This window comes from Rattus rattus, chromosome 3 (assembly GCF_011064425.1).
Source record: "Rattus rattus isolate New Zealand chromosome 3, Rrattus_CSIRO_v1, whole genome shotgun sequence".
Taxonomy (NCBI): domain Eukaryota; kingdom Metazoa; phylum Chordata; class Mammalia; order Rodentia; family Muridae; genus Rattus; species Rattus rattus.
This window is the reverse complement of record NC_046156.1, coordinates 2,095,723-2,239,901: the sequence shown is the minus strand read 5'-3', so window position 1 is coordinate 2,239,901 and position 144,179 is coordinate 2,095,723. Positions and strand designations below refer to the sequence as shown.

At 38.6% G+C, this 144,179-nt stretch overlaps 1 protein-coding gene and 1 pseudogene across 1 annotated transcript; both read right to left on the bottom strand.

The window, feature by feature from the left end:
• Nucleotides 1–164, bottom strand: part of LOC116895275 — a 680-nt pseudogene extending 516 nt beyond the window's left edge.
• A 43,340-nt stretch (nucleotides 165–43,504) lies between these two features.
• Nucleotides 43,505–104,877, bottom strand: Rpe65 (retinoid isomerohydrolase RPE65). Its single transcript, XM_032897084.1, has 15 exons — nucleotides 104,746–104,877; nucleotides 103,615–103,697; nucleotides 99,740–99,890; nucleotides 97,000–97,107; nucleotides 96,767–96,908; nucleotides 93,333–93,480; nucleotides 91,720–91,801; nucleotides 91,382–91,514; nucleotides 91,147–91,286; nucleotides 90,322–90,451; nucleotides 84,228–84,342; nucleotides 84,046–84,140; nucleotides 83,831–83,942; nucleotides 82,317–82,479; nucleotides 43,505–44,052 (listed from the first exon to the last, which is right to left on the bottom strand). Exons 1-14 carry the CDS (start codon nucleotides 104,754–104,756, stop codon nucleotides 82,328–82,330), a joined length of 1,602 nt encoding a protein of 533 aa, XP_032752975.1. The 5' UTR covers nucleotides 104,757–104,877; the 3' UTR covers nucleotides 43,505–44,052; nucleotides 82,317–82,327.
• Between the last annotated feature and the right edge of the window lie 39,302 nt (nucleotides 104,878–144,179).

The window sequence follows — 144,179 nt, the reverse complement described above, 5'->3', positions numbered from 1 at the left end:
ATCAGGCCGGGTGGGGCGGGAGCCCTGTGTAGCAGAGAGCTGGCGGTACTGCCAGCAGCAGACCCTTAGAAGGAAGCGCATCACATCGGACTGCTTCTTCCTCCACAGCTCCTGGATGTATTTGTATGCACCCATCTTGGCTCACCTGATGGCTGCCACTAGAGGAAAGGAAGAAGCCTTTTTCGTAGTCGGTGCTCTTAACCACTGAGCCATCTCTCCAGCCCTTTCAAACTCTTTTGATATGAGAAATGCAAACCAGATAGTGTGGCAGCTCTTTGTGGATTTGAGTTCTAGGATAGCCAGGGCTACACAGAATGACCCTGTCTCAAAAAACCTCTTTCAAAATGGATTTCTATTTAAATTTAGCACACATATATGTGCACATGCCTGAACACAACAGGAAGAAGTTTTATGAAATAATACTTATTCTTACTATATATAGTACTCTTTGATATTTCTTTTTCTGTGTTCTACTTTATTTTAAGTTAATCCTTACTCAGTATATAAGTTGGTTTCATAATCTAGTAAATGGTTAGGTTTGGAAAACTCTGTCCTAGGTCATGACAAAGGAATTTGAATTTCATCCTTGATATAATTGGCAATCTTCAGAAAGTTATGAGTGGAGGAGTGTTGGGATCTGATACCTGGAGAGAATACTATACATGAAGAAGCAATTGGGCATCAGCAAAGTCACCAGCTCAGAACTTGCCTTATTTCACATGGAAATATGGTGATGTTTTTGAATAGAGTAGTAGCTGAACAAAGCCTGAAAAGTAGATGGGTGATAAAGTTTTTGAAGTAAAGCCATACTGGGTAAATGGTTATGGCAGAGACAAAACAAGAGGTTTTTGTTGATCTTAGTAATGTGTGATATAATCCTTAGCTTAGATGCAAAATCGAAAATAATCATGTTTGGAAAAAGGGAACATTGTTTTGGATATTTAAAATTTGGAACACTTGAGCCTACTAGACAAGTAGATAGACATAAGGACATACCAACAAAGGGATGTTGAAAAACGTTCAGGGTTGTCAAGGGAGTTATGAAAGGCAGAGTAGTGGGCTTAGGACCACTTTTTGGACCATACTAACACTGATGGGTCTAGCAGAGGAAGAGTACTTCCATTCTGAAATGATCATTTCTATAAGACGGACATAAAATCATTAGATATAATCATGGTCTCAGGTACTTTAGACTTAATGTCAATACATCAGTGTTGTTACAGAAAAACTGAAATTTAAATGCATAAGTAAAGGAAAATGAGATGGTTCAACAGGTAAAGGTGTTTGCTGCCAAAGCTGATGATAGGACCCACTTAGTGAGAGTTGAGAACTGGCTACCTCAGGCTATTTTGATTTCTATATACACAGTAGCTATAACATGTGCACTCACTCATATGTGCACACACATGTATGCACACACACGCACATACACTAATAATAATATTTTTATTTTATGTTAACTTATTTTATTATTTTATGAGTGTATTGCTTGTATGTATGTATGTATGTATGTATGTATGTATGTATGTATGTGTACCATGTTTGTGCCTGGTACCTGTAGAGGTCAGAGGAAGGCATTAGACCCCCTGATAATCAGAGTTATCCTGGAGATACAAATGGTTGTGAGCCATCATATAGGTGCTGGGAACAGAAGCTGGGTCTTTTGCAAGACAAAGTGTTCTTAACCACTGAACCATACCTCTAGTTCCCTAAAATATTTTTAAAAATTTAAAACATAAAGTATTATGTAGATTGTTCTTCCCCCAGTCCCAGAAATATGACTTAATTCAAAATATATTTACAAATACCTTGGATAAATATCCAGGTTCTTCTCTGACTAGATCTAACTTAAAATAACCCATTTATTCTAATCTACATTCTGCTACTTGGCTGGTTACCTGTGCTCAGGTACCGTGCATCTGTCTCATCACATCTTCCCTGGCAAATCTCCTTCACCTGGCACTGCCCCAGAATCTTTTCTGCCTCCCAAATCTTCCACTTCATATTTCTTACCTAAGCTGTGGGCCAAAGATTTACTATTGACAGGTGCCACATTCATACAGATACAAGATGTTTTCTTTACAACATTATACACACACACACACACACACACACACACACACACACGTATGTGTGTTTATGCCTAGTGTTCAAGGAGGGCATCAGATCCTCTAGCTAGAAATATAGAGGATTGTGAACTGCCATATAGGTTCTAAGATTTCAACCTGCATCCTCTAGAAGAGTGGCCACTTGTCTTAACTACCAAGATATCTCTCTAACTTCCTAAACTTTTTGAAAATTAAGTAAAAATATTGGTGATAAATCACTCTAAAATATGTTTAAAATTTTTAGTTTTTAGCTTATTTTAACTTTTTGGAGCACTAACACAATGTGTGTGTGTGTGTGTAAACTCTTGTTGACCTTTAATCAACATTTAATCAACATTAGTGCCTTTCTGTTTTTAATGGCCTGAGGATAAAACCTAGGGTCTTGAACTTGCTAGGCAAATGCTCTACTACTGGATTATAGTCACATTACTAAAAAACGTTTTCAAATGTGGAAAGGTATCTGTTTAATAATTTATTTATACTTAAAGCATTTTTCCCTAGATTTATTGCTTTTATTTTGTGTTTTGTCTGCATGTATGTATGCACATCACATGTGTGTCAGGTGTCTGCAGAGGTCGGGAGAGGGCATCAGATCCCTGCATCTAGAACTAGGGGTGATTGTACGCCACCATGTAGATGCTGGGAACTGAACCCAAATTCCCTTCAAGAGCAACAAAAACTATACTTAATAGCTGAGTAGTCTTTCTAGCTCCTAAAACAATGTTCTTATTCTCTCATACCTATACCATTCTTCTCGGTGCTGGATCTACAATCTCATTCAGTCCAGGAGTTCTTCCTACAGCTCGGATATATTTCTATAATTCCCTTTCTTTGGCAAAGGGCTTCCGTTACTTTTCTCCTAGTTAAGTAGAATGTTAGGATTCATACTTATATAAACCATCTTAAAAAACAAAAAACATTTCACTTTGTCCCTCTCTCATTTTGTAGTTAGAAGTTTAACCTCAGCTTTTTCACTTACTGTATGTTGGCCTTGCCTAAGAGTGATTAACATAATTTCCCTAAACCTTAGATTATTCATCTATAGCTGGGCTAAATTCTTTCATTTAAGTTTGTTGTGAATATTATGTGATTATAACTTGCAGAATACAGGGTGTCTTAAAATGTTTATCATACAGTGTAGTGAGCCATATTGGATTTGGGCCTGGCCGTTTTGTGACTGCTTAGCTCAAGGTGGCTACATGACTCTGGGCTGCATGGCCACAGAGGTTCAACCTTGAAATGACTGCCATACAGACATGAGATTGTTGAACTAAGAGCCTCTCCCAGGAAGACCCTGGGATCAATGACAGGATGTTTCAGCCTGAGCAAAACACCGGATGTCCCTGAGCAGATTCCTGAGAAGGGTTCGACCTTTTCAAAGAACATGTCCCCGGAAGACTGTTGCCTCTTTGTTATAGGAGGATATCTTGCAGTGTAGTGATTCACCTTATATCCTTGGGCACTTCCCAAACTCCCCCACCCTAAGCTTCAGTTCCCGCTTCTATTCCTGCCTCAGAGCTTTAAATGCTGTACATTTCTCTCAATAAATGAGACCTTGACAACAGAACTTTTGCTTGGTCTCCTTCTTCTTTCGCCCCCCATTTAGGACCAAGGGTAGCGCCCCTTCGGGACCCTGAATAACTGAATAATAACGGGGACAAGTGGCGCCAGAACTGGGACCCCGAAGTATGGCCAACTACCGGACGACGGAGACAGGAGATCTGCCGAGAGATTGAGGACTCTTCAGGCTGCATCGCTCGTGCATCGCTGGAGAGGGAGGTAAGACCGGTCCAATAAGTGTCGTCCCATCGCCATGGGGAAGGTATTGTCTAAGGAGGCTTGATTCATAGGAGAGATCAAGCGCTCACTCAGGGAGAGAGGAAAGAGTTAAGAAAAAGGATTTAATCAATTTTTTTTTGTTTTGTTGATGAAAAGTGTCCTTGGCTAGTTTTAAGCGGCCCCGCTATACACCCCCTTACTTGGAATAAGGTGGGTCAAGACATTAATAAATTCTTGAAAGCCGATGACCCAGTGTCCGCGGCATTTTTCAGTTATTGGGGTAAGATGGGCTAGAAAAGGCCTTGATGATTTGGGCTAGCGTAAGTAAAACTTGTAATAAAAAAGGGACAAGGTTGAACCTCTGTGGCCATGCAGCCCAGAGTCACGTAACCACCTTGAGCTACGCAGTCACAAAACGGCCAGGCCCAAATCCAATATGGCTCACTACAATACAGTAGGAATACAACATGAGGCAACTAATTACTAGTACTACACATTTATCTATTCTTGATGACAAAGATGAGGCTTGGATCACTGATGGCTTCTAGACCTGAAAACTGCTGATGAGAATTATGGCTTATACTGAAATGGAGCATGATAAATGTCAAAATCCTTAGTAGACTGAAGGTGGAGGCAGTGGTACAGCCTGAGATAGCATCTATAAAAATAGACTGTGGCATAGAACAGAGAGGATGAGAGACTGAGCATTTACTTTAAAGGAAGAGCCAATACAACTTGCTAACAAACTATGAGGACTCAGAGAGAAAATTTTGATTTTGGTCTTGGAAACTGAATTTATGATACCATTTTCAAACAAAGAAGAGACCACAGTATAATCTATGAAAAGTGTGATACTGGATAATCATATGTTTTACTTTCAAATGTTTAAGTTGGAGATGTCCCTAAAATATAGCATATAGGATAAGCAGACAGATGGATTGAAAGGTAGAAGTTTTAAGGTTGCCTCCCTAGACAAAAGTTTAGAGCAGAAGAATTACACCAGCTAGTTCAGCAACTTTCTCCCAGGAACTAGCTGACCATAAAGTTAGATTAAAATCTCAAAGAACAATCTTGAGGAACAGGAAGCTTCTCCCAGGAACTGGCAGACCATAAAGTTAAACAATCTTGAGAAACAGGGAGTTTCTCCTTGTGATTTTTCACTGGTATTCTCGACATTTTACAATGGTGCCATCCCTGCCCCCTTGGGTTGTGGCTTCTTCCTTTAAATACTCCTTCTCTCAGCTACTCGTGGTTGAACTCCTCTGCCCCTGTGTGGGATATGAGTGTCGAGACCCCAGTGCACTGGTTCCTTTCAATAAACCTCGTGTTTTTACAGCAAGGATGGTCTCTCGAGAGTTCTTGGGTGGTTGTGTCATCCCGAGACTTGAGTGAGGGTCTTCCTGCTCCAGGGCTCTTTCAGGATAAAGAGGAAAATTTAGAACTCAGTGAGGGCTAAGTCAGTGATAGAAATTTAAGTGTTCAGAAAGTAGATTGTGTTTTTGTTATCCACATAACTATAGAAAAATAATCGTATAAGTCATATGAAAACAGAATAAACCACAGATAACCAAAGTAATCCTAAATGAAAAGAATGCTGCTGGAGGTATCAAAACTCAAACTTTACTAAAGAGCCATCATGACACAATGTCATGGCACTGGCTCAGAATAAAAATGGAGATCATTGGACCAAAACACAGAACCCAGAAATAAGCCCACACCATTGTTATCATCTAATGTTTGACAAATGTGTCATGGTATTTGGTTATATCTATCAATCTAGAATCACTCAGAAAGAGAGTCAAGAGGATGAGTTGTCTACATTAGGTTAGTCTGCAGTTATGTTTGTAGAGTATTATCTTGGTTCTTTAATGGAAGTAGGAAGACCTGCCCATGGTGGGTGGCACTATTTCCAAGGAAGGGAATTTCTGGACTGTGTAAGAGTAGTTAACAATGAGGACTTTGCTGATCTCAACTATGGACGCAATGCAGTCAGTTCTTTCAAGCTCCTGCCACTGTGAGTTCTTACGATAATGAACCTGGGATTGTGAATCAAATAAGCCCTTTCTCTCCTAAAATGGGTTTTGCCAGGGTATTTTACTGAAGCAACTGAAAATGAAATTAAGACAGGTGTCAAAAAAATTCCTGACTAAAAAACATCCAAGTCAACAACTGTTGGTGGTAAAACTGAATATCTATGTGCAAGAAGAATAAAATTAGTTCCATATTCTCACTCTGCTCAAAAATCAGTTCAAAATGGATCAATAGCTTTAATTTAAATCCGAAATGCTGAAACTGCTAGGGGAAAATACTTTAAGTATATGTAAACACTTTCTGTAATCAAACATTCTACCAGTAGGACTTTAATAGTATAGTAAATTGCTCTTCCTACCAACCCAGCAATTGGGATTATGTGAATTTAAGGATCAATATAAGCAAAAGAAGCTATCAGCAGAGAAAATAGACATCCTACACAATGTAAAAAACATGTTTGCCAACTATAATTCAGACACAGTAGTTTGAATATGAATGGCTCTGATAGATTGATATGTTTAAATACTTTGGTGGAACTATTTGCGAAGGGAAGGTGTGACCTTGTTGAAAGAGATGTGTCACTGAAGGCAGGCTTTGAGGTTTAAAAAGACTCAGCATTTCCAGTGACTTCTGCTTGTGGACCAAGATGTGAATGCTCAGCTGCTGCTCTAGTCACCTTTTGCCATGCCCTTACTCTACCATTATAGATTCTAATCCTGTGCAACCATAAGCACAATTAAATGATTTCTGTTTTAAGTGGTCTTAGTCATGGCGTCTTATCACAACAATAGAAAGAAAACAAATATAGGTGGTTTAATAGCTAGAATATATTATAAAAACATTCTATTAATAAACAAGCTAATGAACTGAATAGTTGACAGTTAAAAGAAGAAAAATAATACCCAAAACAATGTTCAACTGTGGTAGGGCATTTTCCCTTTCTGCCACCAGCCTGGGAAAAGGCAGGACAGAGTTTGGAATGGAGAGTCCACAGCCCGTGTTTCCTTTTAGGGCATCAGATGTTGCTGTCCACTACCAGACCATAAGGGGAAAGTGGAGACTGGGATGATGTGGTTCCCTGTCTCCTCTCTGAGTACCCTGGCCTGCATGTACTTCCTGGAGAGGAAGCCAGGAATGAGTCTGAGGTCCACATTTCCCCTCAGGGCATCTGAATGCCAGGCAGGTAGAGGAAAGCCAAGTCCAAGACAAACATGATCCAGCCTAATTGGGAGTAAATGCTCAGTACTGGAGGGGTGGGAGAAGAGAAAAGCCTTGCTTGGGAATCTAAGGCAAAGCTCTTTTAGGCAAAGACCTTTCCTGTGGTGATCTTTAATGAAGCAGCTCTCTGAGACTATACTTGCTTGTTCGTATTGCTTTATTGGGGGTAGATGTGGGTACATACACTTTATTGGGGGTGAACTGGGGATTATATACCTCTTGGGGGAAGGACATGTGAATATCTAGGAAGGGAAGGTCACTGGCTGAAGGCTAATGCTATCTAGATACTTCGTTAGCATGTAGAAGAACTCCGGGTGCTATGCTATGTGACTGAATGCTCATAGTCCTCTCTGTTGGTTATTGTGTTCCAGATGTGTTCTGGTTATGTTCCAGAACAGATACAGAGTCAGGTGAGCTCACTCAATTTTACCAGTTCTTTTGCCTGTCTTGTAGCATAGCCTACTTGCCCTGCATTCAACATCTTTAGCCAGCAGAGAAATGCAAATTAAGGTTATTGTAGATTCCTTAAAGATGAAGTTATTGTTACTGGGCTACAAGATGGTGTAGTCATAGAAATTAGTAAAGACATTTTTCATGGGGAGGGGAACAACCTTATAAACCTTTGACATGAAGATTTCTTCATCCAGCAAAGGCCAACAGAATAGTATGCTCTGTGGCAGGAGGGAAGAAAGAGGGAAAGGCTGGCGAGCATCTCACTTCTGCTGTTTTCTCAAGTGTCTAATATCACATTTGAGGATAGCATATCTTGAATTTCATAATCGAAATTTGATAAAAAGAACATATTTGAAGCAGGTTTTAGTGGGTGGAACCCATTTTTTTTCTAGCTGCAGTTAAATCTTGCAAGGGGACCCATATCTAGTTCTTCTGGGAGAAAAGCAGCCAACCTTTAAGGTGAGCAGTAGCAGCCTTGGCTTGTCTAGGACCCATAACTTTTCTCAGATTATTTTAGAATTCAGTGTCTGCTTTCAAAACCCTTCAACAGATGTGGTCCTTCCATTTGCTGCTTTACAGGTTATCCCTGTGGCAAAACGGGGAGAGGCATCAAGTGCCAGAAAAATCCTGGCTTTCTACTTCAGAGCCTTCTCCAATCCTTTCTAGTACATGCTGTGATGGTCATGGAGGCTCAGGGAATTTCATTTTTAGGTTTGCTCTGTCCCAAATAGATTCTCTGTAGTGATTCTTCCTTCCCTTCCAGGTTTCTAGGACAGTTGAACCTAGATTATTGAAGGAATGATGCTGGTTCTAATAGCCTAAGTAACGTGGATCTTCATCTGCTAGTTTTACTTTAATTTTTTTTGCTTTCCTGGTAAGAAAAGTGCTGTTTTAATTTCATCAGTCCCTAAACAAGAAGGGGTTTCCATTTGCTTCTCACCTTAGGCTAAAGGACAAGACTGTCAAGAAATTTGTTTTATTAGACCAACAAGGCTTCTATTTCTTAACGCTCATGGTATTTTTAGTGCTGTAATTTGATAGGATATAGCTGTCTCTGATTAGTTTGAAATATGTAGATAATGCTCTTTGTTTTCAAGTTTTTCTGTGTCTCCTTGGTTGCTCAGCAACACGTTTTGCTTTTTGGTACTTAGTTGTAGGAAAGACTGCAAACAATGTTCTCAAGTTTTCCAGTTAGCCACCTGCTCATTTGTGATGCAGCCCTTTCCCATTCTTGGAGGGTTTACTCTGCCCTGCAGAAGAATCCTGTGATCACACAGACACTGAAACTTTCTCAAGCATCAAATAGGGATCTTATTCCAGAGCAGTGGTGCATAGACTACACCACTGATATATCAGATGATGAACTGGTGGACAGGGTTGCTGAGAGACACATAAAGAAGGAAACTAATGCAAATCGTGTGAGATCTCACAGTGAAAGTAATTGTAACTGACCTCTTACTGAACAGGCTACCTTAAGGGATGGCGCTATACTGATGACTCAAAATCAGCTTTTTCATATGAGAAAATAGTCTCTCATAGAAGTTCATGTCTTGATGAGAGGAAGCCTGCATTGCTCAGTCATTCAGCATCTTTATTCCTGATAATTCATTCATGACTATTGTATTACTGAATTAGTTTATTTGTCATGGATAAGAAAAGAAACAACTGAAATCTACAGTCATTACATCCTCTTAATTATTCAGTACTGTTTCTGCAAGGTATGCTCCAGTGAGAATAAAACAGAGACACAAAAATCTTCTCACTTTGCACCCAATCCTGCATAGAATAATTTACATTACCTCTGCAAAACAATTCTTGTCCTTGAGTTTCTAGTGGTGTTGCTTCCAGGATCCCAAGCTCTCAGCAAATCACTCTCTAACTTACATGAGTCAGTAGAGATTTGTATCTCAAGCCACAACTTATTTTACTCAAATTGAATGACTGATTGTACTGTTAGCAGTCTTTCCATTGGCAGAATTTCTCATTATCACTGTCCTTTAGACATACCCTTAAGTGAGCTTTTAATGATAATTATCCATGCATTTTTTTTCAGCCTGTCCCAGCATACTTTTGGAAATGCTGAAGCAACTTCAACTTCTTTCTTTTTCTTATAGCTGATTATCAGAAATTCCCCTATAAACTTAAGCTTGAGGTTGACATTTGGCGTTAGCATAATTAGTGTGATGTGACTGGTAACTTTGGAATCTGAGCTGTTTGAGGATTTTTTTTCCAGTGCTGAACATTGAATATAAGGCCTCATGCATGCCTGGACAATTCTCTATCACTGGACATTTTGATAAGCCTCAAATTTGCGATCCTACTGTCTTAGTCCCTAAGTGCTAAGACTATAAGCATGTTCTACCATATCCAGTTTTAGACTTTTTCCTACTTCTACAGATTATAGAAAAATTAGGTTTAAGCAGATGAATTCTTGCTGTTGTGTTCAAGGGCAACACACAGTTTTTATTCATAATTTCTAATTATGATTTGGTTTATTCAGGATAACAACAATTCTCTTTGCATTTTAACTAGTAAAACTAGGAGTTACAATAACTCTCCATACTGACTTCTCTTTTAGTTTCAGTGGATTAAGAAAGCACACTTAATTAGTGTGATGGTTTGTATATGCTCGGCGCATGGAGTGACACTATTAGAAGGTATGGCCTTGTTAGAGTAGGTGTGTTACTGTGGGTATGGGATTTAAGACCCTTATCCTAGTTGCCTGGAAGGCAATTCTGCTAGCAGCCTTCAGATGAAGATGTAGAACTCTCAGCTCCTCCTGCACCATGCCTGTCTGGGTGCTGCCATGCTCCCTCGATGATAATGGACTGAGCCTCAGAACCTGTAAGCCAGCCCCAATTAAATGTTGTCCTTATAAGAGTTGCCTTGGTCACGGTGTCTGTTCATGGTCCATCCTAACTGTCCTTTCTTCCTTTCTTTCTTCTTTCCTTCCTTCCTTCCTTCCTTCCTTCCTTCCTTCCTTCCTTCCTTCCTTCCTTCCTTCCTTCCTTCTTCTCTCTCTCTCTCTTGTCTGTCCTCTCCTCTCCTCCTCCTCCCTCTTCTCCTTCCCTCCCTCCCCTCTCCTCCTTCCCTCCCCCTCCCTTCCCTCCCTCCCTCCCTCCCTCCCTCTCCTCTTTTCTTCATTTTTTGTTTCAGGCTGACTTCAAAGTCTCTGTGTAGCCATGAATGGCTTTGAGCTTCTTTTTGTTTATTTATTTGTTTGGGGAGCAAAGTCTCTTAAAGCTTAGTCTGACCTTGAACTTCTGATCTTCTTTTCCCGAGTGCTGGGATTATAGGCCTGTAACACCATGCTTGGCTCATTAGGTGTTGGGACTCAAACTCAAGGCTTCTTGCATGCTAGACCATTTAGCCACATATAGAGTCCTCATTTTCTTTTAAAAGAATTGTTTAATGGTGCTCAGAAACATGACATATATCCAGAGAAAGAATGCTGACTTGAGTTTTGTGGCAATAGCAGAATGTCTCTGAATATAGCATCTTATTATGCAAGAGTCAAGGACCTTTGTACGAACAGAATTCAGCTAATAGCTGAAACATGAATGGACAGGAAAACACTCTTGTCCTTGATAATACTACTAGCAGAGGCAAGGTTTTCTGCCTGTGGGAATGAGATGCTCTTATGATAAGAGTGATTATTATATATTAATAAGCATTTACTTATGTAGCTAATGTTATATAGCTGCTGTTTTAAAAGGGGCATTTTCAATGAAAAATTTCCAAGATAAAGGCAAATTAAATCTGATAGATACCCAGCCTTGCATGGAAGTGTGTCAGTTGCTTTTCCTTTGTGAAACAGCAAGTGATTGGTTTGATCCATTCTGACTAGAAAGAATGGAAGGAGGCCCTAGTGTGTCTGATGTTCCAGACAAGATAACAGATGCTTTAAAAGAAAGAGAAATCTTTGAAGTAGGAATTTCATTGTTCCTACTCAGTCTACTGAAGAACTTTTGCTAAACTGAGACATGTGTACCCTAGTACTTCTTTTGTGACTCCTCCCAGTCACTGCAGGTTATTTACTTCCTTTTCACTCAAAAAAGAAAAAAAAAAAAAAGAACAGGAGGTTAGAAACACACACACACACGCGCACACACACACACACACCACCACCACCACCACCACCACCACCACCACCACCACCACCACCACCACATCCAGGCTTGTTTCTTTTAAACTTATTTGCTTCAGAATTGCTGTATTGAAGGACAATTTTTAAAAGTGCCAGAGGTGCAGTGAAGTCCCTATCTAAACTTTTATTGATTTTTATCCTTTCTGTCAGTCTGATTGTTTGCAATATCTCTTCATTCTTCTCACCAAATACTTGAATGAGTAGGCCAGATTTTCTGAGACTGACCTCATTTCATGTATTGCAACTATTGCCAGTTTAGATAAATGATTACATATGAATTTAATGCATTTTGATCTTCTTATCCTGTGATACTTATTATGTAAATAAATTCACAAACCACAGAAAAATTATGCTATGCATCCAATCTTACCTTCAAGAAATATGAAGCTCTCACTCAAATCTTTACTCTTTCATTTATTTCAAGTGATTTTGTTGGCAAGACAATCTAACACTAATTATTTAAACCACCCAAGACTCTGGGATGTTTTACTTAGAAGAAAATAATGAAAACCATTTTGTGGGATTCCAATGAGAATCAAATGTGACGCTGTATAAAAGCACTTAGAGCTTTGAGCTCATAATGGTATAATAAGAGCCAGATTTACTATAATATCTGAAAAACAAGCAACTGGCCAAATGAAGTAAGTATTTTAAGACACTAGGCAACAGGTAGGAAATGACAGTAATTACTCATAGTTTTTCTTTCTTATTTTCATTTTTTTCTTTTTTGAGGCAAGATATTGTCTGGTAGCACAGGGCAGCATCAAAATAAAGTTCTTGGTGTTGAAGAGGTGGCTCAGAAATTAAGAGCACCTGCTTCTCTTGTAGAGGACCCAGGCTCAGCTCCCAGAATCTGTATAGTGGCTCACAGATATCTATAACTCCATATCTAAGGGGTCCAATGCCCTCTTCTGAACTCCGTGGGCAACCGACATGTACATGATACACCTACATTCATGTAGGCAAAAGACTCATAAACGTAATAAATACATTAAAAATATATTAAATTCCTCTTGCTTTCATCTCCTAAGTACTAGGATTACAGATCTACAGTACATACCTTCACTGAAACATGGGAAACAAGTCAGGTAAGCCTTGCAGTTACTTCTACTTATTGTCCTTAGGAGCTCTAAGAAATGCCAAAATACAGTAGTAAGGAGAACCCAGGAAAAGTTAACTTCAGAGCAGGGAACTACCAGAAATAGTGAATGCCACATCATAAAAGGATTATTCTTTCAAGTAACATAAAAATGTCAAACACATATGTACCTGTAACTGCAGGCTTTCCCACCCTGCAAAGGTTCCCTGAAATAATGACTCTGAGGCTTCTTATATGTTAATAAATGCCTAGGCCAATAACTTTGACTCTTTTTACACTAGCTCATAACTCAGTTATCCCATTTAAAGTAGTTTAAATCATGCCATGTGACTGATTACCTAGTTCTCAGTTTTATGTGACTGTCTCCTCTGTGTCCAGGTGAATCTCTCCACCTGACTCAATCCCAGAATTCCCCTCTCTCTCTCCCAGATGTCTCACCTTCTAAACTTGCATCAGCTCATTGGCCAATTTTTTTATTGATAGGTGTATGCTTTTACACAATGCACAAGAGATTATCTCTACGTGGACCTAATAACAGAGCTCAAAAATTAATGAAGAAAAGACTGAACTGCAGTACAGATAGCTTCACAAACGTGTTTCTCGTGCATCTAATAGGGTTTTTGTTTGTTTTTCATTTTTGAAACAGGATCTCCCTATGTAGTCCTGGCTGCCCTAGAACTTCCTATGTAGAACAGAGTCGACTCCAACTCATAGAGATTCACTTGCCTCTGCTTCCGGAGTGCTGGAGTCAAAGGACTATATCACCATGCCTGGCTTCATTTATAAGTTTTAACTGAATGAGAGATTAGTCAAGAATGTGAAAGATTTGAAAACTCAAGATTTTGAAGTTATGCTATAAATGATAACAAACAAACAAAGAAACAAACAAACAGAATGGCAAAGTCATAAGCTATTTGCTAAATAGGAGATTTGAGGATGGAAATATGGCTCAGCAGTTCTCTTATCTGCCAGAAGACTTGAGCTTGGTTCCCAGCATCCATATCTAGGACCTCACAACTGCCTGTCCTTCAGTTCTAGAGGATCCAATGACTTCTGACTGTCACACAAATATAAATAATTAGAATTAAGTTAAAGGAAAAAAACAAGAAAGAGAAGATTTGAATAATGAAGCTATTATGGAAATTATGAAGGACCTGGATAGTTGAGTAAAAAGCTAAGTGCTATAGAGAAGTCAGCTAATGCGCTGGGAAAACTAGGGTAACCTGTTTGTGATTAGAGAAAATAGAGTACTGAGGATGAACCTTGTAGAAGCATTCTTGCTCACTATGCCAAACCCTGAGTTTGATTTTTAGCAATGAAGAAGAAACTTAAGGATTCTTTGTAAACTTGGTTGGATAGTGTTTTGCTGGGGCAAAAATGTGAAGGAAAGTTTCATTACAGTGGACAGAGGTGTGAAAGGCTAAAGCCAATTTGTGAAGAAATGTTTCACTGAAGCAGACACAGGAGGGAGGATGGTCTACTAAAGCAAGCATTTGAAAGGTCACTTGATGAAGGATTCTTTGCTAATGACATGCATGTATTGGTCTGCCTTACATTGCATTTGTCCGACTCCTTGGACTTGGGCTAATTGGATGCACATGCTGAGGCAAGGCAAGTGAAGGACATGTGATGATTGGAGGTCATAAATAGGACTCAGTGAGTGACAGGGACAGAGCTTGGGTTGCTGGTACAGCTAGCTGTGCAATGCTTGTGGGTCTCCTGTCTTTGCTGATTTTCGCTTCCCTGAGAGAGATCGCTGAGCTCTCCTGATGTTCCTCCTGGTCCCTCCTGCTGACTCGAGCCTAGGCTGAGGCTTGGCTGTCTCTGCTAGTTCCTGTTACTGCTCTTGTTAACCTGACTCTACTGAACTGAACTGCTGGTGTGTCTGGGAAGTGTTGATGATTTGTTTGATGATTGAGCTGCCATGGCCTACTAACTTGTAAACTGAACTGCTGATTTCCAGACAACACAGAGGAGAGTTGTTCCAAAGAACCTTTCTAAATAGGTCTACTTTCCCTGTATCCTTTCTTTTTCACTAACTGTGGTGGGTGCTGAGCTATAAGGAAAGTTAAAGAATTTAAGAACCATCATTAAAAGTAAGGTTTGAAAAATTAGAGGTGTGTGTGTGATGATGATGATACTGTAAGCTTGTAATCCTAGCACTTGGATTACAAGTGGATGGAGAAGAATCAGTTTAGGATTGTCTTGGATACATGGTGACAAGCAAGTTTGAGATACACAGAACTATATCTTAAAAAAGAAAAGGAGAAATATTTTATTAGACACTGGTATCACATTATGTATAAGGTGAGAATTGTAAGTGCCCACCACAAGTACTTTCTTTGTTATAAGCACTTCTGAGAAATTTTGTGATATTGTCTTTCTTCAAGATTGAATCAGGTGCTCAGAACAAACCAGTTTTACCTGAATAAAAATCTAAAAGATCAGGATAAGTTGCTGCTTCATGTTCTGTCCTTCAACATGGAATAGGAAAGAAAATCCAAAAATGCATTAAAGAAGTTCTTAACATTTCGATCCTGGATGTGGTAAATGCCATGTAGGCTCATATTTCATTTGCTGAAATCCATACACATGATTTCAATTAATTGCAGGATGTGGTCTAGCCATGGTTAGAAGAAAATCAGAAAACTGGTATTTCGTAAACACCGGCAAGCTCTACAAAAGATGTCCTCCGCTTGACCATTTATTGAAGCTTTGGAAACTGCATTTTTTTGTTAAACACTAAATCTAATCTATATTTTATAAATGAATGAGATAGTTTTTATTATAGTAAATGCTATTGGACAAAATTTGAACTATAATGAAACGTTAAGGTTGTTCCATAATGTCATTGAATGGAAAGAAAGCATTGCCTGGAGATACAAAAAGGTAATCCAGACCTGAGATTTGGCTCAGTGGTAGACTGTGCACTTAGCATGTGTGGAGACCTGCGTCTAATCTGAGCATTAAAAGGAAAAATAAAAGAATTGATGCAATCGCAAATTGGAGAAAATTAGAGAAGAGCAAAGGAACCCTTAAATATTTTGCAATTAATTAAACTGAGACCAAGAGAAACCAATGTTTCCAAGTCTGTGTAAATGTAAATAATTAGTTGAAAATTTGTGACCTCATGCTTTAAATTCCAACAGAAATTTAACCCATCAATAAAATTGTTCTACACTCTGCTTTCAAAAGGTATGAATAATGAAACAGTTTACAAATTTTGTAAGATTATATAGTCATAGAAAAAGATTATTTTTTAATTTTAAAAAATTAACAATTTTGTGTGTGTGTGTGTGTGTGTGTGTGTGTGTGTGTGTGTGTGTGTATTTATGTGCTTGTGTACCACAGTGTGCATATGGAGGTTAGAAGACAACTTGTAAAGATTCGTTCTCTCCCTCCTTCATGCTATGTCGATCCCAGAATCAAATTCTGAGGTATGTGACTACCTGCTGAGCCATTTCACTGGGTTATTTTTAATTATAATAGACTTTAGTTGAGGAGATGGTAGCAAGAACTTTTCAGGGTTCTAGTGCCCATAGGCTAATAAATTGAACTGTTGCAGTGGTAGTGGGGTGTCTTTTCGGAAATGGCTGGTTGATTTTTTTTATACTTTTCTAACAACAAACATCAAGTTAGAAATGACTCTCTCTCTCTCTCTCTCTCTCCATAGTGTTTGGGATGGGAACTTTTTTCAATGGTGTTTTGCAGTAAATACTCTTTTAATGTCATCGTTTCCCTTCTGTCATTTTCATGAGCTGCATTCAATGTATCATTTACCTGGAATTGACACTGAGCATGAGGGAATTTTATAAAAATAAAAATTATCATTATTTTTAAAAAATATTGAGAAGAACATTTTACTAGACTGCATTTATTTAAAAGCTTAGAAACTATTGATATGTAAACCCACAGATAAATGTACCTCCAACCTCAGCAAGGAAGCTTCTCTTTGCAACACATGGAGACCATTACACAAAACCAAAACTGGTCAAATTGCAGAGAACAACTAATTATGAGGTGCCTGGCCACAATGTATACATCTACCATACAATTCCTGCCAGAGAACCAGGAAATCTGCAGTGAAATTATGACTTCTAGAAATAATAGGGAAGCTTCATCCATTTTACCTCTAGAATACAGCTAAACAAGACCTAAACAAGTCCAACACCAACAGACATGCTGATGTGGAAGAGGACAGTCTCATGGGGATTCCCCCCTTAGACAAAAGCTAAAGGCAATTAAGGGGAGCTGGGAGCAAAAGTCTCCCAGGTAAGAGGAGCCCCCTAGTCATCCAATACCAAGTGGTAAGTCCTGAAATCTTGTAATTTTGAGTAACACTGAATGAATTCAGCAGTGCGTGTGCGTGTGTGTGTGTGTGTGTGTGTGTGTGTGTGTGTGTGTGTGTACCCCAGATCATTCACCTGGTATGAGGAAGGAGGGAAATGATGTAATTATATTTTAATTAGAATGTATGATGTGTATATATTCAAGTACCTCTCTTTCAAAAAATTAACAACTATAAGTCATCGCAGTTGACACTTTTTAAAAAGAGGTTGGTATCTTCCCTTTTATGTAGAGCTGAAAAATTGAGAGCAGAGATTTGTAGTCAAGCTGCTGAGGTTTATTATATCTTGGCTATGCCTTACCAGCTGTATGATCTGACACACATAAATTCTTCATGTCTCAGTTTCCTCGTTTGTAGAGTAAGAACAATATTAGAGTTGACCTAAAATAGTTGTGAGGGAAGACACTAAAAAATGTTTTTTTGTGTGTGTTAATCACTAAGTATAAATTAGTGCAAAGATTTATACTTTACACTGTGAATTGGGGGTGCATATATTAATTAGTGAAATATATGAGCATATTTATCAACAAGTAATGTGGGAGAAAGAAAGTACCAAGTGCTATTAGAGTATTAATAGGGTATCAAATTTAGCCTGGCATTATGTTACAGAATTCTTTACATTTTAGCTTCTCCTACTGATGTGTGAATTTTCTGAAAGCAAGAATGGTGTCTTAATCTTCCTATCTAACTGTCAGTAAGCACAGTATCTGGTGCATAGCAGGGGCTCCAGACTGCTTTGGAGAGAAAGATTAAAGGAAAGAAAGAAAAAATTCTACAGGTATCACCATGAGAGTATAAAGATGTTGGAGGCAAGTGCTCTGCAGGGGGCGGAGAATTATGATACCTCATCCTGGCCGCCTGCAGAGGCACTGTACCTCTAGCTTAGGAGTCAGCCTCCCAGTGACCTGCATCTGCAGCTTAATGAGGATATATCTATTAATTCACTGAAGTTCCTTCAATCTGTTCAAAGCCAACCCTCAGGTCTTCCTGGAGGACTGGTTGCTTATTTTATACTTTTTTTTTTTTTTAAAGAATACCGCTGACACATTTGATAATCAAACAGTCTGGTGAAGGGGGCTGCTTATCTCAGAGAAAGGCAGAGAGAAAGGAACATCTGAAGGCTGGTTTTTCTCCTCTACTGAGAGCTGAGCTGCTGAAAAGAGGCTGCTTTAGGCCTTGTCTAGAATCCAGGTTGAAGGAGAGATGTGGATTCAGTATTGAAAGTGTACTGATTTTTTTTTTCTTGGAGCAGGATGAATTGATTGCCCATGTATTCTGGGATGAGCTTTCCACTGTAGGCAGAAGAGCAGATGGCAAGTGCCTCAGGTTGCTGTGTAGCAGGGCTTAAAGATGTCAGGGATTTATGTTTCTAGTTTGCCACCAAACATCATGATGTGGATTGAGAGAGTAGTAATGAAGCGTTTAAATGTTTGAATAATATAAGAAAGAAAAGGATGGTGCTAAATTGTTTAAACTTATATTTTAAATTATTTTAAACTACATTAATGGATATTAAAATAAAATCAATACATTTAATCAATAAGCCATGTGTGATGGTACACAGTTTTACATATTGTTAGAGAAGCTGAGTCATTCAGAGCACAAATTCAAGGCAAGCCTTGGCTATGTCATAAGCTATAGGCCAGCCTAAAGTAGATAGTAAGACTCTGTCTCAAAAACTATATATAAATATGATTATAATGATAATAAAAATATCAGAAAACACATATAATTGTCATTTTTTATTTTCTAGATAATATTCTAATAATTCAGTATATATAGATTGAGTAACTTTTGTAGAAATTCTATGGTCTAGGTCCTATTTTATACTTGAGGAAACTGAGACAAGAGAGCTTAAGCAACTTGCTTAAGGTCATACAATTAAAAGATCAATGAACTACAACAAGGAAAACAGGATAACATCTTTACATTGCAGTTGTAAAATTTGAGTAGAAGTACAGGACTTTGAGTGGCAGTCTGTCATGTAACACTAATTCCACCAAACCTTGTCTTACGTGAAAATATAAATGTAATTATTTTCTGCATTTTGGCACTAGTATAAGAGATACAAATAGGTTAGAACTTGTAGAGTACTTATAACATCTGGCTCAAAATAAGTCCTTATAAACATGGGTCTTATTTTTATGGTAATGTTTTTATTTCTGTGGATTTTGTTTTGGTGACATTAATGATGGCCCAGAGATTAGATCTATGAATTTTTGATTAAAGGTCATGTTAACGCTTTGATGACTTTACACTTACTGGTATTTGATTAATAGCCTACATAGATATGGAGCCCTCTTTCTAAACATGCATAGTTAGAGAAGATAAGGACACAGCCTTGGCCCCAAATACTGACTGATATTTTTTCCCCTAAGACTTCAGAACTCTGACCTGAAAGAGGAAAGTGATCTTCACATACTTCAGAATTTTTCTGTTTTTCTCTCCTGGAATAATGTGACATTAACAGACAGACCTCTGGAGAATAGGAAATGGCTGTCCCTCTTCTCTGTGAGCCAGGAATACATCATCAGAGAAAGAGAAACACAGAAAGAGCCCTGAAGGACTTTTCTTATTCCCAGACCTTCTGTTGTCACAAAAGCAGTATCCTTGGCATCAAGACTTCTTACTGCAGATCCATTAGTGTGAGAAGAAATGAGAGTGTGGTTTCTCTTACCTCCTGCCTGTAAACCACAACAATACCTCTCTCCTGGCCTTTTCCTCCAGTTGACATTGTTTAACACACCCAAGGACACAAGTGTGGTTCTTTCCTTCATAGAAAAGAAAATATAGTGTTAACGCAAAGTCATATTTTGTAAAGTAATACTTTGCAACCTGGGCATTTGATAATTTTTGGGCATTTGATAGAATAAAAGGGCCTATGGAACCCCTTGATTCTCTTGTGCTCCTCCATAACTCAAACTGGTTGACCATTCACTTCCTTTCCTTGGGGGTAGCATTAGAACTCTAAGCCACGAAAAGGAGCAGAAAGAAAAAAGGAGGTCATACTACAGCACTTTCTATCACTGCAACAAAATATATGAGGTTATTTAAGAAAGGAAAGATGCGTTCAGTTCACAGTGTCAGAGATTTTAGAGTCCACTGTCTTAGGCTTATGGCAAAGCAAACATTATGCCTAGTAACACATGAAGTAAAGCTGCCTTCTTCATGATGGCCAGGAAACAATAAGAGAGGAGGAATGAAGGACCCAATTCAAGGGAACATCCTTACTGACCTCATTGTTTTGGCCTAGGTCCCACTTCCTAATCTTTCAACAACTATGTGCTGAGTTTATCTACTGTATTTGGTTTCCTCTGTTTCTCTCCTTTCCTCCTATATTTGTTCTCATTTCTTTATCCATTATTTATGCAACGAAGAGTCCCCCCTGTCTGGGAGAACAGTTCTTTCTCTTTTTGACTAAAACTTAAATCTCTTCCACAAAGTCAGAACACCCTCATTCTTAGAACAACAGTAACAATGAGTACTTGGAGCTTGGGGGTGTTTTACAACCTACCTTCTGCCCAACACACTGTTTCCACCTGTTTTTTATGTTGAAATAATGAGAGGCCACAACACTATAGTAACCAAGTTGGTTTACTTCAGGATACAGTCTATGTTATATAGGACTAGAGAGAAGCAGATATACAGAGAAAGTGCTAATAGGATTGTCTGCTATTCAGAGGGCTCTCAGATTCTGATGGCTTCTGGTACAATGTAATTCTAAAAATTCAATCTGTTAGCCCTTAAAGTAATTCATCTAAAAAGGAAACAAAAATAAAATCCTGATTCATCTCTCTCCATTATTTCTTGAACAATCTGTTGAAGCTTAAAGACTTTTAAAAAGATATTCCACAGCTGTTAAATCATGGAGCTAAAACTGGAAACTGTTTTCTTATAGAATATGCCCAGAAGCTGAGCTCCAGGATGCTATCACTATGGCTGGAGATCTTTGGGATGTTAAGCATAGCAAGTGACACAGAATTTTTGAATTTTTTTTCTATTTGGAACTTCATTGTTAAATTAATTTGTTTTTATATCCTGACCAAGGTTTCCCTGCCCTCCTCTCCTCCTAGTCCTTTCTCCCAATTTCCCTTTTAAAAACCTTCAATTTAATCGATCTTTAAGCAAACCTATAAGTAGATACATAGAGGTGTCTTTCTTTCTTTCTTCCTTTATGCCTTTCTTCCTTCCTTTCTTCCCTCCTTTCTTTTTCTGTGTTCTGAACTGAGTGTAGGGCATAATGCACAGTAGGCAAGCACTCTAAGTCTTATTTCTAGTTTTAAATGTAGAAAATGAGTTTTAGAGGGCTGATTGGCTTGACTAAGGTCACAGAATCAGGGTTGCTTGGTGGTGATTAGATTGTGTCTTTTAAAATAGCCAATGAGTAGAACATCTTTGATTATCAGTAAATATTTTTTCAAAGGAAGAAAAAAAAAGAAGAAATACAACATGAAAGGGATGAAGGAAGAGAAAGGAAGAGGATATGTTTCTTTTTATGACTCAAGCCATAGTTAACTCTCAATGAGTAATGGTTAAGGGCTGGTCACATTCTTGTCTCTTGGTCTCCACTGTCTATGCTCAGCAGTTCTCTAGCTATTTTCTTAGAAGTTTCATGTTGAGAATACCTCAGGCCTCCATAACCCTTGCATTCATGAGTCATCCTCTACATCATCTGTTTATATAATAAGTCTAACCACAACTATCATTGTGATTACATGCTGAAATGACCTAATGGTGTGTTATTTAATGAACTCCAATCATTTCCATCTGGTCTGTGGGTGGGATGTACAGTCATTATTCATCAATAGAATCTTGCAAACAAAAACACATATGTATATATATTAAAACCTCAATAATTTGCACTAATTGAAGAGAAGCCCTTTCTGAATTAACAAAATATTTATTTTATTACTTTCAAGTCCATGATGTAATCAACCACCTAATGATCATGTTGTCAGCTAAAAAGGGCACTGGACTGAGAGTCTTGTTAGCTAGATTTTGTTTCAAAGAAAGAAACAATGAACAGAGGGAACTTTGCAAATTGGTTTCATAAGATGCAACCTCAAAGGATGGTGGGCACATATAGGGTTCTCCTTTCCAAAGACTATAACTCTGAACATATGACATTATTGGCATTGCTGGGATGATACATTATGGTAGGTTAAGAAATATTTATGTGGTCTGCTTTCCTGGAGGCCATGTTAGCTCCAGATAAGAACCTGCTCTATGCTTTATGCCAATCAACTCCCTGTAAAGCACATCCATCAGCCATAAACTTCACCTTATCTCCTGTGCTCCATTTTCCAGCCCACAACTGTGTTTGCTTTCCTGGAGGCTACACTGGCACTGGGCTTGCTAGGTAAGATGCTGTCCTATGTCCTATGTCTGCAACTCCCCTAAAAGCACACTCACACAAACTTCACCCAATCCCCTGAGCTCATATTCTGGCCCATAACTTTGGTAGAAGGTTTCTAATTCCCTGGAGGCCATGCAGGTTTTAGGTTCTCCAGAGGCAATGTTGGTGCCTAAAACCCTGGAGGTTACACAGACCACAGAAACCCTGGTGGACCTGAAGACTTGCTGGTCACCAGAACCTGAGGCTGCTCAGTCCAGGAAAGCAGAGAGAAAAGAGAAATCAAGGGAAAAAAATCTAAAAACCAAACCAAACCAAAACAACAACAAAAAAAACCCCAACACCCATCTAACAAAAATATACTCAGATATCAGCACCTAAACCTATAATAACCTCCAAATCTAGATGGCTAGAGGCCAGCATAAGAGCACAATTAACAATAGTCAAGGTTAGTGTTAGGACTATCCTACTACAGTAAGCCCTGGTTATTCCAACACAGCTGAAGTACAAGAAAATGACCTTAAATCTAATCTTATGAAGATGATAGAGGCTATTAAAGAGGAAGTGAATGTATCCCTTAAAAAATACAGGAAAGTATAATCAATCAGGTGAAGGAAATGAACAAAAATGTTCAAGACCTTAAAATAGAAATAGAAGCAATAAAAAACACACAAACTGAGAAAGTCCTGGAGATGAAAAACCTATTTGGGCAAGCAGATCCTACAAATGCAAGCATCACCAACAGGGTATAAGAGATATAAGAGAGAATCTCAGGTGTAGAAGATACAATAGAAGAAATTGATATATTAGTCAAAGAAAATGTTAAATCTAAAAAGTTCCTGACACAAAACACCCAGAAAATTTAGAACACAATGAGAAGACCTACCTCAAAGACTCATAAAAATTTTCACCAAAATGATAGAAGAAAATTGCCTTAACTTAAACAAAGAGATGCCTATAAACCTGCAAGAAGCTTACAGAACACCAAATTTATTGGACTGGGGAAAAAATCCCCCTTCCATATACTAATCAATAAGTTAAATGTATAGAACAACAACAATAAAAATATTAAAAGCTGCAAGAGAAAAAGGTCAAGTGACATATAAAGGCAGACCTTTTAGAATTACCCCAACTTCTCAACAGAGACTAAAAAAGTCAGAAGGGCCTGGGCAGAAGATATCTTGAAGACATAAGAGATCACAAATGTCAGCCCAGACTACTATACTTACCCAAACTTTCAATCAGTATAGATGGGGAAAACAAGATATTCCATGATAAAACTAAAATTAACCAATATCTAACCATAAATCCAGCCCTGCAGAAGATACTAGAAGGAAAACTCTAACCGAAGGATATAACTATAACCAAGAAAACAGAAAATAAATAATTTCATACCAGCAAAACCAAAAGAAGAAAACATACACACAGACAGACAGACACACACACTCAAAGTATCACCACTAACATAAAAATAACAAGAATTAACAATCATTGGTCATTAATATTTCTCAACATTAGTGGACTTAATTCCCCAATAAAAAGGCACAGACTAATAGAATGTATGTGAAAATAAACTCATCATTCTGGTCCATACAAGAAACACATCTCAACATCAAAAATGAACCCTCAGAGTAAGGGTTGAAAAAAGATTTTTCCAAGCAAATGGACCCAAAAAGCAAGCTGTTATGGCCATTCTAATATATAACAAAATAGACTTCTAACCAAAATTAATCAACAGGGATAGGGAAGGATACTTCATACTCATCGAAAGAAAAGACCATCAAGATGGCATCTCAATTCTGAATATCAATGCCTCAAATGCAAGGGTAGCCACATTTATAAAAGGAACATTACGAAAGCTTAAATCGCACATCGATCCCCAAACATTGATACTGGGAGACTCCAGTACTCTACGTTCATCAATGGTCAGGTCATCCAGACAAAAGCTAAATGGGGAAATATGGAACTAACAGATGTTATAATTCAGATAAACTGAACAGTTATCTATAGAACATCACATACACAAAAACACACACACACACACAAATCTTTATATATATATATATGTATATATATATATATATTTTTTTATTAACTTGGGTATTTTTATTTACATTTTAATGTTATTCCCTTTCCTGCGTTTCCGGGCCAACATCCCCCTAACCCCCCCCCACCCCTTCTATATGGCTGTTCCTCCCCATCCTCCCCCATTACCACCTCCCCAACAATCATGTTCACTGGGGGTTCAGTCTTAGCAGGACCAAGGGCTTCCCCTTCCACTGGTGCTCTTACTAGGCTATTCATTGCTACCTATAAGGTTAGAGTCCAGGGTCAGTCCATGTATAGTCTTTGGGTAGTGGCTTAGTCCCTGGAAGCTCTGGTTGGTTGGCATTGTTGTTCATATGGGGTCTCGAGCCCCTTCAAGCTCTTCCAGTCCTTTCTCTGATTCCTTCAACAGGGGTCCCGTTCTCAGTTCAGCGGTTTGCTGCTGGCATTTGCCTATGTATTTGCTGTATTCTGGCTGTGTCTCTCAGGAGAGATCTATATCCCGTTCCTGTCGGCCTGCACTTCTTTGCTTCATCCATCTTGTCTAATTGGGTGGCTGTATATGTATGGGCTCTGAATGAGTGTTCCTTCTGCCTCTGTTTTAATCTTTGCCTCCCTATTCCCTGCCAAGGGTATTCTTGTTCCCCTTTTAAAGGAGGAGTGAAGCATTCGCATTTTGATCATCCGTCTTTAGTTTCATGTGTTCTGTGCATCTAGGGTAATTCAAGCATTTGGGCTAATAGCCACTTATCAATGAGTGCATACCACGTGTGTTTTTCTGTGATTGGGTCACAACTAACCAATTAAACAACCAAACCAAAACACAGCAACAACAAAAACTTCAGTGCCAGATGGCTTTAGTTCATAATTTTATCCGACTTTCAAAGAAGAGCTAATACTAATATTCCTTAAGTCATTTCACAAAACAGAAACAGAAGGAGAACTGCCAAATTCATTTTGAGGCCATAGGGACCCTGATACTCAAACCACTCAAAGACTCAGCAAAGAAAAAGAATTTCAGACCAATTTTGCTCATAAACATTGATGCAAAAATACTCAAGAAGGAGATTGGAGAGATGGCTCAGTAGTTAAGAGAAGTGGCTACTCTTCCAAAGGTCCTGAGTTCAATTCCTAGCAACTACATGGTGGCTTATAACCATCTGTAATGGGATCTGATGTGCTCTTCTGCTATGTCTGAAGACAGCTATTGTACTCATAAACATAAAATAAAGAAATACATCTTTTAAAAAACATTGAAGAAAATATTTGCAGACTGAATCCAAGAGCACACCAAAAAGGTCATCTATTAACCCAGCTATAGCATTCCTGGGCATATACCCAAATGATGCTCCAACATATAATAAGGACACATGTTCTACTATGTTCACATAGCCTTATTTATAATAGCCAGAAACTAGAAAGAATTAAGATGTTGTACATCTACACAATGGAGTACTACTCACCTATTAAAAACAATGACTTCATGAAATTCATAGGCAAATGGATGGAACTTGAAAATATCATCCTGAATGAGGTAACCCAATCCTCCCCCCCTTAAAAAGCAAAAGACAACCCACACATGGTATGCATTCACTGATAAATGGATATTAGCCTGAAAGCTTGCATTACCCAAGATAAAATCCACAGACCACATGAAGCTCAAGAAGAAGGACAACTAAAGTGCGGATGCTTCAGTCCTTCTTAGAAGAGGGAACGAAAATATTCATAGGAGGAAATATGGAGACAAAGTTTGGAGCAGAGACTGAAGGAATGGCTATTCAGAGCCTGCCCCACCTCCAGATCCAGTCCATATACATACAGCCACCAAACCCAGAAAATATTGCTGATGCCAAGAAGTACATGCTGACAGGAGCCTGATATAGCTGTCTCCTGAAAGGCTCTGCCAGAGCATGACAAATACCGAGGCGAAAGATCACAGCCAGCCATTGTACTAAGAACAGGGTCCCATTTGAAGGAGTAAGAGAAAGGATTGAAGGAGCTGAAGGGATTTGCAACCCCATAAGAACAACAATACCAACCAATCAGAGTTTCCAGGAACTAAACCACCATCCAAAGAGTACACATGGACATACCCATGGCTCCAGCTGTATATGTAGCAGACGATGAACTTGTTTGACACCAATGGGAGGAGAAGCCCTTTGTCTTGCCATGGTTGGACCCCCCCCCCCAATGCAGGGGAAGGTCAGGCGGGGAGGCAGGAAGGAGTGGGTGGTTGGGAGGGGGAGAACCCTCATAGAAGAAGGGAGAGGAGGAATGGAATAAGGGGTTTTTGGATGGGAAACCAGGAAAGGTGATAACATTTGAAATGTAAATAAAAAATTATCCAACTAAAAAAAAGGTCATCTATCATGTTCAAGTAGGCTTCATCCCTAAGATGTTGGGATGGTTCAACGTACAAAAATTTATCAGTGTAATCCACTGTATAAACAAACTGAAAGAAAAAAGTCACTTCATTAGATGTTGAAAAAGTCTTTGACAAAAGCCAACACCCCTTCATGATAAAAAGTCTTGGAGAGATCAGTGATACAAGGCACATGCCTAAACACAATAAAGGTAATATACAGCAAGTTTATAGCCAACATCAAATTAAATGAAGAGAAACAAAGCAATTCTAGTAAAATCAGAAATAGGGCAAGGCTGTCCACTCTTTAACTGTTCAATATAGTAGTTGAAGTTTTAGTTAGAGCAATAAAACAACTGAAGGAGACCAAGAGGATAAAAACCAGGAAGGGAGAAGTCAAGGTGTAATTGTAGGTACTATGCATTCTACATAAGTGGCCCCAAAATTTTTACTAGAGAACTCCTATGTGGCAGAACCTTTCCCTAATGAATAGACTTCAGGGGACCAATCACTGGGCGAGGAGTAGGAGGGACTTCTGAGTTTGAGAGAGGAAGAGGGGAGGTGTTGAGGTAAATATTAAAAATAGGTAACCTTTTATCCTCGTGCAAGTGCCGGCATCCGTAGGGCCACATGGCACTGCAGGGTATCTTTATCTCAGAGGCTCCATGCTGCCCTCAAGTACTCTCAGACACAGGCAGTCTGTGCAGCATTACAGTGTGGCACCTGGTTCCTAGAATTAGTTCTAGCACTAACGAATTTATCTCTGGTTAGTATCTCCTCTGGCAGCTCTACTAGCCGTGAACTCTCTGGTTCCAGCTACGTGGTAAAATCAGGGCTCTAGAAGTTCGAGAAGGGCTGGCCTATGTCGGCTTCCTGTCACGGACCCTGCCCATACTCCCCACAACCACCCCCTAGTAGTTAAGGTGTAAACTCCCAACTACCTGGTGAAAGCATGACTCAATAAGTTGAAATTTATTAATCAGATTTATATGTTAAATTCTCAATCCACAATACATCCACACAATAAACTCACAACCAATTGATAAGGATATAAACTTCCCACCTAGATAAGCTAAATTTACCTATAGAAATCCATTCCTTAAGAAATACACATAACTACTTAGGGACATTCAAGACTACCTGGATCTGGGTCATCCTTCTCCATCTCCATCTTGATTCTCCTCCTTTCCCCTTCTCTCCCTTCTTACAAAAACTTGTCCCTGTGTTACTTTTTACTATCTAATCATGGGCCTTGACCTAACTTGTGCCAACCCTCATCTGCATATAGACATCAACCTACACTGAGGCAAGAGAAAAATATTTCCTTTTGGATGGGAGAGTTGATGGAGGACACAACGTAGGTAGAGAGCGCCCGGGTTTAGTTGGTGGATCTGCCAGGTTCCACTACCGGAGGATTGATAATTTAGAAGAGCTTACAAATTAGGACGCTAGTTGCTGCACCCAGTGATTGTGCTACCTGTCGAGTCTAAACTAAGTTTGTGTGGTGTTTTCCTTTGCATGGTGACTCAACTGGGTTCCAGAGAGAAAGGTATGGTGGCAAAGTGTGGGTTTGCAAGAAGTGCACCCCTACTAGTAGTGGGAATTTGGAATCATTGGGCTAGCGTGGCAGGGACCCGCCATGGGAATTTAGCAAGCCAGGTGGAGAGATTTCAGAGCTCCTGGTCAGAGAGTCTGCCAAGATGAGAACAGGTCAGCCTGTCTGCTGGACTGAGAACAGACTTGTCAGTATGCTGGTACCCTGCTGGTGGTAGCATAGGATTCATATTTAATACTTCCTGCTACACTCCCACAGCTGATAAACACCTTCGACAAGTGTCAGGATATAAAGTTAACTCAAAAATTAAAAATCAGCCCTTCTATATATAAACAATAATGAGGCTGAGAAAAAAATGTAGGGAAACAACACCATTCGCAATAGCCACAAATAATATAATATAAAATATCTTGGTATAACTCTGACTAAGCAAGTGAAAGATCTGTATGAAAAGAACATCAAGTCTTTGAAGAAAAAACTAAAGAAGATATCTGAGGGTGGGAAGGTAAGATTAACATAGTAAAAATGGCCATCTTACAAAAAGTAACTTACAGGTTCAATGCAATTCCCATCAAAATTCCTACACAATATTTTACAGATCTTGAAAGAACAATACTCAAATTTGTAAGGGAAAACAAAAAAACCCCAAACAACAACAACAACAACAACAACAAAAAACCCAAGAAACAAAAACCCAGGATAGCTAAAATAATCCTGTACAATGAAAGAACTTCTGAAGGTATCACCAACTCTGACTTCAAGCTGCATTACAGAGCAATAGTAATAAAAAACAGCATAGCATTGGCATTAAAACAAACAGGTTGGGTTGGGGATTTAGCTCAGTGGTAGAGCGCTTGCCTAGCAAGAGCAAGGCCCTAGCAAGGCCCTGGGTTCGGTCCCCAGCTCCGAAAAAAAAACAACAACAACAACAACAAAAAAACAAAAAACAAAAAAAGAAACAGGTTGATCAATGGCATCAAACTAAAGACCAGGAAGTAAATACAAACACCAATGAATACAAAGAAGCCAAAATTAGACAAAAAGAAAGTATCTTCAACAAATGATGCTAGTCTAACTGGATGTTTGCATGTACAAGAGTGTAAATAGGTCCATATCTAACACCATGTACAAAACTGTAGTCCAAATAGATCAAAGACCTCAACATAAAGCCAGATACACTAAACTTGATAGATGAGAAAGTAGTGAATAGCCTTGGACACGTCGACACAGGAGACAATCTCCTGGACAGAACAGAATAATCACACAGGCACTAAGACCAACAGTTAATAAATGGGACCTGATGAAACTGAATGGCTTCTGTAAGGCAAAGGAAACCATCAAAAGAACAAAATGGCAGTCTACAGAATGGAAAAAGATCTTCACTAACCCCACATATGAAAGAGGGTTCATCAAACCCTCTTTATATATCAAAAATATATAAAGAACCCAAGAAACTAGACATCAACAAACCAAATAACCCTACTAAAATCTGGGAACAGATTTAAACAGAGAATTCACAACAAGCCCTTTGCAAATATGTAACAGGTATGAAGCTTGGTCTTTATGTTGGACCCCTAGTAACAGGAGTAGGGGCTATCCCTGACTCTGTTGCTTGCCTTTGGGATGCTTTCCTCCTACTTGTCTGCTTTGTCTGGCCTCAATAGGAGAAGATACACTTAGTACTACTGCACAAGTTCAATGCAAGTCTGTGCTACATAGTGAGTTATAGGCCAACCTGGGATACAGAATGAACTCCTGTTTAAGAAACAATAAACAAAACAAATAAGAAGATGTTCTTCCACTCACCAGATATATGGCTTTATAGTAGGGGTGAAAAAACTCTTCAGGGTCATGAATCTATTTTTCAGGTTGGGGAATCTATAGCAAAAGGCATGTGAATAAGACAAAAATATTCTAATTTATTTTATGTAATTTGTATGACCCGGGGGCCTTCTTAGATGAAGACTCATGTAATAGGGAAGCTATTAAGTATTCATGCTACTTAGTAGAGAAGAAAAAAATTATCAGGGACAGATTAGAGGAACTTGATGACACTTGTTTGTTCAGGTTGTGTCCATGTTTTTTGAGTATCCTCTGGTTGTACGTAGAAAGGCATTTCTGGAGGCCTTTCTGATCTGCTTCAGAGGAAAAGGGTTAAGAGAAAAGGAGAGATCTTCTTGCTTCTGACATCTTTTCAAAATCCAAGGTGCAATATCAGTGGGCATTTTGTCTTGAATCCAACTGATATCAAAGAAATAGGCAATCCTGTATGTTCATAAAGCCTCCCTCTGCCTCCCCACCTCCCAATTCTGTATTATTGCATTAGGAGGTTGACTAAAGAGTTTAGGGACTTAGTTTGTACTCATTTTACAGGACAGAAAATCAAAGATTAGAGATAAAGTGATTTGTCTATGTATTTAAGCCCCAATTCTAAATTTTCACAAATGTCTTAGGAAGCCTGTTTCTCAGAAGGACACACCAGCTATACCCCAGGGTACCGTGGTGCCCAGGTGTTCTGGTAACCTAGAACATTTTACTGAAACATGTGATAGGAATTGTCTCCTGGAAATCCAGACTATCTTCTGGGCTTGAGAGAAAGCAGTGCACTTCCTTTAAACAGAAAGTAGTTACTTTGTTTGCTTTAGTCCAAGGTAGCTCCTAGAACTGACTAGAAGATGGGAATAGCCAGCACACCATGTAGTAATCCTGCCAGCTAGTGGCCAAAAGAGGTATGGACCTAACCTACCCAAGGCAGGCTTCTGTTCTACTTCATTTTAAGAAGTTGGCTGGGTTGGAGAAAAGGTTCAGTGGTGGAAAAACAAGTCAATAAAGGCATTCTTTTTCCCCCATCTTTATTAAATTAGGTATTTCTTATTTACATTTCAAATGTTATTCCCCTTCCCGGTTTCCAGGCCAACATTCCCCTAACCCCTCCACCTCCCCTTCTATATGGTTGTTCCCCTCCCCATCCCCCCCCCATTACCGCCCACTCCTCAACAATCATGTTCACTGGGGGTTCAGTCTTGGCAGGACCAACGGCTTCCCTTCCACTGGTGCTCTTACTAGGCTATTCATTGCTACCTATGAGGTTGGAGCCCAGGGTCAGTCCATGTATAGTCTTTGGGCAGTGGCTTAGTCCCTGGAAGCTCTGGTTGGTTGGCATTGTTGTTCATATGGGGTCTCGAGCCCTTCAGCTCTTTTCAGTCCTTTCTCTGATTCCTTCATTGGGGTCCTGTTCTCAGTTCAGCGGTTTGCTGCTGGCATTTGCCTATGTATTTGCTGCATTCTGGCTGTGTCTCTCAGGAGAGATCTACATCCGGCTCCTGTCAGCCTGCTCTTCTTTGCTTCATCCATTTTATTTAATTTGGTGGCTGTATATGTATGGGCCACATTTGGGAAGGCTCTGAATGGGGTGTTCTATCAGCCTCTGTACTAAAGTTTGCCTCGCTATCCCCTCCAAAGGGTGTTCTTGTTCCCCTTTTAAAGAAGGAGTGAAGCATTCGCATTTTGGTCATCCTTCTTGAGTTTCATGTGTTCTGTGCATCTAGGGTAATTCGAGCATTTGGGCTAATAGCCACTTATCAATGAGTGCATACCATGTGTGTTTTTCTGTGATTGGATTACCTCACTCAGGATGATATTTTCTAGTTCCATCAATTTGCTCATGAATTTCAAAAAGTCATTGTTTTTCATAGCTGAGTAATATTCCATTGTGTAGATGTACCACATTTTCTGTATCCATTCCTCTGTTGAAGGGCATCTGGGTCCTTTCCAGCTTCTGGCTATTGTAAATAAGGCTGCTATGAATATAGTGGAGCATGTGTCTTTGTAATATGTTGGAGCATCTTATGGATATATGCCCAAGAGAGATATAGCTGGGTTCTCAGGTAGTTCAATGTCCAATTTTCTGAGGAACCTCCAGACTGATTTCCAGAATGGTTGTACCAGTCTGCAATCCCACCAACAATGGAGGAGTGTTCCTATTTCTCCACATCCTTGCCAGCATCACCTGTAAACTGAGTTTTTGATATTAGCCATTCTCACTGGTGTGAGGTGGAATCTCAGGGTTGTTTTGATTTGCATTTCTCTTATGACTAAAGATGTTGAACATTTTTTTTTTATTAACTTGAGTATTTTTATATACATTTTGAGTGTTATTCCCTTTCCGGTTTCCGGCAAACATCCCCCCCCCTCCTTCCCTTATGGGTGTTCCTCCACCCCTCCCCATTGCCGCCCTCCCCCAACAATCTAGTTCACTGGGGGTTCAGTCTTAGCAGGACCCAGGGCTTCCCTTCCACTGGTGCTCTTACTAGGATATTCATTGCTACCTATGAGATCAGAGTCCAGGGTCAGTCCATGTATAGTCTTTAGGTAGTGGCTTAGTCCCTGGAAGCTCTGGTTGCTTGGCATTGTTGTACATATGGGGTCTCTGAAAGGCCTTCAAGCTCTTCCAGTTCTTTCTCTGATTCCTTCAACAGGGTCCTATTCTCAGTTCAGTGGTCTGCTGCTGTCATTCGCCTCTGTATTTGCTGGATTCTGGCTGTGTCTCTCAGGAGAGATCTACATCCGGCTCCTGTCGGTCTGCACTTCTTTGCATCATCCATCTTGTCTAATTGGGTGGCTGTATATGTATGGATGTTGAACATTTCTTTAGGTGTTTCTCAGCCATTCGACATTCCTCAGCTGTGAATTCTTTGTTTAGCTCTGAACCCCATTTTAAAATAGGGTTATTTGTCTCCCTGCAGTCTAATTTCATGAGTTCTTTGTATATTTTGGATATAAGCCCTCTATCTGTTGTAGGATTGGTAAAGATCTTTTCCCAATCTGTTGGTTGCCGTTTTGTCCTAACAACAGTGTCCTTTGCCTTACAGAAGCTTTGCAGTTTTATGAGGTCCTATTTGTTGATTCTTGATCTTAGAGCATGAGCCATTGGTGTTTTGTTTAGGAAATTTTCTCCAATGCCCATGTGTTCGAGATTCTTCCCCACTTTTTCTTCTATTAGTTTGAGTGTATCTGGTTTTATGTGGAGGTCCTTGTTCCACTTGGACTTAAGCTTTGTACCGAACAATAAGAATGGATTGATTTGCATTCTTCTACATGCTGACCTCCAGTTGAACAAGCACCACTTGTTGAAAATGTTGTCTTTTTTTCATTGGATGGTTTTAGTTCCTTTGTTGAAGATCAAGCGACCATAGGTGTGTGGGTTCATTCCTGAGTCTTCTATTCCACTGATCTATCTGCCTGTCTCTGTACCAATACCATACAGTTTTTATCACTATTGCTCTGTAATACTGCTTGAGGTCATGGATGGTGGTTCCTCCAGAAGTTCTTTTATTATTGAGTATAGTTTTCACTATCCTGGGTTTTTTGTTATTCCAAATGAATTTGCAGATTGCTTTTTCTAACTCTATGAAGAATTGAGTTGGAATTTTGTTGGGAATTGCATTGAATCTGTAGATTGCTTTTGGCAAAATGACTATTTTTCCTATATTAATCCTGCCAATCCATGAGCATGGGAGATCTTTCCATCTTTTGAGGTCTTCTTCAATTTCTTTCTCAGAGACTTGAAGTTCTTGTTATACAGATCTTTCATTTGCTTGGTTAGAGTCACGCTGAGGTATTTTATATGGGTTGGGACTATTGTGAAGGGTATCAGTATAAAATTACAATTCTGTGATTATGTTCTAGTTTTCTTCTAGTGAATGACTATCAAGAAAAATGGTATGTTCTCCAATTCCTTTATAACAAATAATACTATGTTGTACAACCTGTGTATGTTTATAACTAAACAACTTGATATAGATTAACAAAGTGTAAGCAATCACGGTAGTTTTCTCTGCCATTTTCTCTTTCTGAGGCAGCAATTTGCAGTTGCAAAGAAAGGATTAATTATTTTATTATTTATCCTTGAAATCTTAAAAAAATCTTAAAAGAATTATAAAACTAAACTTTTATTTAAAAATCAGTCTTATCTGTTTTAAAATCCTCAGAATGCATATCTACTCATTAGAAATTCTTATTAAATCATATCTGGAAGCTGAGAGCAAAATGGGAGTAAGAAATCAATCATCACCAGTAAAGCTTTAGTGAGAATCATACTGCCATTGTTCTTGTTCCCTGACCATAAAGGGTCCCTAGCTTAACTAATAACCGTGTGCCTTTCTGAACTTCAAATTATTCTCTGATGTTCTACATCAGAGCCAGTAGGAAAAACATCTTAACCTAGCTTCATTAATAATTTTATTTTTCTGAATGTTTTCTAAGGGTGGTGGTCATTGCTGACAATCCGCATCTCTTAAGTTCTTTCCTAGAGTGGTGATTGAATAATTAATCTGCTTTAGCAGCAATGCTTGAAAGAGACCAACACCATTGTGAGTGCCAGAGATACTACTCAAAGTGAGGCTGGAAGCCCATTAGAGTTTCCCCTCAATTCTTAGAATAAGAGGGGTGTGAAGGCAACAAGCAGAGCAGAACTCAATGACAGCATGAAGTACTCATGATATGTAGTCCTCAGGGCCATGCCTCAACAGAGATACACCCATAATGGCTGTGCTAATTGATGAGCTGCACTTCATGAGTTCTAAAGCTGTTTGTCATTATTCCTGCATGGCCCTTAGTGCTCCTGGGCTACTTAAGAATTTGTCTTAAGGTTTTGTGGGTGTGTTGGTGTCCCTATTCCTCCATTGGAAGTCTTGCATGATTACAAGAGGGGGTCATTTCAGGTTCATATCCTCTATTGCTAGGAATCTTAGGTAAGGTCACCATCATATGTTCCTGGGTGCTTCTCTTGCCCTAGGTTTCTGGTTCCCTCTCCTCCCTACCCATCCCAATTATCTCTCTGTCCATCCTTCCCACACTTGGTCCTTTCTGTTCTCCTCCCTAATCCCTCTCCCAGTTCCTTCCTACCATCCACCCTAGTCTCTATTTTATTTCTCTTTCTCAGTGAGATTCAAGCATCCTCCCTTAGGTCCTCCTTGTTACTTAGCTACTTAAGATCTGAGAATTGTTGCATGCTTTTCCTGTACTTTATAGCTGACATCCATTTTTAAATGAGTGCATACTATTTCTGGGTCTGTGTTACCTCACTCAGGATAGAATTTTCTAGTTCTACCCATTTGTCTGAAAATTTCACGATATCCTTGTTTTCAATAACCACATAATACTCCATTGTGTAAATGTACTACATTTTTGTTATGCATTCTTAAGTTGAGGGACATCTGGGTTGTTTCCAGTTACTGGCTATTATGAATAAAGCTGCTATGAACATAGTTGAGCAAGTGTCCTTGTGGTATGGTGGAGCATCTTTTGGGTATATGCCCAGGAGTGGTATAACTGGGTCTTGAGATAGAACTATTCTCAATTTCCCACAATTTGTCCTGCCTACAATATGTGCAAAGTTAAAGATGGAGCAGAAATTGAGGGAATGGCCAACCCATGACTGGTCCAACTTGAGACCCATGGCCTGAGACAGAGCCCACCCTGGACACTATTAATAATATTCTCCTATACTTGCAGACAGAAACCTAGAATAACTGTTCTCTGAGAGACTTCACCTAGCATCTGATGAAAACAGATGCAGAGACCAACAGCCAAATATTAGGCAGAGCTTTGGCAATCTTATGGAAGAGTGAGGAAGAATGATTGGAGAAGCCAGAGGGATCAAGGAAACCACAAGAAAAACTACAGAATCAACTAGCCTGGGTCCATAGAGGCTGACAGAGACTGAACTATCAACCATGCATCTTCTGGACCTAGGTTCCTATGTATATGTAACACATGTCAAGCTTGTTCTTTATAAGGGACTAGTAACAACTGGAGCAGGGACTGTCTCTGACTCTGTTGCTTGCGTTTGGATCCTTTCCCCCTAACTGGGCTGCCTTGTCTAAGCTCAACAGAAGAGTATGCACCTAATCCTACTGTAACTTGATATGCCAAGGTGGGTTGATATCCTTGGAAGGCCTCCCTTTTCTCAGGAGAAAGGGAGAGGGTGATAAGGGGAGGTGAGGTGACAAGGAGGGACTGAAAGGAGAGAACAAAGGGGAAGCTGCCATTGGAATGTAAAGTAAGTAAGTAAATAAATAAGAAAAAAGAAGTTATCTCAAGCAACAGAATAGGTGAGGGGATTACAAGAGAAAATGTTTGTTTTTAGTTGTCACTAGTTTAGGCCTAGGCAAATAAAAGGTGTATACTTGTGTTTGTATTTTCTTTTGTGGGACTTGGTGCCCCCAGTGGAGCCTCACATTTAGTCATATTGATGATGTCCTCATTTTTGGTTTGTTTTGTTCTTACTATTTTTCTTTTATTGAAATAGATTTTTCCCATATAATATAATCTGATTATGGATTCCCTTCTAACTCTTCCAAAATCCTTCCCATCTACTCTCCCATCTAAATCACCTAATTTTCTTTCTCTCCTTAGCAAACAAACAGGCATCTAAATAATAAAATCAAATAAAACAATAACAAACTGGAATAGGACAAAACAAACAGAAAAAAAGAGGCAAAGAAAAAAACAAGAAACACATGCAGATGCATAGACACACACATATACCAGGGTTTTATGTGTTCCATAATGATTTTTCAAGAACAGAAGTTCTGGATGATAGGCATATTTTTTGTTATGTTTCCCCATAGTGTGATCAAAATACCAGACAGAAACAACTTAACAGAAAGTTTTGACACTACCATTCCACCATGGCAAAGAAAACAGAGTAGTTTACATTGTGGATGCAAGAGAACAGACAAGACAGAGCCCAAGAACATTTGCCCAGTAAGCTAATTTCTCTAACTTGGCCCCACTTTCTACTTTTCACCATCTTTTCAACTTGCCATTATCATATTATGAATTCATCAAGGCATTAATTTGTCGACCAAGTCACAGCCTTTAGAAGCCAAGCTTCCCATAGGCCCAATAGCTAATAATCAAAAGCTCACGTTGTGTGTGTGTGTGTGTTGTGTGTGTGTGTGTGTGTGTGTGTGTGTGTGTGTGTGTGTGTGTGTGTGTGTGTGTGTGTGTGTATGTATGTAAATGTGTGTGTGTATTTTCAAAGGGCACACTTTAAAACACAAGTCACAAAAAAGGAAATAACAAGTGACTTTTTTTCTTGAAACAAAACTGATTATGAGATAGTTCTTTTTTCTAAATTGTGTGTATAATCACTTCATTTGATTTACCACCACAATATAGAACTTTGTAAGGTGGTTTCAAGAAACCCAGAGGAATACCATATTCCATTCAAAAAGGGCACTAATTTGAGATTAATTCAACCCATGGCATGAAATGTAGACCAAAGACAAAAATCATTGACTGGATGAACTCTGTATCAAACATTAATTAAACCCAAAGTATATCTTTATTATAGACTTTCTAGATAATTTCTGGGAAGTACCAAAAAATCTAAACAAAACTGATTATGTACATGCTCTCTTGCTCTTGCTTCTTTTGTCTCTCCATTCCCCTAAACTCTCTCTTACATGTGTGTATAATCACTCTCATTTGATTACCCCCATGCCCCTGAATATAGAACTTTGTCAGGTTGTGGCCTTAGCAAAGGTGGCATATTCCTTTTCTCTTTATTTTTTCCAACATAGATGAAGTAAAACCTATCTCACAACACAAGAACATTGCAGTAATGTACTTTTTTGTTTTCAGTTAAATTGAGGGAAAAACAAACACACACACACACACACACACACACACACACACTTAACACACACAACAAGACCTTTTCAAGTTCAAACTAGACAAAATCTCAGTACTGAGAAGGGAAAGTAGACACAAAGTCTCACCCTAAACCAAGAAGCTATTTGCAATTGATATCTGCTGGCAAAGAGAATATCAGTTTTCTCCAGGGCAATGTCACTGAACATTTTTTTTAGTTCAAAAAAACCTTCCAATAGTCAGAACTACTGTAAAGAACAACAACAACAACAACAACAACAACTGTAAAGAGAATAAAATGGGATGCTTGACAGCCTCAGTTTAGGGAAACTGCTTGTTGCCCATGGTAACTGACCTAATAAAACTTGTTTTTCTAGCTAGCAATTGCAGCACACTCTCTCTCTTCTCACACACACACACACACACACACACACACCTCCCTTCAAGTTTCCTTCTAGACACTCTTCTGCTGGCAAAGAGAATATCAGTTTTCTCAGGGCAATGTTTCTTCCTGTCTACTCTGAATAATTGACAGCCATGTGACCATCCCCATCCTTCTCCTCCCTTCTTCCCTCTTTTCTCTCCTTTCCTCTCTTTTGTCCTCTCCCTCTGTTCCTCCAGCCTTTTCTTTCTCATTCTGTCCTTCTCTGCCTCCACCCCCGACTTCTCTGCCTCAGACCCCTTTTTCAGGTCTCTGATCCATTCCCCTAAAATAAATTTTCTTTTTTTTTTTTATATTGAGTATCTTATTTATTTACATTTCAAATGTTATCCCCTTTCCTGGTTTCCCCTCTGGAAAACCCTATCCCATCTGTCTTTCCCCTGCTTTTATGAGGTGCTCCCCCACCCACTCATTCCTACCTCACCCCTTGGTGTCCCCTTGCACTGGGGAAAAGAGCTTTCAACAGGACCAAGGGACTCTCCTTCCGTTGATGCCAGGTTAGACCATTCTCTCCATTCTACATATGCAGCTGGAGCCATGTGTTCCTCCATGTGTACTCTTTGGTTGGTGATTTTGTCTCTGGGAGCTCTGGGTGTCTGGTTGGTTGCTATTGTTGTCCTTTCTATTGGGTTGAAAACCCCTTTAGCTCCTTCAGTCCATTCCCTATCTCCTCCATTGGGATCCCCACGGTCAGTCCAATGGCTGACTGTAAGCGTCCGCCTCAGTATTTGTCAGGCTCTGGTAGAGCCTCTCTGGAGACAACTGTATCAGGCTCTTGTCAGCAAGCACTTCTTAGCATCCAAAATAGTGTTTGGGTTTGGTGTCTGTATATGGGAGGGATCCCTGTGTGGGGCAGTCTCTGGATGGCAGTCTCTGATCCATGCTATTTCCTTTAGACTGGAGCCATTCTGGGTTAGAAATTTGGAAATGAGTGAGTGACCCCATCCCCTAACTGGGGGCCTTGTCTAACCTCTGGATATGGTCTCTACAGGACGTCTCTCCCCTTTGTTGGGCATTTCAGCTAATGTTATCCCCATTAAGTCCCAGGAGCCTCTTGCTTTCTTGGCATCTAGGACTTTGTGGTGGTTACTCTCAGTTCCCCATCCCCCATTGCTACACACCTCTGTTCAATTTTCCTACCCTCTATATAAAACAAACTTTGTTATACAGGCCTGTCACACGGAATGTTTTCCCAGGGGGACACCTTGACACAGGCCCTCCAGGTACTCCCTTACTCCTGATGCTGTGGTATTTATATTTCATAGCACCTATTTCTGTGAGTAAAATTTTAACGGAACATAATCAGGTGTATTTGTTTTGTGTTGTCAGTGGCTGTTGTATGCTACTGTAGTGGTTTCAGAACTGTGGATATGGCTCACTGCTAGAGTATTAGCCTAGCATGACCACTATCTTCAAAATGAATTTAGTAAAAGAAAAGAAAAAGAAAAGAAAGGAAGAAATAAGAAAGGCATAGACTGCAAACCTCTGCTATGAGAAAAATCTGATATAGAGGTTAAAATACATGGAGAAAGTCTAATATTTTAGTTGTCTAAGGGGAAAAAGAACCTGACTCAATCCCCAGGACCAGAAAAAAACAAAACAAATCCCAGGGTCCATTAGTCTAAAATATTTACTTTTATTCTTTTATAGGAAAGGCCTCTTCACTTATACAGTGAAATTATGTCTGCAGAATAATATTTGCAACCAGATTACACAAGGTCAGGTTTGCAGACTTACCTCAGGGACAAATCTTTGGCTACATCTGAGGAAAAGGACAAGTGTAAGAATTTTCTAGTCTCAACTAGGACAAGCAGGCAGAATAAATGATGTTGTCAACAGGCCTGGCCATTGCCTTTAGGACCCAGCTTTCTCTTCTTTGGAGATGATGCCAATTTGAATGAGATAGAGAAGAAGATGATCACATTTTCCCTTTCATCTCTGTTTTGCCTCAAGTCCTGAAGTCAGCAGCTTTTCCTCTCAACTTCCAGACTTAGCAATTATTCCTCTCTTTAATATTAATATTATGCACAGCAGGGGGAGCTTTTGAAGTCACCTGAGCTTTGACAGATGTGAATTCTACTTCTGTCATCCCCACCCCATCCCAGTCAGCTGAGACTAGCAGACTGTCATTTGTTTATCCTCTGTTTCATATTTTCTTTTTAGGCAGGATTTTGGTAATTCACTGTATTTTTACTTCTTTTAGTTTTGAGACAAGACTTTGCTGTACAGAACAGGATGGCCTCAGACCCATGGTGATTCTTCTGTTTCAGCCTCTGGAGTGCTGGAATTACAAACAAGCATCACTACTCCTGTTTATATATTTTTTAAATTTCTATATTCCAGTTCACTAAATCTCTCTGCTGCTAAGTCTAATTAGTTGTTTAATTTTTCCCCTAGTTTTAGAATCTCTGGTTTGATTTTATGTGTGGCCAATTATTTTTTGTAGTATTAGAGATTAAACCTTAGGTCTGGCAGTTCTAATAATTTCCAGTGCCCTTGTCTTATTTTTTGACACCTAGTTATCTACTACTTTGGAATTGATATTCCAGCACTTAGTTCCTTTGACTACTGTATTGTACACTTTATCTGACACCTTTCTTGTTGTGGTTTCTTTCCTTCTAGTTGATTTGAACTTACACTGTTTTCGAAGTTTCAAATTTCTCTAGAACATATATGACTTCTTTTCTAAGTTTATTGGAACATTCCCAGAGTTCACTCAGATTAACTTTGGCTTGATTTAAAAAGATTGATTTAAAAAAGTCGCACTCAGGCAGATTATGCCTTTGGATAATCTGGCTCTCAAACCATGTATGTCTGTATCAAATAATTTTATGGAGACATAAGTTTTCATTTTTATTTATATTTTGTTTAATGTAGACAGAAAAAGTCAAGAGCAGCAAGATATTCCATGAATCTTTTCATAGCAGAGATTTTTCTAGATCAGCTACTGAAGGTAATGACCTGTGGTAGTTCTAACCTTATACAGAACAGAGTTCTCTAAGGGAACTGTGTCAATAGAATGTGTGTATATTGGAAAGGAGGAGTTGCTGAAATGACTTATATAAAAGGAGCTGTATAGTCCAACAATGAGCAGAGTTCTCTAAGGGTACTGGAGTCAATAGAATGGCTTATACAACAGGAGCTAGATAGTCCACTAATGGCTGTCTACACACTTGAGAGCTGAAACTCTACTAGCTGCTTAGTCTGTGAAGCTGCATGCCTCAATAGACTCAGTTTGGAACTGGAGGACTGTAAGATTCCTAGAAATCTGCTAATCATTAGTCCATACTGGAAGGCCAAAGAAATTGGAACCTGATGGTGTAAACAGTAGTAGGAACTGTAGACAGGCAGGTGAGCCATGGCCATTCTACCTGTCAGAAGGTATCACCTACTGTTAGGGGAGGGTCTTTCCTTAGAAATAGCCCCTTAGACCCACTCAGAATTGTGTTTCTTAGTTGATTTCAGCTCTTATACTGTTAACAATCGTGATGAACCATTTTAAACCTCCCATTCTGGCTTGACTTTTGGTTTGTCTGCTGTTCACAGTTAACAACCCATAAGTCCTGGAATTTAGGCCAGGAGGAATCAGCAGTAAGTACTTTGAAGAAAAATAAAAAACAAAACAAACAAACAAAGAGATTTTGCCTGTAACCTTTCTCTGTACTGTGGTCCTCTAAATAAGTAGGTTCATTTCCTTTAGTTTAGTTACACATTAACACTTTTGATAAAGATTTATTTATCTTTAATCTACCTGAATGAATGTTTTACTGGTATGTATTTACATGTACTACATGTGTGCATTGCTCACAGAGCTCAGAAAATGGCATTGAATCCCTTGGAGCTAGAATTACAAACAGTTGTGAGATGCCATGTTAGTGTTGGGAACAGAGTCCAAGTCTTTTGGAAGACCAGCCATTGCTATTAGCAGTTGAAACATCTCTCCAGATTTAGAATTTTGATGTGGGTCTCAGGATGTTGTTTAGGGGTAGAGCTCTTGCTTTGTAGACTTTTAAAAAAATATGCTACCTTGTGCCTGGAGAGATAGCTCAGCAGTTAAGAGCACTGTCTGCTCTTCTAGAGGTCCTGAGTTCAATTCCCAACAACCATATGGTGTCTCACAACCATCTGTAATGGGATCAGATGTCCCTTTCTGGTGTGTTTGAAGAAAGCTATAGTGTACTCATTAAAAAAATGATGCCTTGAAGTTTTTGTTTGCTTGTTTTTTTCTTTTTTCTTTTTTTTGGAGCTGGGGACCGAACCCAGGGCCTTGCACTTGCTAGGCAAGTGCTCTACCACTGAGCTAAATCCCCAACCCGTGTTTGCTTGTTTTTTATTTGCCATGTTATGACTTGATGTTTACATAACTTTATTAGCGAAAATATCCATTCTCCTAAAATACTTTTGCCTTTGCTCAGATTCCCTTAGCCTTTCCCTTTTATATAACTTCCTTCATTTTTCCTATTCTTAGTATAATCCAGCTCTGCATCTTCTGCTTGGACTATTAAAAGGATTTCCCAGGTAAAAACTCTCCCAAGTCTGTAACTCACCATGTACATTATAGCCAGAGTTGGCTTCCTGAAAATTGATTTCAGTAAAAGAAGTACATTTTGCAACTGCATATTTTTATAAGCATGAAAGGGACCTCAGAGAAAAGCATCCTCAGGAATATAAGGAAAAGAAGTTCTCTCTCTCTCTCTCTCTCTCTCTCTCTCTCTCTCTCTCTCTCTCTCTCTCTCTCTCCCTCCAGGTAAGGACTGTCCCAAAGTTAGTCTATGGGTCTAACTTAGATATCAGGGAGAGAGAGGGAGTGGGGGACAGATAAGAGCTAACTAGGTAAAACTGGCTTTACTGGCAAGATGGCCTATCAGTTAAGATATAAAGTAGCAGTTATTGGTGTGAAGGCACATCAAGTGAAGCAGTCTGGTTGCAGAAATAGTGTGTACAAAAACTTTATGTTTGTAGCTTATTTGGAGAAAAGTATTTGAGTTAGGTTATAGTACATGGCACAGGACACCCTCAAAATATTTTGTTGTACTTTAACTTTTGTTCTAAAGAAATATATACAAACATTTCTACAGCTTTTTTCTCCGTAATCCGCCTTTGTTGAGGCAGACAATATGATGTCCAGAATATCACAGTTGATTTATAATCACCCAGATCAAGTCAAGATCTTTTGACATTTTTAAAAATAATTTTTGCCACCTTTTGAGTATCTTTTTTGGATAGAGAACACGGTACAGTTTTTAAGATTAGGCTCTCTTTTCTGCTTATTATGGTAGATAATGGACAGAAATGCTACACTGAAGCTTAAATAGGCAGCACTTTTGCTAAACAAGAACCAATTCAATTAAGAAACATTAAGAATATTCTATTAAGAAGCATTAGTTCAATCAGAAATTATGTACATGGAATGCTGATATTGGAGTTTAATTATATGTTGTCCCCTTCCACCTAAAAAAAAAAAAAAGAAAAGCTATAAAGTTAAGCATCTCATAGGAGCTGCTGAAACTAGTTCATGTGAAAGATTCTTCTCTGTATGCATAAATTTTTTGCAGCCTACTTTTAATAAGGGTTTAACCTCTCCTCTAGCCCACCACCCAGCAGGGGTAGTGGAAGAGAAAGTTATTAAGATATGAAGGAAGCAGACTTGTTCAGTTCTCTGGGGGTGAGCTCTATCTTCTTTCTCAACAGTTCAGTTTCATAGCAAAAATCAAATACGACTCAGCAATTACAGACCAATCCTCTAGGCAGGCAGATATCACACAAACCAGTAGCTACAATCCAGTACTTTTGATAGGCAGACACCAGGCATGAACCAGCAGCTGTAGTTCAATCCTGAAGAAACTGAAAAGCTCCCCAAACAGTCTGAGTGAGGCCATGTGGGAGCAGCAAGCTACCACAGGAAACTTAGGAGCAGTTCTTTAAGCTCAACAATGCTGTTCAAGGCAGACTCATACTTGTGTGTTGTTAGTGAAGAATACTGAGGAGGAGGAGGAGGAGGGAGGAGGAGGAGGAGGAGGAGGAGGAGGAGGAGGAGGAGGAGGAAACCAAACCAGTCAAGGAGAAAATAAAGAAATTTAAGACTTCTTAGAATTTAGTGAAAATGAAGGCACAACATACCCAAACTTATGGGACACAATGAAAGCAGTGCTAAGAGGATAAGAGGATAAGAGCAGTGCTCATATCTCTGAGTGCCTTCAAAAAGAAACTGGAGAGAGCACACATTAGCAACTTGACAGCACACCTAAAAGCTCTAGAACAAAAAGAAGCAAATACATCTAAGAGGAGTAGACAGCAGGAAATAATCAAACTCAGGGCTGAAATCAACCAAGTAGAGACAAAAAGAACTATACGAAGAATCAACAAAACCAGGAGTTGGTTCTTTGAGAAAATCAACAAGATAGATAAACCCTTAGCCAGAGTAACCAGAGGGCACAGAGAGTGTATCCAAATTAACAAAATCAGAAATGAAAAGGGAGACATAACAACAGAATCTGAGGAAATTAAAAAAATCATATTCAACAAAACTAGAAAATCTGGATGGAATGGATAATTTTCTAGACAGATACCAGGTACCAAAGTTAAATCAGGATCAGTTCTAAACAGTCCCATAAATCCTAAAGAAATAGAAGCAGCTATTAAAAGTCCCTTAACTAAGAAAAGCCCAAGACCAGATGGGTTTTGTCTAGAATTCTATCAAACCTTCATAGAAGACCTAATACCAATACTTTCCAAACTATTTCACAAAAGTAGAAACAGAAGGATTCTCGATTCTTTCTATGGAGCCACAATTATGCTTATACCTAAATCACACAAAGACCCATCAAAGAAAGAGAACTTCACACCAATTTTCCTTATATATATTGATGCAAAAATACTCAATAAAATTCTTGCAAACCAAATCCAAGAACACATCAAAACGATCATCCATGATCAAGTAGGCTTCATTCCAGGGATGCAGGGATGGTTCAATATATGGAAATCCATCAATGTAATCCATTATGTAAACAAACTTAAAAAAGTAAACCAAACCAAACCAAACTAAAACAAAAAAAAAAAACCTCACACGATCATCTCATTAGATGCTGAGAAAGCATTTGACAAAATTCAACACCCCTTCATGTTAAAAGTCTTGGAAAGATCAAGAATTCAAGGCCCATACCTAAAAACAGTAAAAGCAATATATAGCAAACAAATAGCCAACATCAAACTAAATGGAGAGAAACTTGAAGCAATCCCACTAAAATCAGGGACTAGACAAGGTTGCCCACTCTCTTTACTTATTCAATATCGTACTTGGAGTCCTAGCCAGAGCAATCAGACAACAAAAGGAGGTCAAAGGGATACAAATTGGAAGGGAAGAAGTCAAAATATCACTATTTGCAGATGATATGATAGTATACTTCAGTCACCCCAAAATTTCCACCAGAGAACTCTTACAGCTGATAAACAACTTCAGCAAAGTGACTGGATATAAAATTAACTCAAAGAAATCAGTAGCCTTCCTCTACTCAAAGGATAAACAGACTGAGAAAGAAATTAGGGAAGTGACACACTTCACAATGGTCGCAAATAACATAAAATATCTCAGTGTGACCAATTAAGCACATGAAAGATCTGTATGACAAGAACTTCAAGTTTGAAGAAAGAAATTGAGGAAGATCTCAGAAGATGGAAAGATCTCCCATGGTCATGGATTGGCAGGATTAATATAGTAAAAATAGCCATTTTGCCAAAGGCAATCTACAGATTCAATGCAATCCCCATCAAAATTCAAAATAATTATTCATAGATTTAGAAAGAACAATTTGCAAATTCATCTGGAATACCAAAAAACCCAGCGAAATTATCCTCAACAATAAAAGGACTTCTGGGGGAATCACCATCCCAGACCTCAAGCAGTGTTAAAAAGCAATAGTGATAAAAACTGTATGGTATTGGTACAGAGACAGGGTACAGAGACAGATAGGTAGATCAATGGAATAGAATTGAAGACCCAGAAATGAACCCACACACCTATGGTCACTTGATCTTTGACAAAAATGCTAAAATCATCCAGTGGAAAAAAAGCATTTTTGACAAATGGTGCTGGTTCAACTGGAGGTCAACATGTAGAGGAATGAAGATCAAACCATTCTTATCACCCTGTACAAAGTTTAAGTCCAAGTGGATATAGGACCTCCACATCAAACCAAATACTCTCAAAATAATAGAAGAAAATGTGGGGAAGAGCCTTGAATACATGGGCACTGGGCTTAGGCTCTAAGATCAAGAATTGACAAATGGGACCTCATAAAATTGTGAAGCTTCTGTAAGGCAAAGGACATTGTCATTAGGACAAAATGGCAACCAACTGATTGGGAAAAGATCTTTACCAATCCTACATCTGACAGAGGGCTAATATCTAATATATACAAAGAAGTTAGACTCCACAGAGTCAAATAACCCTATTAATATGGGATACAGAGCTAAACAAGGAATTCTCAGCTGAGGAATATCAAATGGCCGAAAAGCACCTAAAGAAATGTTCGACAACCTTAGTCATCAGGGAAACACAAGTCAAAACAACCCTCAGATTCCACCTCACACCAGTCAGAATGGCTAAGATCAAAAACTCTGGTGACAGCAGATGCTGGTGAGGATGTGGAGAAAGAGGAACACTCCTCCATTGTTGGTGGGATTGCAGACTGGTACAACCATTCTGGAAATCAGTCTGGAGGTTCCTCAAAAAATTGGATATTGCACTACCTGAGGACCCAGCTATACCACTCCTGGGTATATACACAAATGATGCTCCAACATATAATAAAGACACCTGCTTCACTATGTTCGTAGCAGTCTGATTTATAATAGCCAGAAGCTGGGAAGAACCCAGATGCCCTTCAACAGAGGAATGGATACAGAAAAATGTGGTACATCTACACAATGGAGTACTACTCAGCTATCAAAAACAATGACTTCATAAAATTCATAGGCAAATGGATGGAACTAGAAAATGTCATCCTGAGTGAGCTAACCTGATCACAAATAAACACACATAGTATGCCCTCACTGTTAAGTGGATATTAGGCCAAAAGCTCGAATTACCCAAGATACAATCCACAGACCACATGAAGCTCAACAAGAAGGACGACTAAAGTGTCAATGCTTCAGTCCTTCTTAAAAGGGGGAATAAAAATATTCATAGGAGGGGATATGGAGACAAAGTATGGAGCAGAGACTGAAGGAACAGCCATTCAGAGTCAGTCCTATGTGGAGATCCAGTCCATACATATATATGTGTGTGTGTGTATACACACACACACACACACACACACACACACACACACACACACACACACACAGCCACCAAACCTAGACGATATTGATGAAGTCAAGAAGTGCATACTGACAGGAGTCTGATATAGCTGGCTCCTGAGAGGCTCAACCAGAGCATGACAAATACAGAGGCAAATGCTAGCAGCAAACTATTGAACTGAGAATGTGGTCCCCATTGGAGGAGTTAGAGAAAGGGTTGAAGGAGATGAAGGGGCTTGCCATTCCATAAGAACAACAATACCAACCAACCAGAGCTCTCAGGGAGTAAACCACTACCCAAAGATTACACATGGACTCATGGCTCCAGCTGCATATGCAGCAGAGAATGTCCTGGTTGGGTGGAGCAGCCCTTGGTCCTGCTAATGCTGGACCTCCCAGTGTAGGGGAATGTCAGGGCAGGAAGGGGGGGTCAATTGGGATGGGGAACATCTTTATAGAATAAGGGGCAGAGGGATGGGATAGGGGGGCTTATCGATTGGAAACCAGGAAAGGGAATAACATTTGAAATATAAAGAAAAAAATCAATTAAAAAATAAATATCTACTTTTGAAGTACCTTAAAAAACAAAACAAAACAAAAAGAGGCTATTGGTGAAGCCTAGTTGCACTGGAAGACCCCAGAGTATTGGAAATGCCAGTACTGTGGAATGATCATCAAGAACAGCGGCAATGGAATGGATAAAAAAAATGTGTAAACTATTTTTTCCTTCTCTTTGGGAAGAATGCTGATGTATTCGCTATTGTCCCCATTAGAGAATATATAATTCAAACCGTATTCCTAGATTGTTTTTGAAAAGCATAGCACAAGAAAGGAACATTATCACCGTTACAGGAACAGAACTCTTATATTATTGACAAGAATCACAAAGAGTCTTAATTGACTTATCAAGATTGAATGACTGCTTGGAAAAATTAAAAAAAATATGTTGAGATAGTCTTATTTATTTTTAAGTTTAAGTTAAACTTAACTTTATTTTTATGTTTATGTGCTGCGTTTGCATGTACACCTACATGGCAGAAGATCCCTTTACAGATTCCTTTATAGATGGTTGTGATCCACCATGTGGTTGCTGGGAATTGAATTCAGGATCTCTGGAAGAACAGCTTAACCACTGAATCATCTTACCACCCCAAGATACTGTTATTTTTATAATGGCGTTTAACTGCCCTCTCCTGAGTCTGGTATCTGTACTGTGGGATAAATTTCTGATCCTAAATGTATATTTTACCCATATGCAAATGCCGTCCCTTGTGTTTGGCTTTCCTGTAACAATTTATATTCTTCGTGGTCTTACCTAATGATTATTGCAAACACATTACATTTATATTTGATTAACATATCAGTTATTATTTTTACTTATAATGATACATACCTAGCATCTATTTACCCTATGTATCTCAAACCTGTTCCTTTGTAAGATGGGCAAACTCAGCTTGGTTGATGATGCAAACTTGTAGCTCTGGCACTAAGATGCTAGGGCAAAAAGACTGCAAGTTGGTGAGACTTTATGGATGTAGCTCATCATTGCTAAATGCTTTATCCATGAAGTCTCTCCAACTTGCTTGCCTAAACATGAGCTGAGTTCCAACAATAGGCATGCCAAAGTGGATGGGGAAAGATCATAAGACCTAAGCCCTTCACAAAGAACTAATGCTATAGTGCTGAGAATGAGAGACATAGTCTTCTCCAAGAAGAACATCAGTTGGTAATCCAATACTAAGTGATTAGCCCTGAAACATACATTCATTTGTGTGTGTATATGAATAACATTATTCAGACTGAGCAGGTTATATTTAGAGTATGTTTGTATGTATGTTAGAGTATGTATGTATGTATGTATGTATGTATATCTATCTATATCTGTATCTATATATCTTTTAAATATATTTATTTACATTCTAAATATAACATGTTATAACAATTAGTGAAGAAAGAGGCCAGGAATTTGAAAGAGAGCAAGTAGGAGTATATAGGACATGGAGGAATGAAAGAGAAGGTAGAAATAATATAATTACATTACAATCTTAAAAATAAAAGAAAATTTAAATCAAGAAAGTTTGAGGTTATTCTATGCTCAAGCCCCCATCTCAAAAAACAAACCAACTTCCAAGAAGTGGAGGTGCACACCTTTAATCAAACTTGAGAGGCTGTGATACCTATGTTTAGTTGTCAACTTGACTACGTCTGAAATTAACTAAAATCTCCAAATGCAAAAGCACAACTTTGGAGAATTTTGCTGAATTTGAAGTGGAAAGATGCACTTATAATCTGAATTTTTGAGGTTAGAAGACAGACTTTTACTTTGGAACTTCTGGGATATGAATAAAAATTTTAATCTAGGTTATACCTTCTATTAGAGGTGAGGCCTATATAAGGACATAGAAGAGGGAAGCTTTTGCTTTTAGTCTGTTTGCTTTGGCCTCACTAACAAGTCCATTCCTGTACTAGCATTAGAGTGTGCTTCTTTGAGATTCTGTATATATTAAAGATAAACATTGTGAACTGAGGAAGTATGGGATCCTTGGCCCTTCATAGGCAACCATTGTTGGATTAACTGGGTCATACCATATAAGTCATCTATTATGTATGTATATATACATGCACACACACACCCACACACTATATATATATATATGGTTTATTACAATATATGATAATATATACAATATATTCAATATGCATAAATGATATAGTATATATACTAATATATACTATATAGTGTAGTTATGTTAGTAATATATATGGTAATATATACACTTATATATAAAACTCATTCTCTCTGTCTACACACACACACACACACACACACACACACACACACACACATTTGTTCTATACATTCTTTTACTCTAGAGACCTGTAATAAACCCAGAGGCAGAGGCAAGCAAGAGGATGATCTCTGAGTTTGAGGCCAACCTGGTCTACAGATCAAATTTTAGGACAACCAGGGCTACACAGAGAAACTCTGTCTTGAAAATTCAAGCAACCAAGCAAGCAATAAAGCTTGCAATAAAGCAAGCAAACAAACAAACAATGATTGAATGCAAGACATAAAAGCTAAAACAAAAGAAGAAGAGCTAAGAAAATACAAAGGTTTTTGTTTAAAGCCACATGTTTGGTAAGTAGCAGCTAAGAACTGTTCCAGTGTCCTTTCAAGTATTACACAATTTTAAAATACTGTCCCTAACGCTATATTCATTATATTACTCATAGCTGTAAAAGACACTGGACAAGAACGATGTGAGTAAGGGTTTATTTTGGCTTGCAGTTCCAGGTGATTTAGTTATCTAGACGTGGTCACAGGAGCTTGAGGGCGCTGATCACATCGCATCCACATTCAGGAAACAGAAGCTGAGTGCTGGTGTTCAGCTTTTACCCCCTCTTCTAATTAGTCCACTACTTAGCCTACAGGATGGTGAAAATCACATTCAGGGTAGGTCTTCCTATCCCAGTTAACCCAATCTAGAAGCTCTCTCAAAGATATGCTTAGAAGTTTGTTTCCTATGTTATTTTAGATTCTGTCAAGATGACAATATTAACTATCACAAATAGTGTTTTGCAAGATCCCAGTAAATACACTTATTAATGTTTTATATGCTATCTTGTCCTTCCTACATAGTAAATCTTTCTTTAGACCAGAGGCTGTGAACTGGGGCAATTTTGCCTCTGAGATCACTAGTCAGTGTTTGGAAACATTTTTGATTTTCTGGAAGGAAAGTGCTACTGGCATCTAATGGTAGAGGCCAGAGGAATTGCTAAGAAGCTCATAGTGCACAGAACAAAGCTGTTCAAATGTGCTGAAGTTGAACAATCATGATTTAGACTAGAACCTATTGATTTATAAGAAGTTAAGAGAATATCTAGAAGTATACCAACTTGCTTTTTACCAAGTTGGTATTTTTCTTCTCTTCTTTTAAGTAAAATAGAGAAACACTTTGATGCTGCAAAACCAGATACACAAATTTTGCTCTTTTTAGTACCTGGGGTTCTTATTTGTACTGAGAGGTAATAGACAAGTTAAAATCACACTCTTCAGGTAGGATAAAGAAAATTCTACTCATTATATTCATGTTTATCATGGCATTCTTTACTTAAGAGATTTTGTTTGGATCATTAACTAAAACAATGAATTTCCTGAAACAACACTGATTAAATCTCAAAATCAAGACATAATAGAAAGTAGTCCTTGATGTTCTTTCAAATCTGAGCAGCTGAAAAGTCAGTTTCAACATGGCAAATAAAGAATGGCACATTTTACTAAGAAGCCAGAGTAGTTATCTTCACTAAGTATTTTCCTCCAAAAAAGGGGTGGAGGGTGGAAGAAGGAGAAAACAAAAAGCCATATCCAAAGAAATCAACAGGTTAGGTCATTAGCTTTGTCAGTGACCTCGTTCACCTTCCTTAGGGAAGCATTAGAAACACAGAGCCTCACTGTTAACACAGATAAAATTGACCTGTGTCTTAGTTGATGCTTAACTTGGTACCTGAGCAACTTTGCTGTTTAACTCCCCTGTATCCTATGTATATGCTATGTTCATGGTTACAGATTTAGAGAGGTAATATTTTTCAGAATTATATTTGTGCAGTGTAAAAGTTGTTTTTCACGGTTTGACTCATTTTCTTCCTTCCTTGCCTAGAAGGTTGCTTAATGTTACAAGGGTCTCCTAACCTGAAACTGCTACCTCCTATAACCAAGTAAGACTTCCAATAGAGGATGGGGACACTAAGTCAGCCATAAAACTGTGCATCCAAAATTTCTTTGGTCTACAAGATGTGCAGATGGCCTACAAGATGGAGCAGAAATTCAGGGAATGAACAGTCAATGACTTATCCAACTTGAGACCCATGGCATGAGAGAGCCTGCCCCAACATTCATTATTAATGATATTCTGCTGTACTTGCAGACAGAAAGCTAACATAATTGTCCTCTAAGAGGCTTCACCCAACAGCTGATTGAAACAGATGTAGAAACCCACAGATAAACATTAGGTGACACTTGGGTAACCTTGTGGAAGAGGGGAAGGAAGGATTGGAAAAGCCAGAGGGATCAAGGATACCACAAGAAAACCTACAGAATTAACTAACCTGGGCCTATAGGGGTTGACAGAGAGTAAACCACCAAACAGAGAGTATGCATGGGACAGACCTAGGCTCTTAGACATATGTAACAAATGTGCAGTCTGGTCTTCATACATGACTGCTAACAACTAGAGCAGAGATTGTCTCTGACCTTGTTGCCTGCCTTTACCCTGTCTGACCTTCCTTTTCTAGGTGCAATAGAAGAATATGCACTTAGTTCTATTGCAACTTGATATGCCAAAGTAGGTTAATATCAATGAGAGGTCTCCCCTTCTCTGAGGAGAAAGGGATGGGGGATAGTAGAGAGGGACTAGTAGGAGAGGACTGAGGGGAATCTGTGATTGTAATGTAAAGTAAATAAATTAATTTTTAAAAAGTCCAACAACTAGGTTTCCTAATGTGCTGGCTAGTTTTAAGTCAATTTGGCACAAGATAGAGTTATTTTGAAAGAGGAAATCACAGTTGAGAAAAATACACTTATCAGACTGTCATGTGGGCAAGACTGTGGTGCATTTTTTTAACTATTGATTAATGTGGGTGGGCCCCAATCATTATGGTGGTCCTAGGGTATGTAAGAAACCAGGCAGAGCAAGTCCTGGGGAGAAAGCCACCAGAGAGCTTTTTACAGAGTGACTTTTACTTTAGTTTCTGCCTCCAGGTTCACATCTTGATTTCCCTGGGTGATGTTTTCTTTCCAAGTTGCTTTTGGTCATGATGTATTAAAATTACAAAAATGTAAAACCAAATTAAGACATTTAGTCTGGCTTCTCCTCACTTTGCTCTCTGCTTTGTTAACCAAACACCTTTTCTAATGTGGAAACTTGAGTACTACTTGACCTATTTGAGTTATGGCTCCTAATTCTCTTGTGTCCAAGTCCTCACAAACATTGCTTCATCAACTGACATTTGCTCTTCCCTAAAAATTCAGTTGAGATGCTAGCCATATTAAATAAAAAGCCATACATTTTAAAATCTGTATCATATTATTTACCTTAATATATTATTTAAACAAAACTACCTTTTTTGAATAGTCATAGCATACATGTAGAATGATTTAGAATAGAACATTGGAACACTGCCATTTCTGTCAGCTGTGCCTCTTAAGCCAGTTTCATTAGGCCTGATAACTTTACCACAGAGTGATGAGGGAAACTTTACCACTCTAAAACTCTTAAAATATTAACATTTATGGTCTTGGGTTTTTTTTAATTACTCTGAAAGAACCATGGAAAGGAAGACATGTAGACTTCTCTGATGTAAATTTACTGGTGAGTGCACCATTGTGGTCCAGTTCCCCAGGAGCCCTGCATTCAGGGAAGTTCTGAGTTTCACTGTCACTTCTCTACTTGGCGAACAGAGGAAACTGAGGTCTTGTTATATCTCTGCTCAATAAAAGCCCCCAGCTAGGTCCAAACAAGTTCCCGGGTTGTCTGTCATTCTACTGCTGTCTTCTCTCTCAGCTTCTGGTCCAGGCTCCTCTCTACTACCCTGTCCAGGCCATGTTTGTGTTTCTTTGCTCTGTAGTAAGTAACCACTCTGTCAGCTTTTGTTCTTTTACTTTTTTCATGACTTTACTGCTGACAATTGAAGCAGCAGCTTGCTAATACTGTTAAGGAAGGGCTTGGGACTGGGAGGTAAAAGTCAAATAAAAGCCCTGGTCTTCAACTGGGATCAAACAAATTGTATATATTATAAATTCATGTTTGAAGCCCAGCCTTTTGTTTGATTATCTTGTACACAAACAGAATATGAGCACGTTTGACCAAAGAGCTCAGTGCCATCATGATTACATTTTTAAAATTTTGTATGATAGAGGCAAAATTTCTCTCTTTAATTAAGATTTCAGTTACATAGAGAAGCTCGGAGCCTTGGTAGCCTACCTCTGTAATTATCCAAATAGAGCAGCAGGAAATTTCCAGGCAGGTATGGTGTGATTTGCCTATCAATACCACTCAAGATAAACCTCTTACTACTCAACACAGTTAGAATGTCTCAGTGTAAAACTGCCTCCTTTAAAATGAGGTGAATTTGATGATTAAAATTATTATCAAACCATAACACGATGTGGGTCTGCATTTTGCCTCTTCTTTGGGGTATGTGAACACTGCTCAGGCAGATGGGGTGCGGGGGTGGCAAAACACAGACTAAGATGGGGGCCCCAGCCCAGGTGAAAAAAACAATGCAGGCTGGGATTGAAGCTGGGGTTCCCAAACTCCCGGGCATCTAGAAGTTGCTGGGAGTGGCAGGGGAAGCTGGAATCCAGCTTAACTCAGAGCACCATGAGGCCTTTTCTGGGAGACTTAGGCAGCAACTCTCTGTATGGCAAAGGCTTCACCCCAGGGTGGTTCTTAATGAGAGAGACAGTCCTTACTTGTCCAAACTGTTTATTGGTAGTGGAAAATAAATGCATACAACTTATTCAGGATGGACCAGTTAAATACCTTTTGCAGGAAGAAATGTCTGAGGAAGGAAGCTTATTGGCTAAACCCTCCACCAGCCCTTCTGGATACCTCATTAGCATGTGCTTTGTGCTATGTGACTCATTGATGCTGGGAGTAGATCAGGAGGTCCAGAGTAGATGAAACACCTATTATCCTCAGATATGAGAATTTCCCGGGTTTCTGAATGCACTCAACTCTTTTTTTTTTAGTCTGGTGACAGGGTTCCACTTGCCCTACACCACAACAAGGGACCAGGGTGTGTGATAAGTTGAGTCTGCTTGCTCTGTTTTGACTATGAAATTCCATGGACTTAAATATTCCATTTGAAGTTAACAGCCTTTAAAATTACAGTAAACACGGGGCTGGGGATTTAGCTCAGTGGTAAAGCGCTTACCTAGGAAGCGCAAGGCCCTGGGTTCGGTCCCCAGCCCCGAAAAAAAGAACCAAAAAAAAAAAAAAAAAATTACAGTAAACACATCTCACACTATCCTTTCCCCCACTCCCCACCATACAGTATTTTTTAGCATTAACTGGCTGTGCTTTAATACTAATAGAAATAGTAGCACAGTGCTGGTAGTTACCACTGTGGATTGCACAATACATGTCAGGCTTCCTCTGACTGAACATGCAGTCACTCAATTATTAATACTGGAAAAAAGAAAGGTTTTGGACTTCTGACTTTCCTTTGGATTTGGGAATAAGTGCATATACATAGTACCCTGGGAATGCAAAATTCATTCATATATACAAGCTGAGGATAATTTTATAGAAGAGTTTAAAATAATTTTGTGCATGAAATGAAGTTTCATGGTGTAGGATTTCTACTTGTGGCATCATGCTCAAAAAGTTACAGATTTTGGAGCATTTCAAGTTTCAGAATTTTAGATTGAATATGTTATACCTGTTTGTTGTAATCCATTTCACCGAGAAGGAAACTGAGGCTCAGTACAATGACACTGGCACCCAGAATACAGCAGCGTAGCAGAGTCATAATTTAAATGCCACCTTCCTTTCTCCAAATCCTCTGCTCCATGCATTAATATCCAACACAGAGATGACTACCTCACCTAGGTCCTGCTCATTTTTTTAACTAAAGAAGCTTTAATTGCAGTGAACTGGGGTGAGTGGAACATAAAGTAGAGTATGGTGAATGTTTGAAACATAGAGTAGAACAAAACATGTTTCTACCATCATGAAGACTGTTGAGCAGGATAAACAGAAAAAGGTATTATACAGTGTTAAGAAGGTGTTTTCACAGAAGAGGGCTTCAAAATCCTCTTAAGTGAACATACAAAGGCAATGCAGCAGGGTAAGTAGTCCTTTGGGTTGCATATTCTGTTAGGAAATGGCATGTGTGAAAACATGGATAACTGTGAACTTACCATGTTGGTCAGACTAGAGAAGGAAGCCAAGCAAGGCCCACCAGAGGAAGCTGGAGAGACAGTTTCCTACTGGATTCTGAGCAGCTGTTTGAATCATGGTGAATGGCTTATAATGTATAATGAGTGGGAGGAGAAACAGCCACTGAATTGTTAGAGAAATGGCATAGTCAGAAATGCTTTAAGGGGTGTTCTTACATTTGACAGTAGTGATAAAAGATAGCAAAATAGAGCAGAACACTTGAATATGAAAATGGGAGATTATAGGCAGAGCTCCAGAGAGCTGTAAGGAAGGCTGCTGGTAAGGAAAATGAAAAAAAGAAGTAAGAGGTTCACAAAACTAAAGCAGATTGTTTTGTTTGATCCTCTGACATTCACCTTAGTTCCTGTGGCATGTGCTATAAGGGGTGGGGTTGGGGTGGGGGGACAAGGCCAAGATATGGAATGAATCACAAACAATCATTTCTGAGAAAGAATTGTCTGAAGTATCTCGGTGAGATCAAAAATGAATTGAGAATTTTAGCTTTTCCTTTCAGTTTAGCCTATGTTCCTCTTTTCTCTAATCTTTTCTTTTTCTTCTATCTTCTTTTTATTTTTCTTTGCTTCCAGGATTTAGCAAGCCGTAAACCAGGGTGAAGGTCTCAGGAAGGGAGAGCTAAACATGGAGTAGTGGAGGAAGTTACAATAAGGATACACTTAGAAGGTAAGCCTTTAGAAAAGAACTACCTGACACATTCCATGCAGGGGAGGGGTAGATTCAGAGAAGCTCAGCTTGATTCCTGGAATATTTCTTCAAAGTCTAGGAACTATTTTAGGATAGAGAGCACAGAAAAACAAAACGATGCAAAAATCAACTTTTTACCTCCTTTCCGCTCACTTAAATATAGAATGATTTATAAGATTTCTGTGTATGCGTGTGTATCCCTACACATAGAACACAGAACACGAATCTATGAGTCTGAACAGCTGGATAACTTCTGAATTAACTTAATTTGGAGACTATTTATCTGACAGGAGCATCAGGTTCCCAAAGTTGAAAGTTTAGTTTTACAAACCTGCCCCCACTTTAGACCTCTGTTCCAGGGATGGGCTAAGGAATGTCTAATAGATTGGCTATAAATTGGATGTTCCTAACATGCCCATAATTGAGTTTTCTTAGCTAGAGCTGGTCAATGATCTCAAGGAAACATCGCTTACATTTTACCCATATTTTACAGATGGAACAGTTAGTGGGATAAAGGTTCGATGGAAACCTGAGCTTCTGTCAGAACTGGGAGGAGCCACTTGCCTACATTGTGCATGTTGGAAGGAGCTACTTGCTCACTATGTGCATACATTTCTGCTTACTTTCCTGGAGACTCTCCTAAACTCAGTTCTCGCCAGTTTGTGGGGGCTTCATTTCTCATAGGCATGATTGATGAAAGCATGGGATATTGACTCACTTCCTCAGGAGGTGGACATTTGACTGTGATCTCAACCCTCTAAGCACACAGTTGTCTGCCCTGGAAATTAACCCCCATCCCTTGATTCTCTTGTGACTTCTCAAAATTCATCTTATTAACATAAACTCAGGTGTGATTTGAAAGGGATTGTTATAAACAACAAAATGGCTGTCTTTTTCTTCATTGCTGTGGAGCTGTTTGGGAAACTAAGGACAAAGAGCCACATAAAAAGTGACAAGGAAATAAGACTTGTGCACCAGATTTTGGGAAAATACAAATATATTTATACAAATATAATATATACTATAATGTCTAAAATAGCATCTACTTGATTCCTATGATATGTGACTATTAGTTTGAAGCCAGGCATGTTTAAATTGCTCTAATGCTAATGAATTTTGTGTATAACAGCTCAAAGAAGATTCTCAAATTATGCAATCCCTATTACTAAGAGTGGCCTTCTGAGCAAAACAAGACAACAATAACAAAAAAATGGCATAAAAGTTCACATCCACTTTCCATTATAAATTACCATTTTCTTAAAAATGGGGTTGATAACAGGCAATTATAATTTAAGTAGTGAATCTTCAAATAATGGTAGTTACTGCCAATTATTTTTAGAATAATATAAAATCTCTGGGTTCATAATAACACTTTTTCCCTATTCAGGAGCCACCATGCTTGGAAATGTGTTATTCATGATTTAATTATTCTATAGATGCTTCATTCATATGCATGCAATATATCTGGCAGCATTGCATTTTAATGAAGATGCTGAGCGGCATGAGGCTGTAATTTCTATCACAGAAACCTGTCAAGACTGAACAATAAGAGCTTCTGAAAAGGAGTAGGATACAGCCTAGTCAGAAAGAAAATTAAAAACCCATTTGAATGTTTTAATTATAATCATTAGAGAGATTTTTGAAAGCCTTTAGTGCATCTACAGAGCCCACAGTTTAGGAACTGCCTTTCTGATGGAGAAAAATGATTCTGAGGAAAGGGGCTATTGTCAAGATTATGTGAGGTGAGGAGCCCTCTGGGAGCAGATCAGGCTTTCTTTTACTGAAAGAGTTCTGAGGCTGAAATTACCAATTGTATTAATCTTGGAACGGATATATATATATGAGGTTTAGAATTTTAGCATAGGGCTGCCATTCTTGATCCGACAGAAAGTTCAACTTGACTAGATCCATATTTTCTATTTTCTTTTCTTAATTGCAGGAATTACCATAATTTTATTATGGAATCTTGCTTGCCTTGTCAGGAAAACAGAAATATCAGAAAATTAACAAAATTGTCAAGAGCACAATAAATTAGACAAATAGACTGCTTAGTGGACCAAGATCTCCTGTCATGTTCAAGTGTTTAGGAAAAATAATGCTGCTGTAGTTAGAAATCAGCAGACTTGGAGGTACTGGCAGACGCTTCCCTTTCTAACAGTAAGCTTTGCATCCACCTTATATATCTCTGGTAACACACTAAATATGAAAGTGAAAAACAGTGACAGGTAAAGGTGACTGAATTGTCACAATTATTTTTTAAAATGTAAAATATCATATAAAAGCATAGTGCAGAGTAGAAAAGAGGGAGCAAGGTAGAAGTAGAGGGTTTTGTTGAAGGCTTTTACCAGGAAAGGCTACTTCCTGGTAAAGCATGCCCATTTTAACCAACCCATCAGGCAAAATATTTCCACTAGTAAAATGGTGACTTCCTCAGTAACTTTTTGCATTGCTTTGAAGAGACACTGTGATCAAGGCAACTCACAAAAGAAAACATTTGAGGATTTGCTTATAGTTTCAAGCGTTAGTCCATTTCATCACAGCAGAAAGTAGGGTGTCAGGCAAGCATGACCTGGAATGGTATCCAAGAGCTTACATCGGATCCACAAGTAGGAGGTAGAGAGAGGAGAGAGACAGAGGGTAGTGTTGGGGACCGGGACCGGACTGCCGGACTAGGCACCCTGCCCTGAGCAGATTCCTGAGAAGGGCTTGACCTTTTCAAAGAAAGAACAAGTCCCTGGAAGTCTGTTGCCTCTTTGTCTAAGGAGGATATCTTTCAGTTTAATGATTCACCGTATGTCTTTGGGCACTTCCCAGTACTGCCCCCCCGCCCCGCCCTAAGCTTCAATTCCTGCTTCAGAGCTTTAAATGCTGTACATTCCTCTCAATAAATAGACCTTGAGAAGGACACTGCTTGGTCTCCTCTTTCTCGCCCGTTCTCCCGCAGGTATGGGTCCCCCTCGACCCCCACAAATAACTGGGTCCCCGCTGGCAGGGGCAAGTGGCGCCCTCTTGGCCCAGGACACCTTCTCTACGCCCCTTAAACTTGCCCAAAAAGCACATGACTTACAGCACCTTAATGCACAAACCCTTAGGATTAAATATAAGATCACAGGTGAACAGGCTCGCCAAATAGTCCGTAATTGCAAAGGCTGCGTGACCCTACTGGCTGACCCCCACCTAGGGGTCAACCCCCATGGGCTGGTTCCTGGAGAGCTCTGGCAAATGGATGTCACCCATCTTCCCTCCTTTGGTAAATTAAAATATATTCATGTCACTATTGATACCCTTAGCAGCTTTATCTATGCATCCCTGCAGACAGGGGAGGCCACCAAACGTTATAAGTCATTTTTTGGCTTGCCTCACAGTTTTACCTCAACCTAATATTGTTAAAACAGATAATGGACCTAGATATACTAGCCGTAATTTTAAAGACTTTTGTTCTCAACTCGGAATTAAACATGTCATGGGCATTCCTTATAATCCTCAAGGACAGGGTATAGTTGAAAGAGCTCACCAAACCCTTAAAAATATGATCCATAAATTACAGTCAAATGGGGGAATCTTATTCCCCCTCCCTGGTAATCACAAAAATTTATAAATCATGCACTCTTTGTCCTTAACTACATGGACAAGGATGGAAAAACTTCAGCAGACCGCCTGTGGCACCCCCATAATTCTTATGATTATGCACCAGTCCTATGGAAGGACCCATTAACATCCCAATGATATGGCCCTGATCCGGTCCTCATTTGGGGACATGGATCAGCCTGCATTTATGATTCAAAGACTGGGGGCGCCCGTTGGCTACCCGAGTGCCTTGTTAAGGCCTCTAACCCACCCAGGGAACAACCCTGAGGGAAAGTCTAACTATGCTTAATTACAGATCATGCTGACCATGTTCCCCTTCATCTGGATCCCTGGAAGTATCATCATGTCTGCCCTTGCTACATCGCCTCACCAGATCTTCAACTATACCTGGGTGATTCTTAATGGCGCCAGAGATGTGGTGTCTGCCAACTCCACCACCGCTGCACGAGTTCCCTGCCCCATTCTTGAGTTCCTGCAGTTCTGGGAAAGAGGCACCTCCACACATACAAAGAGAGAACCCATCACTGCCGTGACTCTTGCAGTAGTCCTAGGCCTGTCAGCTGTGGGGACAGGAACTGGGGTTGCCTCCCTGATCACCTCCCAACAGAGTTATCATCAGCTCAGTGCCGCCATAGACAGGGACATCAGTGAGCTTCAACAAGGAATAACCTATCTTAAAGATTCAGTCGCTTCCTTGGCTGAGGTTGTTCTACAAAATAGAAGAGGATTAGATCTTCTCTTTCTCCAACAGAGAGGGCTCTGCGCGGCCCTCAAGGAGGAATGTTGCTTTTATGCTGATAAGACAGGACTAGTAGAAAACAGCCTACAAAAAGTTAGAGAAAGTCTACAAAAGAGACAAAGAGAAAGAGAAAAGAGTGAAGCTTGGTATAAAAATTGGTTTTCTGCCTCTCCCCTGCTCACCACTCTTCTACCCAGTATCCTGGGTCCCTTTATAGGACTCCTGCTACTTGTCTCCTTTGGTCCATGGGTGCTTAGAAAGTTAACTGATTTTATCAAGGCCCAGGTGGATTCAGCTACCAAGCAGGTCTCTGTCCATTACCACTGCCTCCATTGTGAGGAGGCTGAGACAACCGGGGAGTGTGATACTCCCCTTGGGTCGCCCGCGGCTGGCCTCGACTTCTCCACTCTAAATACAGCCTATAACTCAGGCTGGAAAATCAGTCACTGGTGGAAGTGACGGGAATATTATGGTGTCACACACCAGGCGCACACCTTACCGCTGTGAAGTGACCCTATGACGGGATTAGCACGGGTCCATGATCTGGGTTGCCCACTCTCACAAAACACACACGTATAGCCCAGAATGGTGTGTTAAAGCAGAAGATCGTTCCTAGCCATTGGGGTGCAGTCCTAACTGCAAGAGTGGCTCACCATGGCCGAGCTGGGCACTCTGTGAGGCATGGCTGATCTATCTCAGACCACTACTTCCACCCTGGCGGAAATAATGAAACCTAAGTGAGAGTGCCAGACGTGGGGGCAACCTGTGTAGACTAAGACACGGGGCTTCACCGACCAGGTGCTGGTTGTGGATGCACACCATATAGACAGACCTTCCTGCCACTGATAGTTAAGGAAAGGTGGAGATGTTGGGGACCGGGACTGGACTGTCGGACTAGGCACCCTGCCCTGAGCAGATTCCTGAGAAGGGCTTGACCTTTTCAAAGAAAGAACATGTCCCTGGAAGACTGTTGCCTCTTTGTCTAAGGAGTTTAATGATTCACCTTATGTCCTTGGGCACTTCCTAGTACTCCCCATGCCCTAAGCTTAAATTCCTGCTTCAGAGCTTTAAATGCTGTACATTCCTCTCAATAAACAGACCTTGACAAGGACACTGCTTGGTCTCGCTCCTCTTTCTCGCCCGTTCTCCCGCAGGTATGGGTTCCCCTCAACCCTCACAAATAACTGGGTCCCTGCTGGCAGGGGCAGGGTAGGGCTGGGAGAATAGGCTTTTGGAGTCTCAAAACCCATCCCCTGTGATATAATTCCTCCAAACAAGGCCATACCTTCTAAACATCCCCAATAGTCCAACAACTTCAAACATTCAAATACATGAGCTTATGGGGACCATCATCATTCAAATTATTACAGTGACCCCACTTTCTGATTGTATTTAAAGGCTGCTCTCCAGAAAGAATTCTGTACTGGGTATGTAGCCAAGGGTGCCATGGGTTTGGGGAGAGGGTGGAACTTATTACTAATATTGAACTAAACAGACAGAAGGCCAAGCTGCCTTCTAAATATTTATATTTACATCCTTAGACTAGAGCTACCATCTGGCTTGGCCAGATAATTTTCTAGCAATGGATAATAGTTAATTCAGAGACTCTTTTTTTAAAAATTATTCTTCTCTCATAACTGTTCAAAATACTGAGAATAAATGACCGCTGAGCGCTCAACTCTAAAAGGGACATCTATCTCACCTCCTGCAAAACACAGGGAAAATGGACAGAAAAACGGACAGAAATATTCTAAGAGTGTAGAATGAGAAAGAGTCCTACGAAACCCTGTCTTCTGGATCTGATAAGCCTGAGGCAATCATCACATATAATGTAACCTCTATACCTAAGACTGATGTACCATTCTAGAAGAGGGGGCAGAAAGAGTTTAAGGGTTAGAGAACCAAGATGTCTGCTTTAAGATAATGTCTTTTATGTATAATAGGAAAGCTGCACCCATGAAATCTCAACAATGTGATCACTTTAACAACATGTGAATAATGGCAACGCTAGTTGATATGTCAAAGTGGATAGGGAAACTTTCACAAGGTCCCCTCCTAGATAAAGTATTACAGAAAATTAATGGTTGCTGGGAAGTGGAGATCCAATTTTCTTCAAGGATGAGCCTCATGATAAATCTAGTCCCAAGTGGTCAGCTTTAAAAACAGCAACATCAGGATATATATTCAATAACAAGAAAGTCATGCATTTGAGAGGGACTAGAGAGGGCATGGGAGGAGTTGGAGGGGGAAGTAGGAGGGGTAGAAATGGTGTGCATACAGTAAAAGTGTAAGAAATACACACACACACACACACACACACACATATATATATATCAAAACAAAGTGATTCGAATGCATTTCTGGAATTGGCCTCACCCTAGGGACTCATTAAAGGCCCAAAGGCATAAAAAAAAGTGCAAATTTGAAAACTTTCCTTAAAAAATGTTTATTTTCATTACATTTTTTGTTCATTTTGTGTGTATGTGGCCATAAGTGACTGCTTTTGGAGTTATAAAAGATTTCGTTCTATCTTTTTATCTCATTGGACTCAGGATTGAACTGAGATCATCATGCTTAGCAGAAAGCACCTTTACCTGCTAAACCGTTTCACATTCCCTGAAAGACTTTCCTTTGAGAAGAGGGCATCTTGCTTACACAAGTTTTTTGGGAAATTGTTTCCCCATGATTGAGCAGTTCAACTGTTCAAACATTTAGATATTTATCAGTGTCATTATGGTCCAAGGTGCCTTGACTGCTGCTTGAGTTGGTAACATATTTTGATATAATATGCATGATGCTGGCTTTTTAAAAATAGAAAACCCAGGAGTTAAAAAAAAAAACATGGCCTTTACCATATTTCAAATGAAAGTCTAACAGCTCAGACAATACGTGGCAGGACTCCATACCAGTTCTGTCATATGTGTATTTACATTATAATGGTGAGCAGAGTTTAAGAGGTTCAAGATCTAGGAAAGGCTTAGCATAGACAGGTTAGGCACTTACCACTTAGTTTATCTCTGGAGCTAAATGGTAGAAAACTCATTAAGTATTATAAATACCTAATGCAGTTTCTGGCATAAACTAACAAATACATGATAAGAGCTGTTGTTAATTGCCATGACTTGTTATTGTTAATACTGTAATAATAAATGTGTAAGATAATAGAACATCAGTAATCAAGTGAGTAAGTTAGGCTTCAGCTATCAATTCTTGGGGTGGGGCACATCATGTAGAATGTTTCAATTTAATATTTCAGAATTGGAATGGCTTCAAATAATGACAGAATTATAGCAATCTGGGACGCATGTGGAAAATGTACATGGCATATGTGAGATGAAGGTCATTGGTACAATGAACTCCAAATGAGGTGTAGCTAGAGATTGGGTTGTTCATCCCTGGCAGTGGGTATCTTCCTGGATGATAGCACCGTTAAAGGAGATAATTTCAAGTGGTAACATCTCAGTTACAAGTAGAAAATACTCAAGCCTTTGTTAGAAGGTTTTCCAATATGCAGATCCTGTGTCACTAGATCCTGTGGCTTCAGCAGATGGCCTAGAGTTTCCTCTCACCTCTAACTGTAGAAAGTGGCTTTCTATTCATGGAAATAGGAGGTGGCTGTCAGGGGATACATGTGCCATGTTGTCCCCATTCCTACAGACCAGACAAGCCTCCCTGGTTTCAGAGAAAAGAACCTGTAGGAGCTATTTTACTAAGCATCCCAAAATCTGTTCTCATTTCTAATTTAGAATGCACAGACTTGTGTGATGACTCATACCTTTGAAAAGCTCAGATTAAATAGGGGTGATCTCAACAGTGATTCACTGATGGAATCTGGAAAATGAGTCATCTCACTTATGGGCTTGTCCTTGGGAGTCACCAGGCTTAGAGGTCTTTAATACTTTCAAAAGAGATTGCTGCTCTCAAGGGAAGAATGAGCCCTCCTGTGGTGGCATTTTGGTAACTACAGATAGTCGTTCAAAACATTTTTTCCCCCAAAAAACAGCGTCATTTTCTTTAATTCCTTTTATACTCATCTATAGTTTGAAAAATGCTTCTGTGTTGTGGTGCCTCTTGTTAATAAATTATGGAAAGAATGATGTATTTAGCACCAAAGTAGATATGCATTCAGTGAACAACAAATATGATTCCCTATTCTGTAATCTCTGGAACTATTTTATTTTTTCTCCCCAGAATCTGTTAGTAAGAACTAACAATTCCTTCGAAAATTAGATGGTTCTAAACTAACTTTATATAGCATTTAGAGAAAATAATTAAAAGTAAAGATGGTTTATAATATAAAAGATCCCCAGATATCAATAATTAGTGTATCCCAATAACAGTTCTATGTGGAAGTAAGATATGTACTTATCCCCAAAAATGGTTGTGGTGCTTCACCTGTGCAATTCAGCGTGCAGATAGAGGTGTAAGGATCTTAACTTTGAGGCTAATGGGGGCTGCATAGCAAGTCAAAGCCAACCCTAGTACATAGTGAATACCCTGTTTCAGAACCAAACCAAACCAAACCAAACCAAACCAAACCAAAACAAAACAAACCAAACCAAACCAAACCAAACCAAACCAAAACAAATCAAATCAAACCAAAACCATGCAAAACCCTAAGGGATGGGTTGATAAGATGATTCAGTCAGTAAAGGCAATTGATGCTAAACCTGATGACTTGAATTTGATCTCTGAAACCTGCATGATTATTCCTAGATGTTTGACTTTCACACATGCCCTGTGGTATGCATCTGTATCCTTACTCACATATATAATAAATGTGAAAAGAAGGAAAGAAAGAAAAAAGGCTTAAGATGTATCTCAGTGACAGAATGCTAACCTAGCTTACACTAAGCTCCAAGTTTGAGCACTAGCACTGAAAAACAACAAAACAAAACAAAAACAAAACCGAAAACAGTGCCCCAAAGATATATCTAAAAAAAGACTACGCCATTTGTCCAAATAAGTGTTTATTTTTGTACACAGCATTCTTGTGATGGTTAATCTTCATAGTCAACTGCCTATGTTTAAGATCACGTAGGAAATGCACCTCTGAAGAGAACTGTGAAGAAATGTTCAGAGACATTTAACTGAGGAAGAAAGAACACTTTGAGTGTGGGCAGCATCATTCTATATAGTGAAGTCCCTGAGTGAATAAAAAAGGCAAAGGCAAGCAGAGCAACAGCATTTCATCTATCTCTGCCTCTAGGTTGAGTGCACAGGGTGACAAACAGGCTCGCACATTAACCACATGTTCCTCACCATGATGGATTCTATTTTCTCAAGCCATGAGCCAAAATAAACTCCCTTTTAAGTGGCTTTTGTCAGGTATTCTGTTGAAGCAATGAGAAAAGTAACTATTAGAAGTCCTCTGAGTTTCCCTAGTAACTTTGGTACTCACAATAGCAGTCTATATAAATGTTCATTTCCAGTAAATCTGATATGTTTATAGCCTCATTCTCAGCTTTTAGGGTTTATAGTCAATATTTGTTGTTCCAGAAACTGGGCTAAACATCTATCTATTAATATTTTATCTTTACAACTTAGGTGGTCAGTACTTACTTGTTATCATTATTTCTATTTTCTGCAAAGAGAAACCAAAACTTAGAAATGTTAACTAAATTATTGAAATTCACCCAATTTAAAAAACAACCCAACATTGAAACTCACTTTCCTATCACTCATCATGGACCTTTGTGTGTTTCTTACCCATTTTAAGCACCCTGACTCTGGGTGTCATGTTTAGTTATTCAGTTTTTTTCTTATGGTAGACCCTGCTCACAGCTGACAGCATGTTTCAAACTATCAGATAAGCTTACTGTCTGCTTCAAATCCCTCCAATATCAATATTGCTTAGGATAAAGTCCAAACCCCTGTTAAGTTTCTGCTTATTCAATGATCTCATTTTTACTATTTCTCATCTGCCCACCATATTTCAATGCCATTGTTCTTCTTCCTCTCCCTGGGACTCAGCAACTACTCCATACCTCCCAGCCAGACTCCCCCAGAACTCCCAGGAACTAAACTACCAACCAAAGAATACATATGGAGGGATCTATGGCTTCGCTGAGTACAGGGACCTAGGAGCAGTAGGGGCAGGGCCCTTCCGGTTGCTGCCCTCATGGAAAGAGCTGAAAGCCAGCCCCGAGGAGCAACTTCCGGCCAGAGACCAGAGGTAAGACCAACTTTTCTGCTTCAAGTGACCTGCCTGGTAGACTCAGGACACACAAAGGCAGAATTCCTCTGGGACCGGGCACTTCCAGTTTCTGCTGGCGCCCGAACCTTGCTGATCCCTGACCACAACTCCCTGCTCCCAAATTCCGTGGGAGAGAGAGAGCCAGAAGTGCGGGAAATCCTGAGACTGCAGGGCAGGAGAGACTGCCACTTCTGCCCACCTTTGCCCACATCCCTGGCCAAAGAGGAAACTGCCTGGTGCCTCTGGACACAGGAATATAGGAGCAGTCAAGCTGCAGGAGCCCTGTAGCTCATCCTGACTATGCCTAGATCTGAACTGAACCTGTCAAACAGCTTCCTGCACCCTAATCCCATGGGGGCTGGGGGTGAGTGGGAGAGCTAGACCTTCAGAGGGGCAGACACTCCTGGTAAACCAGAGACTACTCTCTGTCCACATAAAACACCTTATGCCATCTGTGCCCCCTGCACACAGGGACCTAGGAGAAGTAGGGGCAGGACCCTTCTGGTTCCTGCCCACAGGAAGAGCTAAAAGCCAGTGGACAGGAACGACTAGACACCTGAGAGCAGAACACTCTTTCCATAACTGGCTGAAAGAAAACAGGAAAACAGGTCTACAGCACTCCTGACACACAGGCCTACAGGATGGTCAAGCCACTGTCAGAAACAGCAAGACAAGTTAACACCAGAGACAACCTGGTGGTGAGAGGCAAGCACAGGAACCCAAGCAACAGAAACCAAGACTACTTGGCACCATCAGAGACCACTTCTCCCACCAAAGCAAAGGGTGGATATCCAAACACACCAGAAAAGCAAGATCTAGATTTAAAATCACATTTTATTATGATGATGCAGGACTTTAAGAAGGTCATAAATAACTCCCTTAAGGAAATACAGGACAACACAAGTAAACAACTAGAAGTCCTTAAAGAGGAAACACAAAAATCCCTTAAAGAACTACTGGAAAAAACAACAAACAGGAGAAGGAAATGAACAAAACCATCCAGGAGTTAAAAATGGAAATAGAAACAATAAAGAAATCACAAAGGGAGACAATCCTGGATATAGAAAACCAAAGGAAGAGACAAGAAGTCATAGATACAAGCATCACCAACAGAATACAAGAGATAGAAGAGAGAATCTCAGGAGCAGAAGATACCATAGAAAACATCAACACAACTGTCAAAGATAATGTAAAGCACAAAAATCTCCTAGCCCAAAACATACAGGAAATCCAGGACACAATGAGAAGATCAAACCTAAGGATAATAGGTATAGAAGAAAGTGAAGACTCCCAACTTAAAGGGCCAGTAAATATCTTCAACAAAATCATAGAAGAAAACTTCCTTAACCTAAAGAAAGAGATGCCCATAAACATACAAGAAACCTACAGAACTCCAAATAGATTGGACCACAAGAGATATTCCTCCTGTCACATAATAGTTAAAACACCAAATGCACAAAACAAAGAAAGAATATTAAAAGTAGTAAGGGAAAAAGGTCAAGTAACATATAAAGGCAGACCTATAAGAATTTTATCAGACTTCTCACCAGAGAATATGAAATCCAGAAGATCCTGGACAGATGTCATACAGACCCTAAGAGAACACAAATGCCAGCCCAAGTTTATGTATCCAGCAAAACTTTCGATTAGCATAGATGGAGAAACCAACCTATTTTGTGACAAAACCAAATTTACGCAATATCGTTCTACAAATCCAGCCCTACAAAGGAAAATAGATGGAAAACTCCAACACAAGGAGAGAAACTATACCATACAGAAAGCAAGAATATAATTTCCTTGCAATGAAACCAAAAGAGACAAACGAACATAATTTCACCTCTAACAATGAAAATAACAGGAAGCGACGATCACTATTCCTTAGTATCTCTCAACATCAATGAACTCAATTACCCAATAAAAGACATAGACTAACAGAATAGATACGTAAAAAGGACCCAGAATTTTGCTGCATGCAGGAAACACACCTCGGAGACAAAGACAGACACTACCTCAGAGTAAATGACTGAAAAACAACTTTCCAAGCAAATGGCCCGAAGAAACGAACAGGAGTTGCCTTTCTAATATCAAGTAAAATTGACTTTCAACCAAAAGTCATTAAAAAAGATAAGGAAGGACACTTCATAGTCATCAAGGAAAAATCCATCAAGATTAACTCTCAATCCTAAATATCTATGCTCCAAATGCAAGGGTACCTACATTCATATAAGAAACCTTACTAAAGCTCAAAGCACACATTGCATTTCACACAATAATAGTAGGAGATTTCAACACCCCACTTTTATCAATGGACAGATTATGGAAACAGAAATTAAACAGAGATTGAGAGAAAGTAACAGAAGTTATGAACCAAATGGATTTAACAGATATTTATAGAACATTCCATCCTAAAACAAAAGAATATACCTTCTTCTCGGCACCTCATGGAACCTTCTCCAAAATTGACCATATAATCAGTCACAAAACAGGCCTCAACAAATACAGGAAGATAATCCCATGCATCCTATCAGATCACCACACACTAAGACTGGTCTACAATAACAACAATAATGACAGAAAGCTTGGAAGTTGAGCAATGCTCTACTCAATGACAACTTGGTCAAGGAAGAAATAAAGAAAGAAATTAAAGACTTCTTAGAATTTAATGAAAATGAAGATACAACATAACCAAACTTATGGGACACAATGAAAGCTGTGCTAAGGGGAAAACTCATAGCTCCGAGTGCCTGCAAAAAACAAACAAACAAACAAACAAACAAAAAAAACCCCCAAAAACAGGAAAGAGCATATGTCAACAGCTTGACAGCACACCTTAAAGCTCTAGAACAAAAAGAAATAAATAAACCCAAGAGGAGCAGAAGGCAGGAAAAATCAAACTCAGGGCTGAAATCAACCAAGTAGATACGAAAAGGAGTATACAAAGAATCAACAAAACCAGGAGCTGGTTCTTTGAGAAAATCAACAAGATAGATAAACCCTTAGCCAGACAAACCAGAGGGCACAGAGAGTGTATCCAAATTAACAAAATCAGAAATGAAAAGGGAGACGTAACAAGAGAATTTGTAGAAATTAAAAAAATCATAAGATCCTATTACAAAAGCCTATATTCAACAAAACTGGAAAACCTGGAGGAAATGGACAATTTTCTAGACAGCTTTCAGGTACCAAAGTTAAATCAGGAATAAATAAACCATCTTAGCAAGCCCATAACTCCTAAAGAAGTAGAAGCAGTTATTAAAAGTCTCCCAACCAAAGCCCTTGGTCCTGCCAAAACTGAACACCCAGTGAACATGATTGTTGGGGGGAGGGTGGTAAGGGGGGAACATGGGGAGGGGAACATCCATGTAGAAGGGGAGGGTGAGGGGTTAGGGGGATGTTGGCCTGGAAACCGGGAAAGGGAATAACAATCGAAATGTAAATAAGAAATATCCAAGTTAATAAAGATGGGAAAAAAAAAGTCTCCCACCCAAGAAGATCCCAGGTCCAGATGGGTTCAGTGCAGAATTCTATCAGACCTTCATAGAAGACCTCATACCCACACTGTCCAAACTATTACACAAAATAGAAACAGATGAAGCACTACCAAATTCCTTCTATGAAGCCACAATTACTCTTATACTGAAACCATACAAAGACTGAACAAAGAAAGAGAACTTCTGATCAATTTCCCTTATGAATACTGACACAAAAATAGTCAATAAAATTCTTGCAAATCGAATCCAAGAATACATCAAAATGATCATCTATCATGATCAACTAGGCTTCATCCCAGGGATACAGGGATGGTTTAATATACGACAATCCATCGATGTAATCCACTATATAAACAAACTCAGAGATAAGAACCACATGGTCATTTCATTAGATTCTGAGAAAGCATTTGACAAAATTCAACACCCCTTCATGATAAAAGTCCTGGAAAGAACAGGAATTCAAGGCCCATATCTAAACATAGTAAAAGCCATATAGAACATATCAGTAGATAACATCAAACTAAATGGAAAGAAACTTGAAGCAATCCCACTAAAATCAGGGACTAGACAAGGCTGCCCACTCTCTCCCTACTTATTCAATATAGTTCTGGAAGTCCTAGCCAGAGCAATCAGACAACAAAAGGAGATCAAAGGGATAAAGATTGGAAAGGAAGAAATCAAAATATCACTATTTGCAGACGATATGATAGTGTACATAAGTGACCACAAAAGTTCCACCAGAGAAATACTTATCCTGATAAACACCTTCAACAAAGTGTTGGGGTATAAAATTAAGTCAAACAAATCAGTAGCCTTCCTCTACTCAAAGGATAAATAGGCTGAGAAAGAAATTAAGGAAATGACACCCTTCACAATAGTCCCAAATAATATAAAATATCTTGGTATGACTTTAATAAAGCAAGTGAAAGATTTGTCTGACAAGAACTTCAAGTCTCTGAAGAAAGAAATTGAGGAAGATCTCAGAAGATGGAAAGATCTTACATGCTCATGGATTGGCAGGATTAATATAGTAAAGATGGCCATTTTGCCAAAAGCAATCTACAGATTCAATGCAATCCCTATCAAAATTCCTACCCAATTCTTTATAGAGATAGAAAGAGTAATTTGCAAATTCATTTCAAATAACAAAAAACCCAGAATAGCGAAAACGATACTCAATAATAAAAGAACTTCTGGGGGAAATCACCATCCCTGACTTCAAGCAGTATTACAGAGCAATAGTGATAAAAACTGCATGGTATTGTTACAGACAGGCAGATAGATCAGTGGAATAGAATTAAAGACCCAGAAATGAACCCACACATCTATGGTCACTTGATCTTTGACAAAGGAGAGTTTTCAACAAATGGTGCTGGTTCAACTTGAGGTCAGCATGTAGAAGAATGCAGATCGATCCATTCTTATCACCATGTACAAAGCTTAAGTTCAAGTGGATCAAGGACCTCCACATCAAATCAGATACACTCAAACTAATCGAAGAAAAAGTGGGGAAGAATCTCGAACACATGGGCACTGGGGAACATTTCCTGAACAAACCACCAATGTCTTATGCTCTAAGATCAAGAATTGACAAATGGGATCTCATAAAACTACAAAGCTTCTGTAAGGCAAAGGACACTATTGTTAGGACAAAAAGGCAACCAAGAGATTGGGAAAAGATTTTTACCAATCCTACAACTGAGAGAGGGCTTATATCCAAAATATACAAAGAACTCAAGAAACTAGACCGCAGGGAGACAAATAACCCTATTAAAAATGGCGTTCAGAGCTAAACAAAGAATTCACAGCTGAGGAATGTCGAATGGCTGAGAAGCACCTAAAGAAATGTTCAACATCTTTAGTCATAAGGGAAATGCAAATCAAAACAACCCTGAGATTCCACCTCACACCAGTGAGAATGGCTAAGATCAAAAATTCAGTTGACAGCAGATGCTGGCGAGGATGTGGAGAAAGAGGAACACTCTTCCATTGTTGGTGGGATTTCAGACTGGTGCAATCATTCTGGAAATCAGTATGGAGGTTCCTCAGAAAATTGGACCTTGCACTACCTGAGGACCCAGCTGTACCTCTCTGGGCATATACCCAAAAGGTGCTCCAACATACAACAAAGACACGTGCTCCACTATGTTCATAGAAGCCTTATTTATAATAGCCAGAAGCTGGAAAGAACCCAGATGACCTTCAACAGAGGAATGGATACAGAAAACATGGTACATCTACACAATGGAGTATTACTCAGCTATCAAAATCAATGACTTCAAGAAATTCATAGGCAAATGGATGGAACGAGAAAATATCATCCTGAGTGAGGTAACCCAATCACAGAAAACACACATGGTATGCACTCATTGATAAGTGGATATTTGCCCAAAGGCTTGAATGACCCAAGATGAAACTCATGAACACATGAAACTCAAGAAGGATGACAAAAATGCAGATTCTTCACTCCTTCTTTAAAAGAGGAACAAGAATACCCATAGGAGGGGATAGGGTGGCAAAGTTCAGAACAGAGACTGAAGGAATGGACATTCAGAGCCTGCCCCACATGTGGCCCATACATATACAGCCACCAAACTAGATAAGATGGATGAAGCTAAGAAGTACAGGTTGATAGGAACCAGATGTAGATCTCTCCTGAGAGACACAGCCAGAGAATATCAAATACATAGGCGAATGCCAGCAGCAAACCACTGAGAACGGGACCCCCGTTGAAGGAATCAGAGAAAGGACTGAAAGAGCTGAAGGGGCTTGAGACCCCATATGAACAACAATGCCAACCAACCAGAGCTTCCAGGGACTAAGCCACTACCCAAAGACTATACATGGACTGACCCTGGGCTCCAAATTCATAGGTAGCAATGAATAGCCTAGTAGGGGCACCAGTGGAAGCAGAACCCCTTGATCCTGCCAAGGGGAGGGTGGTAATAGGGGAGGATGGGGAGGGAACACCCTAGAGAAGGGGAGGGAGGGGTATATTGGCCCTGGAAACCGGGAAAGGAATAACATTTGAAATGTAAATAAAAATAACCAATTTAATAAAGATGGAAAAAAACTGAAGAAACATTTGATGCTACTTTTAATAATAAAATTTAATTTTCCATTTGAATATTGTTTATAACATAATATCTGAAATTATTTCATATATCTTTGGACACAGAAACATATCATGATAGTAGTTAGAAGTTATTTTTAAAAAAACTCAGAGGACACCTAGACTAGCAGGGAAAATTTGAGTTCAATAAAAAGTATTTACTCAAATTAAACCAAACAAAGTCCTTTGAAGACCACATAGTGATAGTGAATCAAAGAACACTCAGTATAATTTCTGTCTTACTCTGGTGGTTGTTCGAAATGAATTGATAAATTACTATTTTAAATATCTTTATAACAGTTTACTCAGTGTCTGTAGTACAAAAGAAGTAATTAAAAGCAAGTGAAAAAGATGATGGTAGATTTGGGACAGTAACACAGAATTGAAGCAGGGATAAGTTTCATTATAACAGAAAAAATAAATTTAACATTCAAATACCCGGGGTTGTGGTGATATCAATATTCATAGCTCATGGGAACTGGCACTATTAGGAGGTATAGCCTTACTGGAATAGGTCTGGCCTTGTTGGAGAGAATATATCACTGTGGTCTCCTAGTGGTCAATCTCTGTCTTGGCTGCCTGTAGAAGACAGTCTCCTCTTAACTGTCTTTACCAGCATGATGCACTCACCAGTTAGTAGTGGTTAGTAGAGGTAGCAATAAATGGGGTAGAGAAGAAGTAAAATATAAAAAAGGGGGGGGGGATCAAGAGCTGAAGAGGGAGTGAGGGGTTAGGAGAACTGGAAGGGACACTACAATGGTAGCAGATGATGTTCAGGAGCCCCAAACTGATGATAGCTGAAAGACAAAGACAGTCTTGTTCCACGATCTGATCAACAAGAGATTTTAGGTAAGTCACAGAAACCCTTTGAATCTTCAGCTTCCTCATCTTCATGACAAAGATTGCATCAAATGATATACTGTCTGTAATGTGATTAAAATATAGTCTGGGACATAGTAGCCCCAATGTATTGTGGCTGTTAGCTTTTCTCTCTATCTGTTCCCTTAGAAAAAGATTATCACATAAACAAGAAATTACTTTCTTTTTTCTTCACTAATCTGTGAAGTCTCTACCATAGATTCCATTCTTTGTGAAGTAAACATCTTTTTCTCTGCATGCTTGAATTCATTTTTTCAGAATAATATGATTTGCTGGCCCATGTATATATCCATTACATATGATATATATCTATATCTATATATCTCAACCATGTGAGTATATAAGTATGTAATAAACTTCTCTAGACAGTGTCAGTAACACATTAACAATCAAGCAGATTAAACCATGAAGACTGATGCATGCCTTCTGCAGGAGTGTCTAGGTCCTATTTAGGATTATGTAGATTTGAGCATGTTCAACCTTTTGACAGTATGACATAACATTATTATCTACAAAGTTCAGGCTTAAGAATCACAGATTCATTTTAAACACACACACACACACACACAGGCATAAAACATGGCAACACAATCTTATAGTGTTTTAAGTAAGCCTACAATTTTGTCTTGGACTTGCATTCGTAGTTATACTGGGCTAAATGAAATCTGCATGCCACAAATTGAATATGTCTGATAAGGGCGTGTTCTTAGAAGACAGAATAGTTGGCTATTCACCTGGAAAGTTATGAAAGTTGGGAGAAGGGAGAACAAAGGATAGAAGTGAGAAGAGGCACTGGTGAGTACATTAATATTCTTGACAATAATAAAAAGATAAGTTTAGAGCACTTCTTTCTGTTTAGCTGTTTGCAGGGGTGGGTATTCAGTTGAACTAATGAAGTCTTCTAGAGTCTGTATTGGACAGCTGTCTACCAGAACTCTCTTCACTTTAGTGGATCTCCTTCTTGTGTTCTAGGGCTCTCCCCTGATCACTGATGAAGTACTTCTCTTCTCTTCTCTTCTTCTCTTCTCTTCTCTTCTCTTCTCTTCTTCCCTCCCCTCCCCTCCCCTCCCCTCCTCTCCTCTGTCCTCCCCTCTGCCCCCTTGTTCTTTTTGTGTGTTTATAATTTTGTTATCTCCTAAATTACTTTTTATTTAAAATTTGAGATTAGAATACAATTATATTATTTCTCCATTTCCCCTTTCACCCCAAACCCTCCCATATTCCCATATTAAGTATACAAATATACTAAATCTTTTTCAAGTGTGACCTCTTTTATTTGATGTTACACCACACACACACACACACACACACACACACACACACTCCTAAATATAAACTTCTCACACTAAGCTTTACGGTCCGTGGGTTGTATAAGTTCTTTCACCCTATTATCCCTGGAGAACTCACATATACTAGGTATGTGGAAAGCAACCACAGCACTGAGATCTATAAGAGCACAGTCCATTCATTTTTATATTTTCGAGATCTATTTCCTTATCAGTAGATGTGAAGAGAGTTGTTAGGGGGTTAATTGAGTACAATTAATGCAGAGCATGTAGAACAATTTCTGGTACTCTGAAGTCAGAAAGATTACTTTCACTTCAGACTGTCGTGTACTTCCTACAACCATCATCAGTAAGGCTGATGAAAGTTTCTGGGTCTACCCCCACCAGCAGGGGTTCTCACCTCCATCAATGGGAAGCAGGTGTGAGAAAGTTAACAGTGTTGGCTCTGGAAAGACACCCAGAGGATATAGTTGATTTTTCTCTGAAACACTAATAACTTAACTACCACTTCATCCTTTGTATGTATAAGAAATCTTGTCATAGTGCCCTTTATAGATGCGCATACTCCCTTAACTATCTTATTCGTTAGTCTCTAATTCTGCAAGTCTAGATGTTGTCTATTCACTCTTATTTTCCCCACTTGGCAATCATCAAGAAAAAAACTCCTTCCATTTTCAGTTTTTCTTCTCTTTAGCTCTGTTGTGATAATACTGTATCTTTAAAGCCTTTTCAAATTAGTTTCTTTTCTGATCTCCTTACATTATGGGTACTGGCCATTTTTCCTGCCATTCTTTTCTCCTCTGAAGAAACATTCAATTCCGATCTCAGTGTCTTCCTTTTATTTTATGTCTCTTTCACACATACACATACTCTCTGTGTCTCTCTGTGTGTTTTTGTATATGTGTGCATGTTTGTGTATCTCCAAGTCCATGTATATGAGTGACGAATTTTGGAGACTCAGCATTCATTTAGATAATTGCTAATGCTACATTGTAATAACTTGACTTTGTCTTTTCTACACTCCTTGGCCATGCATTTCTGTGCCCTTGCCTTGATACTATCATTTTTTCTTACTAAAAACCCTACTTAATTTCAAATATTCTACCTTGAAACTACTATTTTTGTTTTCCCTTAATCCATAACAAATGTGACAAGACACAATCAACAATCCATCCTTGTGATCTTTGACTTTCCTATCTTCCTCTTCCTTAATTCCACAATTATTTATTTTAATATTATTATTTACTATTAGTATGTGAACCATCAACTTCCTGAACTTATCCAATGTGAAAGTGGTTAAGAAAGCATCCAGGTCTCATTCTCTTCTGTTCATTTGATATTGTCCTCCAAGTCTTCTTTTTTCTTATTTTTCTTTGTCAATGGTATCATCCTTATTGTATAAATAAATGTAAGTTTTCAGTTAAAGAACATTTTGGATTATATCTGCCTCAGTTACTATACTATTATCTTATTCCTAATCTGTCCTTTATAGAAAAGAATGTTTAAGGCTCTCATCCACCCCTTATTTTCCAGACCACCTCTAATTTTGTATATCACAGCTTTTGACATAGTTGAACACACTTTAAAAATGCATTGTCTTCATAACTCTTTGATTTTTTCCTGCTTATAGTTCTGTCTTCTCTTCTTTGTGAGCTCCTTCATATTTTCCTGACATGCCCCAATACTGTGTTTACTTGTCTTACAGAGTTAGGGAGGGGGCCAGGCTTGAACTCAGTCCTTGAACATTTCAGTCTATCTTTTTTTTTCTCTGTCTCATTTTGTTTCACGGGTTTAAATGTCATTTGTACAATGTGGAATGTAGAGAGAATCTTTATCTAGATAAATAGATCTAGATGGATCTAGATCTGTGTGGAAGCATCACCTGTCAATAAAAAGCCTGTGTCCAATGAACTGAGGTAGGATCAGACGGTGGGACATCCAGCAGAAAGAGACAAGATTCTGGAAAAGAGTTAGGTGGGAGACAGACACTTGAACCCGGGGAAAGGTAACTAACTAACCATATAGCATGACATAGAGTAGTTTAAAGGGGGATAAATCGTATAATGAGCTAGCTGAAATGATCCAATGCTATTGGCCTAGGCATTTATTCATATATAAAAAGAAAGAGTCATTATTTTGGGGAACTTGTGCATGGGTGGAAAAGCCTACAGTTACATGGAAACTGAGTCAATTTGTTTAATTTTGCTGAGCTTCAATTTTTATTGCAAAATAAGAGCACAGATTGTCTGGGCAGCGCTTTGTAGAACCCCACCATGATAAAATACTTGGAGCAGAGAGGTATGTATGTATGTATGTATGTATGTATGTATGTATGTATGTATGTATGTATTTATATTTGATGCAGTGTTTGTCTGTATTCTGGGCTATCCTGGAACTTGCTTTGTAGACCAGGCTGGCCTCAAACTCACATCCACTTGCCTCTGCCTCCCAAGTGCTAGGATTAAAGGGATATGCCACCGTCACCCACCAGGGAAGCTATTATTCAAGGATGGTTTACAAATCAACTGTAAGAGTTAGTGAGCAGTTAAAAATTTTATATGTATTCAGTCTTGGCAGCTAAGTAGTATGGTAGTGGTTTTATTTGAAATGAAAATTTAAATAAATTGGAATAGTTTAGGTGTCATCAGAAGCCAAAACTTCTAGGAGAAAATATTTTATTTCAATGTAGATTTTAGCCAATGCTTTATTATTCTTTAAGACAGTAACTAGGCATCACTGTCTCATATGTATACATAAGTATGGGAATGAAAGAGCTTAGTTCATAGTGGGTACCCTCAAGTGTTAATTTATTTGTGGCTGCTTTCAGAGATTATCCTCATTAAATTTTAATAAATTTGGTGTTCTACAGAAGATGTATCTAGATTCGTTCTAAGTCAACATTTTGTTACTGTGAGGAGACATCATGACCGTGGCCGCTTTTATAAAGGAAAATATTTAATTGGGGCTGGCTTACAGTGTCAGAGGTTTAGCTCATTATCGTCATGATATGAAAACAAGTGGTGCTGGAGATGTAGTTAGCTGAATTCTACATCTAGGTCTACAGGCTGCAGGGGTGGAGAGAGAGAGAGAGAGAGAGAGAGGAAGAAGAAGGAGGAGGAGGAGGAGGAGGAGGAGGAGGAGGAGGAGGAGGAGAGGAGGGAGGAGGAGGGAGGGGAGGAGGATCTATCTTGTGCTTCTGAAACCCCAAAGTCCAGCCACAGTGACACACTTTCTTCAGCAAAGCCACACTTCCTTCAACAAGGCCATACCTACTCCATCAAATCCATCCTTTATAATCTCTTTAAGTAGCACCACTCCCTAATAACCAATTATCCAAATATCGGAGCCTATAAGGGCATTTCTATTCAAATCCCCACATTTCCTTCAGGTGAATATCATAAAGCATGGTGTTTTATTTCTTAGATTGTGGGGTACTGTAGTCATACTGCCATACGATTTTTTTTAAAAAGATTTATTTATTTATATGAATACACTGTCGCTGTCTTCAGTCACATCAGAAGAGGACATCGGATCCCATTACAGATGGTTGTGAGCCACCATGTGGTTGCTGGGAATTGAACTCAAGACCTCTGGAAGAGCAGTCAGTGCTCTTAACTGCTGAGCCATCTCTCCTGCACCAGTCATATGATTTTTAGATAGATTCTCTCTGATGCTTGTTTGCATTTTCTGCTTTAGAATGTACTACAGAGATTTTGTCAAGATTGTCAACAAAGAGGAAATTATCAGTTAATAGTTATTTCCTCCCTTCCTCCCCCCCCCCTCTCTCTCTCTCTGATATAGGGTCTTATTATCTAGACCAGCAGCCCTTAAATTCACTATGCACGTCATGTTGGTCTTGAATTTCTGATTCTCTTGCCTCAGCTTCCCAAGTGTTAGAATTACAGGTTCATGCTCACCTAACGAGTAACCTTTTGAACATCAGAAGTTTTATTGTCTTTTCCTTTTTGACTAAGGTTAACATAAGACACCCCAAATGGAAATTCAAGAAGATTTTTTTAAATATAACTGCTCATTATCAGGGAAAGTTATACTAATTCAACTAAAAATTTGATCCTTAAAACAGACTCATTTGTTGCTAGAAGGGTTGTGGATCTATCAGCTCTCAAGTGGGTAGCTTTTCCTTAAAAAGTCATTTTTTTAATTAATTTAATCTGAATTTTTTTTTTGGTTCTTTTTTTTTTTTTTCAGAGCTGGGGACCGAACCCAGGGCCTTGCGCTTCCTAGGCAAGCGCTCTACCACTGAGCTAAATCCCCAACCCCTTAATCTGAATTTTTAAATTAATTTTCCTTTCTTTACCAAGTAAATTAGCTTACTTTACCAATTCTCTTCCTTTAGAGAACCCTGATTAGTATACTATCATATTTACTTTTATTAATGACATAGCCTTTAATATTTAATTTAATCTTTAAGACATTATTTGATGGGAGCCCTTAGTCAGCTACACACAGGTCTTCTCACTGAGAAATCAGAAATAATCATTGCTTACATTCAATGGAATAAAGTGTAGTATGGAATGAAAAAGTTTAAGTTCATAAGCTTGCTTCTTTAGCAATTATAAATATTGCCATGAGGTCTTAGATGACATTCCCAGGTACAAGAAAATGGTTGCTTTGCAGTATGTATACTTTCTCTTTTTTGAGCAATGTTACATACAAATCAAGTATAGATGACTTTTTTTAGATGTTTAAATTATTTTTAATAATTTGAAGCAAGTAAGAAGATAGCTTTCTAAAAACAACTTTTATTATAGAAAAGGCAGCTTTTCAAACTCTACATTCCTTTCATATTTGATTACTAAGTGTTTAAAATAATTTTTATCTCACAGAGAAAGTATCATCATATAAATAATCACTTAATTTTTAAAGAAACTACTTGTCCAACTCAGAAATTTCTGAAAAACACTGCAAAATTGTGTACATCTTTGACTTAAAACCATGATAGACAGCAAGCTAAAATAAACAGAATTATTTTCTTTTTTCTGTTTTTTTTTAAGATTTATTTTGCACACACACACACACACACACACACACACACACACACTGTAGCTATCTTCAGATACATCAGAAGAGGACATTGGATCCCATTACAGATGGTTGTGAGCCACCATTTGGTCATTGTGAACTGAACTCAGGATTTCTCAAAGAGCAGTCAGTGCTCTTAACTGCTGAGTCTTCTCTTCAGTCCCTAAAATAAATAGAATTTGATCATAGATTTGGGACTAGTTGGCCTTCTTGGTTTTGCCATTAAAAACATGTCTTTCTAGACTACGTTGATGATTTTCTGTATTTTTAAATAAAAATTACATTTATTTATTACACATGGGTGTATATGTCCCAAAATGTATGTGTAGAGGTGAAAGGACAGGAGTAAGTTCTGTTCTTTCATGATGTGGATCACAGAGATTGAACTCAGGTTTTCAGGCCTGACAAGTGACGTTACTCATAGAGCCATTTTTGCTCACCTGGAATACGTTCATGGTTTTTTGAACAGTCCATGGAAGGTCACAGGAATATTAGTCTCCACTTCAGCCCTGGCAATTTCACTCAAGTCTTTGGCATTCAGAACCAGGAGATACGCAGGCTTTTGTCCTGCCCCAGGACTCACCACCACACTCAGAACCACACCTGTTAATTAAGGCAGTTTTGAGATCTTAAACACAGGTTAATCTGACATTGAAGTTATATAGGTAATAAGACAGTATTACATTAAGAAATAGAAATCATATAGAAGTAAATCACATAGAAAACCATGTACGTGATTCTCGTTCTTTAATAACCTGGCTGTGTGACCACTTGAAGGAATACTCTAAACTCTTTCTTCCTGGACTAGAGCTATCCTGAAGAAGGGAGTGACCTTGTCTATAAGACACCACACTTTCTTCCTACAACAACCAGATCAAAGTAGTAACTCATCAATATTGACTAAGGGAGCAGATCTATGTTCTTATCTTTAATATAAATTATGATTAAGTAAAAATGTATACTTTAAAACTTTCAAAGCAGAAGAGTGTGTTATAACTATGCATTTCAAGACTTATATGTAAGTTTATTTCTTTCAAACAAAATGAAAACCTAGCTTTTATACTTTTCAATGAATGGTGTGAGTGTAAAACCACTTATCAGAAAATGGCCACCAAAATTATTTATCATTCTTCTATGGTTTCCCACATTTTAAAATTTTAATCCTACAGAATATAATACATTTTCTTATCCTTGTGTTAATGGTTTAAAATTCCTTTATTATTTTTATGTGTATAGTTATTTTGTCTGTATAAGTGCCTGTGTACCATATATATGTCTGGTGTCCACAGAGGCCAAAAGAAGGTTCTGGATCACCTGAAGCTGGTTACAGCTGGTTATGAGCTATAACGTGGGTGCTGGGAATTGAACCTTGTCTTCAACAAGAAAAGGCACTGCTCTTTACCACTGATCTAGCCTTCTAGGCTCCCTAGAATTAATGTTTAATTGAGACCGATGCTATGTAATACAGTTGCTTTATTATATGCTATGGCTTTGGTTCTTGCTTAGCCTCAACTTACTAAAACAAACAAACAAGCACGAGAGTCCCAGACATGCAAATTCACTGATCTTCTACAATATTTTATTTCCTTTCTTAGAACTCCATCTGCTTATTCAGAAATACATTTTGGCAAAGAAAGGCAAATAGAATTCTTGCTGTTATGCCCTTTCTCGTCCCTTCCATTCAGAGCTTCACTATGACACGGAAGGTGCTTTACTGTGGTTTTTGTTTTCATTTTGGTTGGTTGCATTTTGTTTTTTCTAATAGCAACCTATAAGACCTGACCAGTGATGAAAGTCATTTGGAAAGAAATTTCAATTCTTCAGTGCAATACCATTCGGTTTAAGAACCACCGTTTGAAAGTTAGTGAATAATCAGCCCAAACCCCTTCCTAATAGTGAACCCACTGAATTTCAACATAAAGGAAAGTTCGGACACATTCATTGCTTCCATTACCATCATCTTCTTCCAGAGCATCCGGTTGAGAAACAAAGATGGGTTCAGATGGGTAAGAATCCGGTTCTTGCCACATCCAGATTTCTTTAGTTTTGACATTCAGCTTACACAACTGCTTATGTCCAAGAAAAAGCAATTAGTTAATTAATGAACTGCTTTACTTGACTAGCACATAACTCAAAGATTTATTGGATGTTAGTAAGATGCTTTATTACCTTGTCTGGAACAAAGTGATTCAATCCAAGTCCGTATGCATAAGTGTAAGGTTTCCCCCCACATTTCTGGTAATTGATTTGAGGAAATTCAAAGGCTTTAAAACAGAACACAGGCACAGGAAAATTCAATATCTTTAAGTAGATCATTGATTCCCTTCTTAGCTTTTCTCTAGATATCTTACCTTGACGGGGCCCTGAAAAGAGGACTTCAGGTTCCAGCCATATGGTCTCATCACTGCACAGAATGGCTGTGGCAGTTGTATGGGGAAGTGTGACTAAATTTCTGCCTGTATCAGCCTAAGAAAGAAGATAACAGAGACCACAGTGAGAAGAGAAGGAAATTCAAGTATCTGTAAATGCAGACTTCCCAAACTTTGCCTCCTCTTTTCAGAGGTCACTGCACAAGGAACAACAACGACGACCAGACAAGAAGGCTGGCTAATACATTGGTTTTGAAAGTCTTTCAGATGACATACTGGTAGGTTATAAGTAACCTGCAGGAAACATATTGTTCAGGGTTAAATGTCTGTCTCTAATGTGACAACCATATTGATTACTTTAAAATTCTCGATGATGGTCTTAGACTTCAGAATGTGACATTGCCCTGTCCTAAATGTCTATTCTTTCATGCAGCCAATCAGTCAGGCAAGTCAGTTTCTTAATCACTTACTTGTGTGCTAGGCACCATGCTAGGTACCAGGAGGGGAAATAATATTTAGGGATTCTCCAATTGTCTACAAATTCAGCATTACAAATGCAATTGGTATGACTGAAAAAGTCTTGGTTATTTGGTTACTTCACAACCACTTACTGAGCACCTCCTGTAGATTATGGGTTATATTAGGTGTTGGGGAGACAGCTATAAAAACTTGGAAATGGACCTTGTGGCATATGTGTGTGTGTGTGTGTGTGTGTGTGTGTGTGTGTGTGTGTGTGTGTGTGTGTGTGTGTGTCATTTAAGAAACCACATGAAAGCATTGTAATAAAAAATTCTGTAGTATTGTGGGGTAAATGAGAACATAGGTGACACCTGTGGGTAGGAAGGACAGGGCGTTACAATGGGCTCGTCATACAAGGTAGAGAATATGTCAATGTCAAGTAGGTGGAGAAAAGTTTCTGCCTGTTTTATGGAGTCAGAAGAAGAGAAAGCCTGAGAACAATCTGAAGGTGAAACTTAACTCCAGGTAAAAATGAGAACAGAACTTTAAAACTCAGGAAGAGGGGGGTTGGGGTTAGCTCAGTGGTAGGCGCTTGCCTAGGCAGGAGGCCCTGTTCGGTCCCCAGCTCCGGAAAAAAAAAAGAACCAAAAAAAAAAAAAAAAAAAAACAAAACAAAAAAAAAAACTCAGGAAAAAAAAAGGACTGTTGAGGAAATAATAATAATAGAACTACTTAGCATGCTTAGCATACTTAGACTTGTGAAAAAGCAGGTGTAGCTGGGGGAGTGTCCCTGTGACAGTGAAAAGCAGAAATTTTGAAGACTTGGTAAGACTGGAACCTAAACCAGAGATAGCCAAACTGTGGGGCTCAAGCCACAGCCTGGAAATATGGAGATGGTTTCCTGCTTCCATCCATTCAGAGTTTTCTGAAGGCTCTGAGTGTTAAAGAAGGCAACATGGCCCCATGTAGGGGATGAGCAGGGAAGAGAGCAATGGAGGAAATGTCAGCTCAGACCTGACTACAACCCTACACATGCAATGCTAAAAGGAAACTCAGGCAAAAGAAAACAGGACTGGGAACATGAAGGAAAGGCAATAAGAAAGTGTTGACATCACACAGAGCTATCATAATCACACCCAACACACACCATCAAAGAGGACTGGAAAAACAGCCACTGGTCAGTCTCTGTCTGATATTTGCCTTTATCGACCACCTGAATACAGAACACTGATATAACAACACCATGACAATGTTAATGAACAGTAGCAGAGGTTTTTATTTAGATGCCAGGCACTGTGCAAGCTATTTGGTATAGATCATATTGATTTGTTTCTCACAGCAGGTAAGTCCTGTCTTTCTTCCATTTTACACATGAGGAAATTTAGCCTCAGATGAAGTACGATGTCAAAGTCACAGAGCTAGGGCGTGCCTCAATCCTAGTCTTAACAAAATGTCTGCTTCACCAGCAGCTGAGTTAGGACCCCATACCCATAGGGAAGTCACAGAGGATATTAGTGACTCAATTTCTTCATTAGTGAGATGAAGCTGTTCTCAGTGAAAATTAAGCGTTTGAGGAAGGACCCTATGAAAATGTAGATTTTTTTTTTAAATTATAGTTTCTGAAGAGCAACAGATGCCATCTGCCTAAGAGTAAAAGTATTTATTATTTTCTACCTAGGATATAAAAAATGACATATAGTCATATTTTCCAACAAGAAACATAGAGTTATATTTTAAACCAAAAACCTACTAGGCCTTATTTTTAAAAAGACATTTATCTCCTCTCATATGCATGTGATGGTACACACACACACACACACACACACACACACACACACAGCCTTAGATGATTGCATGAAAATAATGGGAAAACACTTCTGGATCATATTTTATACTCTTATTGAGGGGCAGAGAAGCTTATGTAGTATTTGGAGATTAGCAGATACACTTAATAAAGTTTACAGTGTACCATGAATGTAGAAATAAAAATAGAATAGTAGAGGGATTCAAATCCTGAGGAATTTGTGGGTTGAAATTTTAATATGGGGTCAGAGTAAATCTCTTTGTAAAAGTAGGATTTGATACAAAACTCTTAGATGAAGAAACCTGTAATGCACTAAATCAGGGAGGGAAAAACTGTCCTAATCTAGAAGAATGGTACTGAGTATGTTCCAAGAGCACCGAGGACCAGTGCAGTGGTAATTATAGAACTCTGTGGAGAGCTAATGGGCTTAGACTGTGTAAGGCACATGGGTTATAGTGAGGACCTGAGCTTTCACTATGGATAAACAAGGGGAAACTGTATAAGGATTTTAAATCACAAGCAAGACACTGTGATTTATTCTTAAAGAAATCCCTCTGCTTTGTTGAATGTACACCTGGGTATTTGTTTTGAGTAAAAATGCAAGATTGGATTCAGAAAAACCACTTTGTTTTATAGAAGTCCAATGCAGACAATATGATTCTAGTTGGGCTGGTAACACTGCAATCAGTGAGACAGGGCAGATGGAATTGAGAGTTTCCTAGAGAGAGACAGCAAGCCCAGTACCATGTTGTCTGATCTGAACAATTAAAAACTGGCATTATTTCACAATTGTTGAAACTATTACAGGTGGTACAGTTTTTGATTGGGTTCACTTTTAGGTTTTGTTGCTTACTATTACATTGAAAGTTGCAGGTAGCAGTTGATAACTTGAACCTTGAGATTCAGAATCAGGAAGAGATATTATTATTCAGGCTACTATAAAATAATCTGTCAAAGCACTGAGGGCATAAAAAGATACTATAGGAGCCAATGACTGAGTCATAGAGCCTTTCAGCCAAAAAAAGATATGTACTAGTAGCTTGTTAAGGCAAAATGAGTTGAGAGGACTTGGTTCTCTAAGAATAGCAAGGAAGATCTGGGAGGGAGGAAGGATGGGGGAGATTTCTGGACCAATGTATCAAGTGCAAGGATGAGAAAGATTAGCTTTGCTTAGGAAGATTGATATTCAAGGTATGGGTACAGATGCTGGTGGGTGGTAGACAAAGACAGCAGGAATCTTTGATTCTTTTCTGATTACTTTCATTTCATTTCATTTTAGTGAGGAGAGGAAGATAAGGAATATTTAACTAGCAAAGTAAGAGAATATGTGAAGTTAGAAAATGAAGCAGTAAAATTTGTGGTCAGACATTTAAAATTGAACCAACAAATATTACTGTGTGTTTGCAACACATAAATTTAGATTCAGAGGTACAAATATGAAGAAGATAGATAATCTAATTGAACTACAGTGTGATTTTGACAAGTTTTATAAAGAATAATTATCTACAAGGATGTTCATAATTATTGACCATGCAAGGTGACTTGAGTGAGACAGGAAAGTGAGTATTTCAAGGTTGTAAAGGATATTAAGTGGCATTGTTCAATGGAAGAAAATTTATAGCAGGAGTGATAGCAGGGTAGGCAGCTGTACACATCATGTTATTGTACGCTGTGTAAATATTATCCTGGTATTATTCAAATGCTGATTTTTCTGCCCCATATCTGGTTGCATTCAGACATGGCTTTGTAATGCTTATTCTGAGAGTCTCCAGTCTCAGTGTTGTATATAAATTGCTCCCCATTTATTCTCTGATTTGTCAATAAAAGCTAATCAGCCAGTGGCTGAGCAAAGGAAAGAATAGGGCTGGACTTCTAATCCCAGCTAGAGGAAAGGAAGAGTGGAAGAGAGGATTCACCATGAGAAGCAGGATCTGGAGACACCATGGGAACACACCTGAAGCAGGGAGAGCCATGTCAATACTAAATGCAAGTACCTCTGGGATTTTGGCTGGGAGGTGGCCAGTTTAGTTTTGAGGATTAAAATAGATTAATCCTGCTCAACTATTGTGCCATAAAGCTAGATTAAATAAATCTTGTAGTCTCTGTCTCATTTATTTGGGAGCTAGTCATGATAAAGGAGAAGTTATCACTTTTTAAATCATGCTAACAGGCCACACTGTAATATAAAAGGCCCAGCTATAGCAGGGAGTGAATGGGATTGGAAGAGCACTGAAATTTCTGAAGAGCATTTATATTCTAAAAGCTTTAGAATTCTCTATAACCCCATCTGTTCTCCACGCCATTTCCAGAGGGACCCATGTCATACACACACACCATATACAAGCTCCCTCGATAATCTCTTACCAATTATATGTTATCCAGAGCTTGTAAAGAACGCCCCCTTATAATCTCTCTCACTCCAATCCATCTTTCTAGCTATTCTTACAAACTCCCACCTCTACTCTGCTTTCAATGAAGCATCCTAAGGACTCCGTTATACTTCTATGTTAAGTCCATTTGCTTTTTATTTATATTTTTAAATAAAACTCATTGTCTTAGCAAAAGCTCTTTTTTTTTCTATTTGAAGAGCCAAATTTAACTCAACTATTATTCTTTATCAGCTTGCATATATGCTTAAAGGCAAAAGGATCAAGTTCTAAGCTATATTTGTTTTCAACTGTCTCTGATTTAAGCCTTTAGTTCAATGTATCTGCTTCAATGCCTTTTGTCCAAGCCGGTAGCATACAGACAGAAAAGGTGTGTGTTCATGTGTTTACATGAGAAAAATATGTTTTTCTTGGCTTTGACTGGTATTTCTATTTCACTAAAAATTCTGGATATTGCTGATGTTATTCTGAAACACTGAAGAGACAAAAATCTAGAGATAGAGATGGTTGTGTGGGGTTCAGAAAGACAGCTCTCCAAATATTCATTAGAACCAGGTTTCCTGATTCTAGATCTGCTGTTATTTTCAGTCACAAAGTCCTTTTCAAAAGGCTTTCTTAATGGCAGTGGAGATTCACTGCAGTGTAAATTCCTATTGTATTTTCTAGATTGGTAACAGTAGGGTCAGAGTGGCTTCTTGTTCAAGTCACATTGTCTAGTTGGAGAGTCTCACAGTCACCTTCAAATAGTTAATTTCCAAAGGATTATTACACCTTACATCAAAGAGGAAAACACATCTGGGACCCAGAGGACATTTTTTTCAAATCCCGTCTACTTTCCACATTATTAGTTTCCTTTGACAATCATGCTTTTTCTATAATGTTCATGTTTACTTTATCAAAAGAGTATTTAAGCCTCAACTTTGAAGTTCATGATTTTTAAGCTTCTTATTTATATATTAATACTTTTGAATGCTATTTCTCTTGCCAATGTGCCTACTGTCTTTATTTCAGTTACCAAATTTTCAGAGGAATATTATTAACACATCCACCAACTGTCTAATTGATTTAGGACCTGCTTTCTGATCCTTCGTTTCTCCAAAATTTAAAATTATTTGGGATATTTGCACAACTGTCAAAGGATGCTGAGAATCACTGGGTCTGTAGTTTTTAAGGAAGTATACTTTCAAAGGGATTTTGTGAATGAAAAGGCCACAGAATTTGAAATCAAGAAAACTACATAACTTGGCTTTGTGGAAGTCGCCTTTTCTAAATCACACCATTCTTTTGAGCTTCAGTTTCCTCATTAGTAAAATAAGAGGTTTAATAATGATATTTAAAAACTCCTCCCAGATCTGAAATTTCAGGATTATATGTCTAAACAGTACAGTTTCCAAGTGAGATGAAAAACTCATGTAAAGAAAGCTACCTTGTCAATTGTCAAAGGAAGAACGTATCTCCTGACTTCAGGCTGAGGAGCTTTCATAGCATTTCGTTTTACTTCTTCCCAATTCTCACGTAAATTAGCTAAATATAAGTAATTATAAACAAATTCAAACCTGTGAAAACAAGAAGTCAAACATGAACACAATTACAAGTAATGAAAAAGTGTCTAATGTAACACAAGCTGACCTAGCATTTGAGATCTTCCTGCCTCTTCCTCCTGAATGTTGGGATTTAAGGCATGCACCATTACACCTAACCAATTTCAGAGATGATTCATGACTTTGAAAGCACTTATGTCTGGCTGTTCCTTAGGCCACAACTCAGACTGCTATTGACAGAAATAATGTCAGAGTCATTTCCTCTTCCTACTCAGTGAGGGAGAATAAAGAGACTTACCTCATGCATATGTTGCAGTTACAGCAGCTTTCCATATCCTTTGTTCTGCCCCATTGTCTCCGCTCTGTGTCTTTAGGAGTCAATGCATTTTTAATGACTAGCCTGAGAATAGCATTTCTGTTTCTATTATTCAGAATGAGGGAGGGTTCGCAGCCTTTACAGACCTCAAGAAGTTTCCATTTTCAGGCCTGGCTCAGATTAAGTTGGTTTTCAGTATTAACTGTAGTTCTGATGGTCAGTCTGTCTCGATTTTCTAAACTCTCTGGTCATTATCATTATACTTTTTGCTATTTCTACCACTTCCCTTTTCATATGTGATTCACATTAAACAACAAGGGATTGCATATTTATTAAGGCACTTAGTTTCCAGAAGAAATTGGAAATGGGACACTTATTTAACATCTTTCTTTACCCTTTCCAGCAACAGAGATCCACAATCAGAAACCCATTGTCTTCATAAGTATTGATATGATGGAAGAGATTGAAAGGGGAGGTCCTGTATTTGTTATTGAAATATTTTCTTCTTTTTTTGTCAGCAACATGAAGCCAAACCTGGAGAAGTAAGGAAATGTTTTGATAAATTTTAAGGAAAAAAATTATAAAATACTTTCTTCAGTATCACAATGTAACAAATGAATCAGACATACCCCCATGCTTTCATTGGACTCGAAACAGTCCATGTAGTTGGCTCCCCAAAGACTCCACGAAGAAAGAAACTTGAAAAGGTTAATTTTGACTGGAGTCTCCACAAAAACGATATAGTTGGGAGTCAGACCAAAACTGTTCAGAAACACAACAGCTTGTGAATGGGAGGTCTAGTTCTCAGTTATGAAAGGGAGGGGGGTAGTACATAAAGTATATTTAGCTACTCAGATCTACAATGCTTACATGAAATTAATTGACTTTAAACTTAGTTTTCAGATCAGGATTAGTATCAAAGGTAGGCAAAGGGAGATCTTTAAATTTAAGATGTCTTTCAAATTACCTGTGTACATAAGATGGCTTGAACCGATCACTGCATGGGAACTGCACAACAACTTCTGACTTGTTTATTGGGTCTTCCTTGTCTGAAATAAAGTGGTTTTAAAGGCTTTATCCTCCTCCTCCTCCTCCTCCTCCTCCTCCTCCTCCTCCCCCCTCCCCTCCTCCTCCTCTTTTCCTCCCCCCCTCCTCTTCTTCTTCTTCATTCTAATTCATGCAACACATTCAAAACAGCTTATATAAGAAAAAAATACATTTTCAGATGTGGATTTTTTTCAGAGCTTGTTTTCATCTTCTTAGTCATTGGGATATCCTAATAGAGTTTCATGTTGTTAAGGGGGTCTTAAGTGACAGGTGGTTACCTAAGGGTTCCACCAAGTTTCTTCTGGGGTAATAACAAACAATTGTATGTCTTAGAAAGAAGACTCACTCAGGAAAATGTAGTGCCAGTTGGAGAGCAGGGAGCTAGAGAATTGAGATGGAGGACAAGAAAGCAGCAGCTGAAAGTCTTAGACAGAAAGTAATAGGTACAGATCTGAGGACACCTGATGGAATGGAAGGATGTTATGGGTTGATATGGGAAAAAAGATGCACCAGACATAGATAGAATTAAAGAACAAACTCCCAAAACTTAATTTTAAATTGCAAAATACTCCTATTGAGGGTATAGAAGAGACTCCAGAGGTTGGAATCCAATTTTCAGTTTGGGGTAGGACTTTTTATAGGCTTTTCGGGGGCCCTTAGTACTCCCTCTCTTTTCTGATTGGTCCAAGCCTGGATATCTTCTCTTCAATAGGCTTCCCCCACTCCTTTAGCCTGTCATTTACAGTTAGAAACAGTTTCAGTCTCTTCCAAGAAGAGGGCTCTCCTCCACTCCAGGAGCACCAAATAGTCCTTGCATAAGAGGCCAGTATTGTTTTCCAGATCTGCCCACATTCTGATGACTTCTCTTTATTGTGAAGTTACACTAACGTAGGAAAATCCAAATAGCAGCAAATTTGAAAAAGTGCCCAGGGAGACACATTTTACAGCAAGTGGAGGTCAGGTTTAAGTCCAAGAAGGTAAAGCAGTTCTTTAATGTGGGCAAAGTACCCTTTGATATTGCAAAGTTCCTTAGAACTATAGTATGGATGAATAATATCAACAGCTCTGTCCAATAAATACTAGGCATACTAAAGTTCACAGATGAGAAAATAATGTGAATGACTTCTTAAATAATGTCATTGGTCTCACTCCCAAAATTTTTCAGTCATTCCATATAAGGAGGAACTCAAGATTTTGCTTGGTATATGAATAAGGGCTCAATAAATCTTCAATAGACTTAAATTTATCAAATTTATATTTGATATAATTAAATTAATAGTTAAATACACATATGCACTAGATCTTGAAACATTGTAGAAAAGAACTTGGCTTCTTGCTTTCTGGATTTTGAAGCCATCATTGTTTACTGTCCTGCTTCTGGACATTAGTCACCTGGTAGGATATGAACGAAAGGAAGTTTTATTAAGAGTAATCTTGATACTATGATCTAGATTTGATATTTCTAGCAACTGTTTTTTTTTTCAATGATAGGAATACCACTTTCCCCTACTGGAGGGAAGATTACAACCTCACCTGCTTTCAGTGGAGGGATCTTAATAATGTTGTAGGCAACTGTGAAATTTTTCCCAAAGCAATTGCCAATGTTATAAACTGTTCCATCACTTTCAATATGTGGATGAGCAGTGGCACCATTGACGGAAACATAGTTGCAAAGATCAACCTGTGGAATGAAAGATGAATTTTGAGGGTCCTTTCAGTTTCAATTGTACACTATGAGTAGGACACTGAATATAGTGGGTTGATGTTGAGGTTGTTTGTAAACTAATGGCAGAATATCTAAACTCCTTTATTCTAACTATTTGAAATAAACATCACATTAATGTTCTTTATAGTCCTGAATTCCATGACTGGTCCCCTATTTAGCCCTTATTGCTTCCCATTCCCAAGTAAACACCTTAATAATTTCTTTGAGGAAAGACTTTCAGTAGCTTTCAATTAGAAAAGCAGTTTATTTCAAATTTATAGCTTAGTATTCCAGCTTTCAGTTTCACTCTACTATGCCCCACTACTTCCCTTTAAACCATCAACACTTCTAGATGTCGAGTTCTCAGTTTAAAGTGTTATTATTCCATACCCGAGATATCAGAGTTATTTTTGAATTTCATAGTGATCAATGACATTTCTACTATTTAGTGGACAAAGTCAGGATCATCAAGCCTTTTTAGTATATGGGACAGCCTGTATAAAGTAGCCATCTTCTGTCTAAAGCTTCTGCAGAAAATCGCAGGTTTAGCCTACAAAGATTATTCTCAGTTTCTGCCAAAATGTCTCTTATTTTCACACCTCTGTGACTTCGACCATGCAACCCTCTCCCCAATCTAGAATGTTCTTTGACCAAATTCAGCGAAGTTACATGAATTCAGATGAAATGCAAGAGTTTAAACTCTGATTTCATCTTTCTCCACCCTAAACAATTGCCTTCAGACATACTTTTGTATCCACTTTCCTTAGATTTACATTTTCTTAAAAGATTTATCCATCCAGTGGAAAAAAGACAGCATTTTCAAGAAATGGTGCTGGTTCAACTAGTGGTAAGCATGTAGAAGAATGCAAATTGATCCATTTTTATTGCCATGTACAGAGCTCAAGTCAAAGTGGATCAAGGACCTCCACATAAAACCAGATACACTCAAACTAAACAGAGAAAATGGGGAAGAGTCTTAAACACATAGGCACAGGGAAAAATTTCCTGAACAGAATGCCAAAGGCTTATGATCTAAGATCAAGAATTGACAAATGGGACCTCATAAAATTGCAAAGCTTCTGTAAGCAAAGGTCAGTGTCAGTAGGACAAAATGGCAACCAACAGATTGGGAAAGATTTTTACCAATCCTACATCTGATAGAGGGCTAATAGCCAATATATACAAAGAACTCAAGAAGTTAAATTCTAGAGTCAAATAACCATATTAAAAATGGGATACAGAGCTAAATAAAGATTTCTCAACTGAGGAATATCGAATGACTGCATAGCACCTAAAGAAATGTTAAACATCCTTAGTCATAGGGAAATGCAAATCAAAACAACCCTGAGATTCCACCTCACACCAGTCAGAATGGCTAAGATCAAAAACTCAAGTGACAGCAGATATTGGCAAGGATATGGAGAAAAAGGAGCACTCTTTTATTTTTGGTGGGATTGCAAGCTTGTACAACCACTGTGGAAATCATTCTGGAGGTTCCTCAGAAAATTGGACATAGTACTACCTGAGGGCCCAGCTATACCACTCCTGGGCTTATACCCAAAAGATGTTCCAACATACAACAAGGACACATGCTCCACTATGTTCATGGCAGCCTTATTTATAATAGCTGGAAAGAACCCAGATGTCCTTCAACAGAGGAATGGATACAGAAAATGTGGTACATCTATACAATGGAATATTACTCAGCTATTAAAAACAATAGCTTCATGAAATTCATAGGCAAATAGATGGAACTAGAAAATATCATTCTGAGTGAGGTAACCCAATCACAAAAGAACACACATGGAATGCACTCACTGATAAGTAGATATTAGCCCAAAAGCTAGGAATACCCAAGACACAATTCACAAACCATATGAAGCTGAAGAAGGAGGAAGACCAAAGTGTGGATACCTCAGACCTTTTTAGAAGGGGGAACAAAAATACCATCAGGAGGAAATATGGAGACAATGTTTGGAGCAGAGACTGAAGAAAAGACCATCCAGAGACTGCTGTACCTGAGGATCCATCCCATATACAGTCACTAAACACAGTCAATATCATGGATGCCAAGAAGTGCATGCTGACCGGAGTCTGATATAGCTGTCACCTGATAGGCTCTGCCAGAGCCTGACAAATACAAATGTGAATGCTTGCAGCCAACCATTGAACTGAGAACGGGGTCCCCAGTGGAGGATTTAGAGAAAGGACTGAAGGAGATGAAAGGGTTTGCAACTCCATAGGAAGAATAACAATATCAACCAACCAGATACCCCAGAACTCCCAGGGACTAAACCACCACCAAAAAAGTACACATGGAGTGACTGGTGCCTCCAGATGCACATGTAGCCAAGGATAGCTTTGTTGGGTATCAGTGAGAGAAGAGGCCCTTGGTCCTGTGAAGGCTTGATGCCCCAGTGCAGGGGAATGTCAGGGCTGGGAGGAGGGAGAGAGTAGGTGCGTGGGTTGGGGAGCACCCTCCTAGAAGCAGGGGGAAGAGGGATGGAATAATGGGCTTCTGGAGGGGAAACCAGGAAAGGGGATAAATTTGAAATGTAAACAAAGAAAATATCCAATAAAAATTAAAAAAAAATTATCATTTTCTGAATCCTGCCTCTTTGATTTCCCCATCTAGAAGTTAAGCTTACTAAAGACAAGTACAATTCTTTGCAAACATATGTTAATACATGCTGGTTGAGATTGTGTGTCTATTTTAAGTAATATTCATGAATACTATGAAGTGTATCATTGTCTAGTATTTTGATCAACATTATTTTATTTAAAATATAGTTTTATTTCTAATAAGTATCTATAAAAAGGGACAAATTTGTGCAACAAAGTTGTGTCGAACCACCAATGGGTGGTTTTCAGTATTACTGGCTGTCTTTTTTAAGACTGATATGTACTGGATCCAAGCTAGCCTATTATACCTTAAGTGTCAGAGATGGTGCTGTGTTACTCATTGTTATATCCCTTGTATCTAACAAAAGTTTTAATACATGGGAAGGTCTCGGAAAATATTTGTTGTACAAATGAACAAATATAAGTTGTTTTAATGGTTCCTCCCATCTATGTAAGTATTTTAAATGCCATAGATTAAAAAATAAATTCCATCCTATGTTAAATATCTCATAGTTGGGGACCAGTAAGAAGTTAAATTTAATCTGCCTCAACTGTTTTTTCTGTCAATTTATCCAAATGTTTTCATTATAAGTTCCCAATTTTTGTGCTTGAGTGATGTCCCCTAAGCATAGTGTCATACCTGCTTAATAGTCTCCAAGGTCTCTGGGTTAATCTTTGTGATAAAGTTGGTCTCTGTGCATGCATAGTAATCTTCTCCCACTGGGTAAATATTTACAAGGGCATTGTCAGTAACCTCTACTCCTCGAAAGTAAGAAAAAAACCTGCAGAAGCAAATTAATTTTGCAGTTCAGTAACTTCAAAACTATACGAACAAAAAGGGACTCATATAAAACACAGTTTGGTTTCATTAACCTGGAAAATATATTCTTGCAGGGGTCTGGAAAAGCACAGGTGCCAAACTCTGTTATGACAATCCTCTTCTCAGTCATTGCTCGAACATAAGCATCAGTGCGGATGAATCTGGAGAACATTGAGAAATGGGAAAAGGATGCAAGTAGGCTATCCGTTCAAGACACATGAAGCTGGGAGTCAGTGTGTTTTCGTCAACTTGGAATCATAAACCCCTCCCCCCAAATAGAGAGAACCATCAGCTTCCTTTATTGGGAATGACCCCAAAAGGAAAGAGCTTAAACTGAGTCTTCTAAACATAACAGTGATTGATGGGGAAACTGAGGCACTGAAAGTTAATTAGTTGATATGTGTGATTGTGACAGTGGCCAGAGTTAGAAAAAGTAAGTGTCCCATATCATGGTGTGTAGTTTTTGTCAATCTGACATGAACTAGAATTCTTTGGGGGAAAGAAAACTTTCATTGAAAAGATGCCTCTATCAGATTTCTTATAGGGAAGTCCATGGAGCAGTTTAACAAATTAATGATTGATGCAGGAGAGAGCAGCCCACTGTGGATGGTACCACCACTGGGTAGGTGATATAAGAAAACATGCTGAAGCCTGGGGTGATGGCTCAGCCATTGAGATCACTGGCTGCTCTTCCAGAGGACTTGGATTCAATTCCCAGCACCCATGTTTTTGGCTTACAACCATCTATCTATAACTCCACTCCCAGGAGATTTATCACCATCTTCTGGTTTCTGCAGGTACTGTATGAATGTGGTGCACTGATATACATGCAGTCAAACATAAACATAAAATAATATTTCCAAAACATTTTTTAAAGAAAGGTGATATAGAAAGAAGGAGGGGAAGGAGGAGGGAGAGGAGGAAGGGAAGGAGGGGAAGGAGTAGGAGTAGGAGTAGAGGGAGGAGGAGGAGGAGGAAGAGGAGGAGAAGGAGAAGGAGAAGAAGAGGAGGAGGAGGAAGAAAAGAAGACATAAATGATTAGGCAATATTCAATATTTCTTCATGGTCTGTGCTCCATGTCCTCATTCCCTCCTGACTTGTCTTCCCCTGGTGATGAACTGTAAAGGTTAAATAAACACCTTTCCTACCCAAGTTGCCCTTGGTCATGATGTTTATCACAGAAATAGAAAACAAAGTAAAACACGTGGCTATTTCACACATGTAGCTCATCACATTATAGGACACAGTGTGATGGATTATATTTCTTTCATCTCTTTGAACTGTGTTTCTCTTAAATTTTAAAATATATTGTATATTTTAAAATTTAGTTTTTATTGAATTTTATCTCTTTCACAGGTTGATCTGTGAGCTACTTCCTAGACCACATGGAAAATGCTACTTGCTTGCCATATGGAGGGTGAAGAAAACTTTGATTTTGTACTTTTATAAAGAGGAATGTATATTAAAGTATACCTTAGAAGTTAACAAAAGCTTTGTCTGAAATCTGAAATTGCTTTCTTAGAAAAACTTATGCTTGGAAGTCTCTGCCTCTCTTTTGTCACACTTCAAATCCTATTCCCTGTTTTCTCTTACTCCTGCTTTAAAGTCCTTTCAAAATGCTTGAAATTCTTGATCATCATACCACTAACAGGCCTGAGTATTTAAGTAGGGTATTTACTGTGTTGTTATGGGGGCTTCTTGGAATAATGACTTCAGCAATAACTATTTATTGTTGCTATTAATAAAATTATTACTACTAATATTATATGTGTGTGTGTTCTGCGTACACATATGTCTGTGTACTACATGTGTTCCTGTTGCCCACAGAGGCAAGTAAGAGCATCGGATTCCCTTGGTTTAGAGTTGCAGACAATTGTGAGCAGCAGCTACAGTGGTGCTTAGAATTGTATCCTGGGTCCTTTGGCTGCTGAGTCATTGCTCCAACTTTTTCCACAAACTACTCACTAAAAATTTTCTTTTTCTCTTTGTGTCTCTCCTCTTACTTCTCCTCACCCCTTTATCTAGTGTTTCTGTGACATACTTTGTCTCTCCCTCCTTTGTGAAACCCTTTCCCTTTCCCAGTCCTTATAATTTTTAAACGTGTGTGTGTGTGTGTGTGTGTGTGTGTGTGTGTATGTGTGTGTGTGATTGTGTACGTGCGCACACATGCACTCATGCAGGAGCTACGGAATGCATGCAGAGGTGAGAGGAAAACTTGCTGGAGGCAGTTTTCTCCTATTATATGGGGACTGAATTAATGTAAGCCTTAATGGCATGTACCTTCACCTTTTGAGCCATGTTACCAGCTGGTTTCTCAGAACTTTCTGACACTTAAAAAATGAAAGGAACCTAGATAACCCAGTAGTCTAATAATCACAACAGTAATAGCAGCTTTTGTGTTTACTGAATTATTACTATGAGTTATATATTTTATTCTCATTTAGCCATGGGTAAATTCTATAGAGTAGATTCTACCATTTCTTTCATTTTACAGATGATAAAATAATTAGAGGCCAATAATTTCCTGCCAGATGTGAACAGTTAAGACAAAATGGTGTCTGGTGGATTCAGGATTTGAAGACAGCCATGTTTTGCTCTGAGCTCTTGACCACCATTATCTCATTTTAGCATTCTCAGGTGACTGTGAAAACATACAAACCTGGCTAGACCATGAAGAAATAAGAAAGAAATGAATTTAGAGCTCTTCTCTGGGTTCATGAAGGTGAAAGTTCAAACAGGAGAACTGAGGCAGGCTCTACTCTGGTGAGGTCAGTCATGGAACACAGGACTTACCTCCTGTAGTATGTGACATGGCCCTCCTTAAAGTCAAACTTGTGCAAAAGGGCTTGTCCATCAAACAGGTGATAAAAAGGCTCAGATCCAACTTCAAAGAGCCCTGGCCCACATCGAAGGAGACTGCCAGTGAGCCAGAGGGGAATCCTGCCTGCAGCAAAGTGAGATATCAGGTGGTACTACTTACTAGATTTCTAGGTGTCAGTCTATTTGTCATTTGTCAGCTTACCTCTAGCTAGAGCATTAGTTTTTCTTATGCAATTTGGTGGTTTAAAAAGTATAGGAATAGACATTAGGAACATGGGTCAAAATACTAAAACTAGGTGCGTTGATTAAAAAAAAAACAACCTTTTTTTGAGACAGGGGTTTTTGATGGTCTATACTCAGTTAAACAGACCAAGCTGGCCTCACATTCCCACGTCTGTGATTTGAATGCTGAAATTAAAGATGTGCACTACTGTACCTATCTACAAGGAACCTTTTAAATGAAGCAGCAAGAATGTTGGCTGAGTTTTTAAAATCTAAAATTCCCACTTATCTTGGGATGTGAATGGGCACCCTTTATGAAATTCAATCTTTGTGGCAGATAAGGTACAGGGATGAATGTCAGGACCTGGATTCAGATGCAGAATATGCTCCTGCTTTCTCTAAGAGCTTTTGTTTCCTTATCAAAAATTAGAAGGACACCAAGATTGCCACTGGGGCCTTCCATCTTTCACAATGAGTCTTGGTCAGTCCTCTTATCCCTAGAAAAGTACATGCTTGCTCAATCCTTACCAGGTCTTTATTTTAAAACACATGGATTGTTGTCTACATGTTAAGTTCAACCATCAAGCAGACATTAAATAAAAACTAGAAAACAATATTTGCTTTGATTGAAAGCTAATGTTTGATGCTAAACCTAGATTGTAACGCCACCATCTAGTTGAGGGGTGTTCACTTCTCTCCTTCTCTTTTATAGAGCAGAAAGCAGAGGAAAGGTTTGCCCAATCACTGACATTCACATAGCATCTTGTTATACTCAACAAAGCATGGGTCACATGAGGTCTTTGGACAGAGTTGATATTAACAGTAGCTCCTACCTATTGCTTACTTGGTGTCTGGTACAGAATGAATCATTCTAAATTACCTTAGTCTTTGCAATATCCCCACAAAATAAATGTTAGTCTTTAGAAAGTGAAGAAATTACACTCATAGGATTCACAGATGGTGAGATAATAGGAATGCAACAGCACTGTCATCTGCAAGTGCTTCTGATGTAACAGGCATAACACCACCACCTCAAAGCAAAACTCTCAGACACTTGTCAGGAGGCTCTCTTAAGGTTTTTATGGAACAGACACTTAAAAGGCATTTCCTGTATGGTAAGCATTGAACAAGTCAGTGTCTTATTGAAGATAACAAAGTGTCCTCTTTATTCTCAAGGAATTCAGTTAAGTATCATGTATTTACACCGAGGAAATAAAAGTAGAGGTAAATGAGGGGAGATGATTTTATTTTATGGTTTTGTTTTGTGTTTGTCTCTCAAAACAGGATTTCTCTGTGAGGCCTGGGCTGTTCTGGCACTCATTTTATAGATAAAAATGGGCTCAAACTCATGGAAAGTTGTCTGCCTATGTCTCCCGAGTGCTGGGGTTAAAAGTTTGTGCTACTCCCCTACCTTCCAAGTAGGTGTGGTTGCCTGCAATTTTCAGGATCCTTGTTTCCAAAGTACTGGTGTCAGAGGCAAGTACAACTATGGCTAGGTTTCTTTTTTTGATTAGGTTAAAAAGGTTTAAATCTACTCTATCTATCCACAGATGCTTAGTTTTGGTTTCTGTGGATCCTCCTTCCCTCTCTTTAGGTTCACTTTTATTCCATGTGAGTCACTACTGTTGATGTGATCTTTGCATAGCTTAGTGTTTTTCTATACATATCTTTTGAATAAAGAATCAAACTTGTCAATTAACAGTAGAATTGACAAATACTTTATCAGTATAACAGTGGTAATAATATATTATTTATGTATGCCTTTGTTTGTTTTACTCTGTTATAACTGTGAACCTTTTCTGAAACGAGGATTGCCTGTGTCAGCTAAGGGAACCAGGAGCTTTTTCCTTCTATGTAGAAAGCCATCTTTGGCTTCTAAATATTACAAGGTTCCCTATCTTGACATTGTGAATCTTGTTGTTCTCTAGTTAGCAGCTCAAATTACAATTATTTAGTTGTTGGGTAGGCTGTTTCTTAGAAGAAAGAAAGGTCTGACAGTTTCTTATTAATTATCCTGAACTATATTCTGCCTCAATAGCTGTCATAGATGTCAAAAATACTTGCTTTTCAATTATAGAACAACTGTGGTGTGCTGTCTTCCCGCTTCCCTCTGGTGCATCAGGCATCTATTTACAACAAACTGAGGATTTATAATGGAGCTGGGGACCAATAGATTCCACCGGGCTTCTGTCCAGCCTACGAATGCCAGGAGTGTTACAGGCCTTAGAAGAGAAGTAAAGAGGTTTGGGAGGACCATAGCCCAGGTCCCAGGTCAGCCACAGTGATGGGGCAATCCCAGTGGTGTGAGCTGCCACTGCTCTGGTTTGAGGCTCTGCAGGCAGCGAGAGCCTGAGATCCAGTGGAATATTTCAGGAGAGAGAACACTTCCCCAAGTGTTACAGCTCTGTAAAGACACCCACTCTTAGATGATCCTTGGAGAAATAACTTGTGCGCTTTATTCCCTGTGGACAGAGACTGTTATGAACCTTGGGGAGTGGGATGGGATGTGGGGGGTAAATGTTTTCTCTTGGCTGAATTTGAAATATTAGTGATGCTTTACCTGCATGGTGAAAGAGGTAGGTGCTACATTATGTGACTGACATCCCATGGTTCTCTTGGTGGATGTGTGGTTTTGTGTTCCAGAGCAGGAACAGAGACAGGTAGGGAGTGGGTTCACTTCTAAAGTCCCTGAGACCCTGGGGTCTGGGCTCCCTCAACCTTACGACTTCTTATGCCTTTCTAGTGGCACTTTCCACTTGCCCTGCAAACAACTATATATGAATGTATTAATCAAATTTTATGTTATAAGCATAATAAATATAAGGATAAAACCAGGAAACTGCAAAAAAAAGTTTGTGCTATTATCTCCTGGCAGGAGACAAGTTGTAATATCAAAACCTGAACAAAAGTAACATCAGAAGCAATTCTCAAAGCCCTGGGTGTCTTAAATCTCATTTTCTCCCCATCTTTTTCTTCATTTTTCTCCTGGGTTCAGATCCTTATAATTTTTTAAAAATCATTCACTCTGTGTATATGTATGGCCATGCGTCAAAGCAGGCATGAGGAAGTTAGAAGACAATGTGTAGTTGGGTTGGTCAAAACTCACTAGTTACACTAGATCACTAGTTACACTAGATCACTAGTTACACTAGACTCACTAGTTACACTAGACTCACTAGTTACACTAGAATCACTAGTTACACTAGACTCACTAGTTACTCTAGACTCACTAGTTACACTAGACTCACTAGTTACACTAGATCACTAGTTACACTAGATCACTAGTTACACTAGACTCACTAGTTACACTAGTCTGATATACAGGTTTATTTTATTTTACTTTGTAAAAAATTGTAGAAGACAAAACAACACATGAGCTCCATACTCCCTTCCCTGCATTGTAGAAACAGAACCTGTACTGAGAGACCTAAATGAATACGAAGCCTGAGAAAAATGATCTTGACAGAAAAGAAAGCTTTCAGAAGAGTCAGACTATGATAGTTTGAACCTAGTACTCAGAGGATAAAGCAAGAAAGGTGTCATGGTTTACGCCAACCTAGGCTATGCAACATGGTGCCAGTTTAGAATACACAATCAACAAGCAAGCTAAGATCAGTGAGACCAACCTGTGACATGAGCTGTTAGTGGTGTGGACAGTTCCTCCACAGTTTCAAATAGTTTCTTGTAGCCACCAGCAGGGTGTTCAATTCTGAAATGTGGGGGTTGTGAGAAAGAAGCACAGGGTGATTCTCAGAGTATTTCAAGGGGTCAGAGGTAGTGCCTCTGTTTTGGAGAAAGGTGTTTTAAGGACTCCTTGCAGTTCACCTGTAGCCCAGCCCACTTAGAGTTTTATGAGGTGCTTCTCAGCTCCTTCCTTTCATGTCAAAGAAAATATTGCCACTTTAAATAAAAATGGCCATATTGTCCAAATCCTACTTCATGCAGTTTTTCATGTTTCTGAAAATTTATCAATTAACCTGGCTGTGTTCACTTCTACTCCTGAATTGTGACACAAGATTCTTTTCAAGAACTACCTGCCTAGAGACACGCAGCTGAGGCACTGCTGACCTACTGATGGGCTCATTCATCCACATAAAATGAGATCAGCATTCAGATCAGGTGCCCCACCGTTTATTATTCACCATATTATGCTATTAGTTTTCCCACCATCTCATGTCTCAACCAATCCTCAAGAGCTATAGTACTTTCAAGAGGAAGATCGAGAGACTCACGTTCTGTACTTGTGTGTGCCTATTGATGTCTTGTTTTTGCTTCCATTTTATAACTTCTTAAAGCACAGTCCTAACCTGCTAGAACTTCTAATTCTAACTACATTTTATCAAGCACTTATTATTAGACACTTTATAAAAAGTGTACTACAACATTTAAATCTCTCAGCAATGCAGTAGAGTAAGTCATATTTTGACATCACTTCTGGATTTGAAAAACCTTTAAAAGTTAAGTAATTTAGACTTAAAAGCATATGTAATTTGCCAAAGCCACACAGGTAGCAAATGACGAGGCAAGACATTAAATTCATATCTGTGTTCATAACTGCCTTCCAGGCCCATTGCAAGTCATACAGATCTCACCATCATCTAAATGTGAACTTTGTATGTTCTGTTCACTGCAGGAAGAAGTTAGGCCCAAGCGCTGTCTTAAGCAAGCCATAACCCAGTACTATCTTTCTAGAATATCCTGAAATGCTCTACTTATCATCACAGAGTCATGATAAAAGCTCTCTCAGAGATACTTACTGGATAGACATTTTCTTCCAGTGAAGACTAGAGAGAGTTCTGGTACCAGCTGTAGGACAAGGAAGCAAGTTCTTAGCCAGGGCTTTTTTGTATGCAATCTAATCCTTCTTGGAGAAGCCTGTGGCTCTGGGAACCCTCTCCACCCCTCAGCTGATGGAGGATAACAGAAGTGGCTTTCAGCACTTTAGATGTTTGTACATTATTTGGACTTGGTGTTTCCATAACAGTACTTTGGCTGTTTTCCACAGACTTGGATCCTTCCCAAGGGGAGGGAGAAGTGAGTTGGATAAAAAGGAGCCCTGTGGGCCTGGCAGGGGAGTCCTGAGCTGACCTCAGTCATCACATTTTCTTGTGTAAATCTCTGTTCACCATTTCTTTGCTGTCATCCCCACTGTGATTCATTTACTCAATTATTAAAAATTATATTTATTATACATGATCTAGAACTGGTTAGAGAAAACACAGCCATTATCATTGTGTTGTAACTGTCATGGTGACAGGGCATTGCTTGATGAAATTTAGCTATTGTTAACATTAAAGGTGTGTGGGGCATTGTCATTGCAAGTTTTAACTCTACTATCCTTCTTTGGTGCAGTTCAATATCCAGGTCCTTTCAACAAGGCTGAGAACTTTAGCTGCCAGTTTTTGTTAAAGAAGAAACACTACATGTTCCTGCTTATCACCACTGTTCGCCTATTGTCCACCACTGTCCTGACCATTGCTTTTGTTCTGCACTCAGAGACTAAATAATGTCATTTTATTCACATGTCCATACTCATATTAAGCTACTGTTAATATTAAGGACAGACATATAGTGCACACAGAAGTCCTAGGAAAATAGACAAGAAAGAGACACCAATGATAGCATTTTTAGGAAAATTGAGGGATAAATTTAAATGTAATAAATTTAAATAAAAGAAGGGCAGGTCCAGTTTTGTATTATTTTTTAACTTAACCATTTTTTCTTATACAGCAAAGCTGTGTAGAGCAATCAATCCAAGTACTCAGAAAAATACCATGAACTTTCCAAGTTTGCTTGCAGCAGGGGAACAGGCTCAAGTATAGGCAGAAGAAGAGGGTGGTGGTAGCACTCGTGCCTGACTCATTGGAGGTTCCGTTCATTCACGATAGTCCTGAGATCACTTAAGATAGTGTGTAGAGGAACTTAGGTAATAACTGTATAGTTAATTCCTAAAGCTCCATTTTTAAATTATTTCACAGATTATGTTAGCTACCTAATATTTAAACTATCTGTGCACTTCTTTACTTAGTTAAAGTTGGTTTCACCATTTGCAACTAAGGGTCTAATTTCTATAAAATGATAACAGTATTCAGGAGGAATGTCTCTATTGGCTTAGGAAGTCCTAGAAAAAAATAGAACAATCTGAACTAGAAAGACTATATAAAATCCAGTCAAAGAATAAAAATAATATAGAGTGCAGGCTAAGCTTGAGAGTTTATAAAGTTTAGATGTAAATGTGATACAGTGAACTAAAAAAGGTCAAAATTGTACAGGCTTTTTTTCAACTCGATATAAGCAAGAGTTATATTACAAGAGGGAACCACAATAGATAAAATACTTCTAATAGACTGATCTGTAGGTGAGTCTGTAGGGCATTTTATTAATTTACTATTGATGTAGGTGGGCACAGCCCATTGTGGGTGGGTCATCCATGAATAGATAGATGGTCCTGGGTACTATAAGAAAGAACGCAAAACAAGCCGTGGGGAACAAGTTAGTAAACAGCACCCCTTCATGTCTTCTCCTTTTGTTCCTGCCTTCATATTCCTGACTTGAGTTCCTGTCCTGTTTTACTTCAGTGATAGAGTGTGACCTGAAAGTTGTAAGATTTAACTTTCTTACCATGTTGCTTTTGGTTATGGTGTTTTTCCCCCAGTAATAGAAACCTAACATACTTATCTAGAGATAAGGGCAAGAAATCAATAGTTGTTCATGAGAAGGGATTTTGCTGAAGAATTACATGATCTACCTTGCATTTTTAAAGATCACGTATGGTTACTATATTGTAAGGAGCATTTGTAATAGATAAATCAAAGGGAGGAACAGGTCAAGCAAAGGAAGAATAAAGGACAATGGCTCTCATAGAAAGATACATTAGGGATGGGTATACATGGTTATATTAAAGAGCTATTTTATAGGATGCCTGATCAAGATTTGTTATTAATAAATGTTCTGTGAAAATAAAAAGCCAAAGAGATGACCACTAGATTCTGGTATAATTCATTGGGATAGCCCACAGAGTATAAAGAAGAAAACGGAGAGAGAAAGAAAGAGAGAGAATGAATGAATGAATGAGTGAATTTGATTTGGGTTTATTATATAAGGACAGACTACTTAGAAAGATGACTCAAGGGTCCTACATTGAAGCAGACTGATTTGGTTGGGTATGGGAAAGAGAGATATTAAGATAGAGAGGACACTGCTAGGATGAGGGCAGTGTAAAGGTAAGCAGTCATTCCAGGACTTTCTACTCACTTTTATTGGATCATTTTCTCCTGAGTCTTTCCTTGGGTAGATTTATGGTTCATATCATAGTACTGTATACTTCCTAGGAAGCAAACATTTTAGTATTCCTCATGCTGCTTCATGCCTTAAATGTCTTTCTTTGGTATTTCTAGACTGGCTTTGGTATTTTTGGGCTGAATCCAGGCATTTAAGAGCAGGAACTAGTTGTTGTTTGGTGGTAGTGGTGGTGGTGGTGGTGGTGGTCTGTACCCTTTATATTCTATCTGTATAGACTCTAGAAATTAGTACCTTGAGGGATATATTTTCAAAAGTAAAACTCATTTTAAGTCTTTCTTGAAAGGTCTATAAGTTAAGACTTCACATGTGTTAAGTTAGCATGCTTAGATAAAGTCAATATGAAAATTAGTTTCTAACCCCAGGGGTGATGGGGTAGGTATGAATTTGATTTGGGTTTATTATATAAAAAAGGGATCACTAAGAGAAGTACATATAATCTCAGGTACTTGAAAGGCTGAAACAAGAAGATCCTAAGTTCAAGTGAGCCAACCTATTGAGACACCCACCCCCAAAATAAAAATAAAAAGTAGATGGGACTGGGGACTGAGGACTGGGGTTATAGCTTAGTGGTAGATTTTGTGTGCAACCCTAACTTTAATTCTTAGTACCTCAAACAAATAACTCCCTACACACACACACACACACACACACACACACACACACACACACACACACACGAAACCCTGGAGAACAATAACAAAAATGTTCAGCCATGCCTCCAAGGCAGAATTTCTGAGGATTCTACATTAAATTCTTAGTCAATCAGGTGTAAGCATGGAAATATGCAAAGCCCATCCCCAACACCGGAGATCGAACTAAGTCATACCTTGTGGATTCTAGACAAGCACCACTGAGCTATATCCCCAGGTATAAAAGGTACTTTTTATTTAGTTATTTTAACTAAAAGTGCTAATATAAATATCAAGTAATATATGACAATGACCACTTTCAGGAGGTTTGAGTTTATATCTAATGTTTTACAGATAATCCTGTACACCTATTTTGTCATTGGTATAAAGTTAAAGATCAGCTGTACTCACTCTTCCCATAGTGTCATTTTGCCTTTTTTCCCATAACACCCAGCTCTAGATTTCTCTAGAAGCCTGAATTGATCTTTCTCTAATGTATTACTAGTTTTTCTACCCATCCTCTCCTCTTGTTAGCTCTCTTAACTTTTTATCAATTGGGAAAACAAGATGTTCATGTTTAACTATATAAACTATTTTATTTTGATACATTTTGGTATATTTAACGAAATTAATATTAAAGTAGAAAAAGCTTTCCATGAACAAAGATACCATGCTTCCTTGAAGAGGTCATTCATGCAAGTAGAATTGAACTTGCTGTTTTGTCCTGGCTACAGGAAGATGAGTGTGGAATGAAGACTATATTCTGAAAGCAGGGCTGATGCTAGAGGGTGCAGAGCAGAAGAATGGCTAAGACAGTCTTTGATTTGCAAGCAAGTCACTCACAAATATCTATATCTGAAGAGAAATGCAACTGTCAGACTATAATAGAGAAATTTACATAGGAAACAAGCTGGTGGAAACTATAGAACTTTCACTATAGATTGCCCTGTCTGAGCTTTAGAAAAATGAGTAAAAGACATATCATTTCTCTGTTGTCAATACTGTAGCATCAGTGAAATATTAAATGCCAGTGCCATCTAACAATTAAGAGGGGCAGTTGGCTGCATAGATCTGCTGACATATCTGGACTTGTCCTTATAACTAGAATTTGTGATAATTGGTAGGCTGATCTGGGTCTTAGCTGAAATAGCTGGTGTGATTTCACTTTGCTAAATATGTCTCCCCAGTAAGAGGCCAGCCTAGGCAATATTCTTGCCTAGTATAGACAAAATGAATGTAAACACAAGATCTAGGTTCAGAGCAGATCCAGTCATGTAGGCAGTGTTATGTTTAGTGAATTGTCACAAGCATTCAAAACTTGTTTGTTGAATGTAGCTAGTAGACTCTAAAATGCTGCTTTTTATAAACTAAGCGGGAAAAAAGTGTTTATAAATGAATTCTTAAGAATTTGGCTTCTTTCTACTAAAAGAATTTGAAGTATCTTACTTAAAGTCTTGATTATACTTGGATTTTAATTAATCAGCTCCTGAATCATACTCTTGAAAAGGACAAAAAAAAAATGATTCTGAGTCTGTCTTGTTGGATTAGTGATGGCTCAGTCATGAAAAGCCTTATTTAGGGAACTTATTCTTTTGTAAGTTCTCAGACCCTGTCAAATATGTGACAGAACTGGTTCATTAGATGAAAGAACCTCAAATATGGATTAAAACCACCTAACCCCCTTTTCAGGCACCAAACAAAGAGTTATTCTGGTATCATTAAGAATCTTGGTGATGCTGGTACAATTTACAGAATTATTTTATTACTTGTTAGGTCTTTCTCACAAATAGAAGACTGGGTGACCAAACTGAAGACAGAGGTTAATAGAGTTGTTCATATTACATGTTTATTATTTGTTTTTGTTATTGTTTGTTTCTTTACTTAGAATTTCTCCTGAAGGTAGCAGTTCTGTTATATTTCACTGTAACAAAAATCTTTTTACTTATCAATAATTATTAAATATCTTGGGATGCCATAAGTGACCTTGCTTTTTAATTTGAACTTATGCTTTTTAAATACCAGTGTTTTGAAAGAAATTTGACTATGAATTCATCTTTTACCTGTACTCTTTTGAAACTCTTTATTATTTTTTTATTTATTAATTTTATAGATTTCATCAGAGAGTATACACAGATAATGTTTTCTAAAAATAAAGAGAACTTTACTTCTTCTTTTCCATTATAGATGTCTTTAATTCATTTCATTTTCTTGTCTTATTGCACTGGCTGGAAACTCTAGTATATTGATGAGAAAGGATATTTTTTTTTGAATTCTTGACCTTAAGATCAAAGCATTGAGTTTTCCATCACTAAATCTAATGTCAGCTTTCTTCTCTTAAAGATATGCTCCACAAGGTTAAGGAAATTTTTTCCTATTGAGAATTTTTAAATAGGGATATACTTTAATGCTAATAAAACTTTTTTTTTGAGATAGGGGTTTCTCTGTGTAACAGAACCCTGGCTGTACTGGACTCATTTTGTAAATCAGATTGGTCTCAAATTCACATAAATCTGCCTGCTTCTGCCTCCTGAGTGATGGGATTAAAGGTGTGTACCACCATGTTGCATGCTAATATTAACATATCAATTCTAGTTCACCATTTATCAATTTTTGTTTTAATTATACATTATATTTGTTCTTTGCATGTCTGATAATTTTGGTTGGATAACAAACATTTTATTTTTTACATCATGGTTGCTGAGTTTATCTGTATTCCTTGAAGAGTTTTGAGTTCCTATCAGGAACTCCACATATTTGAAACAGTTTGATCTTTTAGGCTTTTTCTTAAAGATTTAAGAGAAACTAGAGTAGTATTCATTTTAATATTTCTTTAGCATTTGAATATTTGTATATTTTTCTATTGCAATACTGTATTTCTCTTGAGACTTTTGTCTTTTCAAACAATTTGTCCAGGAAACATGGAGCGTATTTCTATTTAAAAAAATCAGTACTGGAGAGACAGCCCAGCACCTAAGATCACTTGTTCTTCTTCCAGATGACGTAGGTTCAATCCCAGCATACATATGGTAGTTCACAACCATCTGTAACTACAGTTCTAGGGGATCTGATTCTCTCTTCTGAAATCCGTGGGATCCAGAAACACATATGGTATATAAACATACATGCAAGCAAAACACTCATGTATAGGATAAAAAATATCAGCAAGTTGTAATAAATATTAAAAACATTTTCTTTTTTGTTCTTTTTTTTCTGGCTAATGGGAACAGGTACTATTAAGGAGTACACTGTACAAGATTCATTGTAATCTTTTCTATAAATTCTAATAATTTTTCTCCTATAGATTTTTAATGTTTCCTCAGTTCAGGAAGTCTGTTATTATGTTCAAAAGCCTTCTGGGACCACTTCTGCTAATATTCTTGGCCCAAGAGGAACCTACCTAGTGCCCTTTGGATACAGGAATATAGAAGCAGTCATGGCAAGAACCTCCTGGTTTCTGCTTGCACCCAGAACTGAACTGAACTGAACTGAGCTGGTCCAACAGCTCTTTGTACCCAAATCCTGTGGGGGATTTGCAGATAATACTGACAGCTCAGGGAAGACTGCCACTTCTATTCACATTCTTGGCCCAAGAGGAACTCACCTAGTGCCCTATGTACCCTCTGGGCACAGGAACCTAGGAGCAGTCAGAGACAGGAACCCTCTGGTTTCTGCCTGCGCCTAGAGCCAAAAGCCAGTTGCCGGGAGTACCGACACACCTGAGAGCATAGGTAACACCAACTCTTCTGCCACCTACCTGGAGGCGTTAGGACACACAAATCCAGGAGCAGCTCTCTGTTCTCAGTTCTGACTGAAAGAACACAGGTCTACAGGAGTGCTGAAACACAGGCTTATAGGAGGGTCAAGCCACTGTCAGAGACAGCAAGACAAGCTAACACCAGACACAACCTGATGGCGCGAGGCAAGCACAGGAACCTAAGCAACAGAAACCAAGACTACTTGGCATCATCAGAGCCCAGTTCTCCCACCAAAGCAAATATTGGATATCCAAACACCCTGGAAAAGCAAGATTTGGATTTAAAATCACATTTCATGATGATGATGAAGGACTTTAAGAAGGACATAAATAACTCCCTTAAAAAAATTCAGGACAACACAGGTAAACAAGTAGAAACCCTTAAAGAGGAAACATAAACATCCTTTAAAGAATTAGGGGAAAACACAACCAAACAGGTGAAGGAATTGAACAAAACCATCCAAGATTTACAAATGGAAATAGAAACAATAAAGAAACCACAAAGGGAGACAACCCTGGAGATAGAAAACCTAGAAAAGAGATCACAAGTCATAGATGCAAGCATCACCAACAGAATACAAGAGGAGAGAATCTCAGGGATGGAAGATACCATAGAAAACATTGATGCACCATCAAAGATAATGTAAAGCTGAAAAAGCTCCTAATGCTTTTTCATCCAGAAAATTCAGGACACAATAAGAAGATCAAACCTAAGGATAAATAGAGAATAGAGTGAAGATTCCCAAATCAAAAGGCCAGTAAATATCTTCAACAAAATTATAGAAGAAAATTTCCCTAACAAAAGAAAGAGATGTCTATAAACTTACAAGAAGCCTTAACAACTCCACATAGATTAGACCAGAAAAGAAATTCCTTCTGTCATATAATAGTGAAACTGCCAAGAGCTCAAAACAAAGAAAGAATATTACAAGCAGTAAGGGAAAAAGGTCAAGTAACATATAAAGGCAGAACTATCAGAATTACGCCAGACTTCTTACCAGAGACTATGAAAGCCAGAAGATCCTGGACAGATGTCATACAGACCCTAAGAGAACAGAAGTGCCAGCCCAGGGTACTATATCCAGCAAAACTCTCAATTAACATAGATGGAGAAACCCAAGATATTCCACAACAAAACCAAATTTATACAATATCTTTCTACAAATCCAATCCTATAAAGGATAATGCATGGAAAATTCCAACACAAGGAGGGAAACTACACCATAGAAAAAGCTAGAAAGTAATCTCCTTGCAATGCAACCAAAAGAAGAAAGACACACAAACATAATTTCACCTCTAACAACAAAAATAAGAAGAAATGATCACTATTGCTTAATATCTTTAAATATCAATGGACTCAATTCCCCAATAAAGTGACATAGACTAACAAACTGGATACATAGAGAGGACCCAGCATTTCACTGCATACAGGAAACACACCTTAGTGAAAAAGGCAGACACTATCTCAGAGTAAAAGACTGGAAAACAATTTTCCAAGCAAATGGTCCCAAGAAACAAGTAGGAGCAGCCATTCTAATATCAAATAAAATCAACTTCCAGCCAAAAGTTATCAAAAAAGATAGGGAAGGACATTTCATATTCATCAAAGGAAAAGGCACCAAGATGAACTCACAATCCTTAATATCTGTGCTCCAATTGCAAGGGCACCTACATTCATAAGAGAAAGCTTACTAAAGCTCAAAACAAACATTGCACCTCACACAACAATAGTGGAAGACTTCAGCACTCCACTCTCATCAATGGACAGATCATAGAAACTAAAACTAAAAAGAGCCATAGAGGAACAAACAGAAGTTATGAACCAGATGGATTTAACATATATTTATAGAACATTTCATCTTGAAACAAAAGAATATACCTTCTCAGCACCTCATGGTACCTTCTCCAAAATTGACCATTTAATCAGTCACAAAAAAGGCCTCAACAGGCACAAGAAGGGTCAAATAATTCCATGTATCCTATCAGATCATAACAAACTAAGGCTGGTCTTCAATAATAACAATAATGACAGAAAACACACATATACATGGAAATTGAACAATATTCTACTGATGATAACTTGGTCAAAGAAGAAATAAAGAAATTAAAGACTTTTAAGAATTTAATGAAAATAAAGGCACAACATTATGGGACACAATGAAAGCAGTGCTAAGAGGAAAATTCATAGCTCTGAGTGCCTAACAAAAGAAACTGGAGAGAGCATACATTAGCAGCTTGACAGCACACCAAAAAGCCCTAGAACAAAAAGAATCAAATACATCCCAGAGGAGTAAACAGCAGGAAATAATCAAACTCAGGACTGAAATCAATCAAGTAGAAACAAAAAAGACTATTGAAAGAATCAGCAGAAATAAAAGCTGGTTCTTTGAGAAAATGAACAAGATAGACAAACCCTTAGAGTAACCAGAAGGAACAGAGAGAGTATTCAAATTAACAAAATCAGAAAGGAAAAGGGAGACATAAAAACAGAATCTGAGGAAATTAAAAAAAACATCAGATTCTACAACAAAAGCCTGTATTGAACAAAACTGGAAAATCTGGAGGAAATGGACAATTTTCTAGACAGATATCAAGTACAAAATTAAATCAGGATCAGATAAACCATCTAAACGGTCCCATAAGTCCTAAAGAAATAGAAGGAGTTATGAAAAGTCTCTCAGGGGTTGGGGATTTAGCTCAGTGGTAGCGTGCGTGCCTAGGGCACAAGGCCCTGGGTTGGGTCCCCAGCTCCGAGAAAAAAAAAAGAAAAAAAAAAAAAAAAAAAAAAAAAAGAAAAGTCTCCCAACCAAAAAAGCCCAGGACCAGATGGGTTTAGTGCAGAAGACCTCATATCAATACTGTTCAAACTATTCTACAAAATAGAAACAGAAGGAACACTACTAAATTCCTTCTATGAAGCCACAATTATGCTTATACCTAAACCATAAAAAGATCCAACAAAGAAAGAGAACTTCAGACAAATTTCCCTTATGAATATTGATACAAAAATACTCAATAAAATTCTTGCAAATTGAATCCAAGAACACATCAAAACAATCATCCATCACGATCAAATAGGCTTCATCCCAGGTATGCAGGGATGGCTCAATATATGGAAATCCATCAATATAATCTACTACATAAGCAAACTCAAAGAAAAAATCCACATGATCATCTCGTTAGATGCTGAGAAAGCATTTGACAAAATTCAACACCCCTTCATGATAAAAGTCCTGGAAAGATCAGGAATTCAAGGCCCATATGTAAACATAGTAAAAGCCATATACAGCAAACCAGTAGCCAACATCAAAGTAAATGGAGAGAAACTTGAAGCATTCTGACTAAAATCAGGGACTAGACAAGGCCGTCCACTCTCTCCCTACTTATTCAATATAGTTCTTGAAGTTCTAACCAGAACAATCAGACAACAAAAGAAGCTCAAAGGGTTACAAATTGGAAAGGAAGAAGTCAAAATATCACTATTTTCAGATGATGTGATTGTGTACTTAAAATACCACAAAATTTCCCTTAGAGAACTACTAAGTCTGGTAAACAACTCAGCAAAGTGGCTGGGTATAAAATTAACTCAAACAAATCAGGAGCCTTTTTCTACTCTAAGGACAAACAGGCTGGGAAAAAATTAGGGAAATGACACCCTTCACAACAGTCACAAATAACATAAAATACTTCAATGTGACTCTAACCAATCAAGTGAAAGATCTGTATGGCAAGAACCTCAAGTCTCTGAAGAACAAAACTGAAGAAGATCTCAGAAGATGGAAAGATCTCCCATGCTCATGGATTGGCAGGATTAATATAGTAAAAATGGCCATTTTACCAAAAGCAATCTACAGATTCAATGCAATCTCCATCAAAATTCCAACTCAATTCTTCATAGAGTTAGAAAGAGCAATTTGCAATTTTATCTGAACAACAAAAAAACACAGAATAGCAAAAACTATCCCTAACAATAAAGAAATTCTGGGGGGATCACAATCCCTGACCTCAAGCAGTATTACAGAGCAATAGTGATAAAAAAAACTTCATGGTATTGTTACAGAGACAGGAAGATAGACCAGTGGAATAGAATTGAAGACCCAGAAATGAACCCACACATCTATGGTCACTTGATCTTTGACAAAGGAACTAAAACCATCCAGTGGAAAAAAGATAGCATTTTCAGCAAATGGTGCTGGTTCAACTGGAGTTCAACATGTAGAAGAACGCACATCAATCCATGCTTATCACCCTGTACAAAGCTTGAGTCCAAGTGGATCAAGGACCTCCATATCAAACCAGACACACTCAAACTAATAGAAGAAAAACTAGGGAAGCATCTGGAACACATGGGCACTGGAAAAAATTTCCTGAACAAAACACCAATGGCGTATGCTCTAAGATCAAGAATCGACAAATAGGACCATAAAATTACAAAGTGTCTGTAAGGCAAAGGACACTGTTAGTAAGACAAAATGGTAACCACTGATTAGGAAAAGATATTTACCAATCCTATATCTTATAGCGGGCTAATATCCAACATATACAAAGAACTCAAGAAGTTAGACTCCAGAGAATCAAGTAAGTGGTGTACAGAGCTAAATAAAGAATTCTCAACTGAGGAATATCAAATGGCTGAGAAGTATCTAAAGAAATGTTCAACATCCTTAGTCATCAGGGAAATGCAAATCAAAATAACCCTGAGATTCCACCTCACACAAATCAGAATGGCTAAGATCAAAAACTCGGGTGACAACAGATGTTGACAAGGATACAGAGAAAGAGGAACATTCCTCCTCTTTTGGTGGGACTGCAAAATGGTACAACTACTCTGTCAATCATTTTGGAGGTTCCTCAGAAAATTGAACATTCCACTCCCTGAGGACCCATCTATACCTCTCCTGGGCATATATTCAAATGATGCTCCAATATACAACAATGACACATGGTCTACTATGTTCATAGCAGTTTCATTTATAATAGCCAGAAGCTGGAAAGGACCTAGATGCCCTTCAACAGAGGGATGGATACAGAAAATGTGGTACATTTACACAATGGAGTACTTACTACTCAGCTCTCAAAAACAATGACTTCATAAAATTCATAGGCAAATGGATGGAACTAGAAAATATTATCCTTTGATGTTACCCAATCACAGAAAAACAAACATGGTATGCACTCACTGATAAGTGGATATTAGTCCAAAAGCTCAAATTACCCAAGATACAATCCACAGACCATATGAAGTTCAAGAAGGATGATCAAAGTGCAGATTCTTTAGTCCTTCTTAAAAAGGAGAACAAAAATATTCATAGGGGGGATATTGAGGCAAAGTCTGGAGCCAACACGGATGGAATGGCCATTCAGAGTCCCCCAACCTGGGGATATAGCCCATATATATACAGCCTCGAAAACTAAATAATATGTATGAAGCAAAAAAAGTGCATGCTGACAGGAGCCTGATATAGTTGTATCTTGAGAGACTCAGCCAGAGCATGACAAATAAAGAGGCGAATGCTAGCACCAAATCATTGAACTGAGTATGGGGTCCCATTGTAGGAATTAGAGAAAGGATTGAAGAAGCTGAAGGGCTTGCCACCTCATAAGAAGAACAATACCAACCAACAAGAGCTCCCAGGGACTAAACTACTACCAAAATAGTACACATGGACAGACCAGTGGCTCCAGGCATATGTAGCAAAGGATGGCCTTGTTGGGCATCAATGGGAGGAGAAGCCCTTGGTCCTGCCAGGACTGGACCCCTCAGTGCAGGGGAATGTGTGTTGGGGGTAGTTGTGAATTCTGGGTGGTTGGGGATGGGGAACACCCTTGTAGAAGAAGGGGAGGTGGATGGGATAAGAGGCCTATGGCCAGTGAAGCGGGAAAGGGAATAACATTTGAAATGTAATTAAAAAGAAACCAATAAAAAATGAAAAATGAAACAAAACAAAACAACAACAAAACCAAAAACTTCCTGGTTTCAGAAAAGAGGGTCAATAGGGCATCTGTTGTTCTATCTTGGCAGGCATCTGATTGTTGTTGTAGGGGGGAGGTATCTTGCCCAGCTTTGGAAGTTAGAACTGAGATTATGACATTTTATGACTGAAATAATTAAGTGTGATACAGTGGTAGCAGAAATTCTGTAGTATAGGAGGAGAAAAGAAAACCAAATAAAAATCCATTAGCAATGATCATTAGAGACACACAGATACATACACACACACACACACACACACACACCGAGAGAGAGAGAGAGACAGACAGACAGACAGACAGACAGACAGACAGAGAAGAGAGAGAATAAAAAAGTTTTTTTTAAATTTTATTAAACATGTTCTAGCAGGGGGAATAGGAAAAAACCAACCAAACAAACAAAACAACAACAAAACAGTCAATCAAATATAGCATGTGACACTTGTTATATTATGTAGTGCTTACCCATTACAGTACTTGGTACATTATTTTAGGTTATTGATTTTTTCTCCAAGCATTATGCAACCTTTGGAAGAATAGCTGTCGCTGTTACTTTGACCTTTGTCCACATTATATAGAGCAGTACAAAGCTCATAGAAAGATCAGTGGATGAATAAATGAGTGAAACATAATTTGTATCTTTATTCTAAGAATAATGCTCAAGAGAATTATTTTGGATTGAGTAGTCAAACACGTTCTCAAACCTAATAGAAGGTGATATAAATAATAATAATGATAATAATAATGATGATGATGATGATAATTTGCTCAATGTTTAATATATGTTTTGCTGTGGTTTAAATGTAAAATGACCCCCAAATGCTCATGTGTTGAAGCAGAGTTTACAGGTGACTGGATCCTGAAGGCACTGCTCTGATCAGTGACTTAACATGTCATTGATGAGTTCAAATCTAATGAGCTATACGGAGATAAAACTTAGCTGGAGGAAGTACATTATTGAAGGACTGCTTTTGACTAGTATTTTGTCTCTGGACTCCTTGTATACTAACTGTACCTCTTTCTGTATCCTGGCTGCCATGAGGTGATCTGCTCTTCTTTGCTATGCCCTTCTGTCATGAGGGTTCTGCCTTATTACAGGACTAACAGTACCCGACTAAAGTTATGTTAGGCTCACACCTCAGAAACAGTGAACCCAAATACATCTTTCACCCTTTAGGTTGACTTTCTCATCATCTTGTCACAGCTGTGAAAATTTGGTTTTTCTTCAAGTTTTAATACTTATGATAGTATGTGTATAATATGACTTCAAGCTTTTTAAACTTTATGATTTTATATTTATAGAAGTGAAAGGTAGCATTTCCTAAATTTTCACAGAAAATTGGGCAGCATACAGCATAGTTATGGCATGGTAAAGCAAAACCTAGTAGCTGCTCTTGTGGACAATGATGGCAACAAGGTCCTTGCCTTTCCTTCTAGGATCTGGAACTGCCTGGGAGTGAAGATGAGTTCACACAGTGTCCTCCTCCATGCTAACTCACAATCCACAAAACTAGAAGAATATAACTCAGAGAAAGAAAAGATAAACCATTTTATGATATATGTATATTATATGAAGGTAATATTATGGTTGATAAAGGTAATTATTCTCTCCTAATGTGGGCATTTTATAGCTAATTTGACTCAGGCCTTATTAGGAGAGCTGGAACACTTTATTTATTTATTTATTTATTTATTTATTTATTTACTTTTGTGGACAATCCTTAGCTCAGGACAAGCTATTCAAAGTCATGATTCAATATATGATTAATACAGGTTTTCCAAAGAGGTTAATTTGGAAAGCTCTGCAAGAGTAAGTTCCTTCTTAGCCATCTGTAAAGCAGTGTAACACTACGTGGAAGAGAGAATAAAATCACATAAATCCTGCATACAGGAAAAGAAGCTGATGGTGGAAAACAGATTAGTAGATTTTAGCAGCTTACCATGAAGACTTGATTAGCTGTCCAACTCTTGATAATAGCACAAAGTGGCTTTGAAGCGGTAAGATAATCCAAGGAACTGCTGTAATGTCTTTTCCTGGCACCTGTCCCTGTATGGATCAATTCACATTGAATAAAAATTCTAGTATTTCTTTGTTTTTTAAATCCTACATAATCTTACTTTGCCTTAGTTAATCATAACTGCATAGGAATTATTTAGTGGGGGCAATTATCCAAAGAATCTTGTCCTTAAAATCACCTTGATCTGATGTGTTTATACTTCTGAATAAAAACTGTTTTTCATCTCACTTATCTCCTGTTGAGTCAACTTCCATTTTATTATTTTTGAGAAAAAGTTTCTGAGAATCTTTATTGTTTTCATTGTTTAAAGATATTTTAAATAGAAATTCTTTTATTCTTTTTAAATTATCTTTGATCTTTTCTTACAGTCCAGTCATTATTCCCTTCCCAGTCTGCCCTCTAACAGTTTTTCATCCCATTCCTCCTCCCTTGTCTCCAAAAGGATGTCCCCATCCACCCTACCAGCAGTCTCAACAAACCTGGACCCCCTGAGATCTCTCAGACACTGAGCCATCAACCAGGCAGCAAGCATACACCAGCTGACAGCCCCACCCCCACCCCGACACACAGACAGCAGAGGACTGACTGATCTGGCCTCAGTGAGAGAAGATGCATCTAATCCACTAGAGACTTGAGGCCCCAGGGAGTTATATCAAAGAACTTGACTTGGAGCTTTCCAATTGTCTTGGTCCTGCATTTTAACTGCTATTTTCAAAAGGGCCTCCCTTAGAAATAATTAATAAAGCTAAAATTTTGAAACAGACTACAAGTAACAGTGGCAAGATTTCTTTGCATAAATATTTCCATGAATGTTGCTAATTAAATAGGTAAAAGACATTCATGCAGTAAATAGATCATGAGAGTATGAAGGAACAGAGTACTGAGAGGGCATTCTGGCCTCCTCCTCCTCCTCCTATATCCAAACTCAGATTAAATGGAAATCAGTAGTTTAGTTTAAGGAAACAAATTTATTAACCAATCACATAGTAATACTATTATAACTCAATAAAAATTTCAGTCATGCCAGTGACTTTTATTTTGTTTAATTAAACGGATTCTTAGAAATAAGATCCATTTCTTTAAGGGTACTGAAAGATGATTATTAAAGTCTCTCACAGTATATCTTAGGAAACTAAATGCCAAAAATGTTATTTATGTAATCTCTTCGTAAAAAACTAAGGACTAAATTTCCAGAAACACTTACTTCTCTACGTGGAAACCATGCATCATGAATATTAAATTCAATGTTTAGCACTTTGTTAATAGAGTAGGCTATGGTTAAAGTCATTCTGGTTTAGGCATGAACTTTCTAATAGTTCACAATATTTACAGAATATGACCTTAACAGTTTTACGTTTGGGATAGAGATTGAAGATCTCTTAGTATAAACTTCAATTTTCAGATGAAGAAACTGTTGAAGAGAGTTAAATATTTGAAAGGGGAGGGGAAAAGAAGGGAGGGGAGGGAAAAAGAGGAAGGTCAGAACCAGGTATGGGAAGAGACAGGAGAGAAGTCCAGAGGGCCAGGAGAATGAATAGAAATAAGTAGTAGTGTGTGTGGGTAGTGTGGGGGCGGATGACGGACTTGGGAGAACTACTAGAAACTTCCAGACACCAGAGATTCGAGAGGATCCCAGGACCCAATGGGGATGACATTAGCTGAAATATCCAACAACAGGGAGCTATAATCTGAAAAGACCACCTCCATACAGACATGACCCCTGGTGGAGGGATGGGGCCACCAAAGTATCTAAAATAACCCACGCTTAAAGGAAAGGAGCAGAGGCTACAGGAGCTGAAGGGGATTGAAACCCCAAAGAACAACAGTATTAATTAACTGGACCCCTCAGAGCTCCCAGGGACTAAAGCACCAATCAGAATATGTACATGGGTTGGTCTGTCCATTGCTCCAGGTACTTATGTAGCAGACGACTGCATCATCTGGCATCAGTGGCAGTGGAGTCCTTTGTTCCAGTGGAGGCTTGATGTCCCAGAGAAGAGGGATGAGGCAGGAGCGGGTAGGTGGGGGAGCACCCTCTTAGAGGAAAAGGGGAGGAGGTGGGGTGGTGGCCTTTGTTGAGGGAAGACCGGGAAGAGGAATGACATTTGAAATGTGAACAAATAAGATGATTGATATAAAAAAGTGCTTTTTTATCAGTGTAAAATTAGTCCTAACATACATTTGAATTTTCCAGGAAAAAAAAAGCACTTGTTAAAGAGAGGAACAATTGTGAAGAGCAGAGAAAAGAGATTTGATCAATGGGGTGGGAAGAAACAGAGAGAGGGTCCAGTGACCCTCAAGCCATCTGCAAGGGTACTGACACTTAAAAAGCAAACCAGCAAGGGGCTTGAGACCCCACATGAACAACAATGCCAACCAACCAGAGCTTCCAGGGACTAAGTCACTACCCAAAGACTATACATGGACTGACCCTGGACTCTGACCTCATAGGTAGCAATGAATATCCTAGTAAGAGCACCAGTGGAAGGGGAAGCCCTTGGTCCTGCCAAGACTGAACCCCCAGTGAACGTGATTGTTGGAGGGGGGTGGTAATGGGGGGGAGGAAGGGAGGAACACCCATAAAGAAGGAGAGGGGTTGGGGTTAGGGGGATGTTGGCCATGAAACCGGGAAGGGGAATAACAATCGAAATGTAAATAAGAAATAGTCAAGTTAATAAAGATGGGAAAAAAAAAAAAAAAGCAAGCAAGCAAGCAAACAAACAAACCAATGAGGTGGGCTCAAAAGGTATGGGAAATTAAGCAGTCCTAGAACTTGCAGAACCGGAACTCAGGCACTGGTCAGCTAGACAACACCTTGATCTCTATATTATGCAAACCTGTGCCCTCTGCCTAAATTCTTCCTTTGATTAAACCCAAAGCTCATGCCCAAAGCTTAAAAAAGAACTTGGGATTGTTGAATTTTTATATGTTTTTCAGAATGTGAATGAGAAATTTATTAAATTTCTTATTCTGCCTTTAAAAATTTTTTAACCATTATTTATCTCTTTAGTTGGTGTACTGGAATGGGTTGTTGAACCTTGTTCTTTTCACAACTGGAACTTTGGCCTGAAGACTGGTTACAGCTCTGTTGTACACTTTCTGTCTCTGATTCTGACCTTCCTGCCCCTCTTTGATAATAAATACAAAATGATACTAGGTCCACCCAAATAACCAGGATAATTCTCCATCTCACTGGGGAATTTGCTCATATCTATAGTCTTTTGTCATATATAACAGAATAGTAGAATTTGGGTCTGATAGACTGATTCCAGTGCCCTTTATTCAATCTTTTGCAAGAAGGTTGCATTTTAGGAAAGTTATTTTTTTATAGAATAAAATCCAAGTTCTTTGACATAACTCAGATAAATTTTTTTGATGTTCTTCCTTCCTGGTCTTATCTCTGACTCTTCTTTAAACACATGGCTCAGAGTTTCTCACACCTGTTTGCAACTCTCTGTGGCATTATTGTACTCCAGACTCTATATATCATATTGCCTTTTGATTTGGAAAATATCAGCCAGACCTCAGTATTTGTTGTCTGTGGGAGAGCAGTTTACATCCTTGTGACTGATAGGAAAGGATGAGCAAATCCTTTGTATAAACAGCATAGTCGTTCCATGCAGTCTTCCAGTCTTCCTATGTACTTTATAATCATCTCTGGATTACTTCAAAAGATTTAATGCTATGTAAATGCTTTCTGAACAATTGTTATACTGCATTGTTTTGGGAATAATGGTGTGAAAATTTCTATATATTCAGTGCTGGTACAATTTCTAAAAAAAAATTTTTTTTCTTCTAAAAAAATCCTCCATTGACTTTCCAGGTATAGGACTTGAAGATATAGCTGACTAGGCTCAGCTAGGCTATTTCCTTATCTGAGAAATAACGCCCCTCCATTCATTTTTAAAATTCTCTGTGTGTGTGTATGTGTGTGTGTGTGTGTGTGTGTGTGTGTGTGTGTGTCAGAGACAGAGACAGAGACACAGACACAGAGACAAATACAGAGACAGAGACAGAGATAGACAAAGAAATGTACCAGGAGGAGGAGGTGCATGCCATGCCACATAGATGTATTTTCTCATTCTTCCACTGAATTCAGGTCATCAGTTTTATTTGGCAATTGCTCCCTCACACTGAACCATCTTGTCAGTCCTCCCTTCAATGATTCTTAAAAGACTCTGGCCTCTATCTTTTTATCCTATATGAGGACTGTTCACATGTGTGTCTAAGACAGGATGTCCTATGGGAGCATTAAGTATCATTAATTTCTCAAGCCCCAGGAATTAGCACAATACCTGACAAGAGTAAAGGCTTAAGAAATGTTAATAATGGAATAGTGTGATCAGTGAAACTATTATCTTTTGGGAAGAGAAATCTAAGGTTTTTTTTTTTTCTTTTTTTGTCTCAGGGTTTTATGTGAGTTTTGTGTCAGTCTCCACTGAGTGAAGAGAAGCAAGAGCACTGGAGAATGAGACAGATATAAGTGACCTGTTTGAGTTGCTTGAAGGTAGTGAGAACCAGCCTGAGACTTTAAGATGCATGCTTGCTTTGATCCCTGCTGTGGAGTCCTGACCTAGAATGTTCTAGAATGAAGTAAAACCACTTACTCTTTCTGGTTACCAGCTTGCAGAGTGCAACAAAGAAGCATTTGGAGAAGTTCTTTTTGTTTCTTTGTCTCTTTGTCTCTTTGTCTCTTTCTTTCTTTCTTTCTTTCTTTCTTTCTTTCTTTCTTTCTTTCTTTCTTCTTCCTTCCTTCCTTCCTACCTTCCTTCCTTTCTTTTTTCTGGAGACAAAATAAAATAACTTCCTCCAAAGTATAGTCTCTCCAGCCTGGCTCAGAAAAAGAAAAGAAGTACGAAAAAAGATAGAGGAAGTATTGAAAGAGCTTGAAGGGGCTTAAGACCCCATTTGAACAACAATGCCAACCAACCAGAGTTTCCAGGGACTAAACCACTACGGAAAGACTATACATGGACTGACCCAGGGCTCCAACTGCATATGTAGCAGAGAATAGCCTTGTTGGAGCACCAGTGGAAGGAGAAGCCCTTGGTCTTGCCAAGGTTGGACCCCCAGTGCAGGGGACTATGGGGGAGGGCAACAAGAGGAATGTATAGGGGGAATACCCCTATGGGGGAGGAGGAGGGGAGGGAATGGGGGCTTATGTACAGAAAACCGAGAAGGGGAATAACCTTTGAAATGTAAGTAAAGAAATATATAATAAAAAAATAAAAAAAAAAAAAAAAGAAAAGAGGTGGCATCTCACCCTTCTCAAAAATTTTAACCCAGAATTGCTCCTGTTTAAAGGAAATACAGGGATAAATAGTGGAGCAGAGACTGAAGGAAAGGTCATCCAGAGACTGGTCTCACTTGGGGATTCATCTTATATTCAGCCACCAAACCCAGTCACTATTGTGGATGCCAAGAAGTGCTTGCTGACAGGAGCCTGATATAGCTGTCTCCTGAGAGACTTGGCCAGAGCCTTACCTATACAGATGTAGATGACTGAGCATGGGAATCCCAATGAAGGAGTTAAGGGAAGGACTGAAGGAGCTGAAGGGATTTGCAACTCCATAGGAATAACAACAATATCAACCAGCCAGACTGCCCCAGAGCTCCCAGGGACTAAAACACCAGCCAAAGAATGCACATAGAGGGACCCATGGCTCCAGCTACATGTGTAGCAGAGGATTGCCTTAGCTGGCATCAGTGAGAGGTGAGGCCCTTGGTCCTGTGAAGGCTTGATGCCCCAGCATAGGGGAATGCTAGGGTGGTGAGGCAGGGATGGGTAGGTGGGTGGGGAACACCATCATAGAAGCAGAGGGGAGGGATAGGACAGGGGGTTTGCAGAGGGGAAACCAGGAAGGGGGATAACATTTGAAATGTAAATAAATAATATAACCAATAAAAATTTTAAAAAATTGAAAAAAGAAAAGAGGTGGCATAGAATATGCAAATTTCAAGAGAGAAATATAGGATGGAACATAAAAACAGAAAGGTTTTACAGGTATATGTGGAAAGACAGAAGTGCATGGGAATATTAGAAAAGCCTGAAACACTTGGGAGCTCACAAGACTCAACAGGAAGAAATAGGCTAACAATCACATTGTGGGGCTAGGAAACACATTGCACCCTTCTTATATGGAAGCCAAATGGAACTTCAAGTTGTACCACTTCTTTGTACAAGCATGGGTTCTATCATGATGTTCAAATTAAATCAAAGTTAGTAAAGTTATATAGGATGTGAACTTTGTTATCTTCTTAATTTATGAATCATACTCTACTGACCACTTAGACTACACTGGGTAAATGTAGGAGTGAAGGAGCTCTTCCTCCTACTGAAGACTATCTAGCCTTCAAATATGCTGAAAATAACTGGAAACAGATTAGCAGGAAGAAAAGAACAGTAAAATATATTTATATCACAGGGCCTCTGAGTAGATGAACAATAAGCCTGCAGGATTCAGAAACTTGCACACTCATAAGGAGAGAAAAATGAGGACATGCAGGCATTTTGATGATCAGTATATGAATTTTAGGGGAGATTATTGTGTGTGAAGACCTGATAATGTCTTGGAACAGTCCTGATGGTTCTGGATGTGGTATTCAATTTTTAGTCTTTTCCTCCATTATGACTTTAATCCTCTTTGGTTAAGAAAAAACTGACAACAAAGTAATCATGTTTCTCTTTGGTGGATCTTGTGGTATAAAAAATATTTATTTTTATTCTTTTAAATATGTATATGCATGTGGATATGTGAATGTGCGTGCTGGTATCTGCGGGTGTGTGTGTGTGTGTGTGTGTTTGTTTGTCTGCGCCCATGCGTGCATGCACATGCGGGTGGAGGAGGGAACCTGTGTACATGCACCCTTGAGGAAGAAATGGGAGTTTTTACTAGAAAGAAAATAGAATTAGAAGTATATACTCCATTCACAGTTTAAGATACAACAAGCTAGAGCTGTTCCTGAGCATAGCTTTCATAGGTTTGATTTTAAAAGTAGGTAGTTTTAGAATGTAAGAATATAGTTTACGGTTATATTGTCCCAGCCTCAAATCCTGAACATAGTTGAATAAGTGTCCTTGTATCCCCAAGGTCAGCATATTTTGGGTATATGTCCAGGACTGGTAGAGATGGGTCTTGAGGTAGAACTATTCACAACTTTCTAAGAAACTGCCAAATTGATTTCCAGAGTGGTTGTACAAACTTATATTCCCACAAGCAATGAAGGAGTATTCCTCCTGCTCCACATCCTCTCTATCATGTATAGTCCCTTGAGCTTTTGATTTTGGCCATTCCGATGGGTTTGAGGTGGAGGGGATTATACTTCTTGGCCATTCGAGATTCCTTTGTTGAGAATTCTTTGTTTAGCTTTTGTAATGGTTTGTATATGCTTGGACAAGGAAGTGACAGTATTTAGAGGTGTGGCCTTGTTGGAGTAGGTGTGTCACTGTGGGTGTGTGTGGGCTTAAGACACTCCCCTCCCCACTAGCTGTCTGGAAGTCAATTTTCTACTAGCAGCCTTCAGATGCTCCTCCTGCACCATGCCTGCCTACCTAGATGATAATGGATCAAACCTCTAAACTTGAGGGCCAGTCCCAATTATATATTATACTTACAAGTGTTGCCTTGGTCTGGTGTCTGTTCACAGCAGTAAAACCCTAAGACAGCTCTGTACCCCATTTTTAAATTTTCATTTTCATTTGTCCAGCTTCTTCCAATTTAATTATTGATCTCAGTGCCTGAGCCACTGGTGTTCTATTCAGGGAGTTGTCTATTGTACAAGTGAGTACGAGGTTATTCCCTACCTTCTATTCTAGTAGATTTAGTGTATCTGTTTTTACATTGAGGTCTTTGATGCATTTGTACTTGACTTTTGTGCAGGGTAATAAATATAGATCCATTTGCATTCTTCTACATGCAGATATCCACTTAGACTAGCACCAGTTGTTGAAGATGCTATCTCTTTTCCATTGTATAGTTTTGACTTCCTTGTTAAGTGTTTCTAGTTGTGTGGGTTTATTTCTGCATCTTCAATTTGATTCCATTGATCAACTTACTTGTCTGTTTCTATACAAAGACCATGCAGTTTTTTGTTGTTTTCATTTGTTTGTTTGTTTGTTTATGATTGCTTTGTAGTAAAGCTTGAAGTCAGGGATAGTGATGCCTTTAGAAGTTCTTTTATTGTACAGACTTGTTTTAGCTATCCTAGGTTTTTGTTTTTCTATATGAAGTTGATAATTGTTCTTTCAAGATCTGTAAATAATTGTGTTGGAATTTTAATGGAAATTACGTTGAATCTGTAGATCGCTTTTGGTAAGATGGTCATTTTCACTACATTAATCCCACCAATCCATGAGCATGGGAGATCTTTATATCTTTTGATATTTTCCTCAGTTTTTTTCTTCAGAGACTTGAAGCTTTGTCATACAGGTCTTTCACTTACTTGGTCAGAGTTACACGGAGAAATTTTATATTATTTGTGGCTATTGTGAAGGGTATTATCTCCCTAACTTCCTTCTCAGCCTGTTTCTTTTTTTTTTTTTTTTGTTCCTATAACTGAGGGCTAATGATTTCATTAAGTTAATTTTGTATCCAGCCACTTTTTTAATTATTAATCATTACTGTAGTTTACATCTCAAATGATATTCCCCCTTCCAGGTTACCCCTCTGCACAGCCCCCAGCCGCATCCTATCTGCTCTCTCCCCACTACCTTTTGCTTCTATGAGAGTGCTCCCCCACCCACCCACTCCTGTGCCACAGCTCCAGCATCCTCTTACACTGGGGCATCAAACCTCCACAGGACCAAGGACCTCCTCTCCTATTGATGTCAGACAAGGCCATCCTCTGCTACATATTAATCTGGAGCCATGGATCCCTAGCTGTACACATCTTGGTTGATGGTTAGTCCCTGGAAGCACTAGATGGTCCAGGCAGCCAACATTGTTCTTCCTATAGAGTTGCAATCCCCCAGTACTCATCCAGTCTATCAGCCAGCTTCCCTACCAGGGTCTCTGAGTTCAGTCTGATAGTTGATCCCAACCGCCTTTCAAGGTGTTTATCAGCTGTATCAGTTCTCTGATAGAAGTTTTGTGTCCACTTATGCATACTATCATATCATTTGTGAATAGTGAAACTTCTACTTTTTCCTTTCCAATTTGTATCCTCTTAATCTCTTTTGGTTGTCTTATTGCTCTAGCTAGAACTTCAAGTATTGAAGAAATTAAAAGAGAATCGACGGTCTAGTATTGTCCCTGATTTTCATGTAATTGCTTTAAGTTCTCTCCATTTATTTGATGTTGGCTATTGGCTTGCTGAATATTGCCCTTATTGTGTTTATGTATGAAGATTGTATCCCTGTTCTAAGACTTTTAACCTGAAAGGGTGTTGGATTTTGTTAAAGGCTTTTTTCAGTATCTTATGAGATGATCATGTATTTTTTCTTTCAGTTTCTTTATTGGTGAATTATATTGATGGGTTTCATATTTTGAAACGCACCTGCTTATCTGGGATGAGCATACTTGATCATTGTTGATGATCTCCTTGATGTGTTTTTGGTTTCAGTTTGAGAGTATTTTATTGAGTGTTTTTGCATCAATGTTTAAAAGGGAAATTGGTCTGAATTTTTTTTTTTTTTGAGTCTTGTGGTTTAGGTGTATCAGGGTAACTGTGACCTCATAAAATGAGTTTGGCAATGTTTCTATTTTGTGGTTTCTATTTCGTGGAATAGTTTGAGGAGTGATCTATGAGTATAGAGAATGTCATTGTAAAGTCACTTTATTGCTATGGTTTATGGTTTGGTTTTGTTTTTTAAACAGAATATTTGGTTTTACCATAGATTTCTGGGCTGTCTAATCTAATCTATCTAATCTTGGGTTCTTTGTCACTCAAACAGTGTTGGGTATGGGCTTTATCAAGTGTAGTGGGTCTTCAGCCTTGTGCCACCATTGCTCTAGCATTTCTTGCAGGAAGGAATGCCATTGTAGATCAAAAGGTTTATATCTTGCTTGGTGTTTATGTTTCTCATTAAGTAGTGTACAGAGTGCCTTCTTGTACCAAAGATTCTGGAACATAGGCATGGAAATTCTACGTAGCCATCAGTTTGACTTCTCCATGTTAATGAATTGGGTAAGTATTTAGTCCCCCCACCCCCACTGGGGTCTTTCTGTCAGGTGTAGAGAGCAGTCTATAATATTGGCAATAGCATGGGTTGTTTGGGAATTTCTACAGGACCCCTTTAGCCATCAACTCAATTAGATGTAACTCAATCACAGTACTGAAAGCTTCATTTTGTGTTAAGAGATGGTCAGCTGTGGCTCTGCCTCTCCCAGTTTTTGTCAATTTCACTTAGATTGCCTTTATATATGCATATATTTTTGGAAGCTTCTACTGTATTAGGTTTTCATACTAACACTTGATTTTAGTTATTCCTCCTCATATTTCCTCCTTTATATGCCTCTCCTCTTCCCCTCTCCATGTGTTCCTCCTATTCAAGCCTCCACATCCATTTATAACTATCTATTCTATTTCCCTTTCCTAGGAATATCTCTCCCTCCTACTATCTTAATCTATACATAACCCCTTGATTCTACAGATTGTAGCTTGACTTAGCAGCTAATATCCACATATTAGCAAATATATACCATATTTGTCTTTCTATGTGTGGGATGCCCCACTTAGCATTATTTTTTCCAGTTCTATTCATCTACCTGAGCATTTCATGGTTTCATTTTTAACTATATAGTAATACTTTACTGTGTAAATATACTACATTTTCTTTATTCATTTGTTCTGATGGGGTCATCTATTTTACTTCTAATTTCTCGTTAGTATGAATAGAAAAGCAATGAACATGATTAAGCCAGCCTCTCTGTCATAGAATGAAACAGTCTTTGGGAAACAAGTGATGAGCTGTCACTTGTTTTATTGGTCTTAACCTAATATGCCAGGTGGAAGATAAAATCTCTAAGTTATTTTAATTTGTATTTCCCTGATGACTAAAGATACTGGACATTTCTTTAAATTTCCTCTATTAAGCACTCCCTATTTAGATCTGTAGTTTTTTTTTTTTTTAAATTGGGTGGTTTTCTTGAAATCTAGTTTTTAGTTCTTTGTATATTTGGATATTATGCCTCTATTGGGGGTGTAGCTGGAAAAAAAAACTTTTCTGATTCTGTAGACTGCTGCTTTGTCTGAATGATGGTGTCCTTTGTTGTGAAGATTTGCAGTTTCATGAAGTCCCATTTATTAATTGATCTTTAGTGCCTGTACCAACAGTATTCTGTTCATAAAGTTTTCCTGTGCCAATGAACTTGAGGCCATTCCCCACTTTTTTTTTTTTTTTTTTTCAGGTTCAGTGTATCTGGTTTTATGTTGATGTCTTTGATCAATTTAGAGTTGAGTTTTCTGCAGGGTGATATTGATTTATTTACACCTACAGATAGCTATACAATTTGACTTGCATTATTTGTTGAAGATGCTGTCTTTTTTTTGTGCTGTATGTATTACTAGCTTTTTTATATAAAAAAATCAGGTGTTCATATTTGTGTGAATATAGGTTTTTAAATTTGATTCCATTGACCACTATGTCTGTTTTTGTGACAATATTATGAAAATTCTATTACTATAGCTCTGTAGTACAACTGGAGAAATAGTTTTAACAGTAATGAATACAGATATGGGATATCTTTAGGAGCGCATACATGAGACCTCCTAAATAGAGCTGGTGATTCTTTAGTTAAGGACTAAGAAAGGAATCTGATGTATAGTGTTGGAGGGATTGAACAATGTTGCTATGAAGAAGACACAATAGCATATTAGATGCTAACAAAAGCTTCAGGACTCTTTAAAAATAGTAGGTAAAATAATAATTGTCAACTTTTTTTGCCAGTATCTTCCAAAAAAGCACATATTTATCACATTTTTTCTAGCTTAGCCTGTACTGTTGAAGATCATAGCATAATTAAGGCAAAAACAGGTCAGTGCAGCTGTATTTAGGTTCGCTCACAGATAGTGAGCTCCCTCAAGACAAGAGATATTGCCAAGCGAGCACTTTGTAGACAAGTCTATGAATAAAATCACTGTCTATTATGTGTAACTTAGCAGGTAAGCATATCTCACTCAGCTTCTGTTTCTTAAGGTGGTCTTAAACTTGTGGAAATCCTCTTGTTTCTACCTCTGACTGCTGAGATTATAGACAATGCTACTATTCCTAGTTGAGATAGTTAAGGCTTTACATTGCTGGTGCCTCAATTTGAATCTACTTCTGCATTAACCAAAATCTTTATGGGTTCTTCGTGAATTTCACAGCATGCATCCTAGTCCTACTCATCTCTCTGCCCTTTTGTATCTGCCCTCTGTCCTTGCAACCACCCTCCACTGCAATAAAATAAAAAAATGCAGAAACAAAAATAAATAAAGCAAAAGAAACTATTTCATCACGGAGCTATAGTATACCATAGCATATTCCACAATGTACCCTTCTGTCCACACATTTTCACATGCAAATTTTCATTGCAATAACTCATTGGTCCGGTTTTCTGGTTTCTGCCACATCAATACTGTATCCTCAATGAGACTCCTCCTAGTTATTCTGTTGTTGCATCACGTCATGAAGATCCTGTAGCTTTGGATCCACAGGACTGGTACTTTTACATGCCCCAACAATTCATACATGATGTTGATTTTGCGGTGGACCTACTCAAAGCCATAGACGGCCAGTGATAAATAAACTGGTCAGCTGGCTCTCTTGTATTCACACCACCACAATGAGCTCTCCAGTACTGTCACTGTCACCCAATGCCACCTTCTGCAGAAGTCAGAGTAGCTTTCTTGCTTTCATGACCTCAGGGTCAGCTTTCCTGACTACTGCAGGTGGTGAAGGGGTGGGGAAGCCACCAGCTCTACTGTGCTGTCTAGGCAAGGTGCAGGGCAGGCTCTCCCACGTGCTGCAGCTAGCAAGGGGTCAGAGCCAGATGACCTCTTCTCATGACCCCAGGGCCCAGAGGTAGCAAGGAGTGATACAGGAGTGATACACCTCCACCTCATACTTGTCACCACTTCACAGCAGACAAGTGGTGGAGTCAGCTTTTTCACAGTCATGCCCTTCAGTATGAGTCATTGGAGCCCCTGCCACCAGGGCTAGCTCCACTGTGCTGCCCTGACCAGGTGCAGGGTCAGAATTTCTACAGTGCTACAACTAGTAAGAGGGGCCAGTTCTGCACAACTCCTGGACATATATTGTCCCATGCAGCTTTCCAGACCATGGTCTCTAGTGGTAATATGAACTACTGACATTAACACCAAACTCTGCAGCTGCCTGCCCTGGACATGTCCCTTCAGGAGCGGCATGGAATGGGACATCGTCATGGTCTCAGAGGGCAGGGCTAGCTACTCACAACAGGCTATTCCTTTCCACCTTTCTGTTTCCAGTTTCAGCTCTTTTCATAATGCTCAGACTGTTCCATTTCTCTTTCTCTCTCATCTGCCCATTACATAATTCTCCATTATAGTGGCTCCTGCTTCAGGTGAGCCACATGTCTGGCAGGCCTCTGGGTAACCTCTTTTTCCTGCTGAAATGGCATGGTAGCAGGCAGGCCTCTAGGTGTTTCAGCCTGCCCATGTAGCATGGCAGCTGTTGAATCTCTGGACATCTTCCCTCCTCCTGTGCTGCATGACATGGCAGCAGGAAGGTCTGTGTTTCTTTTGCCTAGCCACAGCATGTGTCATGGCTGCAGATGGGCTTCTCTGTGTCTATTGCCCACCCTTGGCATGCAGCAGAGGGTGGGTTTCTCCTGCTTGATTTTTATATGTACACTTATTTCATAACTATTCTGCAACCTGTGTATTATGTGTATTTAACCTGTGTTAAAATTTTGATCATACACATACACATCATAGCTGATACTCGCTCAGTGGTTAAAAACTACTTAACAAACAAATATACTTGTAAATTTACTCTTGTTAAATTTTGATTAATTTCACTTTTTGTTTTACCCTGTGAACCCGTAAGTATTGAGCAAATAGTGTATGAAATGCTTCCCAAAGCCTGTAGATGGCAGTGCTGCCCTTTGCCTCTGAGTTCTAACTTAACTGATGACTTTCTTTAAAATTGCAAAAATAATTAGAAATTATACAATACTGCTTGCACAATGTAAAACTTAGCTGACTCTTGAGTGATTTACAAACTGAATAGTTTCTTGAATGGTTGAACTTAATTTTCAATTTAATGAAGTGAGTATAATGTTCATCAGCCTAGTAACAGGTAGATTACATATCTAAGGAAGGAAGAGCTACAAGTCATTATGCTGGGTAGGAGAGAGCACCAGGTCCTTTACTGGAGTTGGAGGTTTTACCTGTGAAATTAGTAATGTAGGGGTCATCAGGATGGCTAACACCTGAAGATGGATGAAATCTTTAGGATTCTACTCTTATAAATCAGCTAATAAATACATGTTAATACAAAAGTCTGACATTGTGCATAATGAGCACAAGTGGTAGATTTTTTTTTATCACTGTTCTTAATGCAATGATGCACTTGTAAAAGATTTAACTTTTTGTTTTCAAATTATCTGTAAATTGTATCTACTTTTAAATAAGAAATAAAATATCAAACATTAAAAAATATCAAACTATTGCTATTATTCCTTCTTTCTCTATCTCTTGGACAGTAAGACACACAGACCCCTTTTTATTTCTTTTAAGCTATGGGCCCACAGTGTTGAATTATTCTCCTTCAGGGTCTGCTTCTCCTAGGAGTGCTCTGCATTTAGAGCATTTAGAGTGCTCTTGTTTCTACATTGATACAAGGGAAATCTTGTAATGTGATTTGGGAAAATTCTGAGGAGGGGAGGGGAGGTTAGAGATAGTATTGAATGGAGTACTTAAAAGGTACACTGATTTGATTACTACATACCGATTAAATTAATTGTAATACTATTATATAAACATGCACAATTGATTATGTGAATTTAAAAAAACCAAAGGCTTCATTTAATCTAAGAAACAACTGAGAAATACTGTTTCAGACTGACTACTTGGTTGAGAACTGCTACCAACTTTCTCTGGCCACTCCTTAGGCTCATTGTCTTAACTAGTGAACTTAATAATACTGAACCATACAGTGTGTGTAGAAGGCTTACATGGAAACAAAATACATTTAAAAAAGTGGTAGATCAAATTTTTTTTTTTTTTTTTTTTTTCGGGGCTGGGGACCAAACCAGGACCTTGCGCTTCCCTAGGCAAGCGCTCTACCACTGAGCCAAATCCCCAACCCTGATCAAAATTTAAAAAAGCGATACAGCTATGACAAAGCTTCAGATGAAGTCATGTGGAGTTCTGTATGAATTTCAAATTTATACAATATCTATAAACCCAGCCTAGCAGAAGGTACTAAAAGAAAAACACAAATCCAAGGAGGTTCACTATACACATGAAAACAGAGGAAATAAATTATGCCACACTAGCCAAACCAAAAGAAGGGAAACACACACAAACACACACACACACACACACACACACACACACACACACACAAAGTGCCATCACCCACCACCACCACAAATTAAATAACAGGAATTAACAATCATTGGTCATTGACATACCTCAATATCAATGGGCTCAACTTCCTAATAAAAAGACACAGACTAACACAATGAATGAAAATACAGAATCCCTTCTTTTTCTGCACACAAAACCCACAGCTCAACATCAAAGATAGATGTTACCTCAGAGTAAAGGTTTGTCAAAAGATTTTCCATGCAAATGTTTCTAAGAAGGAAGCTGATGTAGTAATTCTAGTATCTACCAAAATAGACTTCCAACCAAAGTTAGTCAAAAGAAATTGGGAGGAATATTTCATACTCACAAAAGGAAAAATCCACCAATGATATTTAATTCTTAACAACTATTCTCCAAGTGCAAGGCCAAATACATTTGTAAAAAAAACATTTCTAAAACTTATATAATACACAGTGACCCTTACACATTGATAATGAGAGACCTCGATACCCCACTATCACTAAAATAAAAACTAAACAGGGAAATACTTAAATTAATATGTTATAAATCAAATGGAATGAACAGATAGTTACAAAACATTTCACCCAAACACAAAAGAATACACAGTGTTCTCAGCACCTCATGGAAATTTCTCCAAAATTGACCAACAGATACAAGAAAATTAGAGTCTTATCCTACTACCACAGAATAAAGCTGGATTTCTTTTTTTTTCTTTTTTTTTGATTATTATATGTCTAGATATTTTATTCTTTTTTTTTTTTTCTTTCTTTCTTTTTTTTTTATTAACTTGAGTATTTCTTATATACACTTAGTGTTATTCCTTTCCTGTTTCGGGCAAACATCCCCCCCCTCCTTCCTTATGGTGTTCCTCCAACCCTCCCCCATTGCCACCCCTCCCCCAACAGTCTAGTTCACTGGGGTTCAGTCTTAGCAGGACCCAGGGCTTCCCTTCCACTGGTGCCCTTACTAGGATATTCATTGCTACCTATGAGGTCAGAGTCCAGGGTCAGTCCATGTATAAAGCTGGATTTCAAAAACAACAGAAACACTAGAAAGCCTGCAAACCCATGGAAACTGAACAACTTTCTACTGAATAATAACTAAGTAAAGACAGAAATAAAGAAAATTAAAAACTTTCTAGGGTTTAGTGAAAATGAGTGTACCACATACCCAAACTTATGGGACACAATGAAAGCAGTGTTCACAACACTAAGTAGTTACATTAAAAACAATGGAGAAATTAAACAACTTAAAACTTTGGATCAAAAAAAAGCAAACATACCCATGAGGAGTGACCAGTAGGAAATAATCAAAACTGAGGACTGAAATCAATATAATAGAAAACAAGAGAGCAATTCAAAGAGCCAATGAAACAAAGAGTTGATTCTTTGAGAGTCAGCAAGAAAACCAAGCCCTTATCCAAACTAACTAAAATACTGAGAGAAAATAGCCAAATTAACAAAATCAGAAATGAAAAGAGGACATAACAACAGATATCAAGGAAATCTAAAGGATCATTAGGTCATACTTTTAAAATTTGTAATCTACAAAATTGGAAAACATAAATAGAAATGGATGATTTTCTCTACTTACCAAAGTTAAGTCAAATCAGATAAACAATTTAAATAGACATACACACCTAAAAATATCAAAGCAGTCATTAAAAAATGTTCCCCTCTCTCCAATAAAAAAGGTCCAGAATTACACACCAATTTCCATTATGAACATCAATGCAAAAATATTCCATAAAATACTGGAAAACCAAATCCAAGAACACATTAAAAAGACTGTCTTAGGATTTTATTGCTAAGTGGAGACATCATGACTGAAAAGGAAGTTTGGGAGGAAAGGGTTTATTTGGCTTACACTTCCAGATCACAGTTCATCTTTGGAGAAATTGGGACAGGAATTCAAGCAAGGCTGGAACCTGGAGGCAGGAGCTGATGCAGAGGTCATGGAAAGGTGCTGCTTACTTGCTTGCTTCACATAGTTTGCTCAGCCTATTTTCTTATAGAATCCAAGACTACCCTTGCCCATTGATCAATAATTTAAAAATGCCTTACAGCTGAATCTCATGAAGGAATTTCTTCAACTGAGGCTCTTTTCCTTTTGATGACTCTAACTTGTATAAGTTGACACACAAAACCATCCAGTATAAAGATCATCCATCATGACCAAGTAAGGTTCATCCCAGAGATGCAGGGTGGTTTAACATATAAAAGTCAGTCAATGTAATTAGTCATATAAATAAACTGAAAGAAAAAATGATCATCTCTTTAGATGCTGAAATAGTCTTTGACAAAATCCAACAACTCCTTATGATAAATGTCTTGAAGGAATTAGGGATACAAGTAATATACCTAAACATAATAAAGGCAAATTTACAGCAAGCCTATAGCCGAGATTAAATTAAGTGGAGAAAAACTCAAATCAATTCCACTAAAACCAAGAGCAAGACAAGCTGTCCACCCTCTCAATATCTACTCAATATATTACTTGAAGTTTGAGCTAGAGCAATAAGACAACTGAAGGAGATTAAGGGGATACAAATTGGAAAGGAAGTCAAACTATCATTATTTGCAAATAATATATATGTATATATTATTTGCAAATAATAAATAACCTATATATTATCTCAAAAAAATAAAATCAGGGAATTTCAACAGCTGATAAACCTCTTCAGCAAAATGACTAGACACAAAATAAACTAAAAACAAAACGAAACAAAACAATGACAATAATAACAAAATGGTAGCTCTCCTTTATATAAATGACAAACCATCTGAGAAGAAATTAGGGAAACAACATCATTCACAATAGCAATAAATAATATAAAATATCTTGTATAATTCTAACCAAAAGTTTGTTTTAGTTAGGGTTTTATTGCTGTGAAGAGATTTGATGACCAAGGCAACTCTTATTAAAGGAAAAATATTTAATTGGGGCTGACTTAGCATTTCAGAGATTCTGTCCATTATCATTAAGGAGGGAAGCATGGCAGCCTGCAGGCATGGAAGGAAAGCAGGAAGACATGGTGCTGGAGAAGGAACTGAGAGTTCTACACCTTGACCCAAAGCTGCCAGGAGACTCCTCTGCAGTCAACCAGGGGTCTCAACTGCACTGGGAAGGGCCTGAGCATAGGTGAAGACCCCAAAGGCTACTTACACAGTGGACACATGTCCTCTACAAGGCCACATCTTCTAACAGTGCCACTTCACATGGGCCAAGGATATTCAAATAACCACACAAGTGAAAGACCTGCAGGACATAATTTCAAGTTTTGAAGACAGAAATTGAAGAAGACATCAGAAGATGGAAAGATCTACCATGCTCATGGATTCATAGGATTAAAGTAATAAAATGACTGTCTTATCAAAAGCAGTCTACAGATTGAACAGAATTCTCATCAAAATGCCAACACAATTCTTTACAGACTTTGAAAGAACAATACTCAACTTCATGTAGAAACTCAAAAATCCCAGGACAGCTAAAATAATCCTGTATGATAAAGAACTTCTGAAGGTATCACCATCCCCTATTTCAAGTTGTACTACAAAGAAATAGTAATAAAAACTGCATGGTCTTTGTATAGAAACAGACAGGCTGATCAATGGAATCAAATTGAGGATGTAGGTATAAATCCACAGACTGATAAACACTCAAGGAAGCCAAAATTATACAATGGGAAAAAATTATCTTCAGTAAATGGTGCTGATCTAATTGGATGTCTGCCTGTAGAAGAATGCAAATAGATTCATATCTATCACCCTGACAAAACTCAAGTCCAAGCGGATCAAAGATCTCATCATAAACCCAGATATACTAAACCTGAGAGATGAGAAAGTGGGGAATAGCCTTGAGCACATTGGCACAGGAGACAAGTTCCTGAACAGAACAACATAGTGCAAATACTAAGATCACAATGGGACCACATGAAACAGAGAAGCTTTTGTAAGACAAAAGGACACCATCGATAGGAGAAAATGGCATCCTACAAAATGGGAAAAGATTTTCAACAACTTGTTATCTCACAGAGGGCTAATATCTAAAATATAAAAAGAACTAAAAAAACTAGACATCAACAAAGCAAATAAAAACTGGTGTACAGATCTAAACAGAGTAAAAGAATCTCAAATGACTGAGAAACACTTAGAGAAATGTTCAGTATAATTAGTTATCAGGGAAAATTAAATCAAAACTACTTTGAGATTCCCTCTTATACATGACAGAATGGCTAAGATCAAACAAGTAACAGCCCATGCTGGTGAGGATATAGCCCAAGGGCAATCTTCATCCATTGCTGGTAAGAATACAAACTTGTACAGTCATTTTGGAAATCGATGTGGTGGTTCTTCAGATAGCTGGGAATCTCACTACCTCAAGACCCGGCTATTCCACTTGAGCATATACCCAAAAGATTGCTCCATTCTACCACAAGAAAACTTCCTCAAATGTGTGCATGACACTTTTATTAATAATAACCAGAAGCTAAAAACTGTCTAGATGTCCCTCAACTGAAGAATAAAGAAAATGTGATACCTTTACACAATGAAGTATTACTCAGTTTTTCATACCATCTGTAGTTTCTCTGTCTTTGTTTAGTTTCTGTTTCCATGATCTGTCCATTAATGAGAGTGGGATGTTGAGGTCTCCCACTATTATTGTGTGAGGTGTAATGTGTGCTTTGGGCTTTTGTAAGGTTTATTTTAGGAATGTAGGTGCCCTTGGATTTGGAGCATAGATATTCAGGAATTGAGAGTTCATCTTGGTGGATTTTTCCTTTGATGAATATGAAGTTTCCTTCCTTATCTTTTTTGATAACTTTTGGTTGAAAGTTGATCTCATTCAATATTAGAATTGCTACTCCATCTTGTTGCATGGGACCATTTGCTTGGGAAATTGTTTTCCAGCCTTTTACTCTGAGGTAGTGTCTGTCTTTGTTGAGTTGTTGATTTGTGTGTTTCCTGTACGTGGCAAAATGGTGGGTCCTTTTTAAGTATCCAGTCTGTTAGTCTATGTCTTTTTATTAGGGAATTGAGTCCCTTGATGCTATGAGATGTTAAGGAATAATGATTGTTGTTTCCTGTTATTTTTATTGTTAGAGTTGTTTTGTTTGTGTGGCTCTCTTGCTTTTGTTGCAAGATTACTTTCTTCCTTTCTCTAGGGTGTAGTTTCTCTCCTTGTGTTGGAGTTTTCTATCTATTATCCTTTGTAGGGATAGATTTGTAGAAAGATATTGTGTAAATTTGTCTTTGTCATGGAATATCTTGGTTTCTCCATCCATGTTAATTGAGAGTTTTGCTGGATACAGTAGCCTGGGCTGGCATTTGTGTTCTCTTAGGGTCTATATGACATCTACCCAGGATCTTCTGGCTTTCATAGTCTCTGGTGAGAAGTCTGGTGTGATTCTGATAGATCTGCCTTTATATGCTACTTCACATTTTCCCCTTACTGTTTTTAATATTCTTTCTTTGTTTTGTGCATTTGGTATTTTGATTATTATGTGACAAGGGAAATTTCTTTTCTGGTCCAATCTATTTGGAGTTAGGCTTCTTGTATGTTTATGGGCATCTCTTTCTTTAGGTTAGGGAAGTTTTCTTCTATAATTTTGTTGAAGATATTTACTGGCCCTTTAAGTTGGGGATCTTCATTCTTTTCTATAACTATTAATTTTAAGTTTGATCTTCTCATTGTGTCCTGGATTTCCTGGATGTTTGGGTTAGTAGCTTTTTGTGTTTTGCATTTTTTTTTTTTGATGTTTTCTATGGTATCTTCTGCCTCTGGGATTCTCTCTTCTATCTCTTGTATTCTGTTGGTAACACTTGTGTCAATGACTCCTGATCGCTTTCCTAGGTTTTCTATCTCCAGGGCTTTTCTTTATTGTTTTTATTTCCATTTTTAGTTTCTTGATGGTTTTGTTCAATTCCTTCACCTGTTTGGTTGATTTTTCTGTTTCCTGTTTAAGAGCTTCTACCTGTTTACCTGTGTTGTCCTGTATTTCTTTAAAGGAGTTATTTATGTCCTTCCTAGTCCTCTAACATCATCATGAGTTGTGATTTTTAAATCAAAATCTTGCTTTTCCTGTGTGTTGGGGTATCCAGAGCTTGCTGTGGTGGGGGACTGGGTTCTGATGATGCCAAGTGGCCTTGGTTTTTGTTGCTTAGATTCTTGCTCTTGCCATCTGCTTATCTCTGGTGTTAGCTTGTCTTGCTGTCTCTGACAGTGGCTTGACCCTCCTTTAAGCCTGTATCAGCACTACTACTGGGAGACGAACTCTCTCTCAGGGGGATATGGGTACAGAGAGCTGTGGCACTGGGTCAGCTCTGGGCACAGACAGAAACCGGAAAGATCTTGTCCTAGACTGCTCCTCAGTTCCTGTGTCCAGAGGGATCTGTGAGAGTTCCTCTTGGGCCAGGAATATGAGCAGAAATGGTGGTCTCACCTGTGCTCTCCACTGTGTCAGTACTTCTTACTCAGCTTTTAAAAATGATATCATGAAATGTGAGGCAAATGATGGGACTACAAATAAATTATCCTGAGTGGGGTAACCCAGACTCAGAAACACAAACACAGTATGTACTCATTTCTTATAAGTAGATATTAGCTGTTAAGTAAAGGACAATCATGCTACAATCCAGAGATCCAGAGAGGCTAAGTAAAAAGGAGGGATGAAGGAGATATGTGAGAATTTCCCTGGGAAGGGGAAATAGAATAGATTTCACAGATGTATTGTTGACAAGTAGGGATTGGAATAAAAATCAAGCTGAGGGGATGAAGGGAGAGAGTATTAGGAGAGGAAACTGGAATTGGGGAGCGTTTCAGGGACAAGTTAGAAACCTAGGTAAAGCTATCTTCTGTATGCAGTCAAGGCTTCCAGTAATAGAACTGGAACATTAATCCAGCCACAAAACCTACCTGCAATTTGTCCTTCCTACAAACTGCGCTGTAATGGTGGTACTGAACATTTGGGGATGGCCAACCAATGACTGGTCTAACTTGAGGACCCATTTCAAGAGAGGGAGCCCATGCCCAATGCTGCCTAAGTGACCAGGAACTGGAGGCCAGATATTCCAGACACCTAGGATAGAACCAAACAAGAGTAGCAAATAAAACAAAACAAAACAAAACAAAACACTAATGAAATGATTCCCTATGATATTCTGCTATACTTATAGATTGGTGCATAGCTCAACTGTCAGTAGGGAGGTGTAAAGCAGATGCAAAGGCCCATAGAAAAATATTAGGTGGAGATTAGGGAATCTCAAGGAATCAAAGAAGGAAGGATTATAGGAGCCAGAGGGTACCAGGACATGTGGAGAACAATGCCCACAGAATCAATAAGCAGAGTTAGTAGGGGCTCACAGAGAGTGAACTGACAACCAGGGAGCCTGCATGGGACTGCCTAGGCCTTTTGCAGCTACAGTTATGTAGCCTGGTCTTCTTCTTCTTCTTTTTTTAATCTTTATTAACTTGAGTATTTCTTATTTACATTTCGATTATTATTCTCCTTCCTGGTTTCCAGGCCAACATCCCCCTCACCCCTTCCCCTCCCCTTCTATATGGGCTTCCTCTCCCCATCCTCCCCCCATTACCACCCTCCCCCCAACAATCAGGTTCACTAGGGGTTCAGTCTTGGCAGGACCAAGGGCTTCCCCTTCCACTGGTGCCCTTACTAGGATATTCATTGCTACCTATGAGGTCAGAGTCCAGGGTCAGTCCATGTATAGTCTTTGGGTAGTGGCTTAGTCCCTGGAAGCTCTGGTTGCTTGGCTTTGTTGTTCATATGGGGTCTCGAGCCCCTTCAAGCTCTTCCAGTTCTTTCTCTGATTCCTTCAATGGGGGTCCCGATCTCAGTTCAGTTAGCCTGGTCTTCTTATGGGACTCCTAACAGTGACAATTGAGGGTATCTCTGACTCTTTTGCTTGCTTTTGGGACCCTTTCCTTCCTACTTCATTGCCCCATCTAGACTTGATATGAGGGTTTGTGCCTAGTCTCATTGTATCTTGTTATGCCATGTTCAGTTTATATCCCTGGGATGACTGCTCTTTTTTTTTTTTTTTTTTAGTTTTTTGTATCACAACTGATAGCTTTATTTATTTTTTTTCCATCTTTATTAACTTGAGTATTTCTTATTTACATTTCGATTGTAATTCCCCTTCCCAGTTCATGGCCAACATCCCCCTAACCCCTCCTTCCCCTTCTGTATGGGTGTTCCCCTCTCCATCCTCCCCCCATTACCACCCTCCCCCCCAACAATCACGTTCACTAGGGGTTCACTGGGGGTTCAGTCTTGGCAGGACCAAGGGCTTCCCCTTCCACTGGTGCTCTTACTAGGCTATTCATTGCTACTTATGAGGTTGGAGCCCAGGGTCAGTTCATGTATAGTCTTTGGGTAGTGGCTTAGTCCTGGAAGCTCTGGTTGTTTGGCATTGTTGTTCATATGGGGTCTCAAGCCCCTTCAAGATGACTGCTCTTTTATGAAGAAAAACGGAGGAGTGGATCTGGGGAATGGAGAGATAGTGGGGATGGACTGAGGAGTTAATGGAGCAGAAATTATGTTGGGATATATTGTATGAGAGAAGAATTAAAAAAAACACAGAAAAGATAATAGAAAACAATAAAAATCACTTATCACTTCTTTGTCAGAAATAAAAAAAAAACCATTCTGTTCCTATATATGACTCTAATTCATTCCCATTATATTTGACAACAATTTTTATATGACAAATCAAACATATTTGTCTTTCTGTACTTGGATTACTCCATTTATCAGTGTTACCCATTTTCATCCATATTGTCACAAATGAGAGTTCATACTTTTCCACGGCTGAATCCTACTTATTAAGTATGTATGTTAAATTAAAAAAAAATATGTGTTTGTGTGGCTCTGTGCATGCAGCCACACAAGTTTCTGCAGGCTTCTGCAGAGAAGACTGCATATTCTTAACTTACCTAGAACTAGAGTTACAGATAATTCTAAGATGCCCAAAGCGGGTGCTGGG

What these genes read in the sequence shown, in the direction of transcription:
- Rpe65 (XM_032897084.1), bottom strand. An exon ending in AAGCCATCTTATGTACACAG is followed by an intron (nt 91,515 to 91,719) that starts GTAATTTGAAAG and finishes GTTTCTGAACAG; the next exon opens with TTTTGGTCTGACTCCCAACT. An exon ending in CTTTTCAGGGCCCCGTCAAG is followed by an intron (nt 84,141 to 84,227) that starts GTAAGATATCTA and finishes TCTGTTTTAAAG; the next exon opens with CCTTTGAATTTCCTCAAATC.